The sequence below is a fragment of the Oryctolagus cuniculus genome, chromosome 13, assembly GCF_051225735.1.
Source record: "Oryctolagus cuniculus isolate XC-2025 breed Fujian yellow rabbit chromosome 13, ASM5122573v1, whole genome shotgun sequence".
NCBI lineage: Eukaryota > Metazoa > Chordata > Mammalia > Lagomorpha > Leporidae > Oryctolagus > Oryctolagus cuniculus.
Window position 1 is genome coordinate 110437802 of NC_142879.1, and position 140980 is coordinate 110578781.

Below are 140980 nucleotides of genomic sequence, written 5' to 3' on the forward strand. Positions count from 1 at the left end.
ATGGGCTGGCGCGGCCTGGACGTCGCAGCCTGGGCGCTACCCCGGGGGTGCTCCTAGGGGCCTCTCTGCGAGCGCGGGCCGAGCGCCGGCGAAGGATCCGCTGCTGGCCGTGGCGGGCAGGCAGCGGGCGGGGCGAGGGGAGGGCTGGGCAGGGGCGGGAGCTCGGGCGGGGGCGGGCGCAGCAGCGCCGAGCGCCGCGTCTTCCGTTCCCGCTCCTCCGCTGCGCGCAGACACCGGGCCTCCCCCGGGCGCCGGCTCCTCGGCTCCAACCCGTCCAGGAGCGAGCGGTCCTTTCTTTCTGGAATTGGCTCTGCTGCGCGCGGCCCTCCCCCTCCCTCCGCCCCTCCCAGCCCCCACCTTTTTTTTTTTTTTTTTTTTTTTTTTTTTTTTGAGCCATGGCCCGGGCAGTGGCTCCTGGAAGAGGAACAAGTGTGGGAAAAGGGAGGGGAAGCCGGAGCTAAATGACAGGATGCAGGCGACTTGAGCCCGCACAAGCAGGAGCGCGTCTCGGAGCCTGGCAGAGCGGGCTCAGCGCCGCCGCAGCCCCGCGCACCCGGAGCGCCCAGGGCGGCGCGGACCCGGCTCGGCTTCGCCGCGTCCCCGCCTGCTCGCCCGCGATTCCCGCTTGTGCCTGCGGATCTGCGAGGGGAGCATGGAGAGGGCGCCGCTCCTCTGCGCCGCGCTCGCGCTGGCCCTGGCCGCGGCCGGCGCCTTCCGAAGCGGTGAGTGTCGGGGCGGGCGCGGTGACGGCCCGGGGAAGCCGCAGGGAGAGCCGGGGTTCGGCGCGGGGACCTCGGCGGCGGGGACGGACTGGGGACGGCCCGGGGACCGCGGCGCCGGAGACAGACCGGGGGCGGCCGGGGGACCGCGGCGCCGGGGACAGACCGGGGGCGGCCGGGGGACCGCGGCCCGGGGGACAGACGGGGGGCGGCGCGGGAATGACCCGGGGAGCGCGGCGCCGGGGCTCGCGCACAGCCGCCGGGCGCCCGGAGAGGCCGCCTCCGGGGGCGAAGGAAACTTTTATCTGGGTGCAGACTAGAGCTAGCGGTTCCGTCAGAGTCGGTTTGGGTCCCAGGGCTCCGAGTCTCCGGCTGCTTGGGAAGTTGGTTGTCGGCTGGGGGCGTGGGGCCTCCGCACCTGGGTCTGGGGGCAGAGCTGCTCGCCTCCCCGGGGCCGCAACCAATTATCCTCGTCATGTTTCCCCTCAAAGGCGAAACATCGGAGGGCCCTGGGGTAGCCGGGGAGCTTCCCGGCCGCCTCGGGGCTCCTGCCCCCTCGCCTCCGCTGGGGGCACCGGGGATTTCCTGTGGGCTCCCGGAGCGCCCTCCCCGCGCAGTCCGCGCGGGATACGAACCGGCGTCCCGGTGCCCCCCGTAGAGGGGTGGCAGGAGGCCCCGGGGCGGGGTGGCTGCAGACAGGGCTTTGAAAGCCGCTCACTGCTCCGGACTGGGCGGTAACGGAGCAGGGCCCTGAGTCTCTGGGTGCGGACCCGGTTGTAGGCACGCTTACGGTTCCCTGGGAGGTACGGAGTTGACTTTACAGTAGGCCTTCAGCTGTTATTAACTAATTACTAAATATTTACTTTTGTCTGGCTTGGATTTCAATCAGAGTAATTAGGAGAGAACGTGCCCCACTTACTGTGGTATATTGTTTTAATAAGAGACCGCAAGCCGAGGGGCTCATGCCGGGAGGAATTTAAATCACATCTTTACGATGGAAGTTAATCTTGCTAATGTGCTTTTTGGAGGTTTGGTGATTTCGGCCGTAGATTTCCCCCAACAGGTACCAAGCAGGGATTAAAGGGTGCGCTGAGACGCATGCAGAAACCACTGAATGTCGAGGGAGCCCGAGCCGCTGGCCTGCTGTCATCTGGCAGGGAGTGGAACAGAAAATTGTGAATGTGGAGCACAGTTTATTAATGAACCTGGGCTGTGGCATCTCCTGTGAGCTGGCAGGGGGTTGCAGCCTCATCCTGCTCCAGCGGCAAGGGCTCAAATGGCTGCTCGGTGGAGTGGCCGTGACCCCCCTGCGGCCTCTGCTGGGGGGGGGGGTCTGACCCCGGTGCAGAGGCTTCAGGGTTGAGATGGTGAGCTCCACACACGTAGTGTACATGCACGCGCGCGTGCACGCGCACACGCACAGAGTCAGTTTCCTCAGCAGAAATCTGGGGAATGCCGGGACTCCGCAGGGTGTGGATGAGCTGACCGGCGAGGCTGAAGTGACCACAGACCTCCCAAAGCCCTGTCCTCCTGGGCCGACAACCCGTGCCTGCTAAATTAATTCATTAACCTTATTTGGGACTAATGGCCCAGACTGATTAGAAGCTGCTCGCTCTTAATCAGCTGCCGCAGAGCCGGAGCAGAGCCGGGCAGTCTAGCAGCCCACATTATCTTATTACACTGTCACTTTCTCAGAAGTCACAGATGAAAGGCGCTGGCGTGGTGCGGAGCCCACCTCCACGTCCTGGCCGCCGCCCTCTCCTCTCCCTCCTGACAGATGCCAGGCCCCACCGCCCTGTTCGCAGGGAGCTGGGGCAGGCCTGGTTCTCAGCACAGTGGCGGTGAGGCCAGCGTCTCCGTGGGCTGCCGGGCGGGCAGAGTCCTCGGGGCCGCCAGCCGGGGTTCCGAACGCCCGTGCAGCAGCACTTCTCGGCTTTTAATAAAGGCAAGGCCAAAGGCAACCGGTGCACGACGCACCCCGGCCCCGGGACCGCAGTGGGACAGGGGCAGCAGCGAGGCACATGCTGTAATTTAGATTGTCTTCTTTTTAATTCATGGGAAATGATTTCTGTAATGCGTGGGGCTTTATGCATTTTTGATGTGCTCTTCATCTTTCATTTCCATTTGACCTGGTTTTCCTGTAATAAAATCCCGTGGATTTATAAATTCACGCTGAGAGTAAAGAATGCCGTTCTCTTTCCACAGGGAATCTATTAGACGCAATATGAAAATCTATACATCCCATTACCGGCCCACTGCTGTCCTGCCTGTGCCTCCTAGGTAGTTGGCGCACCAGATTGTTATAGTGCTGGAAATGGCCGCGGGCCCACAGAGGTGCGGGGACCCCCGGGCCGCGGGTGCCCTGCCCCACGGTGGGCAGCTCTGCCTGGAGGAGTAACCAGACCGATTTCTGCGTCGTGAGAACGCACGCAGACCCGCAGGTTCTGGGCGGACGGGCGCCCAGGCCAGGCCCTCAGCACAGCGGCGACCCTGGCCCCTCCTCCTCCTCTTCCGGGGCGCGCGGCGTCTGCAGAAACCCCCACCCCCACCCCCGCCCCCGGCCCGCCCTGCACAGTCAGGACCCGGTGACACGGCCTCTTCTGTTGCAGATAAATGCGGGGACACCATCAAAATCGAGAGCCCCGGGTACCTGACGTCCCCCGGCTACCCGCACTCCTACCACCCGAGCGAGAAGTGCGAGTGGCTGCTGCAGGCGCCCGACCCCTACCAGCGGATCCTCATCAACTTCAACCCCCACTTCGACCTGGAAGACCGCGACTGCAAGTGAGTGAGGGAGGCGCGCGGCAGGGCCCGCAGCGCCACCTGGCGGCCGCCGCGCCGCGCTGCGCCGCGCCCCCGGGCCGGGGGCTCCGGTCCGCGCGCGGACGGGGCGGGAGGCGGGAACCGGAGCGCTTCCTGCCTCGTGCGGGGCTGCCCACGGGGGCCGCACCCCTGGGTGCCGGGGGCGGGCTGTGCTTTGTGGTCGTGAACCCGGCAGGTTCTGTGTGACTCGGGCTGTGTGCATCGCCTCCCACCCCCCAGCCCCATAGATAGGAGAGAACGGATCATGAGTGAGAGAAAAGGTCACGTGGGCTTCTACAATTAGTAGCCAGCCGGAGGGCTGGGAGACTCGGAAGGAGGCCCCGCGCGTGGGATGGGACCTGAAATGAGGAGCGCCCTGTGCGGTGGGTTTGGTCTCTGTGTTCTGTCGTGTGGTGACTCGGCACTGGACCCCTGTGTCCTGCACAATGCCTCCCAGCACGCACTGGCCGGATGGGGTGCTGGGGGAGCTGGGGCGTGGAGGGTCTGCCTTGCATTGTCAGGGGAGCGCCCGTCCCCACCCCAGCACAGGGACTGGGACCCGGCTGGCAGGCCTCACAAGCAAGGCCTCTGGTCAGAAGGACAGGATCCGCTCAGTGCCCGGCTCTGAGGTGCTCCCCAGGGCCGGCTTTGTTTTCCCGTCCTGCCGTGGGGAACTTGGACGGGCTTCTTTCCACGGGACGCTTTCTGTGTGAGCACGGCCCTGCTGCACCCTCCATGCGTGTGGGGCAGGAGGGCCTGTGAGAATGGTCCCACCTGTCGGGAGCGCAGGCAACCTGTTGAGTGGGTGGAGTGAACCAGCTTCCCCTGGTCAGAGGAATGAGGTCATCTGGAGGGTTCGGCATTTGGGAGAATTAGCATAAATCAGTTTGCAAATCATCAGCATGTATTAGGCAATAAAATTATGCAATAAAATCAGGCCCATTCCAATTTCATCTTGGTCCTGTGAGTCAGGAGCGCTCCGGGGCACCGCGCCGGCCGCGTAATCTAGTGTGGAAGAGGCCGGCTCCAGGGACCGCGGGCAGCCCAGCTGCACTGGTCGGGGCTTCAAGGCTAATGCTCTGTATGGTAATGTCTGCGCTGACAGTCGCTGAGGCATTTTAAGACCCGCTCTGTATTTTGTTGTAATTTTCTACGATGCCTAAATTGCTGAGGGACATATTTTTAAGAAACATACTGAAGCAATAGCGTGATTCTGTAAAATAAGGCGCTGGTAGGTTCCAGGAAACTCATGTTTATTAATGGCCGATGTGGTGCGGATGTCTAACTCAGGGCGTACCGTGCGAGGACTCGGCACGGCCGGAGCTGTCGGCAGTGGGTGCTGGCGACTGGTGTGTAACTTTTGTGCATACCCGACCCCGGCGATCGCAAACCGCCGATGTGATGTTGGTGCCCGAGAGGTGCAGGGTTGGCCCGTGAGCTGGTGTGAGTTAGCAAGGGGAGCCCCTGGCGACTCCGTGTGTGTGTTGCGCCTCCAGCGGCCTCTGAGCCTTCAATAACTGACATCATGGCGTGAGATGGGGCTGGAGAAGAGCTTTTCCAGGTTGCTCTTTGAAAGATGGCAGCAGAAAGGGTGGTGGTGATGTCTAGGCAGAGGCAGAGTCTGGCCAGGGCGAGTTTTTCTGTGCTGGTTGCACAGTGAGGTCTTTCAGGTTTTTTGTCCTTTGTGCTACAGAGCAGGGTGATTGCTTCATTGTCCTCCCTGGGGCTCTGGGAGGTGGCGCTTCCCGGCCGGTGCACAGAGGCTGATATATTTAGCTGGATGGAGCCAGCGCCGACGATGCCCACGGGAAGTGTCCGTGTGCTCGTGTGTGCCGAGTTGCTACCTCATCAGCGAAGAACTCCAGAGAGGTAAAGGCAGACCAGCCAAACACGTCACCTCCACGGGCTGCCCCGTGGCTCCGGCCATCGCTACAGGCTGCCCTTCAGCCATAAACGTGGCCCAGTTTCCACTCGTCTTCGGAAAAGGCCTGAGAGGGGAAAGGGAACCCTTTGAGGAATGAGCTTGTGGACTTCAAAGTTCATATTCGATGCCCCCCAGGCGTAGCTGGTTTTAGGTTGGTGGCGTACGACCAGGTGGAGTCGCCCACAGAGAGTGGTAAGCTGAGTCACGGTGCTGCTGGGAGCAGGCCGCCCGTCTGCTCTGGGGTGAGGAGCGTCCCCCTCTCGCCTGCTTCTGTCTGAAGGCAGAGATCCTGGTATCCTCTGGTCATCCGTGACGAAGCAGTCCACGCCAAGGCCCTTCGAAACATTAAGTTAGGATGATGTTGCTAACACTTTGCTTACTGTTAGGGCATTGGGAAATGAGAAACTCAACAGATGTCCAGCTACATCTATTGATCCAGTAATGGGATGATCTGCATACAACACACCCTGCCTTTTCTCTCGAAATTGTCGGTGTCTGCGCAGTCAATTTCCACCCTGAGAAAGCCCGAGGAATCGATTTCTTGGCACGTTTGCTAATTGAGGAACAACCTGAGACCCAAGTGAACAGTTTTCTTCTGCAGGTTGTAAGACAGACAAGTCATTAAACAGACCCTCCAATAGATTTGGCAGAATACTTCTTGCTTAAATTATTAGTGCTTTGCTTATCGTTAGGCAAAAAAAAAAAAAAAAAAAAAAAATTGATAACGTGAACAGGGCAAAATTGAATGATAAATTGCAAGTTCTGTCACCCGTGACCACACTTCTCACGTGGCTGTGAGAGGGTGTGTCCCTCAGGGAAGCAGAGTTGTCTCTGGTCACCGCGGAATCCAGGTCCATTACAAATAGACACCAAGATCCTATGGCTCCGCCCACTTCAGCTACCTCATTGATCAAGATGGGGAGTCCATGGAGCAGATGGGAGGCTGGGGTCTCCAGCGCGATGGACACTTGGTTTGCGGCTGTGTCGACGTCAGGGCGCTCACAGGAGAGTGCTCCTGGAGGAGAAGGGGCTGAGGAAGGCGGCAGTGAGCTTGCTGGAAGTGTCCGGCACTCCGGGTAGAAGTAGCAGCAGGCAGAAGGGAAGGGCGGTGTTTCCCAGAGAGTGTAGCGGCTCCCCCTGCGCCAACGGCTCCCTCTGTGGAAGGCGGACATCTTGAGTCTCGTAAAACTTTATATCTGTATAGTAAACAGGAATGTCACTGGTACAGTAGTTAGGATTTATGGCTCCTTTCCGGTTTCCCAGCCTCGCAGGCGATCGGCATGATAATTTATAATGGGTTGTGACAAATACTGCCGAGCAGAGAGGTGTGTGGTTACATTCGGCTCGGATGTCAGCACCTGGGGAGCAATAAGAGTTTCACAGACCTTGGCTTGAAAACATTAAGAAACTGAACGCAGAGCTCCAGAAAGAGCCTAGAGAGGTGCTGGTGCCGCGGGGAGGGAGCCCCGCCCCGCCCCGGCCAGACCCCGGGTCCGTCCCTGCTTCTGCGGGGCCGCCTCGGCCTCGGCGTGCATGCGTTTCTGTCTCCGTGCCTGCGTGCGTGCAGAGGAAGACTCCCCTCCTGCAACTTCACGGGAAGTGCAGGCCGAGCGAAACCGTGGTGAGATGGGGATGATGCCCGAGCTGTGGTGTTGGTGGGAATAAGTCGCACATTGTGTCTTTAATCCTGCTCTCCACATCACCCGAGTTACTACAGACTGAGAAACACGGCTAATCGCATTTACTTTCATGGAATATAAACTCACTGAATGGAAATTAATCTGCCCTCAGTTTTTCAAATCTGATTATTCCTTCAAATTTAATTGTACAGTGGTCACTTATTTATTGGCAATTTGGATGCCATAAATTCCATTTTTGGTTTTCTGGAGTAATATTTTCTGTTTTGATTATTTGTTTCCTTATTTTACTCAGCATAGGTTTTTTTTTTTTTTTCCATTAACTTTGAGTTAAATGTCGCATTACAATACTGTCTATCTCAGTTGAGTTTTCTGGTGTTTGGTGTCTGGGGATGAGCTCCCGGGTCTAGTTGTGTGTTTTGGAGCCTCATTTACACTGAATCAGGCCACATCCCCATCTAGGTATTCTAACCCAACATTTTCAATGTGGAATATGGAGGTATATTTAAATTATTACGGCAATTTATAAAGATACACAACCTCCAGGCGGCGCTGTGGCACAGCAGGTTAAGCCGCCACCTGCAGCGCTGGCATCCCATATGGGCACTGGTTCGAGTCCCAGCTGCTCCACTTCTGACCCAGCTCCCTGCTAATGTGCTTGGGAAATCAGCAGAAGATGGCCCAAGTGCTTGGGCCCTGCACCCACGTGGGAGCCCTGGAAGAAGCTCCTGGCCTCTGCCTGGCCCAGCCTGACTGTCGAGGCCATTTGAGGACTGAACCGGTGGGTGGAAGACCTCTCTGTCTCTGTAACTCTGTTTAAAAAAAAAATCAATCTTAAAAAAAAAAAAAAAGATATGCAACCTCAGTTTAAAATGTGAAAAGAGGTGTGAAGTGAGCACATCCATGTAATCGACCCAGAGCCAACCATTTCTACTTCCTGGGAGACCCGAATAGCCCCTGCCAGTCACCCAGCTTGGCCTGGGAGTGCCTGCGGCCTTGACGCCTGATTGTCAGAGTCAATGTCAGATAAAACTCAGCTGCAGCTGAGGTCTGCCTGCTGGTCTGGAGCACAGACAGTGGGCTCTTTGACACGGAGAAGGAGCCACGTGTTGCTTCCTTCCCAGTCAACAGGCGCCCACCGGCCCCTTCTGCTCCTCCAGTGGCCGATGCAGGAGGGTCGTGGTCCGCGCACTGTGGTTACGTGAGCGCAGGTGCGAGCTTGTCAGTCTGAGGCCCGCCTTGTAGGCAAGGAAGACCAGGAAACTCTGCCTGTGCTTTTGTTCTTTCTCCTCTTTTCATCCCTGGCCGTGACCCGGGGTGGCTTCCCGGTGCCGCCGGGGCGGTGTGCGAGGCACCACTGCTGCCCTCCACCCCGTTAGGCATGGCCGGGTGGGGGCCACGGGCGCCCTGAGTTCCTAGGCTGCAGAGAGTCCTCTGCTCGCCCTCCCTGCGTTAGCGCTGATTTAATCTGAACAGAGCCATATGTTAAATGAAATTAATTTTCGCTGGTATTCCTTAGCGTCAGAACTGCGCTGGGCCGCAGCGGATGGCGAGTGTTAGGAGGTGGTTTGTAGGCATTTCTGTCATTTGAAAGATGCAGCCTGGATGAGGCGCTGGAGGGGTGGGGTGAAATTCCACGGAACTGAATCAACATGTGCTTGGCATATTCCCGACCAGATGTCACTCTGGGCGCCCAGGGAGACCCCGCCCCCACGCCCCCTCCGCACAGCCCATGTGCCTTTCCTGGCTCCTTCCGTCCTGCACGTGTGCCCATGGGCCTCATCAGAGCCACACGCAGACACATGTGTGTTTGCAGAGGGGCCGCAAAAGCCCCCTTAAGTAGGTTCAGGTTCACCAAGGCAAACTCCTGCCCTCTGACGTGGCTCTCCTCCCCATCCAGGCCAGGCCTGTGCTGCCGCCTCTGGTGGGGTTCGTGTGTGTTTCCTCCTTTAGCCTGTTTAGCTAATAGTAGGGAGGTGGGGGAGCAAGGGTGGCTGCAGGCCCTCGGTGTGTGCCCCTCACAGCTCTGAGCTCCCACACGCAGGCCCTCAGTCCTCTTCCAGACCCTGTCTCACACGCGGCCACCCCAGGTGTCCACAGGCTGTGTTAGCGGAGCGTGGGGGCCCGGCTGCTGCCCAGGCTCAGGTGAGAGGCTCCTGTTGGAGGAGGAGACACCTGGTTCTCCCTCTAGGCACTGCCGCACGCACAGGGGTAAACCAGCCCCCTCTTCTCGTTCAGGCTAAGTAAGCACCTGTGAATACTGTGCATGGGAACTTCCGGCCCAGCGGTGATTTTAACTCCGTGAAACCCAGCTTGCTGTAACTGAGACGTGGAAATCCTGGGCCCAGTGCGGCAGGTCCCCAAATCCTGGTCCCATTGGTGGATGATCAGGAAGCACACGGCGCATCGAAGTGGAGTGTGTGACTAGGAGGCGGATGAGGGGCTGGTGCTGTGGTGCAGCGGTCGGGCTGCTCCTTGTGATGCAGCGGCCCGTTCCGGACACTGGTTCACATCCCCGCTGCTCCACTTCTGATCCGGCTCCCTGCCGAACACCTGCCACCAGAGGTGGGTGAAGCGTCAGGCTCCTGGTTTCGGCCTGGCCCAGCCCCAGCTATTGCTGGCATTTGAGGAGTGAACCAGTGGGTAGAAGATCTGTTGGTCTTTCTTTCAAATAAAAATACAAAGTGAATGAGCCCCCCACTGTGCCCAGAGCTCAGTGTCAGGTCCAAGAGTGAGGTGGGGATTCCCCTGGGCCTAGGCAGGTGTCAGCGACGCACTGCTCCTCACAGCAGCCTCTGCGCTACAATCACCGCGCGCATGCCGGCCATGGCAGTGCCGTCAGGGTTGGGGGTGGGGCGTCTGCTGGACGCGAGGTCTCTGTGAGAACCGGGGGTGGGGGCCTCTCTCCCAAGAACCAGACACTCAGAGGTGTCTGTGTTTATCTGGGCAGATGCTCTGTGCAGGCAGGGGCAGGCTGTGGCGATAGACGGGCGTGTCCTGGAGAGTGTCCAGCCCCCGGCTGGCTGTCCCTGCAGCCAGTTCTCAAACAGGACATAGACCGGGCACAGCCATCAGTGGAGTCGGGATTCCAAGTCCTCGTCTCATTCCCCAGCCAGTGGACGCCGTGGGAGGGTCCCCTGCTGGGGGAGAACCCAGGGGCTTCAGAGAGCTGCAGAAAGGAAGCCAGAGACAACTTTGTGTGCAAAATGTGCAAAGCCTTACGTAATTTCTTCATCTCGTGCACTTCCCATGACCCTTCTGAAGCGTCCTTGCACACGTTGATTTCATAACTGTTTTTCTGCTGAAATAAGTTTGCCTTCTAATCCCACTTCCCACGATCGTCCTGAAGTCCCCTAATCTGAGCACTGAGTGATGCGGCGTGGGGAGCAGATGTGGCCACGGTTTGGTCCTAATGTCCCACCCTGGAGTGAGCGCAGTGCGTGGGCCTGAGGCTGCTGTGTCTGACGGCCTTGTGCCGGGCCCCGGTGGAGAAAGGACGCAGTTTGTCTGTCTCTTGGTTCACGCTTGCCCGTCTTTCGATTTGTTGACATGCTTGGTCACAGCAAACACAACTGAAGTTAAAACTTGCGCTGCTGGATCAGGCGGCTCTTTGGGGAGGTGGCAGCCCAGACAGACGGCCCCCCTCCAGATCTCTCTTGCACCCCTGCACTCGTACCTGACCCTGAAGGAGCTTCGTTCCTGCTGCATGGTGGGCACTGGTCTCCTGCTGGGTGGTGACTCCCAGGGAGCAGAGGCCGTCTTAGTTATGTCTCTGCCCTCCCTGGTCTCACAGGACGCTCTGCACACGGTAGGTGCTAGTTTAACCAGCACTGACACTGAACGTCAAATCTGGGGTATGAGGAGTAGGTGGGGTGTCGGGTACAGTGGCTGAGCCACCACGTGGGCCGCCCCCCTCTCGTACTGGTTTGCCTCGTCTGCTTCTGATCCAGCTTCCAGCAAGGCTGCCCAAGTACATGGGAGACGTGATGGAATTCCCAGCCCTGGCTGTTGCAGGCATTTGCAGGGTCAACCGGTAGATGGGAGCTCTCTCTCCACTTGTCTGTCTCTGCCTTTCAAATTAAAAAAAAAAAAAATTTAAAACCTCGAATATCCCTTGTATACAACTGAACTTAAAGAAAAAGAGCTTGGGAGACAGGGGCTGTCATGGCTCACTTGGTTAATCCTCCGCCTGTGGCACCAGCATCCCATATGGGCGCTGGGTTCTAGTCCCAGCTGCTCCTCTTCCAGTCCAGCTCTCTGCTGTGGCTCAGGAGTGCAGTGGAGGATGGCCCAAGTGCTTGGGCCCTGCACCTGCATGGGAGACCAGGAGGAAGCACCTGGCTCCTGGCTTCAGATCGGCGTAGCTCTGACCATGGCGGCCATTTGGGGAGTGAACCAACGGTAGGAAGACCTTTCTCTCTGTCTCTCTCTCTCACTGTCTATAACTCTACCTGTCAAATAAAAATAAAAAAAAAAGAGCTTGGGAGACAAAGTGTGTGTTTCCCCACAGAGGACCCATGGTCCCCGGCAGGCAGCGGGGAGGAGGGAGCAGATTCCACTGGGGAGAGGGGGCACCCTGGACCCCTGCCCAGGGGGGTCAGGACAAGCGACGGCCTTTAGGGGGACTGCGGGAGCCACCCCCTCTGCACCCACTCCTCCCAGCTTGGTGGCATCAGGACTGCTGCTGGGCGCCTGTGATGCGTTGGGGCTGCAGGTGGCCCTGAGAGCCACAGCTCGGCTCTCATGTGCCCATGCGCCCCTCGTGGCCCCTGCACGGCGACGTCTCAGCCCTGCTTCCTGTGCCCCCCACCTCACTTCAGTTTTCAGTGCTCGGCGCCGAGGTATTTTAACACTGGCTGAAATCTGTTCCTCCTCTCCTTCCCCAAGGGAAAAGTGCTGCATTTTTCTTACCCTTTATTCCAACGCCAGTTCCTTTGTCAGGAGACGGGAGTCCCCCGAGAGGTGGTCAGGACAGACTGTCCCAGTCCGCCCAGACGCGTCCCTGCCCCAGCTCCGGTGCCTGGGGCACACCTGTGGAGGGTGTGAGTTGATTGGCGTCTGCTGGGGGCTCTGATGACCAGAAGGTGCTGTAGAATGAGTGGCCTGGGTTGTAACAGTCTGGGTGAGAGACAGGTACCTGGAGGGCTTGCTCACGGGCCAGACCACGTTGGCCGCTGTGGCCCAGGGAGAGGTGGCGACGACCAGGTTGCTGCTTCCAGGTCACTGGGGGGTGGGGCGTGGAGGTCCTTGGCTCCCCTGTGTGAAGTACAGCTGCTTCTTCCTGCCCCAGGCCCGGCAGTGCAGTGCAGTGGGATGATGCGGGCGGAAGTGCCCTGTGGATGCAGAGAGTGCGCCTAAAATAGGCCCAGACCCACACAGCAACGTCCACGGCCTCAACGCAGGCCTCAAAGGAGGGAGAGCACCCGCGGCTGCCCGGGGTTCTGCTGTTCTTGCGGGGGCTGCTCCCCTGGGTGGTGGCTATCTACCTGCGTGGGCGGGGTTTCCAGAAGGTTCTGTGGAAAGTGCCGTGTCGGTGTCAGCATCTGCGGCTGCAGAGGAATCAGTTTCCCCTGCACCCATGGACTTGTGAGCATGCCCAGCTGGTCCAGGCTCACGTGACCATGCTAATGCCACACAGGAAGGCAGTCCTTGCAGTCAGATCTGCCCAGAGCAGAGCAGACATGTGGGTATCAGCCTGAACTCCCCGGGAAAGGTGGCCAGGAGAGTGGACATCGTCGCACCACTGGCCCGGCCTGTTCTCTTCCTGGAGCCCCGGTCCTATACCCTGACCAGGCCTGGCTGTCTCCTCCCATCATGGCTGTGACGACGCTGATGTCCCAGTGGCAGGGGACATCTGGGTGATGGAGCTGAAGAGCCCGTGTGCAGGGGGGACCCCGGCTGTGTGGCACAGAGCCACTGCTAGTCTAGTCCCTGCTGCCCAGCCCCCCTCGGTAACAGCTGTCAGTCACGCCTGCATCCCAGACCCCTTGTCACCTGGAAGCAGCAGCCCCACAGATTTGCTCTCCTTTGTGGGCCTTCCCTTGGTCAAGTGGTGGCCCTCAGAGCTTGTTGTGGATAAGGGAGGGAACTCCTGCAGGAACTGCCCCGTCCCACACGAGCATTGCTTCCCTCCCTCCCTCCTCGGCGGCTGCAGGGCCCTGAGCCTGGCGACGTGCAGAGCCGGCCTTCCCACGCCACCCTCGCTGCCCCTCCAGCTCCAGTGGCGCGCCCCAGTGCTCCCTGGTGCACTACACCCTGGCCGTTGCTGTCCACGTGGGGACTTTGCCCACTCTGCATCGCAAGAGCCTGTTCCCCGTGGTTTGTCCTCACTTCGCTGACCACTTCTCCGTTTCGCTTCCCGTTCCCCTCCAGCAGTAAGATCAGGCATTTGGCAAGGTTCTGCCCTGCCTGCAGTGTCTTCTCCCTGCAGTACCCGTGTGATCGGGGTCACTTGGCTCAGACTTGACCCAGAGTCCTGGCCAGCCTGGGGCTGCCCCAAGTGCTGGACCGAGTGGCTACCTGGTGACTGGCCATGGCCAAAAAGCCAAACCAGACCTCAGCTTTGCACCTCTTTTTCTCCTCTTGGTTCCTTCCTGTCCTGTTGCTCCTGCCCCATCCTGCAGCCCTGGTCAGTTTGGCCCTGTCCATGGCCTGTGTGCGGTGCTCGTTGCGGCTCTGCGCCTCCCACCCCTCTAACCCTGCGCGATCGCTCTGTGCTGTCCCCCAGGCTCACAGCTCTCACCGCCCTGCCCTCTGCGTGGGAACTGTGGGGCCCCCAGCCCTTTCTTGCTGTGGTCTGTGCTGCAGCCCTTCCCTGCTGCTCCCCGCCCTCCCTCTGGCCTCCTCGCCTGTGGTCCCCATATCTGTTCTAGCCTAGACGGCCACCTGGTATAACTCAGACTCACAAGCAACACGCCTGCCCCAGAGTGGGAGGGGCGATCGCTCCTTGCAGACCTGTCCCCCCATGAAAATGTGCAGCCAAGTGGCTCTGTGACACGTGGTCTTCTTCGTTCTCACCTGGTACTCCTTGTGACTCTGTTTGATGCTCTCTGCCACGTGCCCAGCCACTGGGTCTGGTGCCAGGGCCAGGGCCGGCGTGGCTTCTCCTTGCTGCTCAGGGCATGGCCTGCGCTCTGTCTTCTGGGCGTTCCCTGAGCGGAGGCCACACCTGCTGCCTGCTTCTCTTCCCGTCATCACCATCCTAGTGTTTGAGGATGACACCCAGTTCCTCAGAGCCTTCCACTTCCCCACAGCGGGCACTCTGGGTGTCAGCTGGGTGACCTTTGTGGGCTCAGATGCAAACCACCTTCATGTGGGTTTGGCACAGATAATATAGAGTCGCCTCCCGGGGCACCTGGCAGCCCCCATAAATGCACGTGAACCTCAGAACAGGTCCCAGGAGACGCATGCAGTGAGCTCGGGGTGCGTTCCTGCAGCGTGCCAAGTGTCTCAGCCCAGCCCCCAGGAAAATGGAGAAAGAAGCTACCTGGAGGGGTGGAGGACCCAGCCAGCCCCAGGGTGCCCGTGGCTGGGTGTTTTCTAACATGTTCAGTGGGCCCTGTAGCCCTTCCCTGGCTCCCACTTCTGCCACCTACCAGTGTTTCAAGGCCATGTGGGACCCCAGGCCAGTGCCAGCTCCGGAGAAGAGGCCAGGGCTTGGCAGGTGCAGGCTGTGCCCCAGCAGTAGAAATGGGTTTTCTTCCTTCTTCCTGGCTCCCCTGGGTCACGATCCCACCCTCAGTTTTCTGGATGTTTCCACATGTTCCTGTTTCCTGTGTATTCTAGAAATTCATGACAGCATGTGGGGTTGGCACAGGTGTGGGGCAGAAGCAGAGGCGTCGGCTCCTCCTACCCTCAGCTCACTCTGCTCTGGGCTGGCCCTGTGTGATCGGTGTTCAACGAGCATGGCCCACAGGTGAGCTCCAGGGGGACCAGCTGTACCGTGCATTGGCTCTGTGGGGTTCAGGTGACCGTGTCCTCAGGGGCTGTGGAAGTCACCAGCCTCTGATGAACTGTGGCCCACGTGTTTTGTGGTTTGGGCCCGTGTCTCATCTGTGACAGGGGTGGCCAGGCCCTGCCCTGTCAGCCATGCTGGGTGTGAGGGAGCAGCATGGTGCAGAGATGTCCGTCCTGGGGGCGCCGCCTGGCCCCGATCCCTGGCCTCGCCCTGCTTCTGCTTCTCCGTGTTCTTTCCCACATCCCGCCGCTCCTCAACCCCACCCAGCCCAGGCGCATTTCCAGAGCAGCCCTCTCCATGCTGCTGCTCTTTCAGCTGGACACAGGCCGCATGCCGGCTCTTGTTAAGGATTGCTTTCTTAATTTGAAAGGCAGAGACAGATCTTCCCTCCTCTGGTTCACTCCCCAAGAGACAGCAAGGACTGGATGGGCCAGCGCAAAGCCAGGCCCAGGAACCCCATGCAGGTCTCCACGTTGGAGGCAGGGACCGAGTACCTGGGCCATCGCCTGCTGCCTCCCAGAGCGCGCATTAGCAGGAAGCTGGGATGGGAAGTGGAGCCAGGACTCAAAACCGGGTACTGTCATGTGGGACGTGGGCGTCCCATGCAGCATCTTAACCGTTACACCTAACACCTGCCTCCTGTGTTGGATTTCTTTCTTTCTTTCTTTTTTTTTTTTTTTTTTTGGTAAGATTTATTTTATGTATTTGAAAGATAGAGTTACAGAGAGAGGTAGAGACAGAGAGGTCTTCCATCCGATGGTTCACTCCCCAGATGGCCACAACGGCTGGAGCTGCGCCGATCCGGAGCCAGGAGCCAGGAGCTTCTTCTGGGTCTCCCATACGGGTGCAGGGGACCAAGCACTTGAGCCTTCTTCTACTGCTTTCCCAGGCCATAGCAGAGAGCTGGATGGGAAGAGGAGCAGCTGGGACTAGAACTGGCACCCGAATGGGGTGCAGGCACTACAGGCCAGGGCTTTAACCTGCTGCGCCACAGTGCCAGCCCCTGGACTTCTATCTCAAAAGTGAATCAGACATCTTAGGCTCTGTTTTGGTAAACTTTATTCTAAGGAATTGTCCACTTTGTCACTGTGGATGGACACGGGGCTTCTACCCCACTGTTCAGAAGAGCCGGGGACGTGTTCCCCAGGACACGCGCTGTTGTCACGTCAGCCTTGGCAACCAGGAAACGCGTGCAGGTCGTGAGCCGCAGCGGAGCTGGAGGTGCAGTTTCATGGCAGTCGATAACCTGAGTGTTCACCTAGACTCTGATTTGATCACTAACACAAAAGTAGCTCTCACCTTATCTTCTTGTTCAGCAAAACATTAGAATTAGATCGTAAAGAGTAGAAATTGCGCTGGAAAAGATACAAAGGAGTGACAGCAGGGATTTTGTTAATGAATCCTACCTCCCCGTGTGTCTCCAGGGCGGTATAAGCTGTGTAACAAGCGAGGCATCTATTTGTAAAGCAGGCTGAATTAAGAGGCTGGCGTGGGTGCCACCGTTCAGAACAGCTTTCTGAGATGGGGGTCTATCAACTGGAGATAAGCCGCCTGCCGCGGCCCGTTGTGAAGAGTGTGTCCCAGCAGCAAATCATAGCACGAGTACAACGCACAGGTTCATTTGTTCCCACAGCAGCGTCTTCTGCAGGGGTGCAATTTCATGATTTGACTGAGTGCGTCGTCTTCTCCAACCTCTGGCTCATTCACACGCCCCTGGGGAATCACTTACTCCTTCTAGACCCATCTTAAGTTGAAATAACCGAGATGTGTAAGCATCACACACCTTTGCCAAAAGGTACCAAGGACAGCGGTAGGCCCAAAACGCACCCCCCGGGGTGGGAGGGTGTTAGCCTGGTGATGAACATGCCAGTGAAGACCCCTGCATCCCATGCTGAAGTCCCTGGGTTCCAGTCCCGTGTTTGCTTCTGCTTCCAGTTTCCTGGAGTGTACACCCTGGGAGGTAGTGGTGATGGCTCAAGGGCTTGGGTTGCTGACCCCCACGTAGGAGACTGGGATGGAGTTCCTGGCTCCTGAATTTGGCCCCTGCTGGACCCGGGGTTGTTTCAGGCACTCGGGGAGTGAACCAGTGGATGGGAGCCCTCTTTCTTTGTCTTGGACCCAAAGCTTGTCAATCTGGCATCCTCCCATGTGCATCCTTAGCACACCTGCCTCTCACCTCTGAACTCTGTAAATGTGAGGATTAATGAGCCTGTTAGTGATTCTGGGACAAGGGAAGGTTTGTTCTAAGCACATAAATGAACATGCAAGCAGGAGCTGAAGTCCGCACACAGAGTAACCACACTCCCCCTCTGTCTGCTCCTCTGAGCTGTGTCTTTGTTAAAATAAACAGCTGAGGGAACACCACCGTATGAAGTTATTTTGCCAGCTCCCAGCATTGATTGGAAAACATCTCAAATTTCTAAATAGCAGAATAAAGAAACAATTTGAACTGTCAGCTCGCATTACCTTTGTTATCATGTTTCTCCTGAGATTAGTCTTGAGATCTGAACTCTCTGCGTTTCTTCTCATTACTGTTTTAGGGCTCGGCTTTTACTTAAATGTTATTCGGCCCTGGGAGGGATGGTGAGTGCGCCCTCACTGTGAACACAGAGCAGTAGTGGAGTCAGGGCTCCCCAGCTTGGACAGGGGAGGGTCCAGACCCTGCCCGATGCCACTGTGGGGCACCAGCAGTTCTCTGACAGCGTCACTCACTCTCTCAATCACTCATCCACGCACTCACTCACCCTTACTCACTGACTAACTCACCCTCATCCACTCACTCACCCTTCTCACTGACTTACTCACCCTCATCCACTCACTCACCCTTCTCACTGACTCACTCACCCTCATCCACTCACTCACCCTTACTCACTGACTAACTCATCCTCATCCACTCACTCACCCTTACTCACTGACTCACTCACCCTCATCCACTCACTCTCCCTTCTCACTGACTCACTTACCCTCATCCACTCACTCACCCTTCTCACTGACTCACTCACTTACCTTCATCCACTCACTCACCCTTATTCACTAGCTCACCTACCCTCATCCACTCACTCACCCTTAATCACTGACTCACTTACCCTCATCCACTCACTCACCCTTACTCACCCTCATCCACTCACTCACCCTTAATCACTGACTCACTTACCCTCATCCACTCACTCACCCTTATTCACTAACTCACCTACCCTCATCCACTCACTCACCCTTAATCACTGACTCACTTACCCTCATCCACTCACTCACTCACTCACCCTTACTCACTAACTCACCTACCCTCATCCACTCACTCACTCACCCTTACTCACTTACCCTCATCCACTCACTCACCCATTCAGTCATGCCTCACTCACTCACTCACTCACTTGCTCACTCACTGATTCATTCATCCCGTGGGCCCTTTGCTTTCCAGTGATGGTGCACTGAGCACACAGGGTATCTTTCCCTTCCCTCGGGTGTCCCCATCCCAGAAGGGCCAGGGCCAATAGGAGGTGTGCTCCCCCCCCGCCGGTGCTGTTCCTGTGCTGTCGCCATGGCATCCCCACGGGCCGACTCCAGGGCAGTCCACTGCTCCTGGGTCGAGCTCTAAACAAGAGTCGTATGAAGACACTGGCTGTGGCCACTCTGGCTGAGCCTAGCCTGTTCCTGCTGCTGTAGATTTCCACTGGTCACCCCTGGTCCCAGCGCACTCAGTCCCTGAGCCCTGAACCCTTGTCCTGCAGGTCCCATGCTCACTGCCAGCCTCACTTGGTTCTTGGTCCTTTGCCTCTCATTATCCACCTGTGGTCACTGCAGCTGCCGTGTCCTGTAACAGGAGTAACACCTGCACCTGCACGTCGAGGGCTGAGCACAGTCCACCTGGGCTTCCTCTTAACTGGCTCCTCAGTGGCACAGATTAAGTGAAGGATGTGATGTCCAGAAGCTGCGGGAGACCTTTGTCCCCATATCCCAAGCCAGGGCACAGAGATACCACTTACTCGGACCCCACACAGGAATCCACACGGCTCATCCATCCGTCTTCATCTGGACCCCAGCCCTCCCCGAGTGTGGCCAGCAGATGTGTCCGGGCAGGAAAGACACCATCCGAGAGCCGGGAAGGACTTGACCAGGCCCGGAGATGGGTATAGTCATTTCGCTGATGGCTACAGCTCTGAAGGAACTGTGGTGCCTGTGGGGAACAGCGAGGCGGCAGACAGCAGGGCCACCGCACACATCTGCGAGGCCTTCCTCAGGACTCGTCAGGAGCGCGCAAAGGAATGAGAGAGTGGAGTGGATGGCTCAACTCTGAGAAGCAAAGAGGAGAAATTGGGGCCTTGAGCAAAAGCTTCGTGGGGCGGGATGAGGTCAGGGGCTCTAAGGGGAAGAGGTCAGTGTCAGCCGCAGACAGCCACGGGGGTGGGCATTTCAGAATCAGGGTCAGGACTGGAGTGAGACCTGCGGAGCACTGCGGGTGGGAGGCGCAGGGTGTTCTGGGAGGAGGCGCGGGGTGTCCTGGGAGGAGGCACTGGCTGAACTCATGAGAAATCATGGCCTGCTTGTGTTTTCTGTGGGCTTGAAGAGATGTACCCAGAATATTCCATGGAGTCTGCAGTGAGAAGATCAAGTTGAACACTGATGATGTGTTTAGCTGTTTAGTCTTAAGGGTTGGAGGAAAACTAGAATCAACTTGGAAGATTTTTTTTCTTAAAGATTTATTTATTTTAAACACAGAGTTAAAGAGCGAGAGTGACAGAGACCCTCCATCTACTGGTTCACGCCCTAAAATGGCCCCAGCAGCCAGGAGTGTGGAGCTCCATCCAGGTCTCCCACGTGGGTGCAGGGGCCCACACACTCGGGCCATCTTCCACTGCTTTCCCAGGTGCATTAGCAGGGAGCTGAATCAGAAGTGGAGCAGCCCAGGGTAGAAGCAGCGCCCTTATAGCATGCTGGGTGTTGCAGGCCTTAGTCCATTGCACCAGGACACAGGCACTGGAAGACTGCCACATCCAAAGTGGAAAATGTGTTGGAGCTCAGGGCTCACAGGGGTGACAGACCTGTGAGAGAACTCCTTGGAGAAGAGCGCATGGCACAGTGTCCAGGGCTGCAGTGCCTCCCCCAGCCCACATGCAGGGGCCTCTGCTGGAAGTACAAGAACCATAGAGCTTTATCTGCACAAATGCTTTTTAAATAAAATCCGAAAATGTGTATGTATTTTTTTTAACATTGATTTAAATAAGTTTTAAAATCCAGTTGTTACATGACAATTTGGGTGTTAATTTCTTCTTTTAAATAACATCTAAAAGATGTATTCTATAGAATCATTCTAATTTTTTTAAGATTTCTTTTATATTTAAAAGAGTGACGGAGGTAAAGAGGTCTCCCATCTGCTGGTCCACTGCCCAAATAGCCACAACTGGACAAAGCCAGGAGCTTCATCTGGGTCTCCCACGTGGATGACAGGGACCCAAATATTTGGGCCATCTGCTGCTGCTTTCCCAGGCCATTATCAGGGAGCTCGGGAGGCAGCAGAGTACCCGGATGGAAACTGGCACTCTGATGTGGGATGCCGGTATTGCAAGCGGCAGCTTAATCTGCTCTGCCACAGCACTGGCCCCAGAATCATGGCTCTCCCCCTCCCCCGGAGATTCAAAGTATAGGGATACTTTTAAAAAAACATAATTTTTTTTTTTGACAGGCAGAGTGGACAGTGAGAGAGACAGAGAGAAAGGTCTTCTTTTGCCGTTGGTTCACTCTCCTATGGCTGCCGCGGCGCACCGCGCTGATCCGATGGCAGGAGCCAGGTACTTATCCTGGTCTCCCATGGGGTGCAGGGCCCAAGCACTTGGGCCATCCTCCACTACACTTCCTGGCCACAGCAGAGGGCTGGCCTGGAAGAGGGGCAACCGGGACAGAATCTGGTGCCCCGACCGGGACTAGAACCTGGTGTGCCGGCGCCGCTAGGCAGATTAGTCTAGTGAGCCGTGGTACTGGCAAAAAAACATAATTTTTAAAATCCTAAATAAAAATTGTCTCCACGAGCTGGCAAATTACATATTTTGCTTTACACAATAAGCCAAATTTTATGGAGATTTGTATACACATCAAGGTTGCATCTATATGATAAACCAGACTGCATGTTTTTCTGTCAGATAAATATTCAAAAATACAAGAAAATGAATCATTCATGATCCTTCCACTCAAAGGCGTCAGCTAGATTTCAGTGTATCTTTTCCATCCCATTTTCTTTTTATTTAGAAGTACAAAAATGAGGTTATTCTCTGTAAACAGCTTTTCTCTTACAATTTTCTCCTTTTGTTGTTGTTGTTAAAGATTTATTTATTTGAAAGAGTTACGGAGACAGAGGGAGAAACAGAGAGAGAGAGATCTTCTGTCTACTGCTTCACTCCCCAGTGGCCACAACAGCCAAGCTAGGCCAGGCCAAAGTCAGGTCTAGGAGCTTCTTCCAGGTCTCCTGCATGTGTGCAAGGACCCAATAGCTTGGACCATCTTCCGCTGCTCTCCTAGGCCATTACCAGGGAGCTAGATTAGAAGTGGAGCAGCAGGGCCGTGAACCAGTGCCTGTACGGGATGCTGGCACAGCAGGCAGCAGCTTAACCCACTACACCACAGTGCGGCCTTGTGCAATTTTCTGTTAAAGTTACATTTTCAGCATCTCATTAAGTCCTTCAGTATTTTAAAAACAATTCTTTTCAAACCATGTTGTTTTTTCAGACTGTTTTATCCTCATCCTTCAGGTATTTAGGACCAAGGATAATCGCAAATGTTGATGGGATGGTTCCCTCTCTGTGGGTTTCCTTAGAGGGGGCTGCTGGCCCAGAGACCCGGGCCTGGCTCTGGATTCACAATCTCCAGCCTGCTGGAGAAAGCAAAAGAGGGTCTGAGTGAGCACAGTGTGTTTTCAAAGGAGGCCGTGTTCCAATAAAACTTTATTTACAAAGGAGGGTGAGAGACAGATGGGACCTGCAGACCACGCCTTGCTGGAGCTCTGTCTCCATCAGAAATTCTGCTTCGTGAACGTGTCTGAATTCGTTACTGTCCAGGACTGGACTGGGAGATCTGGGCCCCGGGATCCCACTGACTGCCTTGGGAGGGCGGGGAGGGGTCTGCATTTGTGGCCCTGCGACTGGGAAAGCAAGTGAGGCTGCTGTGAGGCCGCGTGGACACGGAGACGCCTGTGGGGTCAGGCCTCTGTGTGCCTCTGCCCGGCGCTGTCCTCGCTCCAGCTCCAGAGGGCCTTCGCCAAGCCCGAGCTGCTCGCACCACCCTGGACTGGAAGCCGCTCGCAGGACGGCCTTGCGCTCACGAGTCGCACCCGCTGGGAGCCATTTTCCCAGGTGTCAGCCACACGTGCTTGTCCACAGGCAGCCTCCATAGAGCAGCTGCACGTGGTGAAGGCCTGGGCCGTGAAGTTCCGGAAGAGGCCAGGCAAGCCGTAGACTGTGAGCAGCGAGTGCTCCATCCAAGAGAGGTGCAAAGGGCCGTGGTGATAGAGCAGGTGCCACCACATCGCTTCAGTGGCCAGTGGTTGTCTGACCCCTCCTCGTTCCCTTACTGCCTCCGAAGCTGCTTTGACTCAGAGTCTTTGGGTCGAAGGAGGGGCTAATGGAATTTACCTTCAGTGACTGTTGGGTCTTAGGTGGCTGGGGGGCATGTACCCCCCCCTTCTGACCCCAGAATGCAAAAGAAGCTGCCTCAGGGCCAGCGCTGTGGCATAGCAAGTACAGTAGGCTCCTATGATGCAGCACCATATGGGCACCTGTTCGTGTCCTGGCCATTCTACTCCCAAGCCATCTCCCTGCTAATAGCCTGGGAAAGCTGCGGAAAATGGCCCATGTGCACGGACCCCTACACCCATGTGGAGACCAGGAGGAAGCTCCTGGCTCCTGGCTTTGTCCTGGCTCAGCCCTGGCCATTGGGGCCACTTAGGGAGTAAACCAGTGGATGAAAGATCTTTGTCCTTCTCTCTCTCTAACTCTGACTTAAGAAAGGGAGGTGGGGCTGGGGAGAGAGAGAGAGAGAGATAAAAAAGGAGAAGGAAGGAAGGAGGAAGGAAGGAAGACGAGCTCAGGACCATGGCCCCTGCAGCCAGTGGAGGTTCCAGACTTCGTGTCCACACCTCTGCTGTCCCTGAGACAGAAATAGGAAGAGCCGGAAGAAGGCGGCCGTGCACCAGGCAAGTCCCAGGGGCTGGGACAGAACAGATGAAACCTGAGCGAACCGGTACAAACCGTGGCTTTCCTGCGTTCAGACACACATGCCATATACATGCCAGATAGTTGGCTACACCAGCTTCTTGACTGCAAGACTCCAAATTGTGTTCTCATCGTCATAAGCTTTTAGGCGTAAATCACATTTTTTTAAAAAAATGCATGGAATTTTGTAAGCACACAGAGACTGTTTGGCAGCAAGCGTAGAAGATAACCCCAGACTTGCACTCTGACCTCTGTGTGATGGATGGGACTGGGAGTGAGTGGCACCGGGCGGGACGGGGGTGAGGACGTGGCCCTCTGAGCTCCCAGGACCATGCTGTCTGCGTCGATCTTGCTGCCTCCCTTGGCCAGGGCTTTCCCACGTGCCCTTGGTCCAGGCAGTGCACGCTCTCAGCCAGGGCTTTGGGGGTCTGGGCCCCTTTGCAGCAGTTCTTTAGGGGGTATCTAACTTACTCTGTCATCCTGAGGGTGAGACAGGGGACAGAGCCTGCCCAGTGGAAATGATCGTGCTGAGGGGCTACGGCCGATCTTCCAGTGTTCATACAACTTAACTTCCCTGGGATGTGCAGGGTTAATTTTGAGCTGATTTAGCTTGAAAGAGGTCCATTAAAAAAAAAAAAACAACATTGTATGTTTTGTACCAGTGCAGTTGAGCCCACAAGCAGGGCCAGCAAATCTTCAGGGCGGAGTGGGCAGTGCTGTCCTCCTGTGGTTAACTCACCTGGCCTGGCTGCGAGGGAGTTGGTCGGTCGCCTGTGACATCACAGAGTGCAGATGTGTGGCCTGGCGCCTGGTAGAGCACCTCATCATGTGCACGTGCTGGGTATTAGCCAGTCTGCAAAGCCAAGGAATTCACAGAACTCTTTTTGCTGCTTTAAATCCATCTGGTTGTTCGGTGCTGTTTATTTATTTGGAGAGAGAGCAATCTTCCATCTGCTGGTTCTCTTCCTAAATGCCCTCAACGGTCAGGGCTGGGCCAGGCTAGAGCCAGGATCCAGGGGCTCCATCTGCATCTCCCACATCTGTGACGGGAACTCAAGCTCTTGAGCCATCCCCTGCTGCCTCCCAGGCACATCAGCAGGAAGCTGGATGAGAGGTGGAGTCGGGACTCGAGCCCAGGCATCTGGTGTGGGCTGTGAATGCCCCAGGCAGCAGCTCAGCCACTGGCCCGGCCGCCTGCCCTGGGTCTGGAGCTTTTACTCTTGGGTGTCGTCGCTCAGACTGCAGGTGTGTGGTTTGCTGCCCTGCCTCGGAGCACAGCAGCCCCCTTCCTCGGAGCTTCTGGGCAGCGGGTGGGTGCCCGCTGTGGGGAGTGCTACGCGTTCCTGCAGGCTCAGATCTGACGGACCCCTTCCACAGCTAAGTGGGCGTGAGCAGGACATCGAGTGCCAAGCGTGTGGCTGCGGTGTCGATGTGGTCATTCTCTTGTCACTCCCAGGACATGGAACATGGGACACGGCTCTGTTTTGTCTGTCATCTGTGCCTGTCTCTGCGTATCTATCATCCATATCATCTGTCCATGTATATGTCTATCATCTATGTAGATCTAGCTATCGTTTATCTATATCTGTCCATGTCTGTCCAGGTCTCTCTATCTGTATCTGTCCATGTGTATCTATCATCTCTCTGTCCCTGTATCTATATCATCTCTCTAGATCTGTTATCTGCCTGTATTTGTCTGTCCAAGTATATCTCTGTCTGTTCATGTTTATAATCTGTCTGTGTATCTATATCTATTGTGTATCTGTTTCTGCCTAGATCTCTCTAGCTATAGCTGTAACCGGGTCACCATCTATACCTGTCATATGTGTCCGTGTGTCTGTGTCACCTGTGTGTCTGTGCATCTGTATCATCTGCCTCGATCTGTCATCTGTAACTGCCATCTCTCCAGCTATGTTTCCCTAGACCTACCTCTGTCTGTCCCTCATCTGTCTGTATCTGTCACCTCCCTGTCCATCTGTATATCTGAAAGCTGGGTCTGGACTGGACGGTGCCATCAGGGTGGCTGCTAGGGGACATCTTACCTAGAATCTCCGCTGGCCCTGGGGGCGGGACCAGGGAGCCCTGAACAGGAAGAATAAGGGAGCACGTCAGAGAGGCCCTCCCGCCAAGAGGCCTCTCGGAGCAGGGAGACAGCGCAGCGCCCGCGGAAGGCAGAGCCTCCGGGGCCTCCCCAGCGGCCCTTGCTGTCTTCCCCGTCCTGTGTTTGCTGGTGAAGTTGCGGCTGCCACCCTTAAACAGAGAAAAGTGACTCAGCGAGGGGTGAGGGAGCCGGCACCAAAGCAGCGGGAACCTCCGCGAGAGCGCGCGAGGGCCAGCTCGGCTACCCGCCCTGTCGGTCCCCTGACCGCCGTGCCCGCCCGGATTGCACTCGGCTTCTTCCCAGGAGCTCCGGGTCCTGCCAGCAAGTGCCGGCTCCTTCCTGCGGCCCGTGGAACCCCCGTCGCATCTTGAAGGGAAACAGACGCGCACAATCGGAAAAGCTCGGACTCTGTGTTTCTTCTCTCAGCACCCGGCCGTCGCTATTCAGCGTCACTCAGAGGACGCCGCTGGCCGGGCCTCCGGCCAGTGCCCAGTGCGCCCTGTGGCATCCATGACGGGGCCTCGGGCAGGCTGTCACTGGAGCTGCCAGCTATACGGACAAGACCCTGAACGCCCATCCCAGGGCACATTTCAGCCTCGCTGCACTTCTGGATTCCAGTGAGACAGGCCCTGGCCAGCATCCCATGAGCATGAGCATGGGCCTAGTTCACCCTTGAGGTTCTGCCTGCCTGCTTGTTAGCTGCAGAGCCGTCCCTTGTGCCCCGAGATCCACACCTTTGTTGTCTTTGTCCGGATATGGACACAGCAGGTGGAGGCGGGGCCGTGAAGGGCCCTGCACAGGGTAAGGACTCAGCACCCCTGTTTCCTGTCGGGGATGGAAAAGTAACGGCGGCACAGGCCAAGGGGACATGGAAAAGCTGCCGGGCACGGGGTTCGCCCAGATGTGCCAGTTTGTGGTGAGATCACAGGGGAAGGTCGGCTGCCTGGGACCGAGCAGTGCCCAGTTTTGAAGCCGGGAGCTGCAGGGTTAACAAAGCTGAGCCGAGGACAGGGCCACCAGGCCCACGCGGGGAGCCGTGTCCCCAGCCACTGAGGCCCTGGCTGATCTCACTTCTCGGAAGCACTGAGCCCCGGGAATAAGACCAGTCTTGTGGTTGAGTCTTCTTTCTTTAAAAAGTAAATTGTAAAAAATTTATTCACTTGAGAGAGACAGTGAACTCCCACCACTGGTTCACTCTCCAGATGTGCACAACAGCTGGGGCTGAAGCCAGGAGCCAGGAGCTGGCCATCACGGCTGCCGCCCAGGGCGTGCACGAGCAGGAGGCTGGAGCCAGGGCTCAGACCCTGGTACGCTGTACTCTCTCCCACCCTGGCGCGGCTGTCCCGTGCCCCTTTCCTATTCAGACCTGGAGTCCTACCCGTTGCCCTCGTGGGCCGTCAGTCGAGGGGACGAGGAGCGAATCTGTGCTTCTCCAGCTCCTGTGTGGGCCCACGCCTCTGCCAGGAGCACCTGGTACCTTGCACTGCGAGGAAGGCACTGGTGGCCGAGGGTCCGGGTATGCCGGTCCGTGCTTCCACAGAGGAAAACCTTTCCTTATACAAGCTTGGAGGACTGTGCAGGGGCCTGGCAGGTGCTGGGCAGCTCCCTGGCGGCTAGCTACTCAGAGGGCCGAACGGGGTACCAGAGGGGACGTGAGGCCAGATGGGGGGCTGCCAAGAGGAGGTGGCAGGAGCCAGAACTGCAGATTGAAAGTGGAGTGGGTGGGGTTGACGTCTCTGCCCGATGACAGCAACGCCGCCAGCCCCTGTTCCCTGCTAGGGTTCCCTGCCACCTAGTGCTCCGCACGGAGATCTGTCTACACCCAACACCCTGCCCAGTCTGTTTGGAGGACAGTGGGTCAGAACTCTGTCTCCATGTCTCTTTCAGTCTGTTTCTCTCTCTCTCCCTTTGTGGTCTCTGACCTTCACCTCCCCCTCTCCTCCTCCTCCTCCTCCTCCTCCTCCTCCTCACTCTCTCTCTCTCCTTTCTCTCTCCCTCCCTCTCTCTCCTATGGGAAAGACCTTGGCAACCTTGGCAGGATTAACTACTCCAGAACTAACAGTTCACAGATGGAAATACGAGAAGGGTTTCCAGGCTGCGTCTGCACCTCATTCTGCAGGAACCACGTGGGTGTTTGTGCGCTTTAGAAAAGTTGTGGCCAGGACGCGGGTGCTGCGGGGTCCTTGCTGGTTGTGCGCGTCTTGAGCTCCTGTTCTCCAGTTACCGTGAACTCCAGGGGCCCTGTGGCCTGTTCCTGTGCAGGTGCTGCAGCATGGCCTTGTAGCTCGTTACTACGTGATACTTTGGGTATAAAGGAACAATGAAGGTGCCTTCTCCTTTAAAAAGTATTCCCCGTGACTTTCGGTCCTGTCGTGCAGTCATTTAAAAACTTTCCTATAAGCCATGAAGATTAGGGATTTCACAGAGGTATCACGGTATTCAAACAGGCCATAGAGAAACAGAACGGAATATTAATGAGAATATTCTTGTAACTTTCTCAAAAATCGAGTGCGTTGATCTGGATTTGTAAGGAAAGAATTTTTTCAGTGTGCTTCCAAAAAGTAGGTGTGGCATTGAAGAGAAGCATTTTCCTCAAAGCCTTTACTTTTTGTGACAGTGACTCCTGAAATCTCACTGTGGGCTCAGCCTTGGCCGCCTACCGGGCGGCCCTCCAGATGTTCAGTCTCTGGTGCCGGGGTCCCCAAGCTATGGGGCCACCCCAGCCCCGCCCCGGCCCCGCAGGCTGACCCTGGTCCTGAGCTGCAGCCCGGCCTCCTGGACGTGCCCAGCAGGGAAGGTCCAGGCTGTTGACAAGTGGCTTGCATCTTTATACTGCCGTCCGCCTGATTGATGTTATGAGAAGTCCCACCCTAAGACCACCCTGCTTTGCTCCTCCCGAGCTGCAGCCTGGTCGGGGGCTGGAGGAGCTCTACTCACAGCTTTCAGGGCCCCCAGACTTGGGGCTCACCACGCTGGCCCCCAAAGCCCCGCTGGCCCCTTTCCCTGGGTGACCGCATTGAGAACGCCATGTCTCCTCCCCACTCTGTATTCGTCTGTGTGAATTGCACTCAGGTCGGCTCCTGTGGAGGAGAGGAGGAGCAGCTGCCCCCTGGAACCAGGAGGCTGGACTGGGGGCCACAGTGTCTCCTGCCTTCTGTCCTGGCCACCATCTGAGCGGAGCCTCAGAGTTCCCAGGCACACCGCACGAGTGGACGTGGCACCCTGTGTGCTCCGCTCGCCACCTGTGTGAGGGTTTGACTGTCGTCTTTGGCAACCTGGGTCAAGTGGGGACTCCATCCGGTCCTCGGAAGCACTTGAGTGCCCCAGTGGGAGGCCGTTAAGGGATTGGGACATCTCTGTGACGTGGGAGGAGCGAGAAGGGGCAGGGCGGGGTGTGTGTGTGTGTTAATAATACCTTAAGCAATTTATTTTGAAAGATTTGTTTGTTTATTTGAAAGGCAGAGTTACAGAGAGAGAGAAGGAAAGAGAAAGAGAAAGGTCTTCTATCCGCTGGTTCACTCCCCAAATGGCCACAGTGGCCAGAGCTGGGCCAGGCCCAGGCTACAAGTCAGGAGCTTTTCCCAGGTCTCCCACGTGGGCAGCAGGGTCCCACACGCTCAGGCCATCCTCCGCTGCTCTCCCAGGTGCATTAGCAGGGAGCTGGATCGGAAGCGGAACAGCTGAGATTCAAGCCCATGCCCATGTGGGATCACAGTGCCAGCTCAACCTCCACACCACAGCGCCGGCCCCCAAAGCAGTTTATAAAACTGCCCAAGACTGGCCCTACCTCAGACATCCTGAACTGGGGTGGCTGGTGTCCCGGGCGGGACCTGGGGAGCGGAACGGACCAGCCACAGCCCCCGCTCCTGCAGCTGGGGGCCCACCCACAGGCTGGTGTGTCTGCATTCCCCGAGGGCCTGGTGGACCCCCGCTTGATGGAGCTGGTGCTGGGAAAAGGGGGCTGCCTGTGTAGGGAGGGGGTCCGCAGAGAGGAGGGGGCTGCCTCTCTGTGTAGGGATGGGTCCGTGGAGAGGAGGGGGCTGCCTCTCTGTGTAGGGAGGAGTCCGTGGAGAGGAGGGGGCTGCCTCTCTGTGTAGGGAGGGGTCCGTGGAGAGGAGGGGGCTGCCTCTCTGTGTAGGGAAGGGGTCCGTGGAGAGGAGGGGGCTGCCTCTCTGTGTAGGGAGGGGTCCGTGGAGAGGAGGGGGCTGCCTCTCTGTGTAGGGAGGGGTCCGTGGAGAGGAGGGGGCTGCCTCTCTGTGTAGGGAGGTGGAGAGGAGGGGCTGCCTCTGTGACCCTCTGTGACCCTGAGCACGCGGTCCTTGAAGCCTCACCTCCCCCAGCTACACAGTGGGGCTCGCAGCAGCAGCTGCCTGTGGAACTGCTGGAGCAGGTGGTGGGGTTGCGCACAGAGGCGCCTGGGAAGGTTCTGGCCTCCTCAGTTCTCGGCGAGGGTGTGACTCCCTGATGGCCAAGCCGTGCGTGGTGTCTGCCGGGTGCCTGGTGCACAGGCGTGGGGCACGTGAGGAAGTCCGTGCAGGGGTGGACTTGGAAGACAACTGCCTCTGGTGCAGAGAAGTTGAAATCCACAGTCTTTCACAATGCCCTTTCCTTTCCTGCAGCAAAATGAACTTTTCCTTCTGTTTCCCAAGAGTGTTTTTTTTTTAAAGATTTATTTATTTATTTGAAAGTCAGAGTTACACAGAGAGAGAGAGGGGCCATCCACTGGTTCACTCTCCAAATGGCCGCAATGGCTGGAGCTGCGCCTATCCGAAGCCAAGAGCCAGGAGCTTCCTTTGGGTCTCCCACGTGGGTGCAGGGGCCCAAGGACTTGGGCCATCTTCTGCTTTCCCAGGCCACAGCAGAGAGCTGGATCGGAAATGGAGCAGCCGAGATGGAGCCAGCACCCATATGGGATGCCTGCAGTGGTGACTTTACCCGCTACGCCTCAGCGCCGGCCCACCACGGGCATTTTGAAGTCCCCTTGTATAGCCTGCGGCCCTCAGGAGCACACAGGAGGTGGTCCTCGCGGTACAGAAGAGCCAGCAGCATGCAGATGCACAGCTCTCCCAGCAGCACGACAGGAACTGGCCGCTCCCTCTGTCCCTGCAGGCTGCCCGGCCCGCGAGGCGAGGCGGGCCTCTCAGTCCCCGTGCACAGGCTCACACGGCTGAGCTCCTTTGCAGAGCCTGGGAGTTCCGGCTGCGCCGACGGCCAGCACTGGGAACGGACCCTTCAGTGCCGAGGGTGAAAATCCAAGTGGCGTTTCTCAGCCAGTGAAGAATGGCCCCTGAGCCTCTCGTTCCCCTGGGCACCAAGCCCCTGGGCAGCACACACTCGGGAGGCCCCCTCCTGCCCACCGACGGCCCAGCGGGGAGCCCCGGTCACGGTCACAGGGTGGAAATGAAGCTATGGGACTTTCTCACGCCGAGCACCCGCGGTCCCCTCCTCCACCGAGCAGTCCTCTCCAGGGCATCTCCGGGTCTCCCACCCGGCCCCCGGCCAGCGCATGTGTGCTGAGCCTGCCAGGGAGGCCGATCTGCAGGCACCTGCTCTGTGCCATGAATGGGGGGCAGGAAAGCGTGGCACGTGCCACAGCACGATGCCTCCCCTCTGACTGCAGGGTCCCAGGAAACCACAGAGGGTCCTGGGTCCTCCTCTGTTTTTCCTCTTCTGGCTCCGCCTCAGCCCCAGGGCAGTAACTCCAACCTCCAGTCCCAGAGAGTCCTCCCGGGTGACCTCAGACCACACGAGATGGCCAGTGGCTCCTGGGAACATCCTTGGAGAAGGATGGGTGGGTCATGGGTGACCATGAGGTGTCTACCCCAGTTGCCCAGACACATGCCTGGCCGTGACCTTGACGGACACTGTGCTTTCCTGTGGCTCAGGCAGGGAGAGCTGCCTTCAGCATGGGCTTGGTCCATGTGTGTTGGCTTCCAGCTGGTGATTGATCATCAGTTAGCAGAGCATCTGCGGTGCTGAGTGAGAGATTCTCTTTGTCTGGATTGGACTGTGGAGACCGAAATGCTGATCCTGTCCCGGCTCTGTGCTTTCCAGGGAACTCACTGGCCTCTGCCTCGACCCAGCCAGGTGACATATCCCAGGGCTCCCCCCTGGCAGCCGGGGTTCCCTGATTCTGTCCCGGGGCTCCCCCCTGGCAGCCAGGGTTCCCTGGTTCTGTCCCGGGGCTCCCCCTGATAGCCAGGCTGCCTGCTCCCTTCCCACCTCTCAGCGCCAGGGCTGGCCTTGGCCTTGTGTGCTCCACCCAGGCTGTTGCACTCCGGCCTGGCCCAGGCATGTGGAGCAGGGTTACAATACAGAGTCCTCTTTTTACCTAGTTGAATAACTAAACCAAAGGAGCTGATAGCTCACTTGCTGGCGCACTCAGACCAGGGAGCAGCTGCCTGGAGCTAAGCTCCCTGTGTGGCTGCGCTCCTGCCCCGCTCGAAGCCTGGGATTTGGCTGACAGGGAGCGTCCCTCAGCGTTAGAGGACGCACGGCCCCGTCACGAGGAAAACGTCTCTGAGGACCTTAGCCTGGGCGACTGTGTTGGTTGTGCGTCGTCCTCATGGGAGCACAGGTGTGCGTTCCTACCGTGTGTGTGACCCCTGTTGGAACACAGGTGCAGCCAGGGGCGTGTGCATGCCAATCCCAGACTCTCAGGGGCCAGCCACATCACTGGAACGCAGCCCCGAAGGCGTTCGTGGAAACAGAGTCCCTGCTCCTGGGAGTGCAATCATGGGAGAAGTTTGCGCCTTATGCTTTAGTTGTGATTAGTTTGGTCTCCCTGAGTTCTGGCATCCTGGAAAACCCTTTATTATGTCTTCTTTATTTATGAATTTTCACTGTTGAGAGGCAGGGAGAGACAGAGATCTGCCATCCTCTGGCTCACTCCTCAAATGTCCACAGCAGCCGAGGCTGGGCCGGTGTGAAGCCAAGAGTGCAGGACCGAGTCCCAAGTCTCCCGTGTGGGTGGCAGGGGCCCAGAGACTCGAGCCATCCTCTGCTGCGTCACACGGCATGTGTTAGCAGGAAGCTGGAGTGACAGCAAAGCTGGGCCTTGGACTGGGGGCTCCCATACGGGCGGGGGTGTCCCAAGCAGTGACTTGGCAGCTACACCAAACACTGGCACGAAAGCTCACGTTCCATAGATGACACAGGGCGTGTCCAAGGCTCCGGGCTGTGATGAAACCAGGGCTGGGTGTGGCCGTCACTGGGAAGGGCTGTGGGGGCTGTTGCAGGTTCTGGGAAGGGAAGAGACTTGCCCAGCCTCACTCCGCTGTCCACGGGCAGAGGCTGCTTGGAGCCCGGTCTCCTGTTCCACAGCAAACCCTGTGTCCCATCACATCCAGGCAGTGGCCCTGCCAGCTTCGCAGACTGGCAGCCGCCACTCAGAGACCCCGTCCCTGTGCAGTGGTGTTGCTACTGCTCAGGCTGCGGATGGAGGCCAGTTCTCAGGGCACAGCCAGGGCAAAGCCTCTGGGGCGTGTTAGTTCTCAGGGGCTTGCCCTCCTGGCTGAGAACTGTGTCCTCAGCACGGTCACCGGACACGGGCTTTGCCAAAGTGTCGCTGTGTGGAAACACCCACTCGAGGAGGAGTGAGGGCACTGCGGGGAGCCAATGCCCCCTGGGACTTCTGCTGCCTTCCCAGGTTCTGCGTCCAGCTCGCCCCTGGCCCTGTCCTCACCAGAGCCCTGAGATGAGCGCCTAAGACTGCACGTGTGTAGGAAAGGCTGCGGTAGTCGCGTCTTCCTGTGAAGAAAACACTGCTTGGCTGTTTGCTGGACGTGAAATAAACACTGGCCCTGGTGTGAGGACCTCCTCCGAGTGGTCCTGGGGCTGCTTCTGGAGGGTGAGCATTGCTCCCCTGAGGGCTCTGTGCTCACGAGGAGACCCTGAGGGTGGGTGGGGGCAGTGCACGGACCCCAGGACCTGTATGTGCAGCTGCGATGGCTCTGTGCTCACGAGGAGACCCTGAGGGTGGGTGGGGGCAGTGCAGGACCCCAGGATCTGTGTGCAGCAGCAATGGCTCCATGTGTGTCATGTGCTGTGAGTTTCCCCTGGTGTGTGTTTTCAGACGGGGCTGTTTTCCTCCAGAGTTGACTGGCCTGTCTCTGTTTCTCCCCTCAAAGCTGAGACAGGTGTTTTATTAGGAGAGAGGCTGGGCTTAGGACAGGGAGTCCAGATCACAGTCCTGGTGTTGTCGGTCATTGACTGTGTGCCCTGCGCCATGCACACCACTTCCCAGGGGCTCCGATCAGAAGGGGCACCTGCAGGTTCCCTCCTGTGGCTGTGTTAATGACAGTGTCCCCGTTCCCAGCACAGTGAAGTTGATCCCATGTGCCTGAGTTCAGGAAGGAACCCCCAACCCATCACAATGACCGAGCCTCCCCCAGGAAGCTCCCCGTTTTTCTCTGCAGAACGGGGTGCGCTGAGAGCTGCCTTCCGCTGGGCCAGAGACTAGTCCCGTCCCAGGCATGTGTGGAAGTTCACATTTTATAAACCTGCCGTCGCACATGAGAGACACTGGGAGCCTGAGTGTTCTGGGGTGAGCATGTTTGGCGTCATTTTAGTGTCCTTGCGTGTGTATGTGTTATTGTAGTGTGCGTGTGTGTGTGTGTTATAGTAGTTGCGTGTGTATGTGTGTTATAGTAGTGTGCGTGTGTGTGTGTTACTGTAGTGTACGTGTGTGTGTGTGTTATCGTAGCATCCCTGCGTGTATATGCATGTCACTTTTCCGCCCGTGCGTGTGTACAGTCAGGAGGAGGGAGAGGAGCCACACTGGGTGGTGCTGTCTTCAGGGCTCACTGGGAAGCGCAGGTCACAGAATGCAGGGAGGTTGCCGGGGCTGTGCGGCATCTGTCCCGGGTGGGTTTTACAACCAGGGCAGTCACGTGTTTGCTTGACTGCCTGAGCCGGGTGCTTCTGCCCGGTGAGCTCCCAGGGACCTGCCCAGCCCCGAGGGCTCCCTGAAGGGCACACAGGCCTCCCTTGCACCTGTCAGCAGGCAAGGTCGCGCCGTCAGCTCAGCGGCACTCAGGAAGTTTGCCCCTTGCCACCTTCTCAGACACCGAGCCCAGCAGGCCCCTTGAACACTGTGACTTTTTGAGTGAAGGTTTTAAACACTGCTTTGTTTCGGGTTTTTGCGAAATGCTGGGAAGGTAAGAGGTGCCTGTGGCCAGGGAGTGCAGTGGAGGATGGCCCAAGTGCTTGGGCCCTGCACCCCATGGGAGACCAGGAGAAGCACCTGGCTCCTGCCATCGGATCAGCGCGGTGCGCCAGCCACAGCACACCAGCCGCGGCAGCCATTGGAGGGTGAACCAATGGCAAAAGGAAGACCTTTCTCTCTGTCTCTCTCTCTCACTGTCCACTCTGCCTGTCAAAAAAAAAAAAAAAAAAAAAAAAGGAACTCTGTCCTGCAGGAGAGGTGAGAGGAGACTTAGCAGGGAGGTCTGTGTTCCTGGGTGAGGCCAGTGCCCCCAAGAGGCTCGGGCTGCAGAGCTTGGCTGCACCTGAAGCTGTCTCTGTGGCTACAGGTGGCCTGTCCTGGGCCTAGAGATAGGGAACAGAACCGTCAAGTTCAAGTTCACTGTCGGGTCTGGCAGTCTTCTGAATTCTCCCTCCCTTGATTGATTCTCTGCTTCCAGGAGACATTTTGTAACCTGTATCTACCCATGTATTGTTAGGGATTTGCACTGCCTTTGAGCTGCCTGTGTGTTGTGTATCTGGGTGTACATCTACATGTCTTGTGTATCTGTGTGTCTCTTTGTTGTGTGTGTATCTCTGTGTGTACTATGTGTGTCTCTGTGCATCTGTGTCACTGTGTATCTGTGTGTTGTGTGACTGTGTGGTGTATCTGTGTGTCATTGTATATCTTTGTTGTGTGACTCTGCATCTGTGTGTCTGTCTTGTGTATCTGTGTCTCTGGGTGTTGTGCATCTGTTTTGTGTTTGTCTTGTGTGTGTGTATCTGTGTGTGTGTGTGTGTGTATCTGTATCTCTGTGTCTCCCCTCCAACTTCTGAGTGTGGCCTGTGCCTGCACAGCGCCTCTCTGTCTGGCGCTGCCCTGCGGTCACCGATGTTCCTAGCTGTCTGGAAAAGTCTCGTCTCCCAGTCACAGTGGCTGTCTCTTTCCTTGCCCGGAAGCCACAGACAACGGGAGAAATACGCGTTTGTTTCTGTTCCTCGGAGTCGGAGCTGCCCCTAGCTAAACCCCGAGCCCTGCCTTTTTCATCCGGAGGCCGTGAGTCACGGAGCCTGTGTGAACCGGGGGCTGCTGGCCTCGGGCACTGTGCGGACGGCCTTGGTGGAGGCCTGGTGTGTGCCACAGACGTGTTGACCGGCAGACAGGCTGCCCAGGCAGGAGCTGAGCGCGTGGCCCTGTTGTCCCGTGGACTGCTTTGTGTCCGAGAAGCAGGCAGCTTTTTTAAAGAGCCCTGAGGGCAGGCTGCTCTGTGGACACCCACGGCACGCTGTATATAAAAGCACCAGTCGTTCGTCCCCCCCAGAAGTGCCGTGGGCAGGATGAGGCGGGAGTTCTAATCCATGACCCTGTGGGCAGGGCACTCCCGCGGAGGCCAAGAACCAGCAGGGCCAGGAGAAGACCAGGAAAGCATTCAACAGCCACAGGCCCGTGCTTGGATCCGAGGGCAGAGCTCCTCGTACGGGGCCCCGGGCCTCCACACTCCACACGCGGGGTCTTCAGGGCAGGTGCAGCCTGTTAGAAACAGTCTCAGCTTGTTCCAGGAGCACTTTCCTGCGGTGGCTCTGGTGTCTCGCTTGTGCTCCTGATGCAACAGTCAGCTGTTAATTGAAGCGTGCACAGACCACGGCACTCCCGACGTGGTTCTGAACAAGTGTGCACTGACACAGAATGAACTGACCAAGCACTGGGCACAGCGTCCGGGTGGTCTGTGTTCACGCTGCGCTTGGCTCCGAGGGGGCGTGTTCACGTTCCCCTGCCTTTGTGAGTGATGTCAGGTGCAGGTGAGTGGCAGACAAGGCTGTGGCCCAGCCCCTAGAATCAGTCCTCCGGGGTCCTGCAGGTGGGAATGACCAGGGCTGGCTGCCCCTGGGTGGGAAAAGCCTCTGGCACCATACACTGAAGTGGACGCCGGTGACACTTCTTGGTGTCAGCTGGCACAGATTTGCATGCGATCGTTTTGTAGCTGAACCCTCCTTAGCGGGGTGAGGTTGCAGTCTTGTGTGCGTGGTGCTGGGCACAGGTGGACACACCCCGTGGGGGCACAGTGTGTGCCCTCCACTCAGAGTGGCTGCTGGACTAGTTCCGTCTTATAGGAGGCTGGGTATGGAAAAGCGGAGAGAAGAGAACTGACCCTGCCGTCTGCACATCTGAGCTGAGTGAGTGAAAGACGGGAGCAGGTGCACCGTTTTCCTCGGGCTCTGGAAGTGAGGAGGGGGCAAAGCACTTGCCGCCAAGAGTTTGGAATCCAAACGAAGGAACGAGCAGTTGGGTTGAAATACTGCCAGCCACAGGCGCTGAGCTTGAGGATAAAGGGCCTTTGCTGAGGGGCAGAGAGAGCGGGGGCGGCGCGGGCATCTGCATCCTGCGTTGCAGAGCCTGGGTTCAAGTCCCAGTTCTACCTCCAGTCCAGCTTCCTGCTAGTGTGCACTCTGGGAAGCAGCAGATGATGGCTCAAGTAGTCGGGTCCCTGCCACCCACGCGAGAGACCCAACCTGAGTTCCCAACTCCTGGCTTGGCCTGGTCCAGCCCCAGTTGTTGTGGGTATATGAGGAATGAGAGATTTCTCTGCCTCTCTCTCTCTCTCTGTGTCTCTGTCTCTTTGCCTTTCACATAAAATGCAAATGAAAATGATTTTAAGAAGCAAAGATACAGCTAGGACGCCTGTCCCTCACGAGGGGAGTACTGGCGTCACAAGGCGAGGAGAGGACCCTGGTGCACAGTCCCACAGGCGCCACCTGCCCTTGCTGCCTTCCCGCCCCAGCGTGCCCCTGCGTGGAGACCTGCATGGCAGCATCAGTCATAGGCTCCATCGTACACTGTGGGACGCGCCAGTGTCACCCTCACCTGCAGCGCCACCAGGGACCGGCAGAGAAGCTGAGGGAGGTGCACGCACTTTGTTTTCTGAACTGAAGTTTGAAGACATGGACCTCATTAGCACCACCGAAACAGAGGGGCCCGGGGACTCTCAGACGTGACACTGATTAGCGCTAACAGGCGCTCAGCACCTGACTCCCAGGCGTCCTGGAGAGACAAAGCCCTGAAGGGTTGGGCCTACCCCTCTGACGAGGCGGTGTTGTCACAGGGGCTATTTTAACACAGGGTGGTGTGCCTGGAACACAAGCAGAGTTTTCCCAAAAGTGATTTATGAGGTTTGCAGAAGGAAAAAAAAAATTCTGAAGGTCTAAGGTGCTGTTTCCCTGGAGGTTGTCCTAAGCCATCGAGGAGATTCAGTTTTGTGTTGTGTTACAAGCACGACTGTAGAATAGTTTGACTGTGTTGGGTTTTGGGATTTTGTTCCATTTTCTTGTAGATTTACCAGTGAGCATGAACGTATTCCCAGGAAATGAGCAAGATTGTGAGTCTCAGGAAAAATCAAGGTGAATATAGTTCCTACTTACAAGAAGAATAAATTTAAAGCATTTTTGGAATTTATTTGTCAAGAGGAGTGGGAGAGAGAGACAGAAAGAGCTCCGATCCATTGGTTCACTCCGCAAATGCCTACAACGGCTGGGGCTGGGCCAGGCTGGACCTGAGAGACAGGAACTCCATCCAGGTCTTCTGTGGCGATGGCAGGGGCCCAGTCCCTGAGCCTCCCCTGCTGCCTCCCTGAGCTCTGTGAGGACCCCTGGTGGAGGGAGCCCTGGGCAGCCCGTGGGGTCTGCCCGGGAGCCACCCGGGACACTTTCTGTCACAGGGCAGAGGTTGCCACCCTGTCACCTGAGACCAGCACAGAGCGTTTCTCCCGGAGAGCGTCTCTTTGCTCACTTCTGCTGATCCTGCTCCCAGCTCAGGCCCGGCTCTGGGAAGCTGCTAGGATCCCGTCTCTCAAACCTGCGCAGCCCTGGGTAGCACAGACCAAGGTCCTGCACGCTTCCTACACACTGTGCTGGAAACTTTTTTCAGGTGTTGCCATGCCGCATTTATTTCCCTGATAAAATTTATACTTCTTGGGGTGGGCATTTGGCCTGGCAGTTAAGACACTGGTTAGGGTGCCTGTCTGTCCTACTGGATTGTCTGGTTCAAGTCCTGGCTCCACCTTCTTGCTACTGCAGACCCTGGGAGGCAGCAGGCACTGGCTCAGTAGATGGTGGTCCTGGCCCCTGGCTTTGGCTTGGCCCAATCTGTCTGTTGCAGCGTTCGGGGAGTGAACCAGCAGAAGGGAGCTCTCTCTCTCTCTCTCTCTCATCCTTCTTTCAAGTAAAATGAAATAATACATTTTTTAAAGTTTATGGAAAATACAAATTATGAAAAAGCTATGCATGGTCTTCAAAACATTTTTTTATGCACCAAAATAAATGTGTCTTTTACTTCCACTTCTCCCACTTGTTCTTTAAACTGAAAAGTGGGCGGCCGGCGGCCAGGCTGTTATTCAACCTCCAAGCTGACCCGTAAAGTTTTCCTTTTGCCCCGTAGTCTGCCTGCAAGGAGCTGTGTTTCCTAGGCTTTTTCAGTTTTCAGATCACCACCAGAGTTCATTGTAGCAGATCCCAGTGCTGTTCTGTGTGGGTCTGGGGTTAGAGTAGAAGGGAAGGGTGCTGTGGTGTTGTGCTGCCCGGAGAAGCCGGGGCTGCCTGGCTCCCAGGAGCAGAGCCCAGCTCCGAGACCCAGGCAGACGCATCGCCGGGAACGTCCTCAGACCACCCACAGCGGGCGCCTCGTCTCCTCTCCCCTCCCCTCCACGCTGGCCATTCCTTTGCTGGTTGGTAGCACACATGAGCGTCAGCTCTGTCTCCACCCATAGACGCACAGCCCCTCTGCACACCCCTCTGAGGCTGTGGCTGAAGAATACAGGGCTCGATTCAGCCAGTGGCCAGTCATGTGGTGAAGCATTGCTGGTGACACCGCCGGTTTCACCAAATCAGCCTGCTGCTCTGGGAGTGGGATGCAGCCCGGCTTCCCAAGCCGACGGACAAGCATGGACGTGCGCACAGCCTTTCAGAGGAGGCTGCTCCGCAAGTGCAAGCTGTTACCACGTTCCCACTGTAAGCTGCACACATCCCACGGCCGAGATGCCTTCCCTCCTCAGTGCCATGCCTAATGGCAGGAAAAAGCAAAGCCCTGGCTAAGGGCCCTGCGCCGTCCGTCCAGAGGGAGTCCTCGGTGCACATTGCTGTGGTCAGTGCTTGGTTGCACCGCCCGTGTTGGACACGTCCGCCGCCCTTCAAGGAGAAAGCCTTTGGGAAGACGTGGGCTTTCAAGGGAGAAGGAGTAGAAGAATATCAAGTGGAGTTGTTCCCTGTAATGACGCGCATGCCCCAGCTTTTCTGCTGCCCAAGCGCTTCTGAACGGCCGCCCCGTGTTTCCCGGTGGTGTTTGTTGGGGTAATGGGAGAGGGTCCCTTGGTGCAGGGCTGATGGGAGAGCCGTCGCGTCCCAAGTGTGCCCTTAGAGGCAGGTTAGGCGTGTGTGCCCAGGTCTGGGGAGGGGCGCTTGCCGTCGTGTGCTCCGTGAGTGACGTTTCTGCAGCATGGCCCCGTCCCCGTGTGCTCCACGCAGAAGACGTTGAAAGAAACGAGCATATGGCAGGAGCCTGAGGAGGGGGAAGCACAGCAAACTCCACGCAGAAGTGAAGCACTTGCAAAAATAGGAGCGTTCTCAACGCACAGCGTGGAGTTCCTGGCTGGCGTGTCTTGTTTGTAAAAGAAGGATCGGCAGAACACATTCAGTTCTTCCTTTGGCACGAGAAAGCCAGCCCTCAAAATAGACGTGGGAAATGCTTCTGCTAAGACTGTCACTCGGGGGTGGGCCTGGTGGGTGGGGCTGGTGGGTTACGCTGCCCCTCGGGACGCCCACCTCCCATATCGGGGCACCCGCTTCAGTCCAGCTCCCTGCTCATGCACCTGGTAGGGAGCAGGCGATGGCCCAACTGCTTGGTCCTGCCACCCATCTCGTCGACGTGGGTGCAGTTCTAGGCCCCTGGCTTCAGCCTGGCTCAGCCCTGGCCATGGAGGGCATTTGAGGAGTGAATCAGCAACTGGAAGATTCATTCATTCCCTCTCTCTGTGAATAAAATGTTTAAACAAGGGAGTAAATGCAGCTGCCCCCAGCATTTCCTCGGCCCTCTGGCTGTGGCGCCCAGGAGGCCAAACCCCTCTGCCTTTCCCCAGGAAAGGGGAGCCTGGGCCCAAGTCAGTGCGAAGGGTGGAGCCTGGAGGGTGCAGAGGGCGGGGCCAGAGGTGGAGCCAGCAGGAGTGGGACTGCCCCCTCTGCCCTTCCCCCAAGCCTCCCTGCCTTGCTGAAACTGGGGTTCCTCAGCAGTTGGGGAAGGGGCTCCCTGCCTTCCTTCCACCTCTGTCTGTGTTTTAGGCTTCAGTCTAATGAACTGGTTCCTAAGTTTTTCTCTTCTCACAAGACCCCAAGAGTGGGCGGGCACCAAGGGCTGTGCTGGGGGAAGTGTCTCCTGGGGGAGGGGTCCAGGTGGCTGGGGTGACCCCAGTTCCCCCTCCCCAGCAGTGTTGGAGCAAGGCAGGGCAGTGACTCAGAAGGTGGGAGCTGGCTATCTCTTTCTGTGTCTTTCAAATACAATGAAAATGCATACATTTTAAAAGACCCCTCATATGCATGGATTTCAAAAGCGTCTGGCATCAAAACGAAAATCCTTTGATTGCATTTTGCATGAGCATTTGGAAGCACCTCCTGTAAACTGCCTGTCGCTGGCTTCTCTTGGGGGAAGCATTGCTGGGCTCTGGCCATGGCAGGCACCCGCCCTGAGCAGCACCCACGGGTGGTCTGGGACCCCTGCTCCCACACCGTCCCTGGTACGCCCCCAGCCTTCTTTACCAAGCGGAGGCACAGTCTTCACGCCCGCGTCAGACTTCTGTAGCCAGAAACAGTTGCTGAAACAGTTCTTCCAAGCACGGATTCAAATTGGATCCCTAAGGTTGCAGCAGACTGGGAGAGGGGACTAAGCTGCCAGTTTCCTCCCTGTCTTTCACAGAGCTGGTTTCTCCCTGAACCTCTGATGCTTCTGACGGCAGGAGGGCAGGGTGTCCGGGCGCCACTGCCTGTACCAAGGCCCCACAGCTGGGGGCTCCTCAGAGCCTCGCCTGGCTGCTGACTGTGCAGGAGAGGGCCCAGGCGGATTTGGGAGAAGAAACAATATCGGTTTTCTTGATGTTTTCCGTCAGACTGGTATTCCTGAGAACACGTGTTAGGGAATTCTTTCTACTCCCTACTAGAACATGGCCCCTCCCCCTTATTCTGGTTTTTCATTAAACAACAATGAAATATTCAGTCCAAGCCAGAGGCAGAGCAGGTACCCCCTCCTCCGCCCACAGCTGGGAGCGTCAGCGGGGGTGCTGTCTGCTCCTCCCCTGTGCCCTGCCGAGGTGGTCTGGACTTGCTCACTGTGTGCTGCCTCTTGTTTTTGGCTGGCCCTCTCCCGTCCCGGGACTGGAGGATCTGTGTCCTCGCATGTGAGGCGAGTCCAGGCTCTGGCCACCCTTTCCCGAGGCAGTAGGACGGTCAGGTGCTCTGGCACAGCCCGGATGTCACCCCTGCTGTCTGGCTGTCCTTCCTTCTGACACACATCCACTCCACGGGGCCGCCCGGGTCAGAATCCGTCCTTGTCTCCACGAACTTGCTCCCAGGAAAAGAGGGTCTCTGGCTTGCTCTCCTCTGATTAATTAGTCTGTCTGGAAGGCGTGCAGTTGGGGGCGGGGCAGAAAGCAGTGACTCCAGGAGCTCTGTTTGCAGCAGCCCTGCGTGTTGCCGTGCCCACGTCCTGTCATGCCCAGTCAACATGGGCAGCAGCGGCTGTCTGCCGATACATGCGTCTTTCTCATTGGATCGAGTATTTGCTGCGAGAGGAATTGATTCGGGGCGCATACAGAACCCTCCCCCGGGGCAGGAGGACCACCACGGGCCACCACAGGATTTTAGATAGTGAGAAAGTACACGTGCTACGAGCACACACATCAGGAACGTTGCCATCCAGAGCACCCAGGGTTACGGCAAGGAAGTCCTGCCCGGGATGCTGTCCCTTGGTCCCCTGGTCCCCTGTGCGTGTCACCAGGCATCCTAGGTGGGCGGGCTTGTGTATGGCTTGTCAGCGGAGTGAACTGCACTTGGCATCCTTATAAGGTCTGTGGGACAGTCGCCTGTCCCAGCTTGGCCCAGCACCCCCTTCCCCCACCCCCACACACACTGCGTCTCCCATTCCCTTCCCCCAGGCCCAGCCTTCCCTCCTTCTCTGGGAGAGCAGTCACACCCGTCTCTTGCCGGGAAGGTTCTGTGATCATTACTGGGGGAGAAGACCCAGAACCAGTATTTGCCAAGCTCAGTTCCTTGCAGCTCTGATCAACAAGGTTCCCGGGTCCCCATGAAATACTAATCAATCAGGAGTTGGTGTTTTTTTTTTTTTTTTAACTCTTAAAATCAGCACATTAGGATGCTTTTGTTCCCACAGCATTAAAAAGGAGGTCTGAGGATTATGATCTGTGATGCCCTAAGCCAGAGCCGCTCCCCGTCCAGGACTGGGGGGTGCACCCTGGCGCCTCTGTCCGTCCCAATTAAGGCAGCTTTTTGTGCAGACTCAGCAATGGATGCTGACAGCACCAACCGACTGCAGTTCATTAAGTGAGTCGTCAGCCGGGTGAACCGATGGAAGCACTTAAAGGATTTAGTGATTTAGCAACACGTACACCATGGTATGCATAAATTGCCTTCTTTAACCCCGTGGCTCATGGCGGCTCTGGTTGACTGGCTCCTGGCAGCAGTGCGGGGCAAACCCTGCCGTCATGCATGGCATCAGGTCGGTCACCTTCCCAGAGCCACTCATCTGCCTGCAGGGCCCCCTGGGAGGTCGCATCCGCAGCGTCCTTCTCTGAGTGGTGTGTGCTTTGGGAAGCAGCCCTGCCCGCCCTCGTGCTCGCCTGCCCCAGCCCCCACCCCCACATAAGCGTCATGCCACTGGCTCCACTGTGATCCCAGGTTGTCAGCTGGCGCGTCTCAGAGGGGCCGTGGGGACTCACACGGAGGTAAAGTGGCCACTTGGGACGTCCCGCCAGTCAGTGGCCGAGGGGGAGGACAAATTGACTTGGGCACAGGCGCCCAGTTTCAGCTAATCAGACGTCAGGCCAGTGTCCTCCGTCCCCTCCTGAAATCCTGTGGGCCACCAAAGGCGGTGCCCTCGAAGTCACGGTGACCTTGATGTGACGCTCTGTGGCCGTCAGAGATGGTGACCTCCTTGGTGGAGGGGGCTGCCTTTAACAGAAGGTGTGAGGGCACTGGCCGTGTGAAGGAACTCCGTGTCTTGCTCTGGAGGGCTGGGCGGGGAGGGCAGAGAAGAGGCCGCTCTTTATAGGAAAGAAGCCTTGGAGATGCAGGGATCTGAAGCAGCCAAGAAGGGAGTGAGTGTATCCAGGAGGCCCCGTCCCTGCCCGGGCCTGACCTGCTGCAGACCCCCGAGCCCAGCGAAGGACCGACTGTTTCCCACACAACAGTGGAAAGTTGGCAAGAAGCACAAGTTCTCTGAAACAGGGAGGTGGACACGGTGCAGTGAGTTAACACCTTCCAGCCGGCGTGGTTTCCCGGCCTGGGCGCATCCCACAGCCCCCACTCCTGCCCTTCCCCCTTCCCAGGCAGGTGTTCCAGGGGAGGCCCCCCCTGCCGCTGGGCGTGTGTCGCTGGGTTTCTTAATCTGAGACAAATCAGAGACGTTTTCCCGTGTGTGTGCTTTCTTAAAATCCCCCTAACCGATGGATCTCAAGTGAGTGTCCACAGAAGAAACGTAAACTTCCAGTATTGCTCATGAAAACTACATGTGTTGGACCTGACATTCACACCGTGTGTCTTGAATTCTTCCACGTATTTATTGCTGAATTAAGCTGTCATCCCTCTTCCGTCTGTAGACCGGAGTGTTGGACACCTGGGGAGCTCTGGTTTTGCTCAACCTACAGCCCTGGTGGACTCCCGCTCCCACTCGCACTCTACTCCACAGCCACTCCCACTGCCACTCCCACTGCCACTCCCACAGCCACAGCCCTGGTGGACTCCCACTCCCACTCGCACTCTACTCCACAGCCACTCCCACTGCCACTTCCACACCCACAGCCACAGCCACAGCCCTGGTGGACTCCCATTCCCACTCCACTCCCACACCCACAGCCACTCTCACTCCCTCAGCCACTTCCACACCACACCACTCCCACTAGCCAGGCACACAGGTTCAGGCACACTGCTCCACTGTTGCTGCTGCTTCCTAGTCTTTCCTGGGCCCGGCCATGGATCCAGCCGCCTCTGTGCGTCAGCTCCAGCAGGGGGAGGAGCTGTGCTGTCCTGGGTGCCAGGCACTACTGCCCAGCTCCATGTGGTGTACTTAGGAGAAGGGCTCAGATCCCCAGCAGCTACAGTGCTCACCACGCCTCGTCACTCAGATGCTGGTGGAGCTGCTGGACAAGGGGACTTGGCCAGGAGGGGCCTGGAGAGGGACTGAGCGTGTGCCCACATGCTCTCTCGTGCTCTCTTTCTGTATAAATATATATATATATATGTGTGTGTGTGTGTGTGTGTGTGTGTGTGTGTGTCTATACTTATATAATTAGAGATATATAACTAATTTCCTTGAGAGGCAGAGATTGAGCTCCCACCTGCTGATTCACTCCCCAGATGTCTACTGGGCTGAGCCAGGCTGAAGCCAGGAGCCAGGAATTCCATCTGGGTCTCCCACATGGGTGCCAGGGACCCAGGGACCTATGCCATCACCTGCTGCCGCCCAGGGCGCACAAAGGCAGGGAGCTGGAGTCAGGAGCAGCAGCCTGGTCCTGGACGCAGGCCCTCTGACGGCGGAGCACATGCCACAGCCCTACAGAGCGTTGAAGCCAGAGGGAGAGGACTTCTCTGTTGCTGCCTCTGAATCTGGAAGGGACACAGGTGACAGCCACCCCGGTTGGTGGCAGGACCCTGCATCCATCCTGTGGTGACAGCGAGAGCTTCAGCAGGAACACTGAGCGCCCGTTGTGACCACAGGCCAGAGCTGGCCCAAGCAGGGAGCCCGCCACGCCCGCCAGACCTTTGCCCCATGAACTGTGAGTGGGGAACTGAGTCTAGCTTTAAGCCACTGAATTCATGGTGCTGAGAAGCCAGCAGCCTCTCACCTGCCAGGTGTGTCTGTCTCAGGTTCTCCCTTCCGGGCTGACCTTGACTAGCGTGACCCTACACCTCTCAGCTCCCTCACACGTTCAGTTGCTGTCCCTGTGCGTGAGTATGGGATCTCTTGATTTTCTCTCGTACTTTGTCTCCTTACTTTTGTAATGCCTCTCCATTGTTGTCTCACCCATCCGTCACCAGTTTTCTGTAAGTGCAGTGAAGTCTCTGGGAGGCGTTACGCTGGCCCCAAGGCATCACAAAAGCATAAAGATCACGTTTGGATGTGAGGTTAGCCCTGCACGCTTTGCTGTGCTTTGTCACGCGAGTGTGATGCATTTGCAAACCTCTGCTGAGCCCCTCCGAGGCTAGGGAGGCTGTGTGGTTCTGGGACCACTTGGAGACAAAGACCTGGAAGCCAGCTGACCAGCTTGGGAGTAGCATCGGGTAGGATTCTGAGAAGGACAACCACACAACAAAGAACAAAAATTTGCAAAGGATTGTTTTTTTAAAAAGATTTATTCAGAGGCAGAGCTCAGAGAGAGGAAGAGACAGAGAAAGGTCTTCCATCTGCTGGTTCATTCCCCAAATGGCCACAACAGATGGAGCTTCCTCCAGGTCTTCCTCGTGGGTGCAGGGGCCCAAGCACTTAGCCCATTTACCCCTGCCTTCCCAGGCCATAGCAGAGAGCTGGATCGGAATTGGAGCAGCCCAGACACAAACTGGCACCCATATGGGATGCTGGCACTGCAGGTGAGGTTTAGCCTACAATGCCACAGTGCCAGCCCCAATATTTTTTTTCTTAAGATTAATTTACTTATTTGAGAGGTAGAATGACAGAGAAAACAGTGGAAAGAGATCTTCCATCCCCTGGTTCAACACCTGGTCATGAGGCCCCTCCCAAATGGCCACAACAGGCAGGTTAAAGCCAGGAGCCAGGGCCGCCATCTGGATCTCCTGGGTGGGTGCAGGGATCCAAGCATCTGCATCACTGCTCTTCCCGGGTGCATTAGCAGGAAGCTGGGTTGGAAACAGAGCACCAGGACTCGAACCAGTTATGGGACATCAGCCCTGCAGGCAGCAGTTTAAGCCACTGTGCCACAATGGCTTAGTGTTCGGCCCCTGCAGAACACTTTGCTCTGCCAGAGGTGACCGGTGGCATCCCGTTCTGGGCATGCAGCTCCCACTGATGAGCAACCCCACCCCCTCCCTGTTGTGCAACCCGTGCCCCTTCTGGTCCAGCTCAGAGCTTGTGCTTGAAGTTGGAACCTTGTGCACAGCTTGAAGCCAGGCAGAGGCCAGAAACCTTGGCCCTTCAGTCACGGATGGGGCTGGCGCTTGGGTGATGAGATCGGAGAAGGAATTCAAAGGCCAGGACCACAGAAGTGCTACTCACAAGCCAGTGTCCTGCTCAAACAGGGAGCAGGGCCAGGTCAGAGGCAGCTGCCCCCTAGAAGTGTCGCTCTGTGGCCAACAGTGCCCCCAGCTTGCCACTCTGCAAATGGGAATAAACATGAAGTGTGGAGTTAGGAATGCCACGATTTAGAAGTTAGATTGGGGTGGACGTTTGACCACTTGTGATGCCTGCGTTTCATACCCGACTGCCTGGCTCCGCTCCTGATGCCAGCTTCCTGCTCCTGTGCACCCCGGAGACAGCAGGTAATGGGTCAAGTGCATGGGAGGCCTGGCTGGAGTCCTCTGGTCCTGGCTTCAGTCCTTGCCATTGATGGCATCTGGGGAGTGAACCTGTGGATCAGAGATCTGTGTCTCTATCCAATAAATAAGTAAGATATGATAAAACATTAGATTTGTGGGGAGTGTAATAAGGACTACTAGAATGGAAATAAGAAAAACAGTTCTTTCTAGAAGACTAATGTCCCCCATCCTGCCCGTGACACACAGTGAACATTGGAAGACAGGTGAGAGAATATATGAATGACTGAACGAATGAAGTGAATGTGGAAAATACATATACAGGAAAAATATCTGACTTTAAAGAAGGAGAAACTCAGTTTATAAGCTTAGACTGCAGAAGAGATTATGACAACGTAATAAGGCAACATTCACCAATATGTGGCACGTTACATTTTGCGCAGGGTTTGCATGGCTGTCCCAGAAATCTGGCCTCTGAGCACTGGCAAGGAGCTGGGGGCCTGACAGCCGGGGGACAGCCCTGCCTGCTCTGCCTCCCCGAGGAAGGCCAGAATTCCCCAGCAGTGCCTGCAGGCACGGCCCTCCCTCGCCTGCTCCACCTGGGGCCGTGTTACCTGGCTGGCTTCGCCCCTGCTGGCCGTCAGGGGACCACCCTTGCCACGTGGTCCTGGTGGGGGGTGGGGAGCCTGGGCCATGCTCTGCCTCTGCACCGCTTGGCTGGGCTGCCTGTGTTCAGGCTCAGATGCTGGCATCCTATAGCTCCCACCCTACTGCCCTGGCTGGAGGTGGGCTCTGTTCATGCAATCCCGAGGCCATGAGCTCTGGTCATGTGACCTCTGGGCGTGGGCTCTGATCATGTGGTGCCTGGGCATGGATTCTAGCCATGTGGACCCTGGACGTGGGCTCTGATCATGTGGTGCCTGGGCATGGATTCTAGCCATGTGACCCTTCAGCATGGGCTCTGGCCACATGACCCCTGGGCGTGGTCTCTAGCCACGTGACCCCTGAGTGTGGGCTATGACCGAGTGATTCCAGGTGTGGACTCTGTAACCACATGACCCCTAGGTGTGGGCTTTAGGCACGTGGACCCTGGGCGTGGACTCCAACCACGTGACCCCTAGGCATAGACTAGGCACGTGGACCCTGGGCATGGGCTCCAACCACGTGACCCCTGGGCGTGGGCTCTGGTCACGAGGCCTCTGGATGTGTAACCCTAGTGGGGCTCTGGGAGGAAGCTCTTTCAGTGGCATTGGAAGAACCAGGGCAGCTTTCCTCTCCCGTGGCTCGAGGGGCGAGTGAGGACTCTGCATCGCTCTCCTCACATAGTCGCGCTCACGTGTGCGCCCCTGTGCAGACGACACGACAGATGTCTGCGTGGCTGTGCGGGCACCAGGCAGCACAGTTAGTGAAACAGTAGCTGGTGTGGCGACAAACGCCAGCACCTGAAGAACAGATCCCCAGTGGTGGCCGACTGCGGTAGGGGAATGAGAAGCAAGCCCGGAGGGCGGGCGTTCGGCCTGGGTTTCGGTGCTGCCTGGGCTCCTGCGCCCTGTGTCAAAGCGCCTGGATTTGAGTCCCAGCTCTCCTTCCAGTCGGCTTCTCGCTCACACACACCTTGGGAGGCAGCAGGTGACTTCTCCTTGCCTGGGTCCCTGCCACCCACCTGGGAGACCTAGATGGAGTTCTGGGTTCCTGGCTTCAGCCTGGCCCAACCCTGGCTGCTATGGGCATCTGGGGACTGAACCAGAGGCTGGCAGATCTCTGTTGCTTGCTTTCTGTATCTCTGTCTCTCAAATAAATAAAAGTAAGAATTTCTAAAAATGAACAGATATCGGAATCAAGTTTTCCCACAATGCAAATCCCCTGGTGTGCGTCTGTTGCCCAAAGCTTCCGCAGCTCTGGGTCCCTCCTGGGCTGGTGCCAGCTACTCCCCACTGTCCAAGACCACTGCAGAGACTGAGGTACGGGATACACGGGGAGCACTTTGGAATGGTAGCATGGAAATGACTGGGTGGTGTCACGTGTTCCTGACAGTGTCGCTGAGTCTGAGATAAAGTGCAATTCATTTTGACTTTCTGGTCCCCACCCCCCCGAAAAAATAATCAGAGTTTCATTGATCCAGTGGTTTAAAAAAATAGGTGACGTCTTTGATTTACTTTCAAATAAGACATCATAAAGATAGTGTTTCCTGACACGAAATACAAAATTGTAGCAAGGAGAACAGAAGTGGATGAACTACTGTGTATGCAAGCAGCCCATGCGGTCCAGAGTGGCTCCTCTGACTGTGTGGCATCTGAAAGTCTAAAGGGCACAGCAGGGAGTCAGGAACCTGCCTCAGTGCCCAGGCTCCTCCAAGTCCTTCCACATGTGAGTAAGAACTGGAAACAGACTGGAGACAGTGTTTTCCATTCTGGTTTCCACTTGTTTTTTCATAAACGTCTTTCCTACCCTACGTAAAGACAGCTGAATAATGCCCCATGCTATGCATGTGCATTGGACATGGTCCCGGATAATCTCCTTGGCGTAGATTTCTAGAAAGCTGCTTTCCTCAGTGGGAGGCTGGGCCACACAGTGAATCGCTTCGTGGCTCTTGTTCAGAGCTCTGCCAGCCTGCACGGTTAGCGGGCGAGCACTCGCGCAGCCGTGCCTCCTCCCAGCCCAGATCTTCTGCCTGCTGCCTTTGGAGGACTCTCCCTCCGTGGGTACTTCCTGGACAGTGGCAGCAGTCAGTCGCAGGTTTCTCGGCTGGGATCCCTGTGGGCACCGCGAACTCCACAGCACACGCTGGTGCAGGTGAAAGTCACATTAGCGGCCGGTGCCTCTCCCTCTGGCTTACGCTGCTGGTGTCACATTTGTCTATTACGATTGTGCTTGTGAGGGTAGAGCCGCTGACTAGGAGGTAAAAGATTTTACCCTCTGAGGTCCCCGGGCGGAGTGGGGGGTTTGCAGAAGCTGGGGCGGGGGCTTCGTTAGCATGGGGTGAGGCTCCTCTCACAGGGTCCCCCGCAGACGCCAGTGCAGCCCCTGGCTCGGCTCTGTGCACCTGCACTCGGGTGACCGAGTTCATTTCTCGTTCTCCCACCTCTCTTCCCCCGGCTGGGCCATTTTCCTAAAGCCGTAACTCAAACTTTGCCGAGGAAAAGCATAATCTCCAGGCAAATCCTTTCTAGAATTCTTAGAAGGAAAGCTTTATTCTTTTACTTCTCTTACAGGAAGCCCAACTCAAGGTTCCTAACAGGGCTCGAATGCGGAGTTCCTGCCCTGTCCTGGGCTGGGTGGGGTGTGGGGAGGGAGCCCCAGCAGAGGCCTCCTTGAGAAATTTGCATAACCTCAAACCAGCAATTTTGTCCCTTCTCAGTTGTTTTGTGATAGAGTTTGTCTAACCATAAAGGCTGCCCGTTTTTGTGGGGTGTGGGCGGTATTTCAGTACACACGAGCATGGCCCCCTCGCCCCTCAGAGCGCTTTTTTCCCAGAGTGGGGATCCTTCTTCGCAGCCAGGTTCCTTGGACACTACCCTGGCTCTCCGGCCACTGCGGGGGCAAGGCCGTTCCCCATGAGAGTCCCACAGGTGCCTTTGTCCTTGCCCTCAGCAGGACAGGCCGGCGTGCGGCCGGCTGCGGGCAGAAGTCTGCAAACTGAGCTTCCTGGGCTGGCTGCGTTGCTGGGCGACCCAGCCTGTCTCTAGGGAGGGGAGGCTGGCAGGCGGGGCGCGTTCCCTGCAGCACCTGTGCAGGGCGCCTGCTCCCGGGGCTGCAGGAGGGCGCCCTGAAAGCCAGCACTGGAGGACAGCAGTGCACGGCGGCTCTGTCGCCCCAGTACTGCACATTCCTGAAATTGGCATTGAACTACGCAGCGGCTCATCTCTGCCTGGGAAGGGATTCCAGTCCTCGCCGCCCCACACACAAAAGTTAAAAATAGCTTTTACCAGGACCACAAGAGAGCCCGCCTTACTACTGAGCGTGTCTGAATTGGACGCCAGCGCCTTCCCCGGCCGCTCGCTGCGCTGGAGCAGCAGAGCCGCCGCTACCTGGGAGGACGCCGTCCTTGCCGACCTGCCCTGGGTCCCGCGGGAAGCCTGGCCCCTGCCCGGAGTGTGCGTGGAAGGCGACGCGCACTGGACTGTGGGCTCTTACTGTTCAGCCCATGTCCCAGCCGGGTAGGACGCGGGTCAGATCCCAGCCCCGTGGTAAGAGACCAGGGAGGGGTGGCCAGGAGCTGCAGACAGATGTCGCTGCTCCCAGCTGCCCTGTGGGCCGTAGAGGCTGGCACCGGTTTTCAACGGAAAGCTCTCCCTTTCATGCCCCCCCTTCCCCTCCCCCTCCTCCCCTTCCCCCCTCCTCTTCCTCTTCTCCTTCCTCCTCTTCTTTTCCCTCCTCCCCTTTTTCTTCTCTTCTTCCTCCTCCTCCTCTTCTCCTTTTTTTTTTTTAATTTAGTTTTTAACATGTATCTGAAAGGCAGAGTGACACGGAGGGAGAGGAAGAGGGAGAGAGGGAGGGAGGGAGGAAGAGAGAGAGATAGATCGATCTTCCATCCACTGGTTCACTTCCCAAATGGTTGTGAGGCTCAGGCCGGGCCAGGCCCAAGCCAGGGGCCTGGAACTCCATCTGGGCCTCTCACACCTTCCCCCTGCTTTCCCAGGTGCATTAGCAGGGAGCTGGTGGAGAAGCAGCACCCAGTTCTCGACCAGCACTCCTATGGGATCCCACGTTGCAGGGGGTGGTTTGACCTGCCGTGCCACAGTGCCAGCCCTCTCCTTCACTCCCCTTCCCCCTGTTCCCCGGGTCTTGGGAGCTGAGTGGTCCCCCTGAGTGTTTCCAGGGGACCCTAGCATCAGCAGGGAGGCCTGGCAAGGGCAGGAGCTCGTGAGTCTTACTGCTTAGCCCTGGCGGGCTTGGCTTCATTGTCTTCTTGGTGCACACAGGGCGGGCACAGGGCCTTGACAGGTGGGGCTGGGGACGTCCCCTGTGAACACCAGTCGTGCCTGAGAGCGGCCGCTGGAGGTGGCACTGGGCGTCGTGGGGGCTGCTGTGAAGTTGCCAGAGTTCACGTCACTGCCACACATTAGCCGTTCCTCAAACTGAGCTCTCCTTGGAATCTTGAGCCAAGCGAAACACGGACATGAGGCAGAGATGCCGGGTGGGTGCTCTGGGATGCTTCCACGAGAAAGCGGGAGACCAGCCAGAGTCTGGCTCCCGGGGATGCGGCCAGCAGAAGAGAGGAGAGCGCGAGTGTGGCCCCGGGGAACCAGAGCTCCTTCCCTCCTGGGCACGTGGGGGCTCGGGAGCTGCTCCCCGGCTGCTGAGGATGAGGGAGGCCCGCACACCGGTCACCTCGGTCACCGCTCCCTTCCCCACCTGTCTCCTCGCGAGCCATGGTTAACCCTGGTTCTTCTGTGAACTGCATCGCCGCGGCCGTTTCCCTCGGGGGTGGGCATAGGCCGGGGCCTGTTCTGTTCCATTTGTAAATAAGCTTCTGTTTTTGGAGGAGAGTGGTGTTCTTGAGCCACGTGCTGTTGAGGGGTTTGGCCTGAGATGGGACTCCTGGACGTGTGCCCCGGGGGTCTCTTCTGGGAAATCTTGGGGGGAACAGCAAGCCTGTGTGTCGCTCTGCGGCCACACACGTAGAGGATCGCTCACGTAGAGGTGTTGCTGGTGACGGGTTCAGAGAAGGACCCCGCGGCTTCGTGCTCTGACACGCACAGCCACAGGCAGAGGACACAGTGACTCCCGGAGGATCGCGCTGCAGGTCGCCGTCTGGCGCTGTGCACAGGCGTAAGGGCTCCAAGCTGCTGGATGTCCACGCAGATCCTTGCATCTGGAAGGTTTTCCCGCCGTGTGAGGCAGGAGCAAATGAGGACAGCCTGGTGCCCTGGGCGATGCTAACCTCTCGGTCCAGCAGCTAACGCGCCTCCCTGTTTCCCCGCCAGGTACGACTACGTGGAGGTCATCGACGGGGAGAGCGAGCACGGGCGTCCAGCGGGCAAGTTCTGCGGGAAGATCGCCCCACCGCCCGTCGTGTCCTCGGGGCCCTTCCTCTTCGTCAGGTTTGTCTCAGACTACGAGACGCACGGCGCAGGGTTCTCCATCCGCTACGAGATTTACAAGAGAGGTGAGTGAGTGACAGCAGCACAGACTGGTCTGACCCGGTGTCAGCTTAGTGGTGTTTGCAGTTTGGTTTCTCTGTTAAAAACACACTTGCTCCCCTCACCTTGAACCCACCTGTGTCCAGCTCCTCTTCTGCCCCCCCTCCCCCCCCCACCGAGTCAGAGCCGGTCATCCCCAGGAAAGCCAAGCCATGAGGTCTCTGTGGCTCTTGGTGGAAGGAGCAGAGCAGCGGTGCCGAGGGTGGCGTCGCAGAGTCCCCAGAACCTGGGTCTGCCTGCCCGGCGCACAGCAAGGCCACCACTGACCCCGGGCGGCAGAGCAAGGAGCCATGGGCACCAGTGAATCCCAGGCCCTCACAGGGTCAGAGGCGAAGGTTCCTACAGGTGGGAGCTGGGGCCACAGGGTGCGTGCTCAGCTCACAGGCAGGCCCTGCCCCCGTGGGCAGGTCAGCAACACCGGGCTCTGCTGGGCACTTGTGGTGCAGAGGGGACAAGCAGTGACCCTTGCTCAGGGCTGCAGTCCCTGGAAAAGCCCTCGAGGCAGCCTGGACACCAAGATGTTGTCTGTGGAGGAGACAAATGACCTCAGGGGTCGTGAGGCCCAGATCCCATGGGGCCGCAGAGACCCCGCCCTCAATGCAGGGGAGGAGGTTCAGGGAGAGGCTGTTAGTTCAAGGAGGGCGGCCGGGGGCTCCTGTGATCCGTGGGCGAGCTAGGGTGGGACAGGGTCTGACAGCTCCTGGCCCCAGCCTGGAGAATCAACACACCCGTCCATCAAGTAAACAGCGTGTGTCTGGAGGCCGGCACTGGCAGCTGCAGCCTGTGCGTGCCTGCTCTGCTGTCCCCAGCCTGGATGTCACTCAGCACTGCTGGGGCAGGCGCAGGGGCAGGGGCCAGTCTGGAGACAGAGGCTGGGGATTTCAGTGTGCTGTCCTAGAACAGGGGAGGGGGAGGGGGAGAGAGCGAGCACACACGCGAGCACTTGTTGATGGAAAAGGTCCCCCACACCGGTGTCCAAAGCCTGAGACTGTCAGGGCCAGCAGCACACAGCGTGCTTGCTTGGCCGGGAGACACACAGGAGAGAGCCCTCCCCAGACGTGCCCGTGGTATCCACGTGAACCCGTGATCCTGTGTGTACGCATGGCCCTGCGTGTGGCACCACTGGGGCTGGCGGTCTCGGGAGAGGGGCTGAGGGTGGCTTTCGTCTGCAGTGTTTCTCAGGGGACTGAAGAGGGCTGCAGAGGGCACCACCTGTCCCTGGGTCACCGGGAGCCCTCGCCTCCCAGTGTGTCTGCTGTCCCCGCTGTATCGCGCCTGTCCTGCGCCCTTGCGCCCTCCTGGGCATACGAAGCCCCCTCTGCCCCCTCTCTTCCTCACTTCCCAGGCCCATCGTGGCTTCTCCTCTCCTGTTGTCACCCACAGGTCCCAGAGTCATGGCTTCCTTTCGTGGCCACCACCGTGTGCCAAGTAGTAGGCCCCAGTGGTGCCTTTCTCCCCTGTTACTTCATCCTGTGCACGGCTTCTCCAGCACCTGCTAGGTCAGGATGCAACCCCTGGAGGTGCGGGGCCGGGGGTTAAGTTGCCCGCATCCCACACTGGAGGGCCTGGCTCAAGTCCCAGCTCCACTCTGACTCCAGCTCCCTGCTGATGTGCACGCTGGGAGGCAGCCGGTGAGGGACCGGGTACCCGGGTCCCTGCCACCCACCTGGGAGACCCAGATGGAGATCTCAGCTCTCAGCCTCCGGCTGTTCCCGGCATTTAGAGAGTGAACCAGACAGGAGAGATCTCTGTATGTCTCTCGAGTTAATAAAAATAAAATAAAATAATAATAATAATAAAAGAGCCTGGGTGCCGGCGTCCCGCGCACTGCCCACCTGCGGTAGCTCTCACCCTCTCACTCTGCTCCAGGACAGGGCCCTGGCTGGGGCCCAGCAGCCCTGCGTATGCGCGCTCACAGCCCAGGTGTCGTCATCTGAACGCAGCAGCTGGCCCAGGCCACTGTGAGGACCAGGGAGAATCGGCAGGAGAACCTGTCTTGGTGGGAGGGGGCAGGGCGTCTCGCTGGTGCAGCTGGTACTCTCCTCTTTGCACACCCAGCCCCAGCCCCCTCCCCTCGGGAGGCGCCCCCTAGTTAACTGATGTTAGCCACTTTGTAACCATTCGTGGTGCAGCTGAGCCCCACCTGAGGAGGTCTGGGAGGCTTCGCAGAGCAGGTGCGTGTGGGTGTGTGACGCACACGTCGGGTGGCAGCGCAGGTGCTCTGGGGGGCTCCCGCTGACCTTGGCCGCTGCAGACAGCTGCTCCTTGAGCTCACTCTCACTGCCTGAGACGTCACCCAGGGCGGTCTGACACTATGGGCGAGGCCTCGGCTCAGAACAGCCTTGCAGGGCCTTGCTCCCGACACCGAGCCCTCCCCACTGTTCCCAGAGCCGCGAGTCGAGGTGAGAATTTCTGAACCGATCACATTCAGGTGCAGTGCCGGGATTTAGAGGGGCCAAAGCACGCCCAGTCCTCGGAGAGCCTTTCCCGCGGCCATCTGGAAACTGGGGCTGGGGGTGGGCCGCATTCTGGTTGTGTAGCGAATCCCCCAATAGTCCCCTGCAGCAGCTGCAGGCACACCCATGCCCGTCTTGTCACACGGTGCCGTCTCGCGTGAGTGGTCCTTTAACTCGTCCTTGGCACACGCTCTCGACAGGCTGAACTTGGGATGTCTGGATGTCCGTGATGGCGGCAGGTGGCGGCAGCCGCGGTGCGTGGAGCCCTCGCCGAAGCCGCTTCACCACGCAGCTGTGTCAACACGGCACCCAGGGGGTCACTCACCCCGCTGCACGCTGGAGTTGCCTTTCACATCTCGTTTGTCAGACACGGGTCACATCTGGCCATCACGGAGTCGTGGGGGTGGGAACCTGAGACCCAGCCCCTCCTCCGGTTCGCTCCCCGGCCTCTGGAAACGCTCTCTTCCACCAGTAAACCGCTCTAATGGCCGCACTGGGGCCCGTGGAGACTCCGCGGGCTGCTCCCCTGCGATTCTGTATTTTCCCTGCCACAGCACAAGTATTGAAATTGTTCCTCACAAGTGGGAAACCAACGTGGATGCAATAAATCTGAACATGATTTGCTCAAACAAAAGCATGAACCCCGCCTGCCCGGGGCTGTGGCCACGGCAATGGCTGCTCTGAGAGAGGCGGCCCCCGCCGGGCGGCCTGGTGGGGTTTTCATGCTGTCCCTCTTCCTTCCCGCTCCCAGGTCCTGAGTGCTCCCAGAACTACACGAGCCCCAGCGGCGTGATTAAGTCCCCCGGGTTCCCCGAGAAATACCCCAACAGCCTGGAGTGCACTTACATCATCTTCGCTCCGAAGATGTCGGAGATCATCCTGGAGTTTGAAAGCTTCGACCTGGAACCGGACTCCAACCCCCCCGGGGGGATGTTCTGCCGCTACGACCGGCTGGAGATCTGGGACGGCTTCCCCGACGGTGAGGAGCGGGGAGAGGCCCGGGGAGGGCGCTGGGGTCCCGGAGTGTCCTGGCGCATGCGTCACTTACGGAGCAGCTCAGAAGGACAGCTGGGCTGCAACAGGCCTGGCCACCCAGCACCCACCGGGCCTGGCCCAGCCCGGTCACCCACGGCACAGGACAGCAGGCCGGGCTGGAAAGGCAGAGCCCACAGCCGCTCCTGTGGTGGGACTGAGCCCACACGAGCTTTGCTGCGGGCTGCTCTGCTCTGTGCATTGCCCGGGGTGGATGAGGTGTGCACCTGTTACACCCGTTACACCGCAGAAAAACGGGTGAGAGCTCAGAGGAGGAGCAGGGGTGTTGCTGTTTCCAATTTATACAGAGTCATTCTGTGCCTGGGGAGTCTCTTCCCTGGACATGGAAAGGTTTGTTTGTTTATTCAAAAAGCATGGTTACAGAGACAGAGAGAGCAGAGAGAGAGAGAGAGAGAGAGAGATCTTCCATCCACTGGTTCACTCCCCAGAATGGCTGCAACAGCTGGGGCTGGGCCAGACCAAAGCCAGGAGTCGAGGACTCCATCCAGGTCTCCCACGTGGGTGCAGGGGCCCAAGCACGTGGGCCATTTTGTACTGCTTTCCCTGGTGCATTAGCAGGGAGCTGGATTGGAAGTACAAGAGGCGGGACTCAGACCAGCACCCATATGGCGTGCTGGTGCTGCAGGTGGTGGCTTAGCCCATTGTGCCACAGCACCAGCCCCAGCTCTGGCAGTTTGAACCCCCCGGAGACATCATTCCGGACACCGCTCCTGTCCCCCGTAGATTCCCACATCTGTGAGGTGTTTACTGAGCACCTACTGTGTGCAAGGCACTGACCTTGCCTCTGGGTCACAAAGTCACCAGGGAGGGCGGCCCCTGTGGGTTTTGTGTTCTGTCTTGGTGCCGGGCAGTAAACAGCACACTGCAGGGGAGTGAGCGTGGGACACAAGGAGGCGAGAAGCACTGGATGTGAATGAGAGAGGAACCGGGGAGGGTTGAGGGCGAGGAGTGAGGAGAGGAGAGGTGTGGGTGACGTGACAGGTGCTCAGACTGGCAAGTATTCGCACAGGGTGGGGCCATGGAGTTCTGTGTGCCCGAGCTGTGTGCCCGAGCTGCCTAGTGGCCTGCAGTCAGAGCCGTGAACCTCCAGAGAGACAGGGCATCTGGCACTATGTCGCAGCGGGCAAAGCCGCCTACAGCGCCAGCGTCCTATATGGGCGGCGGTTCCTGTTCCAGCTGCCCCACTTCTGATCTGGCTCTGCTGATGGCCTGGGAAAAGCAGCAGAGCGTGGCCCAAGTAAGTTGGCCCCTGCACCCATGTGGCTCCTGGCTTCAGCCTGGCCCAGCCCCAGTTGTTGTAACCATGTGGGGAGTGAACCAGCAGATGGAAGATCTCTCTCCCTCTCTCCCATGTCTCTCCCTCTCTCTCTCTATCTCTGCCTTTCAAATAGATAAATAAATCTTAAAAAAAAAAAAAAAAAAAAAAAAAAAACAACACTCAGGGACCTTCCCAAGTGCAGGGAGGGAGCAGGGAGCGGATCCTAAATGAAGACGGGTGTCCCTCAGCCATGGACGCTGCCCGGGAAGGCTGGGTTTGGGGAGCTGGACATGCTGCGGGAAGAAACGCTGAGCTAAGGCACTTGATGTCTTTTGTGCTGTCACCAAGCACCCAGCGGGCAGTGGTCCTGCGGGAGCCCCTCTGTGGGTGGTGAGGTTAGCCCAGACAGAACACGGCGGGTCCAAGTAGTCAGTCCGATCATCAGGAAAACGGAGCTAGGACAATGCCGCAGCTTAACCGTGGGTCCCCTCGGTCTCCCGTCGCATCTGCAGCCTTCGCTCACGTGGCGTCTACGGAGGTGCAGACGGCCGACTCCCTGGGGTCCTTTCAGACGGAAGCGCGTTTGTTACCCACGTCGGGGTTCTGCGAGCAGCCGCGTGCTGGCTCTGCAGAATCACTGTGCTGGAGCGAGGAGCGGGTGCCACCAGGAGTTCCCCGGCTCACGGCTGCCCCGTGGTGACACCACGGTCCCCCAGGGAAGCCTGGCCTTGGGACAAGGGCACCTTGGTGTCCGTGGCCGTCACCTGTCCCACCCACCCTGCTGCAGGGTGACAGCATCCCCTGGGGTTTGTGTCCCTGGCACTAGCACACTCCTGTCATCCTGGTCCAGCCCACACCCCACCCCCTCTGCCAACACAGTCGCTTCAGTCTTTGATTGCCTTTCCAAGAGCAGCAGCCAGACAGCACTGAAGGCTCTTAGCCGTCAAGTGATTTTATGTTGCATTTTATCATAAACATTGAATTATATGAGCAAGTAATTGAAAGCTGCCCATTGATTGAGACTGGCTTTGTAGGAGAGCAGCTGACTCCCAGACTCGGCACTGGAGCGAGCGCCGGTGACTCACGCATCTCTCTCCCTGCCTCGAACGGCCATAGATTCCCGAGCAGCAGCGGGGAGGGGGGCGGGAGGTCTGCCTGGGGTTTGTGGACGAGAGCCAGGCGCGGCTGCCCGTGGGGGCCTGTGCTGACCAGTGGAGCCCACACCCCAGGTGCAGGGGCCGCCAGCTCGGCCTGAGGGGTTGTCAGCCTTTGTCCCCAGATATCAGCAACCTCAGGAATGAGTTCCATCACCACCAGGCTGAGCTCTGTTTGGCTGTTCTATGTAAATGAACCTTCTAGAAGCATGGGAAGAGCTGGAGTTGCAAATACCGATTTTGATTCTCCAGATACTCGGCACCACAAGGCTTGTCAACTCTAGGAAAGCAGAGATGGCCACTCTGTGCCCTTTTTGACTTCTTTGTCCGAAATACCTTCTCGTAAGGTGCTTTTCTACGGCAGACCATCATTCTCTCATACTCAGAGGTGGCGGGAAGCCCGGGCGTCCGATCCTGGGCCAGGGTGGCCGCGGCCGCAGAGCAGCGGGTGAGCACGGAGGCTGTGCCATCCACTCTGTCTGGGCAGGGGCAGCGCCCCAACGGCCCACCTTGCGAGCGGCGGCTCTAGGATCCTAGGCCAACCCTGCGACAGTTTTCATTTGTCTACTGGGCGTTTGGGCGCACAGTCACGGAAGCAGCAGCCCCGTGAGCCGTGTCCGTGTGAATGCACGCGCGTGCACACGCACGAGGCAGGCAGGAGCACCCGCCGCTCAGGCCCAGTCCGGATCAATACTGCATCAGTGGCCGAGCCGAGGCCCCACTGCCGTCCAGGAACGCTCAATAGTTCTTTGTATTAAAGTCGAAAAAGCCTTTCAGCCGCATGTCTCGAGGGCTGCTGTCCGGGCATGGTTCTGAGGACAGAGGCAGCTTTGCCCAGCGTGGCCCGCACATTATAAACCAGTGAGTCATGGAGACTTGAAATTACAGTCTGCGTTACACAAGTTCCCTTCTGTTCGCTTCCAAGGAGGCCCCCAGCCACCCGCCCTGGAGGAACCGCGCAATGCCGGAGGGAAGACCGGCGCTTCCCAGGGTGGCCGCCTCCTGGGGCAGGCCAGGGACTGTGGCAGCAGAGACAGGCCTGGCCCCATGTTTGCCAAAAACCAAGGAGAAAATGAGGAAACCACATGGGTGGAATTTCAAGGCAGGAGACGGGGATGGTGGTGGGGTGTGCTCTGAGCCCCCCGTCCGTAATCGAAGACCAGACAAGGAGGGACCGGAGTCTGCGGCCCCAGCCAGCTATCTTCACGCCTGTGTGTAGGCGGCGTGGGTCTCCACGGGGAAGACGAGAGTGGTGCATGAGTGGGAGGGCCATGTGCAAAGCAGGAGCCTGGTGAAGACCCCCAGCTGTCATGGAAGAGGCAGGCCTGCATCACAGCTGCAGGGCAGTCGGCAGCCAGGGCTCTGCCTGCCGCCGGCCAGGATGTGCCAGGGGCCTCTGAACACGTCCGGGAGGTCTCAGAAACCCAGCCTGCCTGTTTTGTGCTAGCTCAGCTTTGGTTCCGCGTAGATATCTGTGTGTTTGGAGTAGACGGGCCAGGAGCCGGAAACCTGTCAGCCGCGGCTGCGTGCACCCTGAAGCAGGTGCTCAGGTTCACTGTCACTGGGAGCTGAGCCGGTCCCCAGGGCCCCTGGCTCACTCTGCGGTCACACAGGAAGCGTCTCGAGCCCTCAGCAGCTGCTGTTTGCTGCCCAGTTACACGTCCAGGCCTGAAGCTTCAGGTCCCCCTGCAGACCCCTCCCTCCAGGGACAGGTCACCTGCTCTGCCCCCCCTCGCTGAGGCATAATTCGTAGTTGAAATGTGCCAGAGCGGTGACTGGCCACACCAGAGCGTCCTCAGCCCAAACCACCTGGCACGCTTCTGTCATCGCGTTCAGTGGGAAAAGCAGATCTGATCCGGACGGGTGGAAAGGTTCTGCTAATCCAGGGGCTTCTGCTCCTGCCCACCCCTCTTCCGGCCCCACGGTCCCCGAGGCAGCTCACGCTTGTGGTTGCCAAGGCAGACCAGAGCCCTTCATCAGAGGCCAGCAGGCGGGTCCCTGTCCCCAACGGTTCAGCGCCGCGGGGACTATATTCGCTCCCAGGCCCTCTCAGATTTCGGAGGGGAGTCAGAAAGACGTGGCGTCTTCTGTGTTGTGTGGACGACATCCACGCTGCAGTCCACATGTTAGAGTGTGACCGTGATTCTGAGTTAGCGTCCAGACGCCGAGTATCCGAGCAGGACGTGACCCAGTGTCCCGTGTCCCGGTCTGTCATGTTTACAGAACAAGGAGGAGGGACCAGGGCTGCCTGCTCCAGGGTCTGACCCCAGGGCCTCTCTGGTTCCTAGGACATTGAAGTTACCCAGGACTTCCTTCTGGTGCAGGGACAAGGCCAGGAAACCCGAGGCCTCGGTGACCTCAGCCTCACGGGAGCCCCCAGTGCTTGGCACACACGCGGCTCGGCCCCGGAGGGGAAGGCCAAGGTGCCTCCCACAGCCCAGCCCACCTGCTGATGGTCCCTCTCTGGGGGTCTGGCTCTGCCTCCTGCTGCCCTTCATCCCACCCCCTGACCCAGTGCATTCTGTGTGTGTCCACTAACGGGGAAGGCTGGCTGGGGCTAGGAAGCCCGCCTGGGTTCTGTGGGTTCTGCGGGTTGCGTCCCTGGGCAGCTGCCCGCGTGGCTGCCGTGGACGATGCACTGACATTCTCTGTGTTTCTTCTCCCCCTCCAGTGGGCCCTCACATCGGACGCTACTGTGGGCAGAAAACGCCGGGCCGCATCCGAGCCTCCTCGGGCATCCTGTCCATGGTGTTCTACACCGACAGCGCCATTGCCAAGGAGGGCTTCTCGGCCAACTACAGCGTCCTGCAGGGCAGCGTCGCGGAAGGTCAGTGTGCGTCCCCGGGGCCGCCTCTTCCTCTACCACATGTTCTTATTCAAATCTCTACGAGAGGAGCCATTTATGTGTTTTCTTCCTAAGACTGTGACTAAGGAGCCTGCTTGTGAGCCTCTGGCCTTGCGGGGGGAGACCGGACACGGGAGAGGAAGGGGCAAGGCCACGCTGCCTCAGCCCAGCCAGGGCAGTTCCCAGGGGCAGCAGCAGACAGGCGGCCAGGCTGGGGAAGACCCCGGGGAAGCCATGGTGTTTTTCTTCCTTGTGTGCATAAACGTAGATGCTTACCCAAGGAGCAAGCTTTAAATTCAGCCTCACTTTCCCATCAAAGAAAAAGCAATGTAGTCTTGTACCCTACATTAGCAAACTCACTTTTTCCTCAACGTTTATATGGTTCCCAGCTCTTTTACTAAGGGTCTAAAAAAAATAAGCACATAAAACGGAAAAGAATAAATCATTTGTGTCTGTCTCCCGGGCTCTGGAGAGAGGCCCCGCGGAGGGGGTGTGGAGGCCCATCCCAGCCCCAGCCCAGTGTCTCCCCTGCCACATCTCCCTGGGAGAGAAAAGCCAGTGAGACTTCCCGTCCTGTTGGTACTTAATTTGGGTGATTTTGTGTGCATAAATACATTTTCTATTACAAATACCAAACCTGAGCTAAAACATGAAGCCAGCGAGAAAACACAACACTGTATGTGCTGTATGCGCTGTCTGGCCTTGCTTATCATGGCCAAGAACAGGGGACTGTGGACCCTTCCCCTCCCCGAGCTCTGCTCACCTTGCACCCGGGGCTGACGTTTCACAAGTGCTGGGTCCCCGGCGGCCAGTGCCTGAGGCCCTGTGGGTTCACGTGGTTCCGACCATGCTGGGGCCTCCCTGTGTCACACCGAGAAACCGTGGTGCTTGTGGGGCCGTGTGCTCCTCACTTTACCCCAGTGGGTACTTGCGTGTCAGAACACATGTGTGTGTTTTATGTCACTAGTCACGACCAGGCCAGGGCAGGTGCGTGAGAATGGAAGGAGTCAGGAGCCGTGGCCTTGGCGCCACGGTGGGAGCTCAAAAGCCGAGTTAAGAGCCGCTGTCTGTTGAAGGTGAGTTGTGAGTGCACAGAGACTTTTAAGTTTTATTCGATACTGCAGGAAATAATCCAACAGTAAATCTTGTTTACCCGTAGCTTTTGCTGTGTGCCCGTATGTCAGGAGCACACACACGCTCAGCGTGGGAAGTGAGTCAAACTGCCATCCCTTCCTGATGAATTTCGGATGCCCCCACTCCCCCCCGCCCCCGAGTGAAATCACTCATCCCTGCGAGGGCGCGTGGGCTCATGGGAATGTTGCTCTAGGCAGCCAGGGCGCAGTCTGTGTGGAGCCCAGGGATCAGCTCCTCGTCCTCCGGGCTAGCAGGAAAGTCGTTTCAGTCCTGCGTTCTGACGACATGGACCACGCGTTTCTCCTCAGATTTCAAGTGCATGGAAGCTCTGGGCATGGAGTCAGGGGAGATCCATTCCGACCAGATCACGGCCTCCTCCCAGTACAGCACCAACTGGTCTGCAGAGCGCTCCCGGCTGAACTACCCCGAGAACGGGTGGACACCCGGGGAGGACTCCTACCGAGAGTGGATACAGGTATGGACGTGGTGTGGGGGCGGTGTGGACCAGGTGTGGGTACAGGTGTGGACCAGGTGTGGGTACAGGTGTGGACCAGGTGTGGGTGCTGACAAGGTGCAGGTGAAGGTATGGACCAGGTGTGGACACAGGCATGGGTGGAGGGATGAACAAGGCCCAGCACTCGCAGGGCTGAGGGAGGACAGTGGAGTAGAAGCAGCTCCCAGACCAGTGCCCGCAGGACACTCACTGCGGGACCGCGGGGGCCACTGGGCTCCTACTGCACAGTTCGCGCGCCGATGTGCCGTGTTGCCGCAACGGTGAGCTCTCGCCTTCCCTGTTGCTCCCTGCTCGGATGTGCCTGCTCCCCTGCAGGCAGACCCACCAGTAGCTGTGTGCTGGCTTCACTCCAGCTGCCAGGTTTCCTGTCTGCTCAGGGCTGGGCAGGGAGGGGAGTGAGGGGGGTGCGCCCCACAGGGGTCTCAGCAGTGCGTCTACCATGGGCGCCATGCAGGCCGCCTGCTTTCTGTGTGTGCACAGCTTTGCCTCGTCTTCCCTGACACCCAGTTTCTGCCGTAACCAAAGGCCCACCCTGACCCCCCTCATCTGTTGGGGTCCGAGCCACCCCACCCCCAGCCATCCTGCGCACTCCCACCTGACGCTCACCTGTGTTGTTTGCCTGTTTCGAACCCTCCACACCTGTCCGCGGAGCCTGGGAACAGACTGTCCAGCATGCAGGCGTCCCCGCCAGGGAGGAGCGGAGTGAGGCTCCGCTGCTGCTACGTCGGGTGACGGATTCCCGAGTGCTTCTGGGCCAGGAAACCCGGGATGATTAATCCTCTGCTCTCCACAGCTCTCGCTGTTTCAGTCTTGGGAGCATAAATAGCAGATTTTGTTTTACTTTGGAAAGGTCAATATTAGTTTAACATATACTTCAAGTGAAACGGCCTATTGCAGAGACTGAACCCGCGCTAACCTCGGAAAGATAACACTGAGAAATGTGTGCGCCGTGAGAAAAGATGGGACTTCCACCTCGGGACGGCTGAGCCCGGCTGTAGATGAAGTCAGGAGGGAAATGAATTCTCCTGTGTCAGAGTAGCTCACGGTGGCGTGCTGTCCACGTCCCCACGCGGCCGGCGGTCTGGCGTGATTGACAGGTGCCTGTAGGAGAGCGTGTGTTGTGCAGAGCTAAGCGTGTTCTGCGCTAGGTCACGTGGGCAGCGTTCGGTAATGCAGGGCCCGTGGCCTCGTACACGCTCAGAATTGCAACTGCAGCAACTCTGTGCGCTCAGCACACGGAGACTAAGTGCGTGTTTGTCAGCGGGACGGGACTGTACGTCATCCCCACGATGCGAGGTTGTCACAGAAGAAAAAACCCCTCCAGCTGCCCAACCCCGTCTGTCCATCTGCTGGAGCCATCAGAGAAAACCTGAGCTCCCGCTGTCACTCCTGCTGTCCCCTGTCCCCGTCACTGGCCACTGGGTCACCTGCAGGTCTGCGCCTCATCTCAGACCAGAACCCAGGCAGAGGGCATGGCCGTCCTGAGACATGGGGACAGGAGGCGCGTGCCGAATCACAGCCGCTCTTGTGGGGCTGTGCAAGCCGCGTTTCACCCGCAGAGCAGGTCAGCTGGCCACGCTCCACCCACGGGGCCACAGGCACGTGGGCTCCCGGCGCGTGCTGGAAGCGTCCGCTGGCGGATGTTGACACAGTGACACTGTGCTGTTCGTGGACTACTGACCACAGAGGGAATGCGTGTACGTGGCCTGGCCTGTGCCACGTGCTTGGCCTGCTGGTGCTGTAACCCTCAGCACCGTCCAGCAGCGGCACACTGATCCCCATTGTTAACGTGCAGCTGGAGACACTGGCGCGTGCCCAAGGCCGCAGCTCACGGCCAAACTGGGCCGCAAGTCCTGGACTCCATGGCCACCCCTCGTGCCGCAGGCGCACTGTCCTTGTCACTCATGTCTGGGGGAGCCGAGCCCGTCTAAGGCATCACCACCTTTCTCACGCTTTTCCTTGGGTGCACAGGCTCTGAGCCTGGTTGGACACCAGCTGTTTCTAGACCTGGACGGCTGGGCCTGTGCTCCCGGACCCTTTGAAGAGGACAGCCACAAGAACTCAGCCTCTGGCCCACCTCGAGCCCCCTGTGTCCACGGCGGGCACTGTCCTCATCCTGTCACCCACGCGGGGACAGTTCCATGTGCTCTGCTTCTCTGGGACGCCTCGGAAGACTGGGTGCCTTGTGAATGGCCCTCGAAGTCCAGCGTCCTTGAGCCTGAGCGCGCAGTCACGGGAACAGGCCCACAGGCGACCGCACCCACACAGCCTGAGTGTGCCGCCGCCATTTCTCCTCCTTTCCGGCCCTGTGTGCACAGAGTTAACCAGGCGGTGCCGGAGCGGCCTTTCCTTCAAGGCAGCCCGTCTGGTGCCCATTGTCTTCTCCAGGAAATGACTGAGTGACACGGAAAGCCGCGCATCCTCACCCCGCCCCCGCAAACATCCATCGCTTCCTCTGAGACCCGTGGTCTCCAGGAGCCACGCCCCGAGCAGGGAAGTCCCTGCGGAAGGCCGCCCGCCGCCGGCTCCTGCACAGAAGCCGGGGTATCCGATGCCCCGTGAGAGCCCACTCAGTACCCTCCTCACAGATCGGCTCCTCGTTCTGTCTTTGCTTCTGGCTAAGCAACCGAGGGTTCAGATCGGAGCCTCCCTGATGCAGTGGGATCCTCACCTTTCAGGGTTCTCACGAGCCGAGCACCTGAGCCGCCAAGGCCATTGGAACCGCGCCTTTGCCCCCACCAAATGAGCTCCGTAGCTCCTGCCACACTCGTGGCCTGCGCTGCCACAGGCCCCAGGCGCGCGGGCTCCGGTGCTGTTTTCTGTCTCGGACCAAATGTGCCACTCACTTCGCACAGATCACAGCGTGGCCCTTCACACACAGAGCAGGACTTAATGCGCTAATTATTCCGATGTTTTATTAATGACAGCGTTCGCCACACTGTAAACAGATTTATCCTCCCAGCTTTAATTAAAGCTCTTGGGAGTGCTCTCCTGCAACAACTGTGACTTTGCCTGATTAAAATGCCAGGAGACCCACAGGGAAGGCACAGTGCCGGGTGGGAACTGGCACCGGAGGCCAGGCACGCACCACACCCTGCAGGACCCCAGCAGTAGGGCTGGAGGAAGCGGGACGCACTGGGGTCTCACGCTGTGGGATCAGCTCTTGGCTTGCGGGGATGACAAACGTCAGGTGTGTCCCACGCAGAGGGGCTCAGCAGAGTGATGGGGCCCAAGCCAGGGGAGCCAGAAACACACGAGTTCCTGCCTCAGCCGTGCCCGGTGAGGGCGGCAGTGGCCTGGGAGAGGTGCAGCTCTGTCTGCCTCGCAGTGACGGGTTGGTTGCCACGGCTCTGAGCTCTTGAGGCCGGTAGAATGGCACTCACTCTTGTCACCACAGTTGGCTCTATGATGGAGCAGGAGCCTGTCCTTTCTCTCCTTGGTCCTGGGTGTAGCAGCTGCAGACTTTGCCTTAGGCATGGCCTCTCAGGCCCACCCACTCGGCCACGCCCTGTGCAGACCGGTGGCTGTTGCTCCCAGCAGCTTCGAGAGGCTCCACTGTGATGTGGGACCTGCATGGCCACTTGGAGTTCACCGAGCACAGCTAGGGCTGTCGGGAACACGGGGCCCAGCCGGTCCTCTGAGCTCCTGGGCCCTCGGAAGCGTTACCTCCACAAAAAGCCTCGCGTGTTTTAATCCCATTGTAGGTGGGAGAGCTGAGCACTTCCTTATCTGATTGGAAGAATTTGTTACCTGGACTTCTGTTTTTAACCTTTAAAGTTAAGAGGCTCCCAAAATTGAAAATAGAAGCGGAGTAATTTATCTTGGAAATAGAAGCAGAAGTAATTTATCGTAAAGCTGTGGGCTGTCATTTATCTTAGTTCCGTGGACAATTTTCTTTCCTTCTAAGTGTTCCAGACACATCTTTGGTTCCGTGATGTGAATGTGTTGAATGTGAAGCAGGTGTGTCTCCTGCGAAGTGGCTTTTGATTTTTCATGGAGCGCCAGCCTCTAGCAGACCTGTGATCTATAACAGGAGACCCACACGGGTCCCCCTTTTTTTTTTTTTTTCGGTGCCGACACCACGGCTCAGGCGCTGCAGTTTATTCCCCGGGGCGGGGCGGGGCGGGGTGGGCGCGGGTCAGGACTCCTCCGCGCCCCAGTCCAAGTCCTCGTCCCTGAAGCAGCTCTCGGCCTCGGCGTCCGCATCCTTGTAGTAGTCGTCGTAGAACAGGTCGGCGCCCTTGTCGGGCGCCAGCGTGGTGGGCACCTTCACGCCGTCCCACTCCGCGTCCACCTTGGTCTCCAGCACCTGCTGCCGGATGATGTCTGTGTCCTCCCGGTCCCTCCCCTTGCTCTCCTTCCACTTCCTGTATGTCACGGACGCGTCCACGTTGGCTGGCAAGAAGGTGTTGGGCTTGTTGAGCAGAGATCACGCTCAGGAGGATGGTCCTCACGCTCTGTGTGGGGTTCCAGGGCTCGGAGGGCGCTCGCTCCCCACTCGGGGGGTGCAGGATGGAGATGCACACGTCCCCTGTCTCATAGATGTTCGGGTGCCACATCTTGGTCAGGAAGCGGAAGGCCGGCGGGAGTATGGGTAATCCAGGGGGAACTTGAACCGAGCCTTGAAGTAGCCGCCTTCGTAGTAGGTGTTGGGCGGCCCGAAGATGGCCACCTCCCAGTTGTGCAGGTCACCCTCGTCCACCGACGTCATGCGGAAGCCCTCGACCGGCTCCTGCAGCCCCTTGAGCTCCAGCAGCAGCGCCTTCTGCGAACTGGGCACCGTGCATTCTCGGCCCGCCCGGAACCCAGAGGGGCCAGCTCGGCCCGCTGGTGCACGCCCAGGGCCCGGAACGCACACACTTCAGCGGCTGTGGGTTGCCTCGGTGCCCTGAGCAAACTGCCGAAGTCACTGTTAAATGATGCTTCAGGAGCTTGTAACGAGGGATCTGACCCAAGTGCAATGAGGCATGGAGAGGAGCGTTGGGGAAGTCAGGGGGCTGCAGCTGCTCTGCGTGCGTAATCCCAGGGATGTGTGTGTGTGTGTATGTGTGTGTGTGTGTGTTGGGGAGGGGGGGGTGTTTACGGCATCAGCATCCACCTGGAAGGGACTCCGTTTGCTTTAGTAAACTCCCCCAGCTGAGCTTGCTTCCCTCGCCCGATTCCCGCGACTCGGCACTTCCTCCAAGTACACGCTTTCCAGCCGGTCTCCCGTGTTTGGCCAGGTCTCCACCCAGGAGCCCGTGCTCTGGAAGCTTCCACAGCCGGGCACTTGGCCTGCTGCAGCCTCTGGAACCTTGGCCTCCCACCGCCCGGAAGCCACTCGGAGGGTTACCTGAGGACGGCTGAAACGCAGAGTTGGGTTGTTTCAGAAGGAGGTTGTGACGATGGGTAGCCCAGCATAGGTGATAACGACTCGGAAGCAGGGATGTTGTCATGCAGATGTTGGCGCGGTGATTGTAGCCTCCTGGGTGAAGGCCGCCACTTAACGCTGTAAGAAACGATGAGTGTGAGTGGTATTCCGTGTCTGCTCACCCTCCACAGTGCACAAGCACGTGTGACCTTCCGTGAGCCTGGTAGACGGCTCTGATGGAACACGGCTGTGTAGACGCTGTCAAGACAAGAACTCCACCTCACGCTGCACTGCCAGGGGGCACGCGCTCGGTTTGCTGGCTGTCTTGGTTTCTTGCTGTCGACGCCAGGGTCTGTTTGGAACCTGAATTCACAGCTACATTCCGAGGTAGCTCAGCTTTATGGGTAAGACTGAAAGCTGACGCAGACGTCGTTTTCCCCAAATACCTCCTTTCGCTCTGAACATTGGGAGGTTGGGCCGTTTGCAAGACCACATAGCAAACAGATGTCAGAGCCGGGAACAGAGTCTCGGCCTCCTTGCTTCCATCAGCGGGGTCAGGCCGAGGAACGTGGGTGTGGGTCCTGCACACCAAGCGAGCAGGGGGAGCTGCAGCCTGGCCCTGTCGGCTGCAGGTGGGCTGTCCCCTGGTTCCCTGGCACACTGACCCGCAGCGACCTCGGCTGCTCCTCGAGCAGGGGTTCAGGTCTGGACAAACTCAGTTTGCATTGTGCAGCTCTTGGTTGTAGGCGCTGTTTGTGCATTGTGGGATGCTGAACGCCATCCCTCGCCTCTAGCTGTAGAAGCCAGAAGTGTGAGGGCACGCATGTGCACATGTACACACGTACTGATGTACGCACACACATGCATGGATGTGTGCACTCATACACATACTCACGTACGCACACACAGGCTCTGGCCACTGAAAATACCTCCAGGCGTTGACAGTGACACTGATCATGTCAGGCTGGAGAGAAATGAGCCCTGACACCAGGAGTCTCTCCAAGTAATCAGACCGGCTGGACTCTTGAAGGACAAAGCCGCCTGTGGCTTGGCTACCTTTGAACACATTATTGGAACAGAGCCATAGTTCTTTGTTTTCCCAAAATAGAGATTATTTGTTTACCTGACACAGGAAAGCAGCGGCATCTCAGCCCTGCTTGTTTGTTTGTCTTGAGCTGCGCTATGTTTAGCTTTTACAAGGGAGCTGTTTGCAGCTAACCGAGTACAGATGCTGTCTTAGGCGACGGCACTGTCGAGGCTCAGTGCAGAGAAGACTGGGAGTAGGAGCAGGAAACGGGGGATGGTGTTGGGGGCCGTCCCTGCAAGAGCCAGGCAGAAAGGGCTCCTCCACCAGGAGCCCCGGGGCACTGCTGTCGCCTGCCCAGCTGTCTCATTCATTCATTCATTTGTTCATTCGTTTAGAGAGGCAGAGACAGGTCTTCCATCCTCAAATGCCCGCGATAGCTAGGGGCGGGCCAGGCTGAATCCAGGACACGGGAACTCCACCCAGGTCTCCCAGTGGGTGTCGGGGACCCAAGCACTTGCGCCCTCTCTGCTGCCTGCCAGGGTGTGCATCAGCGGGAAGCTGGGCTCAGGAGCCAGGCTCTCTAATGTGCTGTGTGGGTCCCTAAGTGGCATCTTCACTGCTGGGCTGAAGGTAAACCCCGTGTTAGTGTGATGCTTTTGTCCCACGGCACATGCAGTGAGAAGTATGGACCTGGCTGAGAGGCCATCAGCGTATCCACGGGCAGAGTCTGAGTGTCCACTTCTGGAGCCTACGTGTTCAGGGCCGTCAGTGACTGCCCAGTGTCACGTCTGCGCGTTCACATCTGTTCTGTGTGAAAGGCTATCCACGCCTGCGGTATTTAAAATTTAAAGAACCTCTGTTATTATACGGCTGGGACTCCTTGGGAGGAAGATGTTAATGGAGCCCATAACATGCAGACTTTACAACAGCAGATTTAAGAATTCCTCTGGTGGGGTCTGCTGGGGTCTGTCCCAGCGGTAATGACTGCACCCTGTACAGCGCACACTGATGTCTGCGTGGGGGAGCAGTGGCCATGTGTGTGTGCGGGGAGTATCACACGTTGGCCCCAAAGCTTTGAATAACTGTCACATCATAACTGGAAAGCCCCAGGGCGAGCTCTGTCTTCAGAGCTGGTAGAACTCCCAGCTTGAAACGTTGCCAGTGCAGGAGAGGGAGGCGCACGCTCGTGTGGCCAGGACTCAGGGCCCACCTGTTCTCGTTAGTGTACCGTTTGAAGGCTTGCCTCAGAATGCATCAGTGAACAGCATCGTGTGCCAAGGCACACACAAGTGTGTGCACATGCAGTCCTGGGCATGTCACACACACGTACACACAAGTGTGGGTACACACACCCCTTCCTCCTCTCTGCCCGCCTCCCTCCCGTCATCTTTATACTCTTTCAATTCTAGGTTCCAATAGAAGAAAGTAGGTTAAATTTTAAAATGCTGTATACACCCCCAAGGGCAGTAAATGCTCTATGCTTTTGTATTTCCAACTCCAGTCGAACAGAGTGAGCATCTGATACTAACCACACAAGTTATGACTCAGGCGTCATCACATAGGCACTTGTGCGGGGGACTTGTGCATTTTTTTCCAGTTCTCTTTGCCTCATGGGGTTAAAAATGCGTTTATGGCATTCTTCTAATTGACTTCCGTTAGGAGAGTGATGTCTTAGCCCTACCACAGTCTTATCCTTAGAGTCGGAATTCCTGACTCTCTGAACTGCGTTTTCTGAACCTAGCAAGCACGTGAAGAACCCGCCTTGGCTCAGCAAGCTCGAGGGGCCACGGGTGAAACTCCCCGGTGGTAGTGAGCTGCCCCGTGCCTTCTCTGGTCCTTGCAAGGCACTGCGATTCTCTGATTCCACTGAAATAAGCCTTCTCTGTCAGCCCATGCCTTGAGCTTGCCCAAGATGAAAATGTAACAGAGAGCAGAGCTGAATTTAAGTAGTATTGATCATCAAGGGGGCAGCACATAGCAGTTTTCCGAGTAGGATTTTTCCTGTGGGACAGATGATCATGTGCATTGGCTTCCATGTGGAGCTCTCTGGGTCCAGAGGACTTTCGTGTGGCTCCCTGTCCCCTTGCTGCCTCCGTGTGAGCTTGCAGCAGAGAGCCCGACACTCGCCTTTCCACCTCTCCCATCTCCAGAGGGGACCGCTGTAAGGAGTGGGCCTCTGCTCTGTGGCCGTCTCACTTGAAACACCTGGCAGTCCCAAGTCCCTTCTCCCCCTGAAGAGCTCAGATCCTGGGGCGGGCATTTGGCCTGGTGGTTGGGACGCCTACATCCCACAGCCAAGGGTCTGGCTTCTTGCTAATGTGCTCTAAGGAGACAGCAGTGACGGCTCTGGTATTTGGGTCCCTGTCACTCACGTGGAGGGGCCAGGATGGAGTGCAGTTGTGGGCATTTGGGGAGTGAACCAGTGGATGGACACTCAATTTGTCTGCCTCTTCATGGAAAATGGAACCAAAAAAAGGTTGTTTTTTAAGACAATGTGTTCAATACTAAGCTTTTTATTAGCTGCATACTAATGAGAAAAGTGGAGCAGAGGGGTGGCCAGGACAGCCATCTTTTGCTTCTGAGACTTGATCTGTGTCCAAGGATGGGAGCTGTTGGTCAACCCCATCTCGGAGGCAAGAGAGACAGACCGGGCAGGTGCACAGGCCAGTGGATACAGGTGCAAGAAACTTGACACAGCTTTCCGTTCGAGGATCTTGAAAATGAAATATCAACTCTCCAGTGGGAAGTCCTCAAGATGCTGCTAAGAGGCTAGAAACCCGTGGGATGTGGAACCCTGATGAAAGTTCTTGGGACATTTCATGGGGTGCAAGGGGCCGATGGGGAAGACGGGAAAGAACTATTGTTAAGTCCCCAGCTTTACAAAAGGAAGCTGCGATGTGTAGCTTCATGGTTTAGTTATTTAAACATTGTTTCAGAATCCCAGACTAGCCGTTGCTGCACTTAGCAACACTGAAAGCACCTGGATTATTTCTTCAGTCTCAGTGTATATATCTGAATAGCACGTGCATTTCTAAGGATGCTCGTTTGTAAAAAGGGAAAGGGAATTCTTGCTTTTAACATTCACCATGAAAGAAAAAATAAGTTGATACTTCTGCCCACTTGTGGTGACTTCTCTGAAATCAACCACTATTCAGTGAGTTTTCCCCGACTGCGAGAACGTGGACTGTACCTGGTAATGACACACTCTGGACGGGCGCGCGTCTGCCAGGGAAAGGTCACAGGAAGGGGGAATTTTGCTCCGTCCTGGATGCGGAAACTCGGCTGCAGCGGCGCCAGTGAACCGTAACCCAGCCGCTTCCTGGGTGGGGACCTCCTGACCTCCTGCTTGAGAAGAGTCTGAGTGGACATCGCATGTCTGCATCTAGAGCACTCATGTTTCTCATCCAGATTTCCTCTCAAAGTCTTTTTATCAAAAGTAATGCAAGCAGATTAAGAACCAGTTTGTTGTGCTGTTTGAAATCCGGCGGTTTTACCAGACTGCTGCAGAACGATGTGTTTCCATCCGAATTTTGCACCTGGAAGGGGAGTGGCCGTGCTCGCTGCTACAGACGGCAGGAGGGCTGTTTTAAAGTCCATGAAAGTTGTGTCACAATCTGCATTTTTCAGCAAGTTTTTGAAGCTATGTTACATGCATGGATTTCAACATTTTCTTAGACCAAAATAAACCTACCTTTCAAATCCATTTTCTACAAGCTTTTATTTGAGAGGTGGAGAGAAAGTTGAGCCCTCAGGTGTTCACCATGGACAGCGGTGGACTGGGGTCTCAGCTGAGAGCTGCAAACCCATCCAGGCACCCAAGTACTGGAGCAGTCACAAATGCCTCCCAGACGCACTAGCAGGAAGAGGCAGGAACCAGAGCCAGGACACGAGCCAGCTAGTTCATTCGGTGTGGAAGGTGGCACGGTGACCACGTGGCCACACCGATCAGCACAGCCATGATCGGTGGTTGAGACGAGTGTCCGGCCTTTGTCGAGAGCGGCCTCAGTAGGTGCATGTGTGAGGACCCCGGCCGAGGCCAGAAGAGGCTGCTGTCCTGTGTGCATCAAGATGTCCGTGCTCAGACTGGGGCTGAGAGGAGTCTGTGGACACGTTTTCCCCATCGTGTTGCCCAGGTTGAAAGCTTTGAGAGCAAAGGGAGCCTGCATCCACAGGGCCCAGGGACATGCCTCGTTGGCGTCTCCTGTATGAGGAGCTAGGGACCACAGAGCATGGTCAGTTTCTCCCCCCGCCCGCCTTTTCCCCGACCCACATCCACCGTGGTATTTGCTCTGTGGCCACCACAGGCTGCCTTGCTCAGGTCAAAGCTAGAGAACACCCAGATGAATTCTAATTGCCGATGACTCTTAGAGATGAACTTTTTTAAAAAGACAAAAAAGTATTTGACAGAGTTACAGAGAAAGGGAGAGACGAAGGGACAAACAGAGATCTTCCATCTTATGGTTCACTTCCCAAATGGCCACAATGGCCAGGGCTCAGCCTTGACAAAGCCAGAAGCCAGGAGCTCCACCTGGGTCTCCCATGTGGGTGGCAGGGACACAAGCACTTGAGCCATCACCTGCTGCTTTTCCCAGGCCATCAGCAGGGAGCAGGACCAGGAGTGGAACAGCCAAGGCTCGAACTGTTCTCCCATGCGGGTGCAGGAGCCCAGGGACTTGGGCCATCTTCCACTGCTGTCCCAGGCCACAGCAGAGAGCTGGATTGGAAGTAGAGCAGCCGGGACTAGAACCGGCGCCAAAGGTGGAGGATTAACCTACTGTGCCATGGTGCCGAGCCCCCAAGTAACCTTTTGGTTCTGTTTGCCAATTCTGACAACCAGAGCAGATTTTCCTGTTGAAACAGAACCTGACAAAACTCCAGTGCAAAGAATGTGTCGGAACAAGAGATTTCTTACCTGGCTACTTCTGGTTGAGAAAGCAGAACAGTGAATGTGAGAGAGTCAGCGCTGTGGACCAGTCATGGAGGAGCTCCTCCCAGCACCGCCTCCTTCCACCTGCGGGGACCCGGCCGGCCCTTCACTGGGGCTCACCTGTGCTGCCCGACCCTGTGTTCTCTGCCACAGGAGTGGGGCCGTGAGAGCAGCTGCCTTCCCCGACCTTCCCTGTGCTGTGACGGCTGGGTCTGTGTTCCTCTGACCTGCTGGCTCCACTCTGGAACACAGCTCCGTTCATTCACGTGGGGCGGCTCCATTACCAGCACACGTTCCAATGGTCTGTGTCCACCCAGGAGAAAGGTTTCCCTTAATTTAACTGTGAAGACAGGATTAGTTGAGGGAATTCAGAGGAGGAGATGAAATGGTGAGATGCTTCTTGCTCTCTAGATTAAAAATATTCTTTATTATCTTTCGCTAAAAATCACCCCTCACCACCGTGTTGTATTCTCACAGCATCCCCACATCAGCAAGTCTGCTCTCCAGGTGCAAGTGTTGAGTTTGAGCTGATAGACATCAGAGTAACCCCAAGTGGTTCGGTGGCCCCAGAATTAGTCAAAGGAATTTCCAGAAAGAGTATGTATCGGATTTTGTTATTGTTTGCTAGAAAATTTCTTAATTTCCTGTCTGATAATTAGGGTTTTAAAGTCTGACCTGGGGGCCAACCTGGTGTGCAGGGATCCACCCTGGCCACTGTCCTGGCTGAGACAGGGCTGTGCGGCCTCAGGGAGGCACACACCTGACTTTGTGCATAAGGCCTTCCTGTGTGATCGTTGTGAGAACCGAGACAGGGTGTGGAGCACACCTGACTTTGTGCATAAGGCCTTGTTGTGTGATCGCTGTGAGAACCGAGACGGGGTTGGAGCCATTGAAGCCTCAGCACACACCGGTGCAATGGACTTTGTGCTGATAGCAGCCGGTCCAGTCACCTGCACGTGGAGAGAGAACGCTGTTACTCACTGGAGAGAGGACAGCGCTGGGAGCTCAGGGTGGCCAGGCCCTAAGGAGTTCAGGGAGCAGTGCTGTGAACAAACCCGTGGAGCCTGGAGCATCCCGGACAGCCACAGCTCCAGCTCTGTCAGCCTGAGCCTGGCTGCAGAGGTGAGACAGCCACTCCCTGTGCATGAACTAAGCTGCCCTGTGAGGCACCAGAGACGCCCAGAGAAGCTCTGGCGTGCTCCTGCCCACACAGAGCATTTTCCTGTTCCCCGTCAGCCCTCGGTTCCATGGGCTCTGTTTTTCCAGTTTGTGCTGGTCTACCATCGGAGTGGTTGAAGCTGGGCCACGCTCCCTGGCTGGGCCTGGCTCAGTGGGCAGCGTTGTATGGAGCAAGACAGACTCAGTGTCCGCGCCATGTCAGTGGTAGCTGCCTCTGGATCCTTCCAGGGAGCAGCCGTGTTCCCGTCCTGGCTCAGAGGCTGTGTGCTGCTGTTCCACCTGCAGTGGCAAAGGCATGATGAGCCATGGGCACCCAGACCATGGCTTTGTCAGCTCCCGTGGCACCAAAGCCTGGCCCTGCTGCTCTCCATCTGGGGGTGTGTTTTCTGTCACACTGAAGACAGTGCTGTGGCCAAAAGGGACATGTGTGTGGGCTGCTCCTGTGTGCAGGTGCATGGAATGGTGTGTGTGCCAGCATGTGGGCTGTTCCTGTGTGGGGGCTGTTGCCGTGTGCAGATGTGTGGAATGGTGTATGTGCCTGCGTGTGAGCTGTTGGTGTGTGCAGGTGCATGGAGTGGTGTGTGCCAGCATTATGGGCTGTTTCTGTGTGCCTCTGTGCATGTGCAGGCCTGGGCACTGTTCCCGTGTGCCTGTGTGGGCTGTTGCTGCGTGCCTCTGTGCGTGTGCAGGCCTGTGGGCTGTTCCTGTATGCCTGTGTGGGCTGTTGCTGTGTGCCTGTGCGTGTGCAGGCCTGTGGGCTGTTCCCGTGTGCCTGTGTGGGCTGTTGCTGCGTGCCTCTGTGTGTGTGCAGGCCTGTGGGCTGTTCCCGTGTGCCTGTGTGGGCTGTTGCTGCGTGCCTCTCTCTGCGTGTGCAGGCCTGTGGGCTGTTCCCGTGTGCCTGTGTGGGCTGTTGCTGCGTGCCTGTGCGTGTGCAGGCCTGTGGGCTGTTCCTGTGGCTGTGTTACACAGAGTGAATCAGGAGCAGGGTCCACACCCACGCCAGGCACAGGCAAAGGTCTTCTCGTTCCCGATGGCTTCTCCCTAGGCTGGGAGACACGGTCCTTGCTTTGACGCAGGGAGAGGCTGCGGCCAGCATCGGCATTTGTGTCTGTCAGCGAGGGTGGTAGGCAGGATCCCTTCTGTGGGTGCTATCCAGGCAGAATTCACAAGCTCATGAAAATAAATGGAGATGAAAGTAAGCCTATTTTGGTGCCCAAAAAGAAAGCACTTGAAATCCAGTTCTTCATAACATGCACCCTCTGGACCTCCTGAAGATCCACTTTGCGTGGACTTCAGCGTTGCTGTACCTAATTAAACTTCTTTTAATTCCATTCTCCACAATGTTGTTGACATCGTATAGAGCCAGGGCTGGGCCAGGCTGAAGCATTCAGCCAAGAACTCAACCAAAGCCTCACCCGTGGGTGGCCGGAATTCAAGTCCTTGCCCATGGGCAAGAAGCTGGAGCCAGGAGCCAGAGCTGGGACTGAGCCAGACCCAGCCCTCTGATGTGAGCTCGGGGGTCTGAACCGCCATCTTGACCGCTGGCCCAGACCCCCACCTGCTGCCCTCCGGTTCTAACTGCAGAGGTTCAGGTCTCGGCCATATCGTTTGGTGAGCGTCTGACCCAACCCCATTGGACCTAGACGCACTGACGTTAGGGAGAAACACGCATTGGACTGTCGGGCGTCAGCGTGGTGCGTGAGAGTGTGCAGAGTTAAAGCGCAGCGAGGGGGCTCTGCGCTGGGGGAGGGGCTGCTAATGCATTTCTCAGCCGTTGGGGAAGGAAAGCCCGGTGTCAGGGCCATGGGTGTTTCCTGGCTTGGGCTCGGCCCGTTCCTGCCGCTCCTTCCTCTCAGCTCAGCTCTGTCTTTGCGCAGGGTTCATGTATTTGACCACCGGGTAATTTCTTTCCTATCTAGTAACGACGTCTTACCCCTAAACAAACACAATCAGAAGAAACAGGAAAGGGCCAGGCAGGGAGTGAGGTCTGGGGATAGCTCAGATCGGCCTGGACAGCACGCACACTGGGAATTCAGTCATTTCCCACCGAGGGCCGTGTGCCGGCTGCCGGAAGAGCTCACTTCCTGCTCCCCGGGGCCTGAAGACTTCAAGGCTCTGTAGCCGCGAGGCGGATGTGTGGCCCAGCCCCACAGAAGACGCGGCGTCATGCCAGAGCGGCTGTCCTCTCTGCATCTCAGTGCCATGGCGTCCAGCCACACACACCTGTCGCACCTGTCAGCACACAGCGAGGTGCAGGGCTGCCACCTGTGTGCACAGCACCCCATCAGATGTGGGCCCCTTGGCAGTGTGGGACACACTTGCAGTGTTTTAAGTGTGGGGTTCTTTTTCTTTACCCCAAACTCGTATTGGATGTCTTGTATTTTTGTGTGCTCCTCTGACAAGCCCCTTGCAAAACAAACCCTCAGACAGAGGACCATGGCTTGCTTTGGAAAGAGATGCAGAGTGTAGTCAGCACAGGCGCTCGATAAACTGAAACCTGAAACATCCACCATGACTGTCCTGAAAAGTTCCTTTCTATCCATGCTCTGTTCCTTTTCCCCTCGAGTCTGGAAAAACCACCCAGAGGGTGGGCGCCACCTTTAAGTTCAGGGAGGGGAGATGCAGTGGTTCACTGTCCCTCCAGCTGCCTGGCCTTGCGGGAGCGGCCCCTCTGAGCTGCCTTCCTGGCTGTCCCTCTTGGCAAATCCGTGAAGCCCCGCCTTGGGGTCTGCAGGAGCAGCAGGCAGTGGCTGAGCAGTCGGGCTCTGCAGGCTGTGCCTAACCGAGCACCGTGGTTGTGGAGCAGCCAGGAAACAGGGCCCGGGAGCTGGGGAGGGGGCGGTTTGTGTTTTGCTTGGCTTTGCCACTGTTTTCTGGGAAGGGGGCATCTGTGGCTTCATGAGAAAAGCCTTGCAGAGCTGCCGTCAGATCGGGCTTGCTTTCTGGGTGCTGCAGAACCGCTCACCATGAGCCTGAGCTTGGGGTCTTCAAAGTCCCCTATAACCCGGGACATGCAGTTAGCAGAGGCAAAGCTTGACAGGGTGAATCAGGTGTACAGACGGGAGGAGACCAAACGTGGTTCTGATACGTAGAAACTAGCAGAGTTTGACTTAATCTTACCCTTGGTGTTAATGATGGAAACACGGATGGGATGTGTGACAGAATTGTGCAAGTTGGGACTAGGCAGGGGCATCCCCTCACTCTGCAGATGAGGGGGGCCTGGAAGCCCAGAGGTGGTGGCACAACCGGGCCTAGGACCTTGGCGCCAGGGGCTTAGCCGGGTCCCTCCCCACACACGTCCCAAGGCTGCAGGAGCCCCTGAAGCCATCGCAGGCCTCTGGGGGAGTCTGGTCACTCCAGCTGTGGCTACTAGGATGCCCTCTGTGCACAGGCGTGGGGTGGGGCAGTGTCCGGGCAGGGGAGACGCCCTGGGAGGAGCTGCGTGATCCACCTGCCCTTAAGCTGACCCACAGGCGGCAGGGTGATGTGGGGGAGGAAGAAGCCCTACATGAAGCCAAAATGCTCCCTTGGTCCTGCTCTCCCCACGCCGGGCCAGGTCACAGGTCACAGGTCGCAGGTCTCTGAGCAGCTCTCCTGGTGTTCACACTAGTACTGGACGTTCAAGGGGGACACAGGACAGGATCAGACAAGGGCTCTGGTCCAGCCTCTGCTGTACCCAGTGCCTGAGATCCCGTTCTTGTTTCTCCGCATGTAAAACGCTGTGTGGGAGCGCACTTCAGAAGGTTCACGGGCGACAGAATAAAAAATGTCTACTTCAGCACAGAAACTTCTGAAACTTGCGCACAGTTTTTTGTAGCACACGTTTTCCGTGATCTTTCTGAAGACCCCTCTGCGCGCGGTTCCTAAAACATGTTTACACCAAAGTGAACTCACATGCTGATGCCACCTCCCACGGGCTGTGTCTGAGGGCTGCCTGGAAAGCGAGTTTAACCGCGCGACGTGAACGGGAACGGGAATGAAGCAGGAGCACCTCACGCTGGCCTTTGGCCGCCAAATCCCACCTGCCTTTCTCCAGACGGAAACAGCAGGACGAGAGGCCGTGGCGGAATCGGGCCTGCTGGTCCCAGGCAGAGGGAGGGTGGCCCTGGAGGACACGTCCCCTGGGCTCCGTGTCCTGGGGTGGCGATGACCACGTGTGTCTGTCTTGCAGGTGGACCTGGGCCTCCTGCGCTTTGTCACAGCTGTGGGGACACAGGGCGCCATTTCCAAGGAGACCAAGAAGAGGTACTTCGTGAAGACCTACAGGGTAGACGTCAGCTCCAATGGGGAGGACTGGATCACCCTGAAGGAAGCGAATAAAGCCCTGGTGAGTGTGGCCGCCCCGTCCACCTGGCCATGCTGTGCGTGGCCTTGTGGGCACTTCCTGTGTGAAGTGAGAACTGCAATTAGAGGCTTAAATCTGACCAAGGGGACTCGTGTTCTCCATCTAGAAGGCAAGAAATTACTCAGATGTTTCCAGAAAAAGTCAATGCCAGCCACCATGGGTGGCAGAGCCGCAAGGGGCCATGGCGGGTGGCAGAGCCAGGAGCAGCTGTGGGTGTTAGGAGGGGCCGCAGCAGGTAGCGGAGCCATGAGGGACCATGGCGGATGGTAGAGCCAGGAGCAGCTGTGGGTGTTAGGAGGGGCCACAGCAGGTTGCGGAGCCATGAGGGACCATGGCGGGTGGCAGAGCCAGGAGCGGCTATGGATGACAGGAGAGCCCACGGTGGCGACAAGAGTCGGGTGGCCACAGTATGTGGAGTCAGGAGTCCCCAGGGCTTCTCGGAACGTGCCTCTGTGGGGTCCGTGCCATTCTCTGAGCCCAGAGCTGCGGTTGTCTGTTTCCCCCTCATTTCTTCCATCCCATTCACGGAGTCTGTCTCCTCCTCTGCCGGAGGCTGTTTTTAAAATCAGCTTCCCTGCTGCTCTCTGGGGGCATACAAACTGATTTACAGATGCACTCGGCTGTGGTGCTGGACATTTCACAGGCCCAGGGTCACCATGTGGCCTCCTTACTGCTCTCAGCTGGGCGGAGGGCAGCACTGGCCATACAGGCCCCTGTGCCCCACCCTGTCTGTCACTCAGAACTGAGGGCTTTACTCAGCCTGCTTATTGGAAGTTCTACTTGTCCTGATTTGCTAATCAAAGTGTTTCTGATGATTCATTCTCATTGTTTCCCCTGGATTAAAAGCCATTTCTGGAGCCAAGAAAAACAAAAGAAATTGATAAGCATAGCAGAAAAACCCAGGGGATCTGAAATTAAGCTTTGGGGAGAGGCCGGTAAACAGGGCACTGTCTCTGGGACCTAGAAAAGCCCTCTGCATGGAGGGAGAGGACCTGCTCATTCCCTGGGACCCTGGCTTAGGACAGGCAAAGTGTGAGCAGGTGCAGGGGCAGCCACTCTGTGGGCGACAGGTAGTCCAAGGCCACTGCCTGCACCTGGTGGGCATGGAGCCTGTTCACCCTTACACGTAGATTAAGTGAGCAAATGTTGACACCAGACCACATGACTGATTCTTGTTTGGGAGATTTTTAAAGACACACCTTAGTTTCAAACAAAAAAACCACAAATACTAACAATGTACCTACACACAAGAGACCAAGAAAGCATGGAGAGAACTAGGCCTGGCCCTCTGGGCCATTCCCTGTCTGTGACATTGTTCTCAGGGTGTTGGAGGGACAGCCAGAGATCTCCTGACAGCCGGAGGGTCTGACAGCGCACACAGCACTGAGAGCTGTCGCTCAACACCGGCCCCCTACCCAGGGCTGCGGTAAAGCCCCAGAACGTGGAGATTCCACTTCCGCCTGGGGCGGGCCGTGTGCCCACAGTGGCCGGCATCCCCCTCAGGACGTGCTGCAGCCCCACACCCAGCAGAGTGGTCCCTGCTCGTAGGCAGGAACCAGATTCACGACCGGACATGCCTCCGAGTTCTCTGAATGAAATGAGTTGTTTTCCAGCTGGGAGCCCAGCAAAGCGGAGGCCCAGTTAAAGGCCGTTTGTAACTTGGCTGGGCTCTGAGCACTGGAAGGTGGCCATGCCAGTAACTGAGACAGACTAGGGTCAGTTGTGAGTGTTGAGAATGAGACCTTAGGTCAAAGGAGGGAGTCAAAGCAGAGAACGCTGCTCGCCTGGCACTGTAGCTGGGAGCACGGTGCAGGTGTCCACTCAGCCAAACCCTTCCCTGACCTGCGCTCTCCTGGGGGAGCAAACGGGAGCTGTGCGGGGACCGCCGATGGATGTAGTGATTCCCCGCCTTTGTAGATACCACAGGGGCGTCTAATCCATGTTCTCAAGGCTCTGGCCGCCCAACAACTGAGCGGACAATGAGGACAGTCCACACCGGGTACTCTGGATCCCATTCCTGACCATCACCCACGTTATCAGTGCCAGCCCCATCTTGATAGACAAGCTGAAGTGGCAGATGATCTCACCGGCATCTCTGGCTGTGTCTAAGTATGAGCCCAGAGGTTAACAAGAGCCCTTCCTTCCCCACACAGATCTTCCAGGGGAACTCCAACCCCACCGATGTGGTGTTTGGCATTTTCCCCAAACCACTGATAACGCGGTTTGTTCGCATCAAGCCCCTGACCTGGGAAACCGGCATCTCCATGCGGTTTGAGGTCTACGGCTGCAAGATAACAGGTGAGTGCCGGCCAGACGCCCGCCAGCCTCGGTTTCTGCAGATGTCTGAACGCAGGGAGAGGGGTTTGTACGGACGCATTCAGTTGTATTTGGTGGTTAAGGGCGAGGATTGTGTCTTTTAAGTTTTATTTGCTTACTTGAGAGGCAGAGGGACGGAAGGGGGCAGAGGGCATGTGCACAAGTGATCGATCTTCCATGCGCTGGTTCACTCCCCAAATGGCCACAAAGCCAGGAGCCTCATCTGGGTCTCCCACGTCGGTGCAGGGGCCCAAGCACTGGGACCACCTTCCGCTGCTTTCCCAGGTGTGTTAGCAGGGGCCTGGATCAGAAGTGGAGCAGCCTGGATTTGAACGGGTGCCCATGTGGGACACCGGTGCTGCCGGCTTAACCTGCTGCACCTTAGTGCTGGCCCCAGGAAGCTGTGACGCCTGCCACAAGAGCACACCCACCAGCCTGTCTCTGGACAGCATAGTCACTGGTCAGAGCTGCGGCTGTCCCCCCTGGAGGGCAGCTCTAGAGCCATGCACTTGGCACGTGCGCCGTGATCGTGGGTGTTTGGCACACCTGGCACATGGCAGGTGCTTGCTGAATGGAAGCTTTTTCAGAGGCCTGTAAGCCCCGTGGGGGCAACACCAAGGCTAAGGACCACAGCCGTCCTCTGCTCCCTGCAGGGACAAGCAGACCTCTTGAGGATAACAGCAGTGTGGGAAGTGCTCTCTGGAGCCCACAGGGTGCACCTCGGCCTCAGTGAAGGGGAGCTGAAGCGATGGCGACTTGTCCTGCCACTCACCAGCTGCCCTGGCGGTGCTGTGCAGGGTTTGCCTCCCTCGGCATCTGTTTTCACTGAATGAGTGAACCAACTAGACGTCAGTAAGTGATACTCCCTCCCTGGCCCTGAGCCCCTCAGAGCTGCTGACCAACAGGACGGCAGCATCCCTGCCCAGTGCCATGAGTGTCCATCCGTGTCACGCCAGGGTCACGTGACGCTCCCCTTTGTCGGGTGCTCAACGTCCTCTCCGAGCAGCTGGACCACAGGTCTCCCCGTGCCTGCAGCAAACTGGTCCTAGTCAGTAATCTGGATTTGAAAACCCATAGGAAGAAGAAAAAACCCCTCAAAGTTACCACCCGAACCCCTCTCTTGCCTTCCCAATCGCAGTCGCGCATCCAGAAGTTGCTTTTTAGAAACAGTCATCCTGGGACGTCCAGAAAGCTCAGTGCTGCGTCTCCAGAGCTGAGCCAAGTCAGGCCCAGCCGAACCCTCTGCTGTGTGGGCGGCCATCAACCAGGTATCTCACTGACCAGCACATCCCGGGTTTTCCGTGAGAGCGGAGAACAGAGATTTTACTGCAGAATGAAGTCCCAGAAAATGACCACCCAGGCCTCCTGACAGAACTCACTGCTCCCCCCACCCAGGACTGCTTTAGAGCTTTCTGAAGAGGGTGGCCAGGAGAAACACAGTTAAATGGGAGGCCAGGCAGACAACAATTCTTTTTTCCTTCAAAAAGTTCATGGAAAATGGAATGAAAAGGTCATTTTGGCGCAAAAATTTCTAAAATCCATGCGTGCAAGCAGCCCTCAAAACATTCATGAGGAGCCGGCACTGTGGCATAGTGGGTAAAACCGCCGCCTGCAGTGCCAGCATCCCATGTGGGTGCCAGTTTGTGTCCTGGCTGCTCCACTTCTGATCCAGCTCTCTGCTATGGCCTGAAAAAGCAGTAGAAGATGGCTCAAGTGCTTGGATCCCTGCACCGTGTGGGAGACCCAGAAGAAGCTCCTGGCTCCTGGCTTCAGGTTGGCACAGCTCCAGCCACTGCGGCCATCTGGGGAGTGAAGTGGATGGAAGACGCTCCCCCCGACTCCACCTCTCCTTCTCTCTGTGTGTAACTCTTTCAAGTAAATAAATAAATCCTTGAATTCATTAAAACTACATGTTATGGGAGAAAAACTATAGACTTCAGAATTTTTTAAAGATTTATGTATTTACTTGAAAGGCAGAATTAAAGAGAAGAGACAGAGGGAGATCTTCCATCTGCTGGTTCATTCCCCAAATGGCCACAATGACCTAGCTGGGCCAGACCTAAGCCAGCAGCCTGGAACTCCATCTGGGTCTCAGACCACAAGGGGGAAGGGGCCCAAGCACTTGGACCATTTTCCAGTGCTTTCACAGACACCCTAGCAGGGAGCTGGATCAGAAGTGGAGCAGCCAGGGCTCGAACCAGCGCCCTTATGGGATGCTGGCACCCCAGACGGCAGCTTTTCCCTCTACACCACTGCACCGGCCCCTCAAATTTTTACACCAAAATATGCTTACCTTTTAATTCCATTTTCTGTAAACATTTTGAATACCCTCCTGTGTCCCATGCGACATTTGAGACATACGAGTCACAGAGGTTAGCCAGCATTTCTCTGAACTTCTGACTTCTAGGCATCCTGTTTCTTGCTCTGCTGTGTTTCCAAATCTGGCACAGGGGCTGCGTGTGTCCCCACCACTCAGTCACACACGTAGGTTTTGTTCAAAGGCAGACTGAGGTGCCTCTTGGGTGCTGTTTGGGGTGCAGCGCAGGAGGATTCAGCGTCGCACTCTGCCGTGGCCGAATGCGGTCTGGCCCTCCCAGGCTTGTGGACGTGGAGGTGCTGCCCTCCTTCCAATGTCCCAGTTAAGTTTTTTTCCAAATGCCCCATTAGCAGCCAGAACTTGCCAGTTCAAAATCTGGTTTTGAGTCAGGTGGGTTTGACCACAGTGACCAAAACCTGTGACTTTTTTTTTTTTTTTTTTTTTTTTTTTTTTTTTTTTTTTTTTTACAGGCAGAGTGGACAGTGAGAGAGAGAGAGGGAGAGAAAGGTCTTCCTTTGCCGTAGGTTCACCCTCCAATGGCTGCTGTGGCCAGCACACCGTGCTGATCTGAAGGAGGAGCCAGGTTCTTCTCCTGGTCTCCCATGGGGTGCAGGGCCCAAGCACTTGGGCCATCCTCCACTGCACTCCCGGGCCACAGCAGAGAGCTGGCCTGGAAGAGGGGCAACCGGGACAGACTCCGGTGCCCGACCGGGACTAGAACCCAGTGTGCCGGTGCCGCTAAGTGGAGGATTAGCCCATTGAGCCACAGCGCCGGCGTGACTTCTATTTTTAACACTACTCTTTCATAGTCTCAGAAAAAGCACTTCCACAAATCTTTTTTTTAATCCTTACTGAGTGTGTTCTGGGTTTCCGGAGCGCAGCCCAAACAGATACTGTGGCTGAGTTACAGGAAAGGTTTCTGACACAGCGAGACTGCTCTCCATGGTGTTAATAAGCTGATCCACTCAGCAAATACTCATTGAGCGAATACCTGGCACAAAGCAGGACCTAGAGTCACAGAAAACAGGAAGCTCTGACTTGGCTCCTGCCTCAGGGACTGCAGAGCTGCAGAAGCGGAGAGCAGCAAGGCAGAGGAAGAGTCGTGGAGAGTCCAGGACGTGCACTTGAAAATGGCCGGGGTTGAGCAGCGGAGAGTAGGCAGGGCAGGCCGATGGGACCCAGGGAAGCGTGAGGAGACAGAGGCACATGGCAGCCACACATCCTGGTGGGAGAATCCACCACAGAGACGAGCTCTGAGCTGCACAGTGTGCGGGGAAATCGGAGTAGTTCTTCTCGCACGCCCAGCAGATGTGCAGAAATGCTGTAGGCCATTCCTTAAAAGAAAGTTATCACCGATGGAGATGTACACTTTCGAAAGGAGTCACTGGGGTGTTGACCGTCTGTCACCTGGGCTGCAGCAGGTGTGTTGAGTGTCTGCCACCTGGGCTGCAGCAAGTGTGCTGGGTGTCACCTGGACTGCAGCAGGTGTCTTGAGCACGTATCACCTGAGCTGCAGCAGGTGTGCTGGGCGTCTGTCACCTGGGCTATAGCAGGTGTCCTGGGTGTTGTCACCTGGACTGCAGCAGGTGTCTTGAGCACGTGTCACCTGGGCTGCAGCAGGTGTGCTGGGTGTTGTCACCTGGGCTACAGCAGGTATCCTGGGTGTTGTCACCTGGGCTGCAGCAGGTGTCCTGGGTGTTGTCACCTGGGCTGCAGCAGGTGTCCTGGGTGTTGTCACCTGGGCTGCAGCAGGTGTCCTGGGTGTTGTCACGTAGGCTGCAGCAGGTGTGCTGGGCGTCTGCCACCTGGGCTGCAGCAGGTGTCCTGGGTGTTGTCACCTGGGCTGCAGCAGGTGTCCTGGGTGTTGTCACGTGGGCTGCAGCAGGTGTCCTGGGTGTTGTCACCTGGGCTGCAGCAGGTGTCCTGGGCGTCTGCCACCTGGGCTGCAGCAGGTGTCCTGGGTGTTGTCACCTGGGCTGTAGCAGGTGTGCTGGGTGTTGTCACGTAGGCTGCAGCAGGTGTCCTGGGTGTTGTCACCTGGGCTGTAGCAGGTGTGCTGGGTGTTGTCACCTGGGCTGCAGCAGGTGTCCTGGGTGTTGTCACCTGGGCTGCACAGATGTGCTGGGTGTTGTCACCTGGGCTGCAGCAGGTATGTAGAGATCAAAGACACTGCTCCAGCCCTCAGGGATTTGATCCCAGGCAAGAATGTAGGACCATGAGCTGAGGCCTCCCAAAGGGGGTGAACACTGAGTTGGGGTCCACACGTGCCAGGCATTGTGCTTCCGGGTGAAAGCTCAGGGTGAGGCTCAGTCATTTGAGAAGTTTTCCTGATCAGCCACCAGTGGGGACTGGAAGTTGGGAGAACTGGCCTCTGTGTCCTGAGGAAAAAGGGGGCTGTAGGAAGTGTTTGGGGAGACAGTGACAGGGATACTGCCTGCCATGCAGGGGCAGAGGACTGACAGCACTGGAAAACAGAACAGATAAGTACAGCAAACAGCAAGCAAGGGTCCTGTTGGAGCCAGATAGAGTGTGTTTTCCATATCTGAAAGGCAGAGACAGGGAGCGACAGGGAATTTTCGGGATTGTCCTGGGTATAGTGAACGTCCGGGTAGACGTTTTTAAGACTCCTCGTTTTCATTGTTACAATAACAATGAAGACACAAGATGTAGGTTTCACCACATTAGCAAGGCTTGAGTGTGCACTGAGCCCTGGTGACTCTGTCATATCATTTCTTCTATCCCCTTCCCAGCAGGCCGTGCACCCCTGAACATAGCCCACTGTCCTCCTCCTCCCTGGCTGCCACCACCCCACTCCATCCTGTGGTGTGACGGGTTGGGAGCCTCCATGCTGTGATCCTATGCTGGGATCTTACGCTGTGTGTCCTCTGAGTCCAGCTCATTTCACTCAGCCACGTAGGACTCTGAGCGTGTGTGTGAGAGACAGTTTGATGAAGTTATGGTGCAGTCGGATTGGCTGACACTTGGACCTGGGTGTGGGAGGGACCAAGGAAACATGTGCTCAGGTCAGGACAGTACCAAACAGATGGAGATCAGAGGCATGCCCCAGATTGGTTGGTTGGTTCTTAATGAAAATATGACAGGATTGGGCAGCGGAACACATGGAAAGACCAGACGACCAGGCAGAGACTGCCATGGAGGCAAGCACAGAACACAGTACAGCAACCCCAGGTCACAGGGCAGGGCCGTGTTATCTGGACGGGGTGCCTTTTGTCCTCGTGGGAAGCTGCTCACAGCTGGGGTAGGCTGTGGCTTGAGATACCCACATCCCACTTCAGAATGCCTGGGTTCAAGTCCTGGCTCTTCGGCTTCTGATCCAGCTTCCTGCTAACGTGCACCTGGGAGGCAGTGGTGGCGGCTCAGGTGCCTGGGTCTCCATCTCCCACATGGGACCCAGATGGAGTCCCTGGCCCAGCCCTGGCTGTTGTGGGCATATGAGGAATGAGCTAATGGGTAGAAGACCTATTTGTCTCTCTGCCTTTCAGATAAGATGAAGATGAACTTAAACGTGAGATTGGAAACTGTGGTGGGGAGGGGGCCCTGTTGACTTGCCCCCTCCTGCTGAGTCTTGCACTTTCCCGCTCTTCACATCCTCCTCCTCCTGCTTCACCTTTGTCTTGGCGGCTTTCTTACCGCTGGATTATTTCTTTACTACCCCACTGTCAAAGGCTTGTTCTTGGCAACCTGGTGCTGGGCTGTGGTGAAAGGGAGGCTCCTCAAGGGTTAAAATAAGCCCCATGTTGTGTGTCTGCTCTAATTGCCCACTGCTGCTTTCTCCTTCGCCAGATTACCCCTGCTCCGGGATGCTGGGCCTCGTGTCCGGGCTCATTTCCGACTCCCAGATCACAGCATCCAACCAGGGGGACCGGAACTGGATGCCTGAGAACGTGCGCCTGGTGACCAGCCGCTCTGGCTGGGCCCTGCCACCAGCCCCCCACCCCTACACCAACGAGTGGCTCCAGGTGGACCTGGGTGAGGAGAAGGTGGTGAGGGGTGTCATCGTGCAGGGCGGCAAGCACCGGGAGAACAAGGTGTTCATGAAGAAGTTCAAGATCGGGCACAGCCACAACGGCTCCGACTGGAGGATGATCACAGATGACAGCAAACGCAAGGCCAAGGTGAGAGCCAGACGGGCAGATGGGGCCGGGAGGACAGATCTGCCCCAGACATCGTGCCCAGGGAGGTCTTGCAGGAGGGCATCTGTCCCGGCCAGGTCCTTCCTCATGGCCAGGCTCCCGTGTTGCCCCCGCGTCACCCCCTTCTCGTTCCCTGAAGCTCTGGAGTCAGTGCTGGGGTCCAGAAGCCGACAGTTCCAGGGAAGATGGGAAAGTGAGCTGAGAGGCAAGTCTGAGATGAGCACAGAGACTTGGGTGAAAGCCCCCTGGTCCCCACTGGGACAGAGGAGGGGAAGGGCTGACCCAGGAGCTGGGCTGCCGACCCGGAGCTAACGTCTGCTGGGTCAGATGGGCCCCCGCCTTCTGGGGCGAGCACGCTGCTTGCTGTGCAGTCTGTTAGAGGGCACAGGACTCAGTGGCTGTTCACTGTGTAGTCTATAGCGGGTGTAGGCCAGAGTGGCTGTATACTCTGCAGTCTGTTAGCGGGTACAGGACACAGAGCACCGTTTACTGTGCAGTCTGTACCTGGATGTATAAACGTCAGTCTATCAGTCTTTTGAATTATACATCTCAGCTGTCGGCGTGTGTCTGCCCCCAGTCACTGGTGGCTTTGCCCACTACCTGGCTACTCTGGGGGACTCATTTCAGCACACCTCAGAAAATACATGGGAAACAGATTTAAGAGACATTTTGATCCAAAATTTTTGAAAACTATGCACAGTTTTTTCACAGGCACATTGCATGGGTCTCTGGTAGACCCCTCGGTGGCTTCAGTGGCTAATTTTAGCTTCTAGCGCCTGGTGTCACTTGAGGATGCCATGAGTCCAAGCGTTTTGATCACTCAGGTCAGAGCCTTATGCTGATACACACAGCCATCCCAAAGGCAGCACAGTCAGCTTGGGATTGCCAGTGAGGGTGGGAGAACGCGTCAGGAGCTGGTCCCAGGACTCCTCATGTTCCATTTTCTTACAAGTCCACCGTGGGGTCTTGAGCTCCTTGGCAGACAGCCCTGGCAGTAGTGGCCCCACCCCCGATGAGGGGCAATGTGGTGGGGACCATGGAGCGATGGCCTTGGCCTAGAAGGACCCTGCTGGGCAGTGCTTGGTGCCCAGCGATCACAGTGCGGGGAGTAACTGGCACAGGCCCTGGGCTAAATTCACCCCAGAGGGTCAGCTCCTCCCCTCCTGGGGGACCGCCATGTCTCCGAGGGTGCTGGGAAATGGCAGGGGCTGCCCCGAGTCACTCCCCACTCCTCAGGGAGGCGACAGTCCCCGGCCTGAACCCCACACGTTCCCTCCACCCCTCAGCTCTGCATGGTCCCTGTTTCCTTCTTTCCCTCCGGTTAATGAAGTAGAGGCAGCTGTGCGGAAGCGGCAGGGGGGGCCTCTGTGCCTGCCCTGCCGCAAGTCCTGAGAAACAGGGTCCCCGCGTGCACTGACCGCTCCTCTTCTGTCCAGTCTTTCGAGGGCAACAGCAACTACGACACACCCGAGCTGCGGACCTTCCCACCAGTGTCCACGCGGTTCATCCGGATCTACCCTGAGAGGGCCACCCACGGCGGCTTGGGGCTGCGCATGGAGCTGCTGGGCTGCGAGCTGGAAGGTAGCGTGGCTGCCGCCTCCCCACACAGCTGTGCTGGTGCAGGCCAGGGATGCAGCTTCCCGGGGACCCCCTCTGCTCTGGTCAGGGTCCGTGGGGCTGTCCGCCCATCAGGTGCGATTCATAGAGCACTCTTTCCCCAGTGAGGGACCCTCAGAAGCATCGCACACGTTCACAGTGCCACTATCAGGCCCCAGAGGAGACCCTCCCTCGGGAAGGCAACTCGGAGGCTGACAGCGGCCAGGGCCTGCACTGTGCTGGTGGCCAGCAGGAAGCGAGGCATCAGGCTCAGATGGACACGAGTGAGAGCACGGGCAGTGCTGCTGAGGACTGCACCCCCACAAAGGCTGTACCAAGGACAGACTCCCCCCAGAACCCACAGCTCAGGAGGCAGGTATCCTGTGTGTGATGGCGCCAGTGAGGGACCGCACGCTTGTTCTGAGGCAGGCAGGCACGGACGCAGCTGTTGCCTCCCATGCTTGGGTTTCCATGGCCTAGCCCTGTGCCCGACCTTGGGGCTTCAGCAGAGACCCCTGAATTGAGGGGTGGAGGGCACGAGTGAGCAAGAAGGCTGAGCCTGGTACCCTGGGTAAGTGCAGACTGCAGGTGGAGGGCTCTGCCTACGGATGTGTCTGGTGGAGACCGGCCAGGCAGAGCAAAGACAGGGTTCTGTTCCCTGGACTCCATGTGCAGGCCCCCCCCGAATACCTACTTTGCACCTGTGCTACAGGACACACCTGAGCCGAGTTTGGCCTTCGGTGAGTGTCCACTCTGCTGGACAGCAAAGAGAACATAGTTCAAGTAGGAAAATGGGGCAGAGAGAGAAAGAATCCATTTTCTACATTTGTAGTGTAACACAGAGTGCACTGGGCCACTTCTGATGTGCAAGGTGTGCTTGACAAACAAAGCCTACAGTAAATATGAAATGAGAAGTCGTGTGTCCCTGGGAGGAGGGCAGCCACAGGAAGAGAACGGGTAAGCAGATAGGACGCCACAGTCCTGTGACAGCAGCAGCCAGAGTCCAGGGCACACGTGCACACGTTTGCCCAGAACCGACATGCACACTGTGTGTGTGTGTGTGTGTGTGGTGAGCCTCTGTTTGTTATTGTGTATAGTGGAGCAGTTGAAACTTAGCTGTTTTTAAGACGTATTTATTTGAAAGGCAGAGGGACACACAGATCTTCCATCCACTTATTCTCTTCCCAAATGGTTGCAACAGCCGGGACTGGGCCCAGCAAAAATCAGACACTCCATCTGGACCTCCCACATGGGTGGCAGTGACCCAGGAACTTGGGCCATCTCCCACTGCCTTCCCAGGCCACTAGCAGAGAGCTGACGGGAAGTGGGGCAGCCAGGACCTGAGCCAGCACTCCTGTGGGATGCCAGCGTCTACCTGCTGCACCACAATGCCGGCCCAACACTTAGCTGTTTGAGTCTGTCGTAACTCCGCTGAGTACTGAGGCACAGAGACAGACAGGGTCAACTTTCTGTGAAAAAGCAGCAGTGACCAGAGGACTCCTTTGGGCTGAGGAGGGCAGCGCCACCTCCCCCTCTGCACATTGGTGTGGTTCTGAGGCAGCCAGGGAACGACAGTGAAGTGTGATGCCAAACACAGGGAAATAATAAACAGACTGAAGGAAAAGCCAGACTAAACCAAGTGTAAGGACTTCCAAAGCAGACTGATGAGCGCTGGCAACCTTTGAACCACAGATCCAAAGACAGCTGTCTGGGCAGGGACTGCAGTCCCGGGGAGTCGGGCGCCCGAGGCAAGTCTTCAGATGCACCTGCTCTGGAGAGAGGGCTGTCAGGGGACAAGGCTGCTGCACGAGGAAAGGGGCAGCTCTTTAGCAACAGCAGTGCCAGGGTCCTTCCGAAAGTACACAAAGAATGTGAATCAGAGTAGACGTGGAGCTGGCATCGTGGCATAGCAGATAAAAGGCACCACAGGCCTGCGGTGCAGCTCTGAGTCCCGGCTGCTCTGCTTCTGATCCAGCTCTCTGCTGTGGCCTGGGAAGGCAGCAGAAGATGGCCCAAGTGCTTGGGCCCCTGCACCCACTTGGGAGACCCAGAAGAAGCTCCTGGTTCCCTAGCTTCATCTGTTGTACAGCCCTCTGGGGAGTGAGCCAGCAAATGGGAGATCTCTCTCTATTAACTTTGACTTTCAAATGGAAACAATTTAACCTTCTAAAAAATTTACTTTGGTGCAAAAAACAAGGTTGAAATGCATGCAGCTTTTCCATAACGTGCCCTTTTGAAGCTGCCTGGAATTGCACTAACCGCAAGTTGGGACTCCTTGTGGGGAAGACTGGGCCATCAGACACCAGGGGCATACAGGAGGGCACGAGCCAGTTCCCTCACACTGGGAAGCCAAAGGACAGCTCAAGCGAGCTCTCATCCAAGTTCTCAGCCCAGGGTCACGAGCAGGCTGGCACACAAGACAGCGTCAGTGATGGGGCCTCACAACCCAGGTGCTGGGCTCCGAGGGGGGCAGCCCGCAGCCTGACCACAGCCCTGCAAACCCCTGAGAGTAACATGCAGACCTTGTTTCAGTGCCCACAGCGGGGCCAACCACCCCTAACGGGAACCCCATGGATGAGTGTGACGACGACCAGGCCACCTGCCATAGCGGCACGGGGGATGACCTCCAGCTCACAGGTGAGCCACCATCTCCCTTGTACCTGTAGTGCATTTCACTCTGAGACCACCCATTCTGTGGGCTGGTGGGCACTGGGGGGGTGGCAGGGTTGTCCTGGGGACAGGATGTGGGCATTGTCACTTGCTCATCACTATGACAGTGGCAATCCCAGTCTCTGCTCAGAGCCAAAGGCTAGGATGATGCACTTGGATAAAAATGTCTCTGGGGTTCCAGATGCTAAGATCCCCTCATCTCCCATCCCCTCCCTGAGTGATGGACACTGCACCCTGACCCTAACCACGCCCCTTAGAACGCTGATTTTCCTTTTCTGACAACACAATGACTGATTGATTAGCGCGATGTGTAACTCTGAGGTTGCATTTTGTAATTCATTTCATTGCAAATATGCAAAGACAGCACAGTGGAGGTGCCGTGTACCCCCTGACCTACAGCAGGGCACAGAACCACTGTCACCAAAGGCACCCCAGGACCTCTGCCCAAGTCTAAACTCGGGTTCACGTGACACCTGACTCTCACAGGAGGGTCTGAACTTGGGCCCAGGTGCTGATCTGAGTTTCTACAGAAGAGACTCAGAGCCCAGACAGATTGTCATGGGCAAAACGAGAGGATGTAGCCATGCCTCACACAGATGGAGTCTTGTGACTGGGAGCGGATTGGTGCAGAGGAAGTCAAGTGACTTGTCGGTGACTCGCAGGAGCGTGAGCTCAGCACCCTGAGGCGTGACAACCTGCAGAGAGAAGTCCTCCCCTTCAGCCCCGTGAACTAGGTCTGCATCGAAGCTCACCTCCTCATGTCCAGGACAGCCCATCCCTTACATGCAGAGCTTGTGCAGACGCGGCCACCTGGATGAACACGGGCCTTTTTTTGGGAACACATCAAGTTCAAGGTGAAGGCCAGGTGCTATGGACCCACACAGCACTGCTGGTAATGACTCCACCACCAACCTCAGGGTTGTGGAGACCCTGTAACCCACTGGAGAGGACTTGGATCACAGAGGGTCCTCTCCAGTTGCCTGAGGGGGTGCTTTCCTTATGAACCCTAAAGTGGCAGCAGATGTTGGTCAGAGACAAAGACCGGGACTTACTCCTCACGTCAGAACAACCAACCAACTCCTTTCTCCACCGGTTCTTGACTGGACCCATTGAAACTGAAGCTTGTGACGCCAACAGGGTGGGCACGTTTGCCGGGGGTGAGCTGCACAGGGCTCTAGTCACACAGAAATGTGCAGCTCCTGCGAAGCCATGGTTGGCTTCCCTTCAGTGTTATAAAAGTCCATGCTGATTTTGGTCTTCATATTACCCTATAAAAGAAAGACAGTAGTGTTCTTCCTCAGGCCAGAGTGCTTCTCTCCACAGTGCATAAACGAGTGCAGACAGGAGACCCTATAGGGGCATGGACAGTGCCCACGGCACCCACAGCAAGAGCAGGTGGCTCTGGAAGGCAGAGCCACGCTTCAAGTTCATTTCCAGTATGGAACCCAACTTCCCTTACTGAGAGCCCACTCTGCTTAATGACGCTGTTTGCCATTCTCTCCTACAAAAAGGAAGGCTCATGTGGGGGGGTTCAGAAAGCTCACAGTGGGACCAAAGGGATCTGATGCAGCAAGAGTTGCAGTGCGTGCACGGTTTTCAGTAACACCCCTGCCATGAAATGTGAACGTTTGACCAAGGGCGTTCTCTCCCCCCGCCGGGTGGGGACACAGAGACTGTGGTCACTGCTGCATCTGGCACCTGTTCGCTCCTGCACATTGATGACCTGGTGTCCTTGCTGGGGGCCCTGCCTATACACAGAGGGGCAGAAGCCCTGAGCAATGCACGTCTCCCATGCCTCCCTGCCACAGGGACCATTCACCCCCTCAGCACCTCATGTGCAAATGCCTCTGATGTCACCAGATGGCACAAGGGACCCCAAGAGGCCACATCACGCCTCAGAGCCCCTGGTTCCCAGTGCAGAACCTGGCCCCGACCTGTAACAAAAAGGATGCCAGGCACCGGTTTCCCAGCGGGAATGTGCTCCTCCACGCGTTCTCCTGTGAGCACACTGGGAACTGAAGGCCTGAGACGGCCTGTGTGACCTGTGTGAGCTCCCTCCTCCTGCCCGCTGCACTGAGGCCACGCACAGGTGTGGCTGCTGCCCCATGCCTGGGGCTCAGGCATCTTAAGAGCACAGCTTTGAGGCCCCCGAGTCATGCAGGGCGTCTGCGACCTGTCTCCTCATCTGTAGGAGCTGCAAGGTGGGCCTGGCCTGTGCAGCACTACCAGAGGGGGCACAGTGACGGCACCTCACAGACATCCCCAAAACCTTTGCAGGCCCTGCCCCTGCACCACGGGTGCACCTGAGTAGAGAACAGCAAACCACCAGTCCCCAAACTTCCTTCAGTCATCGGAGAAGCTTCCAGAAATACAGCCTTGAAGACTGCAGCCCTAGAGCTTGCAGTCCTTGGGTCTGGGTGGACACGGGACAGGAAGCTGCAAGTCGAGCGAGTGCTCAGGCCATGCTCCCTGCTGGGCAAGCCCGAATGCTGCTCTGCCATGGAGGTGGAGAGAGGGTGCCGTGGGGGTAGGCGGGGAGCACCCAGGCTGCGCCTGACCCAGCCTGAGCGAAGGCTCGCTCATCCAGGGAGTTTCTTGGGTCTGTGCAGCAGTCAGCTTCTCCAGGCCACACGCTGGGCAGAAAGGCCTTTGGGGGAACCAACAGCTCCAGCTCTCCTGCCCTCCCTGTCAACCCTCAGTCGCTGGAACAGACTGGGCCCAGCCCTGCCACACCCCAAAGCACCATCTGAAACCTTAGAGACGGGCTGCAGCTTCAAGGTCAAGTTTAATACCCAGGGGCCTACAGCACCCGGAAACCCTCGGCCTGCTCCTGTGCTTCATGCATGCTCGGTGGGAGAAGCCACGAGTGCCCTGAGCGGGGTCTCGAGCTGCCCCACCTCCTGAGCACTTTGTAAAGGGATGCGCCAGAATATGCCCAGTGCTTGCGAACTGCTGAGAGCAGGCCTGGAAGGGCCGTGCTGAGTTTGCGAGGGAGCCGTGGATACCGGAGGAGGGCCTTCCAAGCCTCCGTGGAAACGCGACTGAAGGATGAGCACGTTTCACAGAGAGCTCGTGGAGAAGGAGTTTCACGAAATGGTGTACATGGAGGCTCCCACTCCAAGAGCCTTCATCTCCGAACAACACGCCATCACTGTAAGAATCTGTGTTTCAAGGAACTTTAAGGTTCCAGGTAAGCGACCACGTGTATCTGCTGTCACAGCGAGCAGCTGCAGAGAGATGGTGGACCAGCACAGGCCTGCAACTCACTGCACTTTCTCTGCCTTTTCTCCCTTGGTTCCCTGTCGTCTTCCAGGTGGCACCACTGTACTGACCACGGAGAAGCCGACGGTGATAGACAGCACCATGCAATCAGGTACCCCCAAAGAAGCAAGTGTGGTAGGCCTCCCTCTCCCTTCTGCAGCCGTTGTCACATGGGGACAACCCCGGCCTCCCCCGAGGAACTGCCCAACATACTTTAGATGCGTGCGTCTTGGACAGAGCCGTGTTTGCAAACTCCAGACAAGGAGCTCTGTCAGGCGGCAGCCTACTGTTTATTTCCATCACATTCTGCAAAGCCCAGACAGCACAGCGTGTCAGTGCCGCCTGCCCCAGAGCTGGCAGAGCGACAAGGGTGTCTCCAGTGGGCGTGCACAGGAAACCGCAGTTCAGAATAGGGGGCAGAGAGGGAACCCTGGGAGCGGCAGCCCCTCCTCCTATCAACAGAAAGGCCAGCGCTGCTCTGCCCTCTGTTGTCCTGAGTCCTCAGGCACACTGGGTTTGCAGTCTCAGGCTGGCTCCCTACAAGTCACCCCCCCACTCCGTGCCTCCCTTAGGGGCGTCCTGCCCACGAGGGAAAGCAGGGAGGGTGTTATTAAGGGCATGCTTCTTTTGAGGGAACTTAACCCCACTCCCACACAGCTCCAGGGAAACTGGGGAGCTACCTCCCATTCCAAAACCAGAGAACCTGTCCCAGGTGACAAAGCCTGGATCAGAGTAGGGCCAGTCTTGGAAGTCATGTGACTTGCACATGACCTCAGGTTCCTGGGCTCACCAAGGAGCTGCAGGCCAGCAGGTGCTGTCGCAGGGTTCCAGGCATCAGAGGGCAGGTGCCTCGCCACCACCCAGCAGGACCCCCGCTCCCACTGTCAGCACAAGTTCAGTTTCTGCACGTGGCTTCCTGTTGGGGTGCTCTTGTCCAGCTGGACAGTCAGCTCAGAGTGCTTTGCCAGGCGACTTGGTTTCCTGTTTTCCCACTGTCTGAGTCCTGAGCCTGGGCTCTGAGTCTTTGTTTGCTGGTGGTGGAATGTATGGAGGAGCTGGTCCTCCATCACCTGCTGGCCCAGCCAGTGCACAGAATGCCCACCAGGACCTGGTGTCTTCAAGTCAGGGATCGGTCCGGGTGTGCACTCAAGGTCAGGACCACACTCCTCTGGCCGCAGACCTCCCAGCTCAAGTGCAGGCCCCTAAACCATCACATAATTCCACTGCACCACAGACCCACGCCAAGACCTGATACCTCATGCTGAGGACGCTGATTCCTATAATCAACCCAGAGGGCACAGGACACTCCTGTCCTGTGCAGGGGATCAGCAGGTGCATCAGAGCTAACAGGAGTGAGCACTGCCATAGGTGTGTGGCGGTGCTACCACCCACCATGGGTCTCCGCGCCTTCCCAGCCTGTGCTCACCTGGGCCCTAGACCCCAACTCGTCCAGCCAGCAAGGGAGCCTCTGAGTAAGCAAGCTTGCACCCAGGAGAAGTTTTGAATGCCAATTTTAGTAGTTAAATCCTAGGCATGTGTGGTGCTAATGACTCAGTTCCCAGCTGGACCTGCTCACAGAGGCTGTACATGTTCTGAGTTCAGGAAGAGGGTGGGACAGGTGACTGCCATTGGTTTTACTGAGGACCCTGGGGAAACAGGGCGACTCCTGGATGTTAGTTCATCTGTGCATGGACTTTGTTTCTCTTTCTTCTCTCTCTTTCCTGTGCATACTTGTGGGTATTCTATGGGTTTTATCACTTTCTAGCCAGGTCTGAGTTGTTGGCACTGGTAACTCCCCTCCCAATCCTCCCCCACTAAGCACAGTGCTTTTGCCTTCTACTGTATAGTCGAGGCCAGAGACAAAGAGCAGTGGCCGGGTGAATGTTGTACAGTTCTCCTTGTTAAGGTCACAGGACTGGGAAGCACATGGGGTGTACCCTGGGGCTTGGCATGGCCTCCGGGTGTGAGGAAGGCAGACAGAACCAGAGCATGTGGGTGTGCATCTTGGGCGCCACAGTTAAGGAAAAACGTCAAAGCCAAGTGCACATCAGTGTTTTCTACCATGAGAAGGTGTCCATGGGCACTCAGCTGCGTCCCTTCTGTGTGACCCACTCTCACTGCACGGACCAGCTGTGGACTGGAGAGAGCGTGCCCTGCCCTTCCGATGGCCTCTCCCAGGACACTGGCCGGGGCAGCCCCAGCACTACCTGAAAAGGCTCACACGTGTACTTGCGTGTGCCTCGCATGGTTCCCAGCTGGCTACGTCCGCCCTGTGGGCAGTCACCTTGTTACTAGGAGGGCCCACCTGCTTATCCTAACTCCTGTGGTGGTTTCCCTCCAAAATCTGACAGGAGCTCCTCAGACACTGAAACGCGAAGTGGGCGTCCAGATGTCAGCGCGGGGAGCAGGGCCCTGCATGGCAGGCCCGAGACACAAGGCCAGCTTGGGAGGATGGGGCAGAGACCCCGTCCACCAGATCCACTCACCACCCTGGAGGACGTCCCGGGTGCCTCTCTGTTTCAGTGCTGCCATCTTGTGGACCTGAACGCCCCGTGTCCGGGTGCTTCCCGCTCCCCAGGGGGGAGAGGACTCAGGCAGGGGAGCAGGCGGCTCGTGTGCCTCCCATCCCCGGAACTGCTTTAGCTGTTCACTTGGCTTTGCCAGAATGAATGCCCACTTTCCCATATTCCATGCAGGACAGGGAACCCACGCGCGCTCTCCAGATACCCGAGGAAGGTTCTGTGGCTGTCTGGACACATAGTGCGGCTTAAAGTGGGGTGGCCGACTTACATGTAGATTGAGAGAGTCCCTAACAAAGCAGAAACCTACATTAATGGCTAGATTTCTGCCCTGACGGCACAGACCCAGGGCCCCAGCTGCCATGAGAGCAGAGCCGCCCTCGGATGCCCTCCCAGGTCCACTTCCCGCTGTGCATGCACTCGGAGACTCCTCCTTGGGAACACAGCATCCGTCATGCTGGATATCCAGGGAGCAGGAGGAGCCCAGAGTGACTGCCCTGCTTGGGAAGTGGCCTCCCCGGGGACTCCACGTAAACTCCATCGGACAGGCAGCCTGGGTCTCAGAAAAGCTGCACAAAATGAAACTGCCAACCGATCCCATGCACATTCCCGCGATTCTGCACACGCGTTGGGTTCTTGGTTTCCTGGGCCTGTGGCTTTCCCAGACGTGCAGCTGGGCAAACCATGTGTGCCGTGGACGGCGAAGGCCTCCCAGCCTGAAATGATGAATCTGTCTCCCTCCCCGCCTGCTGCAGAGTTCCCCACATACGGATTCAACTGCGAGTTCGGCTGGGGCTCACACAAGACCTTCTGTCGCTGGGAGCACGACAGCCACGTGCAGCTCCGGTGGAGTGTGCTGACCAGCAAGACCGGGCCCATCCAGGACCACACAGGTGCATGGCCAAGGGCTCCTGCCGGCGGGAGGGGTGCTCCGGGGCCTCTGCTCTCGTGGGCTAGGAAATGCCGTGCACGCCCAGTCGTGCCTCTGTGTTCTGGAAACGGGCTCTCTGCCTTGAGGAGGGCACAAGGTCAGGAGGCCGACTTCCCACCCAGGAGGACGGCGCCAGGGCCAGGCTGCATCAGTCTGCTCACTTCACACTTGCCCTGGGGTTCTGATCACGGACAGTTCCAGACATACTCAAAAGCAGAGGCAAAGGGCACCATGAGCTGGGTGAGTGACCAACCGAAACAGCCCCAAAGCACAAGGCGAGGCTGTGTCCCTCTCACCCCGAGTCTAGAGTATTCCCCACCAAGTCCAGGCATCTTCCGTGCCCCCTCACTTATTTGACAGCTACAGACAGTAAGAGAGCCCGGGGCTTCCTCATGGGGGAGGCTGAGGGTGTAGACCTCAGCCAGCCCCCGCTCTGTCTCCCTGTAAGAGGCAGTGGGGGCAGGGCTGGCGGCGGCTACAGTGAGCTGCCCTATCCAGCCCACCCCATTCTCCTTGGCTGGCCCCAGCCCGTCCTGCCAGACCTCACTCGAGCTCGTCCCTGCCGTGCCCTGCGTGAGAGCGTCTGTGGCCCGTGGCTGGGCAGGACCCTCACATCACTCTCCTTGTCTTCACTCCCTCCTCCCTTAAGGAGACTGAAGGGGCTGCCTTCTTGCCTAATGAGAGTGACAGGGAAATTGGATAAAATTGGGCTCCTCAGTTCTGACACACTTCCCATTGAATCTTAAGACAAGCAGTTTTAGAAAACTTAAAATACTTTGACTGTAAATGGCATCAAATTAACTAAATGCAATTAGCCCAGATGAAGGCAGTAATGGTGGGAAAATTGATGCAAAGTGGGGCCTAATGGTCCGTCAGTCCTGACACTCAGAGGTTAGGACTCTGAAGCTCAAAAGCTGGCAGAGGGAGAGTGCTAGTGACAAGTGTTTCCAGCCCAGACCAGAGCGGGAAAGCCTCAGAAAGGGGGCAGCTGAGAGCTTGCCCTGCCCACTGCAGGGCAGCTGTCCCTGGCCAGCAGGAGGTGAGCCGGGGCTAATGTCAGTCAGCGCCGGGCATATTTTTGTAAGGCTACTGGGTGGAACGTTGCAAAGCAGGCACTGGGTTGTTTTAATACAGTCTGGGTAAAAGATCCTGCTATCCATTGTTTTAATTTAAAAGATTTATTTATCTGAAAGAGTGACAGACAGATCTTCCATCCAATAGGCCAGGCCAAAGCCAGGAGACAAGAGCTCCATTTGGGGTCCCACACTGGGTGGCAGGGACCCAACTACTTGAGCCATCACCTGCTGCCTCCCAGGTGCACATCAGCAGGAAGCTGGATCAGAAGAAGAGCCAGGACTCGAACCCAGGCTCTGATATGGATGTGGGATTCCCAAGCAGCAGCTTAACCATGGCACCAAACACCTGCCCCAGAAACAGGTTTTCAAGGAATCAGACAAGTTCTGTTTGCTGTGGGTGCCAACTGGCTTCTGCCTACCCTCGGTGAGGAAGCCCAGGATGGTGCATTCCTGTAAGACCTGTGGGAATCCATGCTGCCCCCAGCTTCCCTGCCACACACCCATTCCCAGATGTTCACAGGATGGCCTCGGGCACCCTTCTTCCCTCTGCTGAGCAGAGAGACAACAGCGCATACCCCAGCCACCTCCCTCACCCCTCTGTGTTTGTTGCTACAGGAGACGGCAACTTCATCTACTCCCAGGCTGATGAGAACCAGAAGGGCAAGGTGGCCCGGCTGGTGAGCCCCGTGGTGTCCTCGCAGAGCAGCGCCCACTGCATGACCTTCTGGTACCACATGTCCGGCTCCCACGTGGGCACACTGAGGGTCAAGCTGCGCTACCAGAAGCCTGAGGAGTACGATCAGCTGGTCTGGATGGCCATCGGGCACCAAGGAGACCACTGGAAGGAGGGCCGTGTGCTGCTGCACAAGTCCCTGAAGCTTTACCAGGTGTGGCCATGTCCTGGGCTGGGGACTCAGGGCTGGGGTGAGGAGACGCAAGGGCTCCTACAGCGACGTCTGCCCCGAAGACGTCCTCCCTGGAGCCCAGCCCCATGTGCTGGGAGAGAAGCTGCCTCTTGCCAACAGTCGGCCACCACCATGTAGCACTCCTTCCATTTGCTGCCTGTTCCCTGGATTTTTCTTTTTAAAGTTGATTTATTTGAGAAGCACAGATGCTAAGCCAGAACTCCATCCAGGTCTCCCACGTGTGTGGCAGGGACCCCCACTCACCTGCTGCCTCCTGGGGTGGGCATTAACGTCCAGTGGAGGATGTGGGCAACTTAACCGCTGGGACCAATGCCCTCCCCACACCCCTTCCATAAGTTTGAATTCTGTGCCATCGCCGGCAGCCAGCACGGACTGCTGGGCCAAGTGCTGGCATTCGGGCTGGACTGCACGTCTGTGCCCTGGCTCAGGCTGCAATCAGGGCGGCCACTTACACCCTGTGAAATGTTCTCATTCTGGCAGGTGATTTTTGAGGGTGAAATTGGCAAAGGAAACCTGGGTGGGATTGCGGTGGATGACATCAGTATCAACAACCACATCTCCCCAGAGGACTGTGCAAGTGAGTATGACTGCCGTGGGTACCAGTGGGTATGTGCCCCAGCGGGAGCCTCCGTGCTGATGGCTCTCACCCACTCACTCACACCTGGTGGCATAACAGGGCCTGAAACCAGCCAGTTCACCCTTAGCTGCCCCATCACCTAAACTGGTTCATTCAGAAAGTCTGATTGAAACCCAGAAAACCTGTAAGTAATATGGAATCCAGCAGAGAAGACAGGCTTGCTGCTGACACTGCACTGGCCACGGCAGTAGTGACAGAGCTGGAAGCTCAGACACCCGTCTCATTCCACAGACCTGGGCTATACCAGGGCGACCCTTGGGACTTGATAAGATGACACTGTTGATGAGTTGTGTAAGCTTTATGGAAATTGTGTAGGTGTTTCCAACTCTGAAAAGAGCTGACACAACTTAAGAGAAGCAGTGAGGCCCAGAGACTTTGTCTCATATGTGGAAGCTGGTCTTGGTAGGCCCGGCCTCACATGACGAGGTAACTTTACACTCCTGCTCTTGATGCAGAATTGCAAACAGCCTCACTACAGGCAGTGGTCAGTCTGCAGCTCCGTCTGCTGCACAGAACCTTTGCTGGAGACCATTACATCAGAGGATATTAATTACAGCAAAATGGAAAAAACCTACCAGGCAAATCTAAGACAAAGGGGGCCCATAGGCTATAGTGGGTCTCTGGTCACTCCACAACTCTCAAAGCTTTATTACACAATATAGTGACTACAGAATCCCTGCAGTGGCAGTCATTTGGGAGGGTCACCTGATGACACTGGGCAAGAAACAGGAGAGTGAAGTTGTGTGTCTCTGGACTACATGAGGAATCTGTGTGTGCCACAGCACTTAGCAAGCTGTCAAGAAAGTTGTAACTGCATTACACATGACCCGCATCCAAGTCCACACCACAAGCAGGCCGCATACTGACACGGAGCAGCTGCACCACTGTCCACCTCCCTAGTCCACACCACAAGCATGCGGCATACGTCAGGAGCAGTTACATCACCGCTGTCCACCTCCCTAGTCCACAGCACAGCTAAAGCGCGTATGGCTGCCACGTACTGACAGAGCAGGTGACAGCACCACTGTCCACTGCAGGGTGAGAAGCTGACAGGTGAAAGCCAGGTCTGAATGAGGACACAAAGTGAACTGCAGAATTATAATTCTGTCCAGTGAGTTTTCACCAGCTACATGCCCTGTGCCAGGCAGTGTGCCAGGTTCTGCTGGAGATAGGCTAATGCGATGGATACAGGGGCCCAGACAGCTGACTCTGAACATTTTCTTCCCGTGGAATCTGTCCACTCCACATCAGTGGCTGCCAGCACCCACAAGTCACAGCTGCAGGTCCCCTGAGACGCCTCATTTGTGTCACTCCAGCAGTACAAAGGGACCAGAGACAATTCTGCAAGCCCCTGCCTGTCACTCCTATTACTCATCACACCACGAATGTTTACTGAAACGCTGGGTGCTGGGGGAGCGCAGCCAGCCAGCAACTCAGAGATCATCCTCCCCCCCCTCCCCGTACTCAGTGCCACCGTCTGCAGAGGCGTTTAGTATAACCAGAGACTGGTTATCGGCGCACAGGACACAACCCCTCCCTGCAGAGAGCTAGTGTGGCTTGGTGTCTGCCACCACAGAATGGCAGCCCCACGTGCGGCCCCTAGTCCTCCCTTCTCACCGACACCACAGTGGATCTCCCACCCTTCCCTTCCTGCAGCCACACCCCTGCATTTAGCTGCACACCTAAGGAGGGGCCCCTCGCACTCCCTCCCCAGCACTGGGTGGTTTGGGGGTAGGGGCAATTGTGCTGACACCTCCAGGGGAAGTGCCACAAAGGCTGTGTGGGCTGTGCCGTGGCTGGTGTGGTCTGTATGGGAGGCTGTGTGGGCTGTGCCGCGGCTGGTGTGGTCCGTATGGGAGGCTGTGTGGGCCGCGCCGCGGCTGGTGTGGTCCGTATGGGAGGCTGTGTGGGCCGCGCCGCGGCTGGTGTGGTCCGTATGGGAGGCTGTGTGGGCTGTGCCGCGGCTGGTGTGGTCCGTATGGGAGGCTGTGTGGGCTGTGCCGCGGCTGGCGTGGTCTGTATGGGAGGCTGTGTGTGCCGCGCCGCGGCTGGCGTGGTCTGTATGGCAGGCTGTGTGGGCTGTGCCGCGGCTGGTGTGGTCCGTATGGGAGGCTGTGTGGGCTGTGCTGCAGCTGGTGTGGTCTGTATGGGAGGCTGTGTGGGCCGCGCCGCGGCTGGTGTGGTCTGTATGGGAGGCTGTGTGGGCTGTGCCGTGGCTGGTGTGGTCTGTATGGGAGGCTGTGTGGGCTGTGCCGCGGCTGGTGTGGTCTGTATGGGTTTGTATGTTGTTGGCCATTCAGATCTCTCAACTGTTTCACTTGTCAGAACCAGCAGACCTGGACAGAAAGAACCCAGAAATTAAAATCGATGAAACAGGTAAGTTTGTCTTGTGGACCGATGTTTTAAAATAGTTCTCAATATCTTTGGGAGGGAATGTTCTGGGACTTCAGTTCAAATACAGTGAACCCCAGAGGAGGCTCTGGTGCAGGACAGGAGGCTGTCCCAGGAGGTATGAGGTAGGGCCCTGGGTCTGTCTGAAGCGGGACTCACAGGAGCCCAGCAAGGCCGAGAAGAGAGACCACAGGGCTGTTTCCACCTGGGAATTTAGAGCCAGCCCCCGTCCTGGGGTCTGGCTGACTTCGGGGATTGTCAGTTGGGTTTGGTTCATCTTCTCCCAGCCCCCCCCCCCCAGTTTAGGGAGTGACAGTGCGGAGGATGGCAGTGAGAATGCACTGAGTCCCGAGCACTCCACCTTTGCTCTCTGATCTCCCCCATGGCAGCTCCCCTCTTAGAACCACGGGGACGCTGAGTCAGGCTGCCCAGAGGCGGCGGGATCAGCTCTCAAGTCCGCGTCATCACTGAGTGCTGTGTTGCCATCAGTGGCAAGCCATGGCTTCAGAGTCAGGCCCTGTGGTGGCAGTTTTGCGCTCCGTGCCAGCACTGGGGTTGGTGGCCACTGGTGGCCACACTACTCAGGGTTGCCGAGGGCTGGCCCAGATCCTCCCCCTCCACTGCCTACTGCCTGAGCGGCAGTGACGTGCAGGGAGCCACGCTGCAGGTGCACAGAGGTGGGTTCAAACAGCCTCCCCTCTAGGAAGAGCGCCTGGGCACTCCCGGCAGCTCTGGTTTGCTCTGGCTGGGCTCCATCAGAGCGCCGTGGAGCAGGCAGCACGTGGGCTGTGCACTCACACTGTGGTCCTTCCTTTCTTAGTGCCAGGTGACCAGGCTCAGTGCTCCCATGCTAGTCATTTCCTGTGTCCCCGGGGCAGGTGTCCACACGACAGGGGCAGTCTCTCTGCTCGAGCCACAGTCCCCAAGTGAGGAGTCTCCAGAAAGTTCATGGAAATCCATATTATGAAAAGACTACATCAATTTCAGGGTTTTTATACCAAAATAAACATCTTTTTAAAAAGGAAGATTTATTTGAAAGAGCAACAGAGAGACAAGGAGAGACAGAGACACATCTTCCATCGACAGGTCTCCCACGTGGGTGCAGGGGCCCAAGCACAGGGGCCACCCTCTGCTGCCTTCCCGGGTGCAATAGCAGGGAGCCGGATTGGAAGTTGAGCAGGTGGGACTCAAAGCAGGGTTCCGACAGGGGATGCTGGCCGTTTAACCCACTCCTTCACAGTGCCAGCCCCAAAATAAACTTATCTTCTCATTCTGTTTTTGCATGAACTCTGGAGTCACCTTGCATGTCTGCAAAGTCCCCCCTCGGTGAGGCCACCGTCCATGCTTGCCAGATACGGTGGAAGCACAGCCCAGGGAGTTCCTGTGGGCTGGTTTGGGATCCGGGGACGCTCAGTGTCCCCCACCCAACAAGCCAGTGACTGGCACCCTGCAAGGCTCAGGGTCTGCGTGTCCGGCGGGGGTTCTGCCGAGGTGGGTCACAGTCTGGCTCCTAGAGGACACAGCCTCCCCTGTGCTAGGGTTGGCTGCCCCAGAAGCTGAGCTGCCCAATTCCCCTGCACCCCCGTGGCTGCTCTGGTGCTCACGCAGCCCACCCTGCTTCTCTCCTAGGCAGCACCCCAGGTTACGAAGGCGAAGGGGAAGGAGACAGGAACATCTCCCGGAAGCCAGGCAGCGTGCTGAAGACCCTGGACCCCATCCTCATCACCATCATCGCCATGAGCGCTCTGGGGGTGCTGCTGGGCGCCGTGTGTGGGGTGGTGCTGTACTGTGCCTGCTGGCACAACGGCATGTCGGACAGGAACTTGTCTGCCCTGGAGAACTACAACTTTGAGCTCGTCGACGGCGTGAAGTTGAAAAAGGACAAGCTGAACACGCAGAGCAGTTACTCAGAGGCGTGAGAGCAGGCAGGCGGCGAGGCAAGTTGAAGAGTCTAAAGCCGGAGTGGAGGACAGGGCTCGGCACTCCGTGTGGCTGGGAAGCGCGTGGACGTGGACGCTGAGCCAGGCTCTTCTCAGGAGCTGCCATGAGTGTGGCCGGCAGACACGAGCATGGAGCACGCTCCCTCGCGGCTGTGTACAGTCAGGCATCACGTGCTTGGTGTTGACACCAAGTGTGACTGGCCTAACCACTCACTGCAGCTCCGCTCCCCACTCTCTCCTCCCTGTCGTGTGCGCTCTCGGAAACTGCAGAATCCACCATGCCGTGGGCTCTGTGACGGATGTGCCACCTGACGTAGCCCAGTGCCCAGAACATACAACAGCTGCGTTTCCGGGGACCCCCGAAGCCGTCCCTGTGTGTCGTCGCCCACGTCGCGTGTGGGCCGCGAGGGGTCAGGACGTCTGGTTGTAAAGGTAGCCTCAGTCCCAGGCTAGCGTGTGAGCTCTCTTCACGAAGCAATACCCTCAGCTCCTCTGCACCCCCACCCCCAGTGTCGTGCAGAACCTGGCGCTCGTGAGCTCCGCGGACAGAACTGCGCATCGCACTCCGCCGCTAGCAGCCGGGCACACCGCCAACGGCCACGCCCAGTCCTTGGCACTGGCTAGTCTGCATCCTTCAAGTGCCTTTCATTTGTACTGGTTCATCGTGTTCCATTGGCGACCCACTCTGTTTCCCACCCGGGAGCCCCGCTCCGAATTCCAACCCTGGCACTTGCAGCCCAGACAGAAGGGATCTCTCGGTGCGAGACGCCGGCCCCGGGAAGGCAAGGGCTCTGAGACGGCAGTGTGGCTTGACCGGTCTGCTTCTCCTGTGGTTCAACCCCGTGTCTCTTGATGCTTTTGTATAAAGCTGCAATACTCTTCCTGTTCTTTCATATGGAATGTATTTTCAAATGTAAACTATTGCTATCTCTCTCTCTCTCTCTCTCTCTCTTGCTCTCTCTCTCTCTGTTTCTTTCTCCTAGAATTTAAACATTTGCCATTGTCCAGGAAAAAAACTTGCAGCTTTAACCTGCTGGGAATGGCAAACGACTTTACTAGACTTTATGTTTAAAAGTAAATAAATAAGGGAAATTCCTAACTTTGCCCTCCAAAGTCTAACTTTGGTTTTCTTGTTAACTGGTTAAAGTGACAGTATCCTTTTTCCTTAAGCCAGTTGTCTGTCCCAGTCAGAACACTCTTCCATAGAAATGTTTGCATTTATTAGAAATGGCGGTAACCCGAAGGAGGAAATAACACTGACTGGCTTTCCAGTGAGACCCAGAGGACGGACGGAATAAAATCTTGAGAATATCTAAAAACGTGAGATGTGCAGAAGTGCCATGAGCACCCACTGTACAGACGCAGGGTCAGATGGGGGGGGTGGCAGGGAGGCAGCTTAAGGAAGGAGCGGGGGGACAGACGTCCAGACAGGTGTGTAGCACGAGCTACTGGGCCACAGCCCTGAAAGGGTACACGTGACCTGATGCTTCCTGAAAGTTCAGACAGCCGGCCCTGGGGGCTGGCCCGACCTCCCCCTCCAGCGGCCACGCTGTGCAGGATGGGAAGTGCCCACTTCCTCTGGCGGCAGCACTGCAGGTGCCCCCCCCCCCAGTCCTTTGGCTGAGCGACATCTGCATCACAGACCCCGGGTCCATTCATCTAGGTTTACTGGGATGGAGAACGCTGTTTGCTTCCAGGAAAGTATTGATCACCAGGAATGAACAGCTTCTATCCACAGAGGCGTTTGTTCAGCCCTAACGCTAAGTCACACCTGATTTTTTTTTTAAAGGCAACAGACATAAATTGTCCTCAGCCGAGGAAAAATGATACTGCAACTTTAAATTTTAAAGTATCTTGCACTGATAAATATATTTAAAAATTATATGTTTATAAAGTTATTAATTTGTAAAGGCAGTGTTACAGAATGTTCAGTTTATATTGTTTTAGATTGTTTCGTAATTTTAAAGGTGTAAAATAACATATTTTTTCTTTATTGAGATCTATAGAACTTTCTGTAGTAAAATGTTTTCATTTTACTGGTATATTATTGCTTCATGTTTTGTACCATCATAAAACTTTGTGCAGATTTTTTTTACAGAAATTTTTATTTTCTATGATAATATGACACTTGTAAAATGAACAGCAAAGCCTTAACTTTAACTGATGTTTGTATTCTCAGACACTGAGCAGCATAAAACCACACAGGACTGAAATGTAACCTAAACTCCGAACTATGACTACTACATTCCAAAGAAACAGCCGAATTAAACGTTTTCATAAAACACCCCAGCTGTGACGGCTCTTACTGCGTCAGCTCCTTTCTGCTTAGAGAAACGGGTGTTTGCTCACGGGTCACTTCCAGGGCTGTTCTAAGTCCTCATCTGCAAGTACCCCAGAGCGAGCAGCTGGTAAGGGACCTCCCGAAGCTCACTGTCCACGCAGACTTTCAGCAGGTGGACGTGGACGGCTGGCGTCACAAACGGCAGCTGCCCAGCCCCCGAGCGCCTGCATTTCATGTGAAGCCCTCTTAGGGTTGGGAAGTTGTGTCCCGGAGGAAGACTAGGGCAACAGACAATCTCCACCCACATGATCAGTCAGGTAAGGCAGGCGTGGGCAAGTACCTCCCAGGGAGGAGCCTCTTCCGTCTGAGAGAACTCACAGAACCATGGCGATGGAGGAGCAGATGGTAGGGCTGGGGGTGCTGGACAGGTGCACCCATGGTGTCCCATCCCCAGAATGCCCCCCCCACTCAACCCCACGACAGCCCGGGAGTGCTGCCCTGGCCTCCTGCTCTTCCCTGGCGCCTTGGCCTTCACCTCCCACAGTCCAGTCAAGGATGGAAAATGTCCCCGACGAGTGCATCTGCAGGTGTCTGCAGAAGAGACCTGGAGACAGACACAGGGCCCTGTAAATCCTCCACTGGGCTCAACGCCACACTGTGGGTGTTTCTAGAAACACGGTGACGCCTATGAGCCCAGGGTGGTTAATCCAGGGACACCTTACGGGAAACGCTACAGGCTGTGCACAGGGAAACCTCCATCTTCCTGGGTGAGGCCTCCGCATGGAAGGCCCTAATCCCTCCCTACTGCCTGTTAGCCATGGCTCCACGGAACCAGTTCCAGTGTAAGACTTCCCATGTTCAGGGGCCCATGAGCATTCGGCTGGAAACACGGAAATTGCTGACTTACCAGCTGCCATTTGGAGACTGCCCTGCACTGAGTCCTTGGGCAAATCATAGAAATTCTGTAGCGTTTTCAGCACAACTGTAGCCATAACTACACTGCATTAAAAGAGCACCCCTTCTGAAAATTAGCTCTGGCTCCCTAAACTGTATCACTAGGGGTCCTTAAGCAGAATTTCAGCTCGGGTTGAGGGCTGGGAGGGACCCCAGGTGAGTGAGACATGGCACTAAGACGCACACGACACCAGGGCAGTGCAAAGGACACAGGTGGGTGTCCCAGAGCTGAGCGCTCCCCCCAGGAGAGGGTGTGGGGCCTGTGCTGACGGGACTATGCTTCTTATGCAGAAAGTCAGCCACTTTGCCCGCAGCTGTGCAGATGGGTGGTAATTGTACCACTGCCTAAGTGTGGAGTGAGTCCAGGGCGGGCCTGGCTTCATCGCCCCTCTGTCACCATGGCCCCGGCCCCGGCCCCGGCCCATCCTGGAGCTGTACTCAACCAAGGGCCCCGCCGCTCAGAGCAGCATCACGGCAAGCCCACGAAAGACACAGACTCAGGCCGGCCGAGTGGTTTCTCCCAGATCCCACACGGCCTGGATCCACACAGGGTCTAAGACACCCCAGTGTAGAAAGACCCTTTGGAAAGCTGATGAAAAGTGGAGCTGGAAGCAGGCACTTGGCTTCCCGGTGATTCCGGCCTAGGACCGCAGTGTCCCACACTGGAGAGCCTCGGCTCGGCTCCCCGCCCTGCCCTGGCTGCAGCTTCCTGCTAACAGGCACCCCGGGAGACACAGCCTGGCTTTGGGAACTCAAACAGGCTGGCAGCGCTCACGCTCCTCTCCCTCTCAAGTATTTTTTGAAAGGTTAAGTTTATTTTGGTGCAAAAAAATTTTAAATTCGTGTATAGGATGGGATCATGGAAAATATGTACTATTTCAAACTTCTTGCACCAACACAAACCTGTCTTCTCATCCCATTTGTCCTGGGACTCTTGGAGGGCCGCTCCCTGTGTGTGCCGCGGTGGCTCTGGAACAACACCCCCAGGCCTCACAGACTTTCAGGGGGGCACCTGCACCACAGGACTGAAATGGCCAGACCTGCCGCTTTAACCGCCTTCCACCAACATGCTGCAGCACCCTGGCTACACCCGGCAGGCAGCAACTCTAAGCCAGCGTTTGTCACACGCGGGGCACAGGGACCGCTGTGGGGGCTCCCCAGTGCAGCAGCGTGTGCAGCACTTTTCCTCGAGTAAGCTTCCTTCAAGGCCGCCAGCAGTGCCCCGCCCTGCCTGACCCCGTGCCCGTGGCGATCCCGCCGCCTGGCCTCCCTTCCGTGTCCCCAGCAGCCATACCCTCAGCACCCGCTTCTTCAGGCTCTTGGGGACACAGCACAGGTGGGACGTACACGGCTGGCCCAGGGCAGTGAGGCCAGCAGGGGTTCTACAGGGGACCGTGGAAGGGCTCCCTGCACTGGGTGCTGCCCTTGCTTCTGCCACACAAAGATGGATTAAGCATAAAGCCACGTCCTTGCTTCTCCTAAGATTTCACTTCATACAAAAATGACAGTTTAAAATAATCACAGTGTAACTGAGCTGGAAAACAGTCAGCAGCAGCATGGAAAAGTCATGAAGATCCAGACGGACACTGGGACTCCCGGTCAGCAGGAATTAGAGCTGCACCACGAACGTGCAGTGGAGGAAAGGGGAGAGGGGACAGGCCAAGGGGCTGCAGACAGTGACACGGAGAAGAGGAAACCCAGTGTTCCTAAGACTTGCATCATCAAGTTTCTCTCCCCTGAGAACCACAAAATCAAACTAAAACAGCAAACACCAGAAGTGGCCTCCAGAAGCAACTTAAAATTAACAGGTACAATGCAAGTCCACGAAGTCAAACCTGAACCCAGCCCCACAGGGATCCCAGCAGGCCAGGAGCGGCAGAGAGCTGTGTGAGGTCACACCCACAGGGAGGCAGGGTCCCCTGGCATCACATCCACAAGGAGGCATGGGGAGGCGGAGCCGACTGTCGTCACACCCACAGGCAGAGCACAAGAGGTGGAGCCACCTGACGTCACACCCACAGGGCGGGCACGGGGAGGCGGAGCCAACTGTCCTCACACCTCAAGGGAGGTATGGGGAGGTGGAGCCGAATGATGTCACACCCACAGGAAGGCTCAGGGAGGCAGAGCCCACCTGACGTCACCCGCACAGGGAGGCACGGGGAGGCGGAGCCGAATGATGTCACACCCACAGGAAGGCTCAGGGAGGCAGAGCCCACTGATGTCGCATCCACAGGGAGGCGGAGCCGGATGATGTCACACCCACAGGGAGAGCACGGGGAGGCGGGGCCGCCTGGTGTCCCCCCCGCTGGCCATCCCTCTCCTCTCATCCTCTGCCTCCTCACGTGGTAGACAGTGGGGAGAACTCTGTCCAAGGGCGGGTGCCTGTACACACAGGACGGCTGGAAGTGACAGCCACGTCAGGAACATCGGGAAAACAAACAAGGACAGAGCCGTAAACGAAAATATTAACCGAAAATTTAACGGGATTCGCGCAGTTACTTGATGTCATATACAGGCCATGAATGAAACAAGCCACAACCTACAGTTAGCTAATTTAACAACAGTGTGCGGGTGACAAAAAGAGGACCTGCAGACTGAAGACACACTGAGGAAGCGAGTTTAGTCAGTAAGCTGAGATCAAGGAGAGTGCACCTAAAACACGATTACGCAGAGCGGCTGGAGATGATGCGCTCACTGCATCTGGGAAGGCAGAAGAGGACCAAGCACTGGGCCCCGCGCTCAGATGCCCGTCTGGGAGGCCCTACCCTGTACCACAGTGCTTGGTTCAAGTCCCTGCTGCTGACGCACACTCCAGGGGGCAGCACATCATGGCTCAAATACTTGGGTCCCTGTCACCCACGTGGGGGACAGAGATGAATTTCCTGACTCCTTACTTCCTGCTGGCACAGCCCTGTATTTGGGGGACATCTGGGTCACAAACCAGCAGATGGGGAATTTCTCTCTTACAATGAAAATAAATGCACTTTATATATAAAAAAAAAAGAAGTTAAAGCACTCTGACTAGCACTGGGGAAGACCAGGATGGAGCCACTGAGATGGTCGAAAGACAAAGCTAGACCCACTATGACCAAGGGGAAGACCAGGCTAGATGAACCGTGACCCTGGCAGGGGGACTAGGCTAGAACACCACTGTAACCCTGGTGGAGACTAGGTTAGACCAATCGTGACCTTGGGGGAGACTGGTCTAGAAATTTTTTTTGCGTTTTATCAAAATTAAAAAAAAAAAAACATCATCCCAGCCTAGTCCCCTCCAGGGTCACAAAGGGTATCACCAGGTATCTCCCAGGGTCACAGTGGGTCTATCCTCGAGTTCCCAGTGTCATTTTGGGTCTAATCTAGTTTCCCCCATCATTCTAATGGGTCCAGCCTAGTTTTCCCTAATGTCACATGGGACTAACCTAGATTCCCTTGGATCACAAAGGCTGTAGTCTTGTCTCCTCCCCTACCCCAGGGTCATGATGGGCCTTGCCTCTTCGAAGGTCAGATTGGTTCTGGACCTCTGCACTGGACAATCATCAGACTGAAACAATGCAGAGGAGAGTAGGACATGAGGAGCGAGGGGATGGGAAGTGGTAGAAATATGAACACTGAGCTGGGCGAGTCAAATGTGTGCACAGGAAGTGGATATCACAGACATGAATAGTGACAGCAACAGCGTATCAACTGTGTTCATCAACAGCTATTCCTTCAGGGTTTATCAATGTATTTGAAAGGCACAATGACACAGAGAGAGGGAGCGACAGAGAGACTGCACCTGAGGTTCACTCTGCAAACTGCTGCAGCAGCCAGGCCTGGGGCAGGCACGTGGACTCTCGCCCAGGTCTCTCTCAAGCAGGACGCTGGATCAGAAGCTGAGCAGCTGGGACCTGAACTGAGCCCTGCTCTGGGATGCCGATGTGCAAGCACATTTTAACCTGTTGCACCTCAACACCAACCCCTCCGTCCATCTAACTTTCAATCAGAATACCTGTTTTTTTTTTTAAAGGGTCCCAGCTCATTTAACTTTTCTCAACTTTCTCTGCTGCCCTTCAATAAGATTTGATAACTGACAGTGTTAATAGTAAGGCTCCATTTTCAAGGTCCTACATTTCCTTCATCTAATTTCATTTCTTTCCCTTTGAGTAAACAAATTTGGCAGTTTTCATTCAAACTGCATCTATAACATCATCTCATTTTTACAAAAACATCGCTTATCTACCCATTTATGAACTTGTTTTGTACCTTTAATGGCAAGGCTGAGGCTCTGACCTACTTCCGTGGGCTGTATGGTTGCACTGGGAGGAGCCTGGCACCAGGCAAGCTCAGGACAGCTCCTCGGATGTCTTGCTGTGAGTTCCTCCGCTGTCCACAGGAAGCCAGCACTGTGCTTGCTGGAATCCAGTCCTTGCTAGAAAACAAGCAGCCAAGGTCACCACTGTGAAAACACAAATTCGTAGAAAAGTCCATGTTACAGTCTCATGGTGAGTGAGGGTTATGGGAAGTGGGATTTAAATACCTCGGCTGCCCATGGAGCAGGGGTCTATGTTTCCCATGAGAGAGACTCATGGCTTCCCTCCTCTCTGTCCTGAAATTTCCCAAGCCCCAAGGGTGGAAAAATGAGAGAGTTGAAAACAAAATTCAAATGCATCTTTCTGAATATCTAAATAAATAACCTTTAGTCTTCAAACAACTAAGAAAACAACTGCCCAAGACACGTAGGAAAGGGAGTAATGCAATAGTGTCCTAAGAGCTACTTATGTGTACGTGCATGTGTGTGTCTGGGGTAAAGTGGGAGCACTGAAGACGAGAAACTCTAAGACCAAGCAGGGACACAAGATGAATGACCGGGGAAAGGATGTGCTGTGTTGACTGGGGGAAGAGAACAGAAGAAAAGTGGAGGGGAGAAGTCCCAGAAGGCAGGACAGGGAGGGAGCTTACTGCTCTCCTCCAGAGGAAGATAGTTTAAAAAATATGTGGAGAGAATGCAATCTCAGGGAAGAGTTAGGAAGAAAACTACAGAGGAAACTATGCACAAATTAGAGGGACACTGTGGATCGACGTGTAGGGTGTGGGTGTGGAGAACTCAGAACCCCAAGGGCCGAGAGTCTCAGCATCAGCTCTGGAGAGTGAGGTGAGACCAGACTGCAACAGACCAAGCCACTGGAGAGTACAGAGTTAACCTTCTGTGTATAAAGTTAATTGAAGGCCAGCACCGCGGCTCACTAGGCTAATCCTCCGCCTTGCAGCGCTGGCACACCGGGTTCTAGTCCTGGTCGGGGCACCGGATTCTGTCCCGGTTGCCCCTCTTCCAGGCCAGCTCTCTGCTGTGGCCAGGGAGTGCAGTGGAGGATGGCCCAAGTGCTTGGGCCCTGCACCCCATGGAAGACCAGGAGAAGTGCCTGGCTCCTGCCATCGGATCAGCGCGCTGCGCCGGCCATGGTGGCCATTGGAGGGTGAACCAACGGAAAAAGGAAGACCTTTCTCTCTGTCTCTCTCACTGTCCACTCTGCCTGTCAAAAAAAAAAAGTTAACTGAAAATAGATCTTAGTAAAAAACATAGGACTGGGAATAGGAGAGGGAGGAGGAAGAGGGGTAGGAGTATGAGTGTGGGGCAAGTATGGTGGGAAGAACCACTGTGTCTAAAAGTTTTATTTATGAAATGCATGAAGTTAGTATTCCTTAAATAAAAGGTTTCTTTTGGTAAAAATGATCTAACAATGCATCTCAAGAATCTAGACAAACAAGAACAAACCAAACCCGAAATTAGAAGAAAGAATTAATATCAGACAATAAACAAAATTGGAATTAAAAAATGATACTAAAGATCAGTGAAAGGAAGATTTGGTTTTTGAAAAAACAAAATTGATACACCACTGGCCCAACTAAGCAAAAAAGGAGGAAGAAGACCCAATTTAATAGAATCAGAGATGAATAAGATGATGTTACAATCGATACCAAAGAAATAAAAAGAATCATCAGGAATAACTATAAACAACTATACACCAAGAAATTAGAAAATCTAGAAGAAATGACAGATTTCTGCACACATACAATTCTACAAAATTGAGTCATGAAGACAAAGAAAACCTCAACAGACCAGTAACTATGACAGAGATTGAATCAGTAACAAAGAAACTCCCCATCCTCCAACAAAGAAAAGCCCAGGACCAGATGGCTTCACTGCTTAATTATATCAAACTTTTAAAGAAGAACTAATTCTAATTCTTCTCAAACTATCCAAAACAAGTGAAAGGGAGGGAATCCTCCTAAAGTATTTCTATGAGGGCAGCAACACCTTAATTCTTAAGCCAGAAAAAAATACAACTAAGAAAAAACTAAAGACCAATGTCCATGAAGAACATAGTTTGCAAAATCCTCAACAAAATACTAGCTAATAGAATCCAACAACACATCAGAAATATCACTCAACCAGATCAAGTGGAATCTATCCCTGGTATGCAAGGATGGTTAACATATGAATATCAATAAATGTGATACATAACATCAACAAACTGAAGAATAAAATAGCATCATTATCTCAATAGATGCAAAGAAAACATTTGATAAAATATACCATCCTAACATGATTTTTAAAAAAACTTGAGTATAGAAGGACTATTCTGGCCAGGGCCGTGGCTCACTAGGCTAATCCTCTGCCTGCAGCGCCGGTACTCTGGGTTCTAGTCCTGGTTGGGGTGCCGGATTCTGTCCCAGTTGCTCCTCTTCCAGGCCAGCTCTCTGCTGTGGCCCGGGAAGGCAGTGGAGGATGGCCCAAGTGCTTGGGCCCTGCACCCGCATGGGAGACCAGGAGGAAGCACCTGGCTCTTGCCTTAGATCGGCGCAGCATGCCAACTGTAGCAGCCATTTGGTGGTAGAACCAATGGAAAAAGGAAGGCCTTTCTCTGTCTCTCTCTCTCTCTAACTCTGCCAGTCAAAAAAAAAAAAAAAAAAAAAAAGAGGGACTATTCCCCAACACAATTGAGGCAGTACATGACAAACCCATAGCTAGCATAATAATCAAATGGAAAAATACTGGAAACATTTCCATTAAGATCCAGACCCAGACAAGGATGCCCATATTCACCACTGCTATTCAACCTAGTTCTGAAAGTTTTAGCAAGAGCCATTATTCAAGAAAAGAAATCAAAGGGATACAAATTGGAAAGGAGGAATTCAAATTATCCCTGTTTGCAAATGACACAATTCTATATACAGGGGAACCAAAAGACTCCACTAAGAGACTATTGGAACTTATACGGGAGTTCAGGAAGAGCTGCAGGATGTAAAATCAACACACAAAAGTCAATAGCGTTTGGGGGCCAGCACTATGCCTCCACCTGCAGTGTTGGCATTCCATATAGGCACTGGTTCAGTTCTGGCTGCTCCTCTTCTGTTCTAGCTCCATGCTAACAGCCTAGGAAAGCAGTGGAAGATAGCCCAAGGGCTTGGACCCCCTGTACCCACACGGGAGACCCACAAGAAGCTCCTGGCTTTGGATCAGCCCAGCTCTGTCCGTAGTGGCCATTTAGGGAGTGAATCAGCAGATGGAAGACCTTTCTGTCTCTCCCTCTGTAATTCTACCTCTCAAATAATCTTTATTTTTTAAAGATTTATTTAAAAGTCAGAGTTATACAGAGAGAGGAGAAGCAAAGAGAGAGAGGTCTTCTGTCACCTGGTTCACTCCCCAGTTGGTTGAAATGGGTGAAACTGTGCTGATCTGAAGCCAGGAGTTTCTTTCAGGTCTCCCATGTGAGCACAGGGGCCCAAGAACTTGGGTCATCTTCTACTGCTGTCCCAGGCCATAGCAGAGAGATGGATCAGAAGTGGAGCAGTTGGGATTCAAACCAGCGCCCATATGGGATGCACTGCAGGTGGTGGCTTTACCTGATACACCACAGCACAAACCCCCTCCCCCAAAATCAATAGCCTTTGTATACACAAATAATGCCATTTATGAGAAAGAACTTGTAAGATCAGTGTCATTCACAATAGCTACAAAACATTTTTAAATACCTTGGGATAAATTTATCCAAGGACGTGAAAGATCTATACAATGAAAAAACAAAACATTAAAGAAACAAATAGAGGATACATAAGGGAAAAATCTTTCATGTTCTTGGATAAGAATGAATATCATCAAACGTCCATAATATCCAAAGTATTTATCGATGCAATGCAATCCTAATCAAAATACCAAGGTCATTCTTCTCAGATCTAGACAAAATGATGCTAAAATTCATACATAAACACAAAAGACCCCAAATAGTAAAAGCAGTCTTAAACAACAAAGACAAAGCCAGCGGCATCACAATATCAGATTTCAAGACGTATTACAAGGCACTTACAATGAAAACAGTCTAGTACTGGCACAAAAATATATATGTAGACCAATGGAACACAACAGGAACCCCAGAAACTAATCCACACAACTACAACCAACTGAGCTTTGAGAAACTAGCTAAAATCACTCCCTGAACAAAGGACAACCTCTTCAACAAATGATGTTGGGAAAACTGGATCTCTGCATGCAGAAGTATGAAGCAAGATCCCTACGTTACACCCTATGAAATTGTCAATTCAAAATGGATCAGGGATCCAAATCTAAGACACAAAACCATAAAATTACTAGAGGAAAACATCAGGGAAACATGGCAAGACACTGGCATAGGCAAAGACTTCTAGGACATGAGCCCAGCAGCACAGGCAATAAAGGGAAAAATAGACAAATGAGATTACATCAAGCTAAGAAGCTTCTGCATAGCAAAGGAAACCCTCAACAAAAAGAAACTGACAGAAAATAACTGCAAACTATAAATCTGATAAAATATTAATACACAGAACATATAAGGAGCTCCAGAAACTCAGTAATAACAAAACAAGCAATCTAGTTAAGAAATGGGCTAAGGCTAAGAACAGGCATTTTTCAAAGGATAAAACAGAAATGGTCAGGCTGTTGCCTTTGCTGCCACTGTCAGCCCCATGTGCAATGGACTTTTCCTGCTCCAACTTGCTCCCTGTGTGTCCTGAAGGGAGGGGTCGTACTCCCCATGGATTTCTACAACTTTTTTTTTAGATTTTTTTAAAGATTTATTTTATTTTATTTGAAATACAGTTACAGAGAGAGGCAGAGCCAGAGAGAAAGCTCTTCCATCTACTGGTTCACTCCCCAAATGACTACAATGGCCACAGCTGAGCTGATCTGAAGCCAGGACCCTCTTCCAGGTCTCCCACATAGGTGCAGGGGCGCAAGCACTTGAGTCACCTTCTACTGCTTTCCCAGGCCATAGCAGAGAGCTGGATCACAAATGGAACAGCCGGGACTTGAACCAGCGTCCATATGGGATTCCGATGCTCAGGCCAGGGCTTTAACCCACTGTGCGACAGCACCAGCCCCTACCACTGCCTCTTAATATGGGACTTCCAAAGGCCAGAATAATCAAAGTAGTAAGCCAAGGTGTCATCGCAACAGTCATTCAGGAATTGGCGCTGTAGCACTGCAAATTAGACACCTGGTCTGAAGTGCCGGCATCCCATATGGGCACTGGTTCCAGTCCTGGCTCTCCTCTTCCTATCCAGCTCTCTACTACGGCCTGGGAAAGCAGTAGAGGATTGTCCAAGTCCTTGGACCCATGCACCCATGTGGGAGACCCGGAGGAAGCTCCTGGCTCCTGGCTTCAGATCAGTGCAGTTCCAGCCATTGTGGACATCTGGGTAGTGAACCAGCAGATGGAAGACCTCTCTCTCTGTCTCTACCTCTCTCTGTAACTCTTTCAAATAAATAAAATAAATCTTAAAAAAAATTAAACAGTTATTCAAGTGAGATCCAAGATGGCTGAATAGGGTATAGCCACACTAATTTAAGGTGCTCTGGGATATGAACAGAACAAATGAAAGACTACATTTCCAGGGTCTGACTGATGGAAATTTTTTTGCAAAGAAGTGGAAAAAAAACACCACGAAGACTCCATAAGTTAAGAGGAGAGAAGACAGCTACCGCTGCAGCCAGCCACACGGCAGAGCCAGCTGGGGACTGAGAGGCACCATCTTTCCATGCCAAGGTAGGAAGAAACTGCCACACACGCCGCAGCTCTAGTTTTGGCCAAGAGGGAATTCCACAGTCACCCTCCTGCATTTGCTTCAGCCCGGGGAGCTGACTGGGGTCTGAACAATTGCAGGGCTTGCAGCAGGGAAGCTGCACTGTCCTTCCCTCCCTCCCCTCCCCCACTCACACAGTGTGCAATGCTCAGCAGCAAAAAAGTGCCACAGTGTGTCTTGGTTTTCCCCACCAGCACCACAGTCAGAGCACCAAGTGGGGCGAAGGACAGAGTTCCTGCGTCCTGAAACTGTGTGAGCTTTCAGGCATCAGCCCCGAGGTACCCCCACATACTCCACTCCACCTGAGCCGTGGGGATTCACCTTAGCTTCTGGGGGCTAACACCAGAAGAAGTCCATAAAAATATCCACTCCCACCATGGGAAATCTGGGTAATAACCCCACTATACTCTGCAACACCAGGACTGTCACAATTCATTCTAAATTTCTTGGTGCCACTGGAATCTACCTGGTGGACACAGGGAAGAACCTACCTGGATTCCACCTCTCTCTATTCATATCCTCCAGAGTAAAATCTCCTGTATACCTTGTAGGAACAGAAAAGGGTTCAGTTCACATCTCTTGGTCCTAGGACTAGGGCTGTTGGCTTTATAGGCAGCAGCACCAGCTGGACTTTCCTAGGAGGACCTGAGAGAGTCCATCCATATCACACAGTCTTAGAGCCACAGAAATTGGTCACAAGCCCTGTCACCACTCAGGCTTGCCAGCAGGACAAGTGGGCAGCCTCCTTTCTCTCCCTTAGCACAAAGAAATAGATCCTGCCCATCACATTCACCAGGGAGACTGACACTGAACTCTGTGGAACAAAGATACACCACCAAGGAAACCGCTGTTCATCTCAAAGTCATACTTCTACTGCCCCAACCTGCAGCAGACTAGACCAGTGTATAACCTACAGACACAATTGACACACACTGATTAGGACAAAAGAAATCACTGACGCTACACTCCCAGCCTCACCTAGAACCAAAGCCAGAGGAACCAGCCAAGTGATCCCCTGCATTCCAGCTAAACCAGAAGCTTTTCCTACTGCATAATGAAGAAGGGACAAGTATACCTCATGTGTGGACATCAATGTAGGAGCACAGCAAACATGTACAAGGTGGCATGATGCCTCCAAAAAAACATCATACTGAAAGAAACCTATGAAATGACAGATACAGAATTCAAAATGACTGTAAGAAAACTCAACGAGATACAACAGAATACACACAGACAGATTAAAGAAATGAGGAAATCACTGAGTGACATGAATGAAAATATTACTAAGGAGATAGAACTCATTAACAGCCGGCGCCACGGCTCAATAGGCTAATCCTCCGCCTTGTGGCGCTGGCACACCAGGTTCTAATGCCGATTGGGGTGCCAGATTCTGTCCCGGTTGCCCCTCTTCCAGGCCAGCTCTCTGCTGTGGCCAGGAAGTGCAGGGGAGGATGGCCCAAGTCCTTGGGCCCTGTACCCCATGGGAGACCAGGAGAAGTACCTGGCTCCTGCCATCAGATCAGTGCGGTGCGCCGGCCGCAGCGCACCGGCCGCAGCGGCCATTGGAGGGTGAAGCAATGGCAAAGGAAGACCTTTCTCTCTGTCTCTCTCACTGTCCACGCTGCCTGTCAAAAAAAAAAAAAAAAAAAAAACTCATTAACAACAAAATAGAAATTTTGGAGATGAAATCTTCAATCAGTAAATAAAAAATATAATTGAGAGCTTTAATAACAGACTATTCCAAGAAAAGAAATTCAGACCTCGAGGACACAAATATTGAAATAGCCCAATTAGACAAAAATAAAGAGAAAAGAACTAAAAAGAATGAAGAAAAGACTATGTGAAATATGGGATACCATTAAATGACCAAATATTCATATTATAGGTATTCCTGAAGGAAAAGAAAAAGGAAAAAGGCATTGAGAAACTGCTAAATGAAATAGTCAAAAATTTCCCATGTCTTTAAAGAGACATGAAAACCCAGATACAAGAAGCTCAAAGAACTCCAAGCATACTCAACCAGAAAAAGTCTTCTCTAAGTCATACTGTTTCAGATTTGTCAAAAGTTGAAGACAGGGGGAGAATGCTAACGACGGTATGAGAAAAGCATCAAGTTACATAGAAAGGACAACCAGTTAGGTTAACATCAGACTTCTCAGAAACACTACAGGCCAGAAGTAGTGGAATGATATATTCCAGGTCTTAAAAGAAATTCCAACTAAGAATACTATGCATAGCAAAACTATCATTTACAAGTGAAGTATTTTCCAGATAAGCAAAACTGAGTGAAATCAATACCACTATACCAGAAATTCTGAAGAGTGTCCTTCATTGGAAATAAACCTGAGGGGCTGGCACTGTGGCACAGCAGGTTAACGCCCTAGCCTGAAGCGCCAGCATCCCTATGGGCACCGGTTCGAGTCCTGACTGCTCCACTTCCCATCCAGCTCTCTGCTGTGGCCTGGGAAAGCAGCAGAAGATGTCCCAGATCCTTGGGCCCCTGCACCCCTGTGGGAGACCCAGAAGAAGCTCCTGGCTCCTGGCTTTGGATCGGCGCAGCTCCGGCTGTTGCAGCCAACTGGGGAGTGAACCATCAGATGGAAGACCTTTATCTCTCTCTCTGCCTCTCCTCTTTCTATGTAACTCTGACTTTCAAATACATAAATAAATATTTTTTAAAAAGAAGTAAACATGAAAACACATTACACCATCAAATCCACTAACAGAGCAGGCAGAATCATTATCCAAGCAACAAAATGATAGGTCTTACTTCAAATGACTAATAACTGTTTTTTTAAGAGGAAATCCAAATGGCCTAGAGACACATGAAAAATGCTCAGGATCATTGGCCGTCAGGGAAATGCTAATTAAAACCACAATGAGGTTTCACCTCAGCCCAGTTAGAATGGCTTTCATGGAGAATCAACAGACAACAAACGCTGGCGAGGATGTAAAGGAAAGGGTACCCTAACCCACTGTTGGTGGGACTATAAACTGGTACAGCCACAGTGCAAGACAGTATGGAGATACCTCAGAAATCTGAGCACAGACCTGCCATATGACCCAGCCGTAGCACTCCTGGGAATTCACCTACGGGAAAGGAAATCAGCAGTGAAAGAGTTATCTGTATCCCCACATTTGTTGCAACTCAACTCATTATAGCTAAGAAATGGAATCAACCTAAATGTCAACTCAAGACTGGATAAAGAAATTATGGGAGTTGTACACCATGGAATACTACACAATGGAATTTAAATAAAATAAAATCCTGTCATTTGCAACAAAATGGATTAAACTGGAAAACCTATACTTATTGAAATAAGTAGTCCCAGAAGGACTAATGCGTATGTTCTCCTTGATCTGTGATAAGTAACAGTACCTAAAGTCATCTATAGAAGAGAAATTGAAACTATGAGATGCAATGACTTTGAACAGCCCTTGTCTTGACCTTTGAGGAAGAGGTTTTTTTTCTTCTCATACTATTTGTTGAACTCTTTACTTAGTATAAAGTTAATTGTAGGGGCCAGCGCTGTGGTGCAGTGGGTTAAAGCCCTGGCCTGAAGCACCGGCATTCCATATGGGCACTGGTTCCAGTCCTGGCTGCTCCTCTTCCCATCCAGCTCTCTGCTATGGCCTGGGAAAGCAGTAGAAGATGGCCCACATCCCTGGGCCCCTGCACCCACTTGGGAGACCCAGAGGAAGCTCCTGACTTCAGATCGGTGAAGCTCTGGTCGTTGTAGCCATCTGGGGAGCGAACCAGTGGATGGAAGACCTCTCTCTCTCTGTCTCTACCTCTCTCTGTAACTCAAATAAATTTTTAAAAAGTTAATTGTATGTATATAAAGTTAACTGAAAATAGATCTTAACAAAAATAAGAATAGGAGAGGGAGGATGAAAAACAATGGGTGGGTAGGTACAGTGGGAAAAATCACTATGTTCCTGAAGCTGTACTTATGAAATGCATGAAGTTTATATTCCTTAAACGCATAGTTTCTGGGGCTGAAAGAGAGAGAGAGAGAGAGAGAGAGACACTACTATAAAGAACTACATGCTAATAAACTGGAAAACCTCAAAGAAATGGATAAATTCCTGGATCCATGTAACCTACCAAGATTAAATCAAGAAGTTAAAGACAACCTAAATAGATCCATAACAAGCAATAAGATTGAAGAAGTAATCAGAAGTTTTCCATCAAGGAAAAGTCTGGGACCTGATGGTTTTACTACAGAATTCTATAAAATATTCTATAAAATATTCAAAGAGGAATTAATTCCAATAGTCTTCCAACTATTCTAAAATATTGAACTCTGCCAAACTCATTTTATGTGATCTGCATTACTTCGATACCAAAAACAAGCAAAGACACAACAGGAAAAGAAAATTACAGACCTATATCCTTAATGAACATAGATGCAAAGATTCTCAACAAAATAGTAGCAAATTGAATCCAAAACCACATGAAGAAGATGATGCATCACAATCTAGTGAGATTTATCCTAGAAATGCAGGGTGCTTCGACACTCACAAAGCAATAAAAATCATAAATCACATCAATAAAAATGAACAAAAACAATATGGTCATCTCAATAGATGCAGATAAAGCATCTGATAAATTCAATACGCCTTCATGATAAAAAAAAAACCTCCACAATACTAGGTATTGAAGGAGCATCCTTCAAAACTATAGACTATATATCACAAACCAACAGCCAGTATCATACTGAATGGCAAAAAGCTGAAAGCATTCCCCTCGGATCCGGAATAAGGATGTCCACTTCTACCACTCTTATTCAATATAGTACTGGACATTTTAGGGGCCAGCCTTATGGCATAGTAACTAAAGCCACAGCCTGCAAACCAGCATCCCATACGGGTACTGGTTCGAGTCCTGGCTGCTCCACTTCCAATACATCTCCCTGCTAATGGCCTGGGAAAAAAGCAGAAGATGGCCCAAGTGTCTGGGCCCCTGCACTCACATCAGAGACCCAGAGAAAGCTCCTGGTTCCTGACTTTGGACCAGCCCAGCTCCAGCCATTGAGGCCATCTGTGGAGTGAGCTGGTGGATGGAAGATTTCCCTATCTGAGTATCTTTCTCTCTCTCTGTAACTCTTCAAAATTAATCTTTTTTAAAAAAGACTTACTTATTTACTCGAAAGTCAGTTACACAAAGAGGTCTTCCATCCACTAGTTCACTCCCCAGTTGGCGGCAACAGTTGGAGCTGTGCCAATCCAAAGCCAGGAGCCTCTACTGGGTCTCACATATGAGTGCAGGGGCCCAAGGACTTGGGCCATCTTCTACTGCTTTCCTAGGACATTAGCAGGGAGCTGGATTGGAAGTGGAACAACTGGGACTCGAACTGACAACCATATGGGAATGCCAGCACAGCAGGTGGCAGCTTTACCCACTACGCCACAACACTGGCCTCTCAAATTAATCTTTTTTTAAAAAAAAAAAAGCAACTGAGAAGGAGAAAGTAACAAAGGGCATCAACATTGGAAAAGAGGAAGAAAATTATCCTTGCAGATGGCATGATGTTGCACACGGAAGAATCTAAACACCCCACCAAAAAAGCCATTAGAATTGATAAACCAATTCAGTAAAGTTGCATATTACAGAATATACAAACAAAAAAATAGCTTTTTTGTATGTTAATGATAAACTCAAAAAAGATTAATCAAGAAAAAAATCCCACTTGGGGCCGGTGCCGCGGCTCACTTGGTTAATCCGCCACCTGGGTTCTAGTCCCGGTTGCTCCTCTTCCAGTCCAGCTCTCTGCTGTGGCCAGGGAAGGCAGTGGAGGATGGCCCAAGTGCTTGGGCCCCGCACTTGCATGGGAGACCAGGAGGAAGCACCTGGCTCCTGGCTTCGGATCAGCGCAGCACGTCGGCTGTAGCGGCCATTTGGGGGGTGAACCAACAGAAGGAAGACCTTTCTCTCTCTCTCTCTAACTCTGCCTGTCAAATAAAAAAAAAAGAAAAAAGAAAAAAAAATCCCACTCATTATAGTCACAAAACAATCAAATATTTAGAAATAAATTTAACCAAAGAAGTGAAAGATCCTACAATGAAAATTATCAAACATTGATGAAAGAAATAATTCAAGGACACACAAAAAAATGGAAAGATATTACTTGCTTATGGATAAGAATGAGTATCATTAAAATTTCTAATCTAAAGCAACCTATAGATTCAATAAAATCCCTATCAAAATACCAATGCCATTTTTTACAGAATTAGAAAAACCAATCCTAAAATTCATATGGAATCACACAAGACCCAGAATAGCCAAAGCATGCTTGAACAAGAAAAATCAAGCTGCGGACATCACAATATCTGACTTCAAATCATACAACAAAGCTGCAGTAATTAAAACAGTATGGTACTGGCATAAAAATCTGATGCACAGATCAGTAGAACAGAATAGAGGGCCCAGAAATTAATCCATATACATACAGCCAACTGATTTTTGACAAAAGTACTCAGATCATACATTGGAGGAAAGATAATCTCTAACAAATGGTGCTGGCAAAACTGGATGCATATATACAGAAGAATGAAATTAGAGCCGAACATCTCACCATACACAAAATCAACAGAAGGTAGATCAAAGACCTCAACTTAAGATCTGAAACTATAAAGTTTCTGGAAGAAAACACAGGGCAAACTCTCGAAGACATTGGCATAGGGAATGGTTTCTTGGACAAGACCCCCAAAACACAGGCAAAAAAGAGAGCAAAACTAAACAAATGGGCCTATATCAAACACAGAAGCTTTTGTACAGCAAAGGAAACAATAGCGTGCAGAGACACCCAACAGAATGGAGAAAAATATCTGCAAACCACCTATCCAACAAAGGATTAATATCCCGACTACATCATCAACTTAAAAAATTCAACAACCAAAAAACCAACCATTCCAGTTGAGAAATGGGCAAAAGACTTTAACAGATAGCTCTCAAAAAGAGAAATACAAATGGCCAACAAATATATGAAAAAATGCTCAACATCACTAGCCATCAGGGAAATGCAAATCAAACCCACAATGAGATATCACCTCACCCTGTCAGAATGGCTGAAATCCAGAACAGAGGGTAACAAATGCTAGCCAGGAAGCGGACGAAGGGGAACACTTACACTCTGCTGATGGCAATGTAAAGTAGTGCAGCCACTGTGGACAACAGTGTGGACACAAAAAACTTGCCGTACGATTCAGCAATCCCACCACTGGGATATACCCAAAAGACTTGAACACAACATATCAGAGATACCTGCAGCACGATGTTTATGGCACTACTGTTCACAACAGCCAAAATTTGGAATCAACCAAGGTATCCATCATCAGATGAATGGATAAAGAAAATGTCTATTTTACAATACACATTCACATATTCATACATATTACATATTTAAATACATATGCATATTTATACATATTACACAATGGAATACAATCCACTAAAAAAAGAAATTCTACCATTTGCAGCAAAATTAATACAACCTGAAGTCATTAGGTTGAGTGAAATACATAGGACCCAGAACGACAAAAATGGAATGTTTTCCCTTATATGTGGGAGCTAAAATTTAGAAAACAATAAGAAAAAAAGAAATGTCTCCATATCAGTATTGCTGCAAATACAGTTTTGTAAAACTTTGTTGTATACCTTTGTAAAACAGTGAACAATGTTACACTACTATAGTCCTAATGATCTGTGATTACTTTAAAACTTCCTGTATATGGGTGAAATGGCATTTTCCCATTCCATTATTGTTTATAGCCATTGTCTATATTCCCACCAAAGTAGGGTCTTTTGGCTTTTTACTCGTTCTTATTGGGTGAAGTATTAAGCTTTTTTGATGTAATGTAAATTTAAAATATGTTATCTCAAAAACTGAAAAAGGAAAAGAAGAAGGAAGGAGGGTAAGAGGGAGAGGGGGGAATCAGGGATGAAGGGAGTATCATATGTCCTTAGAATTCAACCTAAAAACTACACTGATTCTATTAAAAGCTAATTAAAAATTAAAATTTTTTAAATTAAAAAAAAATACAAATGGCCAACCAACCCATGAAAAGATGCTCAGGATCACTAGCCATCAGGGAAACGCAAATCAAAACCACAATAATTTCACGTCACCCCAGTTACAATGGCTGTCATCCAGAAATCAAAAAACAATAAATGCTGGCATGGATGTGGGGAAAACACATACTCTAACAGACTGCTGGTGGTAATGTTGACTGGTACAACCATTATGGAAGACAGTATGGAGAGTCCTCAGCAATCTAAAACTAGATCCAGCAGGTGACCCAGCCATCCCACTCCCGGGGAGTTACCCAAAGGAAATGAATCAGCATATGAAACAGCCAACTATACCCCCATCTTCACTGAAGCTCAGTTCACAACAGCTAACACATGGAATCAACTCAAATGTCCATCAACTAATAACTTCACAAAGACAATGTGGTATATAGACACTGTGGAATACTACTCAGCCATATAAAAGGAATTAAAACCTATCTTTTGCAACAAAATGGGTGGAACTGGAAACTATTACTTAGGAAATAAACCAGTCCCATAGACACAATTATCATGTCTTCTCTGACATGTGGCAGTTAATATCGAAAACAAAAAAAAAGTGCATAGGAATGAAAGGGACGTCTTAGGATTGTTATTTTTAGCCCTTGTTTACACTCCTGGGCAACTGTGGTTTTCCTACCTTTTTACTTATTGAATATTATGGTTAGCGCTGCATTAAGCCTATGATTACAGAACAGGTAGGAAGTGTGACTTCGCAAGAATTAAAGAAAAAATAAGGAAAGGAAGGAGAGAGATTGAGGGAGAGGGCAGGAACTATGATCATCTTCTTAGAACTGTACTTATCAAATACAATTCTCTTTATATTAATAAAAAAAATTTGAGATTGGGACCAACCCTAGGGAAAAAAAAAAAAACTAAGAGCATGTGCTCCACGCGTCTGTCCCAAGCACGCTGCTGGGGAGCAGACAGACCCTCGCCCATCACAGGCTGGCAGGAATCAGCCCGCGGCCTCACCTGCTCTGTAGGCTGTGGGCTCCCACAGAGCAGGACCCAAGCTAGGGGCACCTCCCCAAAAGGGAGGAGGCTGGGAGACGAAACCTCTGGGGGCCTGAGACCGGAGGCGCCACAGCCAGCAGAGAAGGGGGAAACCCGGGTGGCTGTGGGTGTGGGTATCAGAGAAGGGAGAAACCCGGCTGGGTGTGGGTGTGTGATAAACCCGGGTGGCTGTGGGTGTGGGTGTCAGAGGAGAGAGAAACCCGGGTGAGTGTGGGTGTGGGTGTCAGAGAAGGGAGAAACCCGGCTGGGTGTGGGGGTGGGTGTCAGAGGAGAGAGAAACCCAGGTGGGTATGGGTGTGGGTGTCAGAGGAGAGAAGGGAGAAACCCGGGTGGGTGTGGGTGTGTGTGTCAGAGGAGAGAGAAACCCGGGTGGGTGTGGGTGTGGGTGTCAGAGGAGAGAGAAACCCGGGTGGGTGTGGGTGCGTGTGTCAGAGGAGAGAAGGGAGAAACCCGGGTGGCTGTGGGTGTGTGTGTCAGAGGAGAGAGAAACCCGGGTGGGTGTGGGTGTGTGTGTCAGAGGAGAGAAGGGAGAAGCCCGGGTGGGTGTGGGTGTGTCAGAGAAGGGAGAAACCCGAGTGGGTGTGGGTGTGTCAGAGAAGGGAGAAACCCGAGTGGGTGTGGGTGCATGTGTCAGAGGAGAGAGAAACCCGGGTGGGTGTGGGTGTGAGTGTCAGGAGAGAAGAGAGAAACCCGGGTGGGTGTGGGTGTGAGTGTCGGAGGAGAGAATAGAGAAACCCGGGTGGGTGTGGGTGTGTCAGAGAAGGGAGAAACCCGAGTGGGTGTGTGTGTCAGAGGAGAGAGAAACCCGGGTGGGTGTGGGTGTGAGTGTCAGGAGAGAAGAGAGAAAACCGGGTGGGTGTGGGTGTGTCAGAGAAGGGAGAAACCCGAGTGGGTGTGTGTGTCAGAGGAGAGAGAAACCCGGGTGGGTGTGGGTGTGAGTGTCAGGAGAGAAGAGAGAAAACCGGGTGGGTGTGGGTGTGTGTGTCAGAGGAGAGAAGGGAGAAGCCCGGGTGGGTGTGGGTGTGTCAGAGAAGGGAGAAACCCGAGTGGGTGTGGGTGTGTCAGAGAAGGGAGAAACCCGAGTGGGTGTGGGTGCATGTGTCAGAGGAGAGAGAAACCCGGGTGGGTGTGGGTGTGAGTGTCAGGAGAGAAGAGAGAAACCCGGGTGGGTGTGGGTGTGAGTGTCGGAGGAGAGAATAGAGAAACCCGGGTGGGTGTGGGTGTGTCAGAGAAGGGAGAAACCCGAGTGGGTGTGTGTGTCAGAGGAGAGAGAAACCCGGGTGGGTGTGGGTGTGAGTGTCAGGAGAGAAGAGAGAAAACCGGGTGGGTGTGGGTGTGTCAGAGGAGAGAAGGGAGAAACCCGGGTGGGTGTGGGTGTGTCAGAGAAGGGAGAAACCCGAGTGGGTGTGGGTGTGTCAGAGAAGGGAGAAGCCCGGGTGGGTGTGGATGATTCAGAGAAGGGAGAAGGCCGGGTGGGTGTGGGTGTCAGAGAAGGGAGAAGCCCGGGTGGGTGTGGGTGTGTCAGAGAAGGGAGAAACCCGAGTGGGTGTGTGTGTCAGAGGAGAGAGAAACCCGGGTGGGTGTGGGTGTGAGTGTCAGAGGAGAGAGAAACCCGGGTGGGTGTGGGTGTGGGTGTCAGAGGAGAGAAGAGAGAAACCCGGGTGGGTGTGGGTGTGTCAGAGAAGGAAGAAGCCCGGGTGGGTGTGGGTGTGTCAGAGAAGGGAGAAACCCGGGTGGGTGTGGGTGTGTCAGAGGAGAGAAGGGAGAAACCCGGGTGGGTGTGGGGGTGTCAGAGAAGGGAGAAACCCGGGTGGGTGTGTGTGTCAGAGGAGAGAGAAACCCGGGTGGGTATGGGTATGGGTGTCAGAGGAGAGAAGAGAGAAACCCGGGTGGGTGTGGGTGTGGGTGTCAGAGGAGAGAGAAACCCGGGTGGGTGTGGGTGTGGGTGTCAGAGGAGAGAGAAACCGGGGTGGGTATGGGTGTGTGTGTGTCAGAGGAGAGAAGAGAGAAACCCGGGTGGGTGTGGGTGTGGGTGTAAAAGGAGAGAGAAACCCGGGTGGGTGTGGGTGCGTGTGTCAGAGGAGAGAAGGGAGAAACCCGGGTGGCTGTGGGTGCCTGTGTCAGAGGAGAGAGAAACCCGGGTGGGTGTGGGTGTGCCTGTGTCAGAGGAGAGAGAAACCCGGGTGGGTGTGGGTGTGTGTGTCAGAGGAGAGAAGGGAGAAGCCCGGGTGGGTGTGGGTGTGTCAGAGAAGGGAGAAACCCGAGTGGGTGTGGGTGTGTCAGAGAAGAGAGAAACCCGGGTGGGTGTGGGTGTGTCAGAGAAGGGAGAAACCCGAGTGGGTGTGGGTGCATGTGTCAGAGGAGAGAGAAACCCAGGTGGGTGTGGGTGTGTCAGAGGAGAGAAGGGAGAAACCCGGGTGGGTGTGGGTGTGTCAGAGAAGGGAGAAACCCGAGTGGGTGTGTGTGTCAGAGGAGAGAAACCCGGGTGGGTGTGGGTGTGTCAGAGGAGAGAAGGGAGAAACCCGGGTGGGTGTGGGTGTGTCAGAGAAGGGAGAAACCCGAGTGGGTGTGGGTGTGTCAGAGAAGGGAGAAGCCCGGGTGGGTGTGTGTGTCAGAGGAGAGAGAAACCCGGGTGGGTGTGGGTGTGTCAGAGAAGGGAGAAACCCGGGTGGGTGTGGGTGTGTCAGAGAAGGGAGAAACCCGAGTGGGTGTGGGTGCATGTGTCAGAGGAGAGAGAAACCCGGGTGGGTGTGGGTGTGAGTGTCAGAGGAGAGAATAGAGAAACCCGGGTGGGTGTGGGTGTGAGTGTCAGAGGAGAGAGAAACCCGGGTGGGTGTGGGTGTGTGTGTCAGAGGAGAGAAGGGAGAAACCCGGTTGGGTGTGGGCCGCGCCCTCGGGTCCCTGACCTCAGTGTGCGGGTCACGCCGCGCCCTCAGGCCCCTGACCTCCGCGTGCGGGTCACGCCGCGCCCTCGGGTCCTTGACCTCCGCGTGCGGGTCACGCCGCGCCATCGAGGCCCGGGGCTCGCGGCCTGCGCGCGGCCGCCGTGTTGCCATGCCCTGGACGCCGACGCCGGGCGCTGGCGCACTGCAGGGCGCGGTTGGAAGAAGCAAGCGAGGCTGTGCGGTCGCAGGCCTCCTAAAGGAGATCAGCCTTGAAGAGGCGCGCCTGGCCGCACTCTGCCCAGGAAGTGGGGTAGCCGGGGGCCGCGCGGGTTCTGCCTAAATCGGCCGAGTGCATCCCCTTCCGTGAGAGGCCTGGAGGTGCACGTCCCTATTAAACTCTCGCCAGCTCTGCGCAACGCGTGCCGACTGGCAACCCGACACAGGCTGTTCACAGTCAAAACGTTCTTACTGGCGCGCGCGCACACAGGGTGTGGACGCCGGGCGCCACAGGGAAACCCGGCGAGGGCTGCTGCTCAGCTTGGAGCCCCGGCGTGGGTGCAGGAGGCCTGGATATGCATCTGCTCGCTCCATCTCCGCCTGTGCACCAAGCAGCCTTGCCCTTGCGCCGCCGTTTGCAGGTTGCCTGGGGAAGGTGATAGGGCGTGGGCTTTGCTTATAAAGGCCCTAGACACAGGCCCTTCTGCTTGCGTGATCTGCCCGACTTACTCTGCTGAGGCTGAGGGAAGGCTCTGGAAGGAGACAGAGCGGCAGTGCGGGGATCGGGACTGGCCGTGAGGACAGTGACAGCGCATCTAAAACACTTGGGACACGGCGCAGCAGTTCCTTCTCTCAGAAACTTCTAGACTTGCTGGCGTTGCGGTGTCGTGGGTAAAGCCACTGCCTGGGACCCCAGCATCCAGTCCTGGCTGATGCAGCGCCCTGCTGATGGCTTGGGAAAAACAGTGGACGATGGACCGAGTAATTGGGTTCCAGCCACCCACGTGGGAGACCTGGAGGAAGCTCCTGGCTTCTGCCACCCACGTGGGAGACCTGGAGGGAGCCCCTGGCTTCTGCCACCCACGTGGGAGACCTGGAGGAAGCCCCTGGCTCCAGCCTGGTTCAGCCCCAGCCGTTGCTGCCATCTGGGGAGAAAACCAGCAGATAGCAGACTCATCACCCTCTCCCTCCTCCCTGTCCTTTCTCCCTGTCCCTCCCCCTCTCCCCCTCCCTCTCACTCTCCCCGTCCCTCACTCTCCCTGTCTTTCTCTCTGTAACTCTTTCAAATAAACAAATAACTGTTAAAAAAAATTAAAAAGTAAAAACTTCCAGACTTGTCCGAAGAGCTGGGTACAAAATCTGACTCTGCTGTGTGGTTGAGATTGAGATAGTTAGGTTACCATGCCAGGTGCCCAAAACTCCCACCATGTGAAGGCAGAGTCAGTTTAACTCCTGTCCAACAGCTCTGCTCCTGAAAACCCCTCCCGCGCCTCAGGGAGGTGCCCGGAGCCTGGCTTCTGCCACCCAGAGAATCACCGAGGGCACTTGGGTTGATGAGACTGATTTGGTAGCAGTAGGTTGATGAGGAGGATGTAGAGTTGGGAGGGTCTGGGTGGGGAAGGAGAGTGTGGAAGCAGGGCAGGTGGAGGTGAGGAAGGGAGGAGGAGGAGCAGACAAAATGCTTTAGTCTTTCAAAGGGTGTGTTTACTCATTCATTTGTTTGAATGGCAGTTATAGAGAAAGAGATCTTCCATCTACTGGTCAATCCCCAAAAGCCCACAACAGCCAGAGCTGTGCCGGCTGCAACCAGAAGCCCAGAACTCAATCCGGCTCTCCATGTGGGTGGCAGGGGCCCAAGCACTTGAGCCTCACCTGCTGCTTTCCCAGGCACGTTAGCAGGTAACTGGACCAGAAGCGGAGGTGGGACTTGAACCAGGCACCGAATACAGCATGCAGGTGTCCCACGTGGCGGCTTAGCCTCCTGTCCCACAACACGGCCCCTTGTTTGGCATCAGCTGTTCAGAAAAGAACGTGGATAGTGGGAGCTGGTTTCGTGGAAGAGGAAACAGTGACTCGGAGGCAATACGGCCTTCTTGCATTCCACTTTCTGCTTTTTAAAATCACGTCGGGTCATGGTCCCCTGCTCTGAAGCAGTCACGGACTTCCCCTGGCCTGCAGACCAAAACCTTGTCACTGTCCACGATGCAGCAGCTGCTCTTGGCCATGTGAGTGAGCCACGCCCCCGGCACTGCGCCCCCAGGCTCCCCCTCCCACGCAACTCTGGGCTTGGCCCGCTGACCAGCACTTGCACATGGCCCTGACCTCTGGGCAGCAACCATCACCCGGCACAGGAGCTCCAGCAAGACTGATGGACCTCAGAGGTCCTGCACACCAGAGCCTGGAGGACGAGAGGCGGCTTGGACGTCACGGCCCTGTGGAGGCCACCTGAGAAGCCTGGGCCACCCCACCTGCAGCAGAAGCAGCCAGCTGGCTCAGCCACCTCCAGAGCTGTGAGGAATAGGAAGTCCTCCTCATGGTCAGTTGCTAAGTTTGGGGGTAACGGAAGCATCCTGTGTTCTGCAGGTGTGAGCCCTACGGGACACAGGCACACAGCTGCAGTTAGAGTGCTAGGGACACTCCCTCCCCGGCCTTTCCCTTCGCGCTCACACGGGTCCAGCTCCCTGCTACTTGTTTTCTTTCCGTAGGACTTCATCTGTGAATGACCTAATATCTGTGCATATTTGTGGGGCATAGTGTAACACTTCCATTCATATGTGTGCTGTGTTATGAACAGCTGGGGGCAATTTGCCTATCCACACCTTCAACATTCATGTTTTGTGGCAAGATAATTCAAATAATGCTCTTCTAGCATTTTACAAATGCCGGTCCCGGGGTCGGCATAGTGACACTACGCCTGCAATGCTGGCATCCCATATGTGGCTTATTCAAATTCTGGCTGCTCCACTGCCAATCCAGCTCCTTGCTAATGGGCCTGGGAAAGAGCAGAATATAGTCCAAGTGCCTGGAGCCCTGCCACCTGCGTGGGAGACCTGGATGGAGCTCTGGGATGCTGGCCTGGCCTAGCCCTGACCATTGCAGCCGTCTGGGGAGTGAACCAGCAGATAGAAGATGGATCTCTCTCCCTCCTCCCCTCCCTCCCCTGGTGTGTGTGTGTGTCCCTAATTCTGCCTGTCAAATGAATAAATCTTTAAAACAGGAAAGAAATGCAAGTCTTATTGTTGGCACCGTCATCCTGTGCAGTGGGCACAGTCCTTGCTCCTCCTGTCCCACAGTGACAGGTGCACTTGAGTGGCGCATCCCAGCCCCGCCTCCACAGCCCCCTCAGCCCCCTCAGCCCCCGGCCTCCTTTCAGCTTGCACGGGCTCAGCTTTCTTAGGCCCCGTTTGTGGTCGCAGCCACATCTGTCTTTCTGTGCCCAACTTGCTCCACTCTTCGCGTGATTCCAGGTCTCTTTCTTGTCCTCAGAAGCCCCCTGTGGCACACTGCGTGGCCAGCTGCCCCATTACCCATTCAATTCAAGCGTCACTTCTTCCTGGAGGCCTTCCATGCTCCTCCCCAACCTCACTTTGCTCCCATGATTCTACTTTAGATCCCTGTGCCTGCCCCCTCCCACTCACTGTGATTTTAGTTACAGGTTTATTTGAGAGATGGTTTCCATCTCCTCAACTGGGCCTGGTGTGTTCTCACTGCTGCCCCCGCACCTGGCACCGCACCTGGCACATGGCAGGTTCCCAGCAATCTTCCCTGGGGTGGGCATCGAGCAAGTGGTAAAGATGCTGCCTGGGACCCCTGTGTTCCATTGTGAGTACCTGGTTTGAGTCCTCGCTCCTCTGCTTCTGGGCCAGCTCCCTGCTAATGCACCTGGGAGGCAGTGGTGATAACTCAGGCACATGGGTCCCTGTCACCCACATGGGAGACCCAGATGGAGTTCCTGGCTCCTGGCTTCAGCCTGGTCCAGCCCCTGTTGTGGGCATTTAGAGAATGAACTAGCAGATGGAAGATCAGTCATTCAAATAAAATGAAAATAAATTTAAAATTCTTAAATCTTGCTTAAATGAAAAAGCCCAGGAACAGCAAGTTCTAGCAGCAGCAGGAATGTGTGCATGAGGGGCAGGTGCAGGGTGGACTGAGGGTGGTCTGCACACCGTGTTCTGACAAAGCTGGCAGGGGGCTTAGCGCTGGCAACAGGGGGCCGTGCGTCAGGGGCCCCAGAGCAGGCAGGGCTTGGAGAAGCAAGCAGAGGACCCAGCCTTAGACTGGGCTGAGGAGGAACCTCATTCCCAGAAACCCCACAGACAGCCCCCCAACCCCAGGTCTCTCTGAGCGTCTCTGGACTGCTCTGTCTGCATCATGGCTTCTGCTCAATTCTCATCTCTCTGGGGCCTCTGGCCTCTGCTCATGGCACCCACATCATGCCACACCAGCCAGGTCGGGATCACCACACCTGCCATCCCACCCCCAGGGTGCCGGGCACACAGACCACTGCTGAAGGTTTGGGTGTAAGGTGTGCGTGTGTTGTGGATGGGGCAGTAGGAGCTGGCCGGGGTTACTGAAAGCCTCATCATTAGCACGACTGAGAACAGGCTGTGTGTGTGATCCAAGCATTGCAGCTGCTCTCCCTGCAGGCTTGGGTGCGTCCGGGGCAGGGCAAGGTCATGGCCTTTGCCTGACCCCTGCCCAGATCTCTTCCCTGGGTGAGTCATTTTTATGTAATTTCTGCTGTCCATGGACAGCACTGCTCCTTCCTGTGGTCTCTGACCTCTGCTCTAAGACCCCGGTCCTACCAACAGCTTCAGACATGAGAGGAGTGGCAGCCCCTGCCCCCGCACCGCCATACGACCCCTGCCCACTGCATGCTGGCCACAGCCAGGCCCTGCAGAGATTTCCACCTGAAAACATGACATCCCCTAGAGCTGATGGTCAGGGATGAGACTGGTCTGAGCTGGTGTCATTCACTGCCAGGCGAGGAATAAACCTGTGACCTTGATGTAAAAGAAAGAAAAAACCCAAACCCCATCAGCGTCTGCGGGAGTCACTTTCCAATGATGCTGAGGACCCGCATTTTTGTGGGTTTTACTCACCATCAAACTCATTTCCCAGCAGTTGTGTCGGGTGCCAGGATTCCTTTCTGACAGAGGAAGCACCAGGAAGGACTCTCGTGGGTGGGAGACAGAGCCTCCCAGAGAAGCTGGCCCCTGAAACTCAATCCGCTGGCTGACCAACATCCCTCCTCAGCAAACCCTGTGTGCTCCAGGCAGCTGGTGAGACAGGTGTGGGTGGTGGAGCCAGGAGGCAGCTGGGGGCCCGTCCTGTGACCACAGAGGTGGTCACACAGCTCCCTAGGCCCCCAGGTCACTCTTTTTTTTTTTTTTTTGGACAGGCAGAGTTAGACAGTGAGAGAGAGAGAGAGACAGAGAGAAAGGTCTTCCTTTTTCCATTGGTTCACCCCCCAATGGCTGCTGCGGCTGGTGTGTTGTGGCCAGCGCACTGCGCCCATCCGAAGCCAGGAGCCAGGTTCTTCCTCCTGGTCTCCCATGCAGGTGCAGGGCCCAAGGACCTGGGCCATCCTCCACTGTACTCCCGGGCCACAGCAGAGAGCTGGCCTGGAAGAGGAGCAACCGGGACAGAATCTGGGGCCCCAACCAGGACTAGAACCCAGGGTGCTGGCACCGCAGGCGGAGGATTTGCCTAGTGAGCTGCGGCACCAGCCCAGGTCACTCTTGATCGCCTGGGGAGAGAGCGTGGGAGGACGGTGGGACTGAGAACCCGCCACCTGCTGAGGAGTGGCTCTCATTCGTATGGTGCCCGCGCCCCTGCACGGCAGTCTGATGTGAGAGACAGGGTGGGTGTTGGGCGCAGTGACCGAGACGCCACTTGGGACACCCACATCCCATGTCTGAGTGCCAGGTTTGAGTCCTGGCCCTGCCTGTGACACAGCTTCCTGCTGGTGTGCACCCTAGGAGGCAGCAGACGATGGCTCAGGAACTTGGGTCCTTGCCAGAACCAGACAGAAACCCCAGGCTCCTGGCTTCAACCTGGTTGCTGGCATTTGGAGAGTGAACCAGCAGGTGGAAGATCTCTGTCTCTATATATTTCAAATTTAAGAAATAAAGGTGGGGAGGCAGCACTGGGAGAGTCACTGGGGTGACACTTGGGGTGGTCGTCACTCCTGGGGGTGGGGTTTCCTGATGGTGCCACAGGATGCTGCCAGCTCCCTGCACCAAGCTCCCAGAACAGCAGCAGGGGTGGACACGGCGCTGTAGGGGAGCTGCGGTAACTGGAATTAGTGGGCTGAAGGGCATCAGCGTGGGATAGGCAGGCAGCTAGGTAGGGTTTGCTGGAGGCACCTGTAAGTCACTGACCACCCCCATGTAATACCATCCTCCTACTTGTGAGCCAGAATGCCCCCTCTCCAGGATGCATTTGCTTCAGCTGGGACTTGGAGGAAAGATGCCATGGAAGTATGTATATTGAGCTCCACGTGGGACTTTATGGAGGCGTCATAAACTCCCATGTGGCTTCAAGCCTGTAGGGCAAGCCCCTACCCCATAAAAGGAGGTGTCAGGAGGTGCTCTCTCTCCCTCCCCACCCCCTTTCCTTCTGGGCCCACTGCCCACTCATGATGGGTAGTTCTCTGTCAACAACCCAGGCTCGTAAGTGTGTGTGTTCACTTTCTCACCTTTTAATAGAATTTGCCTTACTTAGGTCAGCGCTAAGAACTCTTTGTGCATGGCAAGAGCCTGGAATAAAAACTAAACCCCACCCCCACTTCACAGGGATGAAAAGCCCCTCGCCAAGGGTCTCCCAGGCAATCTCAGTCATTTCAGATATTTCTGCAAATGGAAATATCACAGGCTGGCATTTCTGGAAAACGCGAAGTGCACCTGCATTCCCCTTGGGGGACCACAGCATGGCGTGAGAGACAAGCCACGGCAGTGAGCTAAGACGAACTTGGAATTACCCAGGAGTGGGCCTTGGACAAGGCTCCTTCTGAGAAGTGTAGAGGGCGTGGCTAAGACAAGAGCGTCCCTGAGCCCCGAGGCCTGGTTGAGCAGAAGGGGGGCTGTGATGAGGGCACAGGAGTCTCAGGCAAGACTCGGTCCCCACTGCTTCCTTCCCACAGGTCTCTGTGCCAGAGAGGCGGACACTGTGGCCACCAGGACAGTCCCTGACTGAGGCGGACATTGTGGCCACTAGGACAGTCCCTGACTGTGGAGCTGTCTCTGCCCCTCTGGCCCTCGATGTCCTCCCACGTGCCCCTGTGCATGCAGCCTCTGGTTGAGCACTGGCCTCGTGCCTGCCCTCAGGATTTGCTCTGCTGGTTCCCTCATGGCTGCCTGTAGGTGACAGTTCCTCTCTGACCCTCCAGCCCGTTTAAGCAGGGATGAGTTGCAGCCTGCATGTCTAAGCTGCCTGCCAGGTCATGGTGCAAGTGGCTTGGAGAAGATCTGACAGCAGCCCTGTGCTCCCTACACCACCCACACCAGCCAGCAGGGGTCACAAGGGCTTTGCTCTCTGAGGCCAGGGGCATTGTCTCTTGCCTCCTGCAGACCCAGAAGGAGGCATCCTGGGGCCAACCTGGCAGCTCCGCCTGTGTAAGGGGTGCTGGCCCCAGAGTCCTTGTCAGGCGTGTAACAGGAGCCACCACCAATGGGGACAAGCACAGCAAGGAGGCAGAAGGTGTCCTAGCAATAGACAGGGAGTCAGGTGCGGCCCTGGGCTTGGAAAGGCTCCCCCACAGGTGCACAGAAAGGAACTGAGCACTCCCCACTGGCCTCAGCGGCAGCAGGTGACGCAGGGCAGGTGGGCTCCTTGGCACATGCCGTTCTCTGCCTCCAGCTCCTAGCTGTGTGTCTCAGCCCTGAAGCCAGCTGGGTCTCCTGCAGCAAGGGGCAGCGGGCGGCTCCTGCATCCCAGGCTGGAGGCGGGGACCGCCCCACCACTGCTTTGTGTAGGTGCGCATCTGTGTCACTCCTGAAGAGAACCACAGCTGGGAGAGAAGAGTCTGAATGATCCCTACACAGAGGAGCAGCAGCTCCCGGGGGTCACTCTTCCAATCACTTGATCTGCTCACACACATGCCGAGTCCCGCACTCTGCCCTATAAATCTATGTCGAGTGAATACATGTGCTCAGTTTTTTCTTTAAAAGGGAAACGACTGAGCAGATTGCTCTGGGCAGCTCCCCAGTGCTGGCTCCTGTCTGTTCACCACTCCCCAGGGGACTGGTTTCCAGGTCCGCAGGTTAGACCCCAGGACGGGAAG

The 140980-nt window shown here is 55.6% G+C and overlaps 1 protein-coding gene and 1 pseudogene across 1 annotated transcript; one reads left to right on the forward strand and one right to left on the reverse strand.

Moving 5' to 3' along the window:
• The first annotated feature begins 224 nt into the window (after positions 1-224).
• NRP1 (neuropilin 1) lies at positions 225-109680 on the forward strand. The gene is made up of 17 exons (XM_051833422.3): positions 225-722; positions 3329-3503; positions 53205-53386; positions 56628-56855; positions 62013-62168; positions 63629-63795; positions 80489-80644; positions 82816-82960; positions 89100-89431; positions 90886-91030; positions 93578-93682; positions 97029-97088; positions 100251-100388; positions 102118-102389; positions 102909-103005; positions 105391-105441; positions 107086-109680. Exons 1-17 carry the CDS (start codon positions 653-655, stop codon positions 107373-107375), a joined length of 2769 nt encoding a protein of 922 aa, XP_051689382.3. The 5' UTR covers positions 225-652; the 3' UTR covers positions 107376-109680.
• On the reverse strand, positions 67921-70142 carry LOC103352369 (ubiquitin-conjugating enzyme E2 R1 pseudogene; annotated as a pseudogene).
• Positions 109681-140980: the final 31300 nt, after the last annotated feature.

Coding starts and splice junctions, on each gene's coding strand:
- NRP1 (XM_051833422.3), top strand. CDS start 653: ATGGAGAGGGCGCCGCTCCTCTGCGCCGCGCTCGCGCTGGCCCTGGCC. Junction 3,504..53,204: donor CTGGAAGACCGCGACTGCAA/GTGAGTGAGGGA, acceptor TTTCCCCGCCAG/GTACGACTACGTGGAGGTCA. Junction 63,796..80,488: donor CCTACCGAGAGTGGATACAG/GTATGGACGTGG, acceptor TCTGTCTTGCAG/GTGGACCTGGGCCTCCTGCG.